Source organism: Lepidochelys kempii, chromosome 14, assembly GCF_965140285.1.
Source record: "Lepidochelys kempii isolate rLepKem1 chromosome 14, rLepKem1.hap1, whole genome shotgun sequence".
NCBI lineage: Eukaryota > Metazoa > Chordata > Testudines > Cheloniidae > Lepidochelys > Lepidochelys kempii.
This window is the reverse complement of record NC_136393.1, coordinates 23,132,730-23,255,965: the sequence shown is the minus strand read 5'-3', so window position 1 is coordinate 23,255,965 and position 123,236 is coordinate 23,132,730. Positions and strand designations below refer to the sequence as shown.

At 47.4% G+C, this 123,236-nt stretch overlaps 1 protein-coding gene across 5 annotated transcripts; it reads right to left on the bottom strand.

The window, feature by feature from the left end:
- Nucleotides 1-8,857: 8,857 nt before the first annotated feature.
- Nucleotides 8,858-105,076, bottom strand: PIK3R5 (phosphoinositide-3-kinase regulatory subunit 5). 5 transcript variants are annotated; one of them, XM_073310451.2, is made up of 19 exons: nt 104,936-105,076; nt 62,470-62,582; nt 45,923-46,023; nt 43,289-43,357; nt 41,640-41,778; nt 35,027-35,096; nt 32,364-32,538; nt 31,347-31,500; nt 30,044-30,127; nt 27,246-27,987; nt 26,525-26,678; nt 25,826-25,951; nt 25,025-25,153; nt 23,459-23,552; nt 21,527-21,603; nt 19,744-19,837; nt 16,535-16,617; nt 14,844-14,956; nt 8,858-9,490 (listed from the first exon to the last, which is right to left on the bottom strand). In XM_073310451.2, exons 2-19 carry the CDS (start codon nt 62,567-62,569, stop codon nt 9,433-9,435), a joined length of 2,562 nt encoding a protein of 853 aa, XP_073166552.1. In that variant the 5' UTR covers nt 62,570-62,582; nt 104,936-105,076; the 3' UTR covers nt 8,858-9,432. The 5 variants fall into 5 exon arrangements, with proteins under 5 accessions (XP_073166552.1, XP_073166545.1, XP_073166551.1 ...); XM_073310444.1 differs by lacking the exon at nt 8,858-9,490 and adding an exon at nt 11,398-13,323; XM_073310450.1 differs by lacking the exon at nt 8,858-9,490 and adding an exon at nt 11,398-13,323 and having other exon boundaries at nt 14,844-14,953.
- Nucleotides 105,077-123,236: the final 18,160 nt, after the last annotated feature.

Here is a 123,236-nt window from a genome sequence, read left to right as displayed (position 1 = left end):
TCTGCTCTCCAGATATGCTTACATAAATCAAGGACCATATTTTTCAAATGCCCTCACTGCAAACTCCACCTAGAATCTTTTTCACTGGGAATAAAGACTCTGCTTGTGGTACATAGGTGGTGATTTTGGAGTGGAGTCAAATCCAACTTGCTCTCCAACCGGTTCTGCAAGAGATAAAATATGCAAAAAACTTGTTCATTTAAAGTAAGTCAGCTCAAGAGACACCCAGGGAGTGGCTTACCTGTGTTGGAAGGGCCATTTTACAGTCACTTTTCAGACTCGGAGTCACCAGCACTTTAGAGATACTGCGTGAATTTCCAGCCTGATTTATAAGACTAAGAAAGCATAAGTTCATTGCTTAAACATAGATAGATTCCTGCACGTGCCTGATTTGTCAGGCAAATTGCATCCATAATGCTGTCCCTTGTGCCAGTTACATCCCCTTAAGATTGTTGCCTGCTGTGTTTATCAATAAACAATTATACCTAGCTCTTATATAGTGTTTTTAATCAGTAGATCTCAAAGCACTTTAGAGAGGAGGTCAATATTTTTATCCCCATTTTACAAATGGGGAAACTGACTGAGTTACAGTGCAGTGAAATGACTTGCCCAAGGTCACCCAACAGGCCAGTGGCAGAGACAGGAATAGCTCCCAGATCTAGTTTTAAATGATTTGATCTACCTTTCTTCAGGTCAAATCCTTCTTCCATTGGAATCAAAGGGAATTCTGTTGCATCAGCTGAAGGGCTCTCGTGACAGTGGAACACACAATGCAGGGCCCATAGTTGCTTCTAGTAAAGGCAAGAGTATAGGCTCGCACATAACCTGGGGAAATCTCCCATACTCTTTTGTTTCCATTCATATCAGTCTTGTGAAGAATCCCCTTTTGACACGTTTCCCATCAATGACCATCTCTGAAGGCGCTCACTCCAATATGTCACTGGGTGACCCAGTCACCATTTTACAGACACATTTTTGTTCAATTATGGCTATATAAAAAAAATCTAATTTTTTTGGCAAAAATTAGTTTGTTTTTCAAAGGTATTTTGCAAAAGTTTTGCAATTTATTTTAACTTTTTTATGTCCTAGTTTTCCTTTTTATTCCCCCTCTTTTCTAGTTTCCCAGTCATTTGCAAGCATGAGGGGAGAGAGAATTAATGATGGGAGAAGGAAAAAAGAAAAGACAACAGTGGAAAGTAAGAAAAGGAGAAATGAAAAAAATATTTAAAAAAATTCACACACAAAAAATCAGGAAGTCAAAGACAAAAGGTTCTTTTCAAGCCCAGTGCAACAAAATCAACTTTGCAATTTTTTTTTTTTTTAAATTTTTCAACCAACTTCACTCACTGGCTATCAAGGGCATCTCCTCACCACTGGTCATATGGGACAAACTAACATGCATAGCAGGACATACTAATTCTTTGGTGATGTCTCTCTTACAGAGGTATAGTGAGCTGCACCAGGGGTGCTGAGTGAGTGTTCAGCCTCACATCACACACCTCTGTAACATGCTGTGTTGTTTACAAACTCTCTCTCCCTTCCCTCCCCCCCCCCCCCAAAAAAAAAAAACCGGGGGTAGTGTGTGGAAAGGCTGAAAGGTGTCAAAATGAAAGTGGCTCACTAGCTGTACTTAAAAGGCACTAATGATGTTAAAGAACCAGTGTTTCTGAAACTGAATGACAGCAGCTTGTGACAGGGTAATCCGTCATTTTACAAGGCTGTTTGGATTTTTATTTGTTAAATTTTTTCCTTAGTAATTCAGGTCATTTGCTTTTCTGGCTTTTTGTGTTTTGTGGAGGATGAGGGCATGAGCGAAGGGAATGTGGATCACACTTTATTAGGGGTACATTTATAAATAGTGTCCAAAGGGCTAATACAAGACAGAGATTTGATCAATTGTTACAGAGTCCAACAGGTTGCTTATGTTATAACCATCTTTATTACATACTACTCTGTGGCTGTAGCTTGCTTCTAAACATCGATTAATCTTTTCAACTATTGGTAAATGTACCCCTAATCTAAAGTGGGAAGAGGATAGGAATGAAGTGTGAAAGGGAGCACAGACCTGTTCGGAAGGCAAAGGCAGCCTCCTGGCTGATGTGTGTTATATATCAGCCTGCACGTCCAATCCATGTATCTGAATTACACAGTCAGGGGAGTAGGGACTTGAACTCAACTCTCCCACATCAGTACCCTAACCACTGAGCTATAGAATCTCTCTTGTTCCACCCCCACCCCCCCATGAATATTTATTTATACAAAGTGGCACAGCTTCACCAGGTGAGACACAGAGACCCACCAACTGGTTCGGGCACTCACCTGCGAAGCGGGAGACATGAATTCAAAACTCTGCCCCACATGAGGCCGAACAAGGCTTTGAATGTGGGGCTCCCATGTCCCAGGTGAGTGCCTTGGGCACTGGGCTAGGGAGCATGGGGGAGGGGTCCTTCACTCTCACTCCAGGAGCGGGTTCATGGCTGAGACTCCTGGGCAGAGATAGACACCTGCCTCTTGCCTGTCAGCCAAGTGCCTACGGCTCAGATCAACAGTAGTTAGGTGCCTACCTACCTTCCACCATCTGGGCCTGAGCTCCGCCCTTTTCCTCTGTATTTCACTCCTGGCCAGCTCCCCGCTCAGCATGCTGCCTTCTGAGAATCCCTGTCGTAGGCACCTCTCTCTCCCCACGCCTTGGGTGCCTCACTCGGGGCCGATGAAGCGAGCTGTAGCTCACGAAAGCTCATGCTCAAATACATTGGTTAGTCTCTAAGGTGCCACAAGTACTCCTCTTTTTTTTTTTTTTTTTTTTTTTTTACAGAGGCTAAAGTTCATGAGAGTTTTTCAGTTCTCATGACTAAGTCTATGTTTTAGTCACAGGTATTTTTTGTAAAAGTCCTGGACAGGTCACGGGCAGTAAACAAAAATTCACAGCCCGTGACCTGTCCATGACTTGTACTATATACCCCTGACTAAATCATGGGTGCTCTGGGGGAGGGGCGGCCCAGGGGTGCCATGGGTGCTCGGGGGATGGCCCAAGGGCACTGCGGGTGCTCTGGGAGGGGATGGCAGCATGCAACCTGGGACCCCTGCTGCTGGGGGGGTGGGTGGCATGTGGCCCAGGACCTCTGCTGCTGTGTGTGTGTGTGGGGGGGGGGGTGCACAGCTTGGGACCCCCCGCTGTTGCTGTGGGGGCGTGGCGGCGCAAGACTGATCAGGCACCCCCTGGGCCAGCCGCACTGGCCACTGCAGAAGTCACGGAGGTCCCGGAATCCGTGATTTCTGTGACATCTGTGACAGACTTGCAGCCTTGATCATGAGGATATGCCAGTGAAAGGCAAAGGTTCCAGTGGATTCTTTTAATGCTACAGCAACCTGTAGGTTGTTTACAACAGGAATGGATGTCGCGAGCTATGACTCCTGACCAGGTCCACTATTACAATTGAGCTAGTCTAGTAGTAGCCAAAAAATCATTCCCCTCTGAGGACTGTTTGATGGTCTATGAGGAAAAGATTGGTAGCATCAGTCCACCTTCAGCAGGGAGTGTCTTACTATGCCAAGTGCTAGTCTGGGCTCATTCCAGACGTGGGCAAATATTGAAAAAAAGTGTTCCATGATAGTGTGAACGTTTCAATTATTTTGTTCCATCCATGCTCCCACCCTGTGCTTTTCACATAGATTTCCAGTGAGCGTATTTACTGAGAGGAACAGTGAATACCTGAGAATATTTGGGGAAAGCAAATGCTGAATTTCTAATCATGAGTATTCACACAGGAAACCTGATTCGATAGTTATGTTCTTCCAGAACCAAGCATGGCCCCAATCCTTCCATTGGGTCCATTAGTACGGGGTTTGCCACTGCAGGGTCAGGCTCCTCATGAGCAGTAGACTCCATCAGAACAGCTCCAGCTTCACCTATTGAATGCTCACCACTGCAAAGGGGTTGCGAATGGGTGATGGAGAGATCTGTGTGAACAATGGACTTTTTGGGTCACTGTGAATCCTGAAAAATGTAAAATCATTTTAATTTTGAGCCTTTTGGTAACGTTGTTATTTTTAAAATAAAATTAAAGGAAATTTCAAAACTAAGGCATTTCAAACAAAATAAATCTAAAGCTTTCATCGCAACAGTGTCAAAATGCAATGTTTAATTTTTTTTCTGTTTTTTTTTCAACCAAAACAATTCAGTGAAACCGACATGAATTCACAAAATGTTTCAGTGTTGCCAAATCTGCATTTTTTTAATAATTTTTTTTTTGTTCCACCCAGCTCTAGTTACAGATAAGAATTATTCCCAGGAATTTCTCAGTATCTTTAATTTCAAACAAATAATTTGAGAAAATGACAAATGGAGCACACAGTAAAAAGGTGATGTTATGTCATGGGTTTATGAATTATTTGTACCAATTATGCATTAATTGGGGGGAGGGATAGCTCAGTGGTTTGAGCATTGGCCTGCTAAACCCAGGGTTGTGAGTTCAATCCTTGAGGGGGCCATTTAGGGATGTGGGGCAAAAATTGGGGCTTGGCCTGCTTTGAGCAGGGGGTTGGACTAGATGACCTCCTGAGGTCCCTTCCAACCCTGATATTCTATGGCTCTATTAAGATCTAGTTAATTCTAATCCTGTAAACACAAACAATTAAACATTTAACATGTCTGGAAGTGCTGGGTCATGCTTCTGATAATGGTCCTTACAGTTTAGAGCTGATTAAATATCTGCAAACAATTCCAATACATTATTCCATGAAAAGCAGCAAAACTCAGCTCCATAAAACGTAATTCTGGGGATTAGCCCTGTCAAATTAACACCATGGCTGGAGCACCATCTCCTTCGCTCCCTCTAATAGGCAGAATTTACTTGAATGTCGCCCATTATATCTTAAAACCACAAACCACCTTGTCTACAAGGAAGCAGAAAGAAAGTACAGAGGACACTTTGACGTTGTCACTTACAAGAACAACTTACCTAGCAAGAGGAAGTGACTGGAAACATTACATTGAACAAACAAGTGGGCAACAAGAACTACCCACCACTGAGCCAATTACCATTAACCTGGATGGTGGAAAACCCTGACAACATCCTTTTATGCACGTTGCTCCGTCACCTGAACAACATGACAAACACCTCCTGTCCCATCTTGGTTTCCCCAGGTTCACTTATCCAAATCCTGACCTGGCAGATCCCTGCTTAGCTATAAGAGCTGATGAGATGCCCACAGGTGCTATGACTGAGCTGAGCTTGCAGAACAGAAGGCAAACCCTTCCAATGCCAAGGCTTCCCCACATTGTTCTGGTTAAAAACTGCAACCCATCCCTCCCATAGTCTGCACCCCATGTGTTAAAAGGGCAAGTGGACCCTTGGCAAGGGCGTTTATACAGCTGAAGTTTTACATGGTTTTGAACAGTACACTGGGCACAACAGAAGGAGTATTACATCTATTTCTAAATGGTGATGGGCTGTGAGCTGGAGAGGGAAATGAAGCTGTACTAAGGTACAGGTACTAATATGAACTTCATTCACCAAGGGCTTCTGTCCCAGGGCCAAAGATTTGGGGGTTTTAAAATTATTATTTAGCCAAGTTTTCCTGGAACTTTGTGGCTTACGGGCTTGTTTACAAAGGGAAAGTTACCGGCAGAGCTATATAATTATACCAGTTATACCCATTATGCTCGTAATTTTCCCTGCGTACACAAGCCCTCAAAGTTCCTGTTTTTCAGCCTACTCTGAATGATGGGTGTAATGGTACCCACCTGTGTGTTAAAGTAATTTCTTCTAGCTAGCCAACTGGCAGGGCTACAATATGCTTTTATAGGTATAATTAGGTTGCTGTTTCCTTGTAGGAAGGATCGTGTGTGGTTTGAAGGTACTGGAGTCACAAGTTAGACAAATCCTGGTTTACAAATGCCATTCAGGTGTATGGGCTGAAAGAAAAGTAATGGATGACTCAGCCATGGCACAAATTTGAGGAAGTTTATGGGGTTCAGTTCCACTAAGCAGCAGAAACAAAGAAGTTGAGATTTTCAAAGAAGTGCAGGGAATTCAGGCCAAGTCTGCAACAGAAATTTTTGTGGGTTAGGAGTGTGATATATGTATCTTTTTGATACATTACTATACAGGCAGAAGTTTCTAGTGTAGATGCAGTTATAGGACTATAAAAGTTTTTTATCCTGGTGTAGGAACTGACAAACTATACTGGCAAAAAGCACTCCCTTACTGGTATAAGCTGCACTTACACTAGGAGGGTTTGCTGGTGTAACTATATAGGAATTTTCTAGTGTAGACCTTGCATTAGTCCTTTTAATGGAAAATGTTCCTAAATCCCCAAGGAATCTAACTGTGCTTAGGGTATGTCTACACTACGAAATTAGGTCGAATTTATAGAAGTCGGTTTTGTAGAAAGCGTTTTTATACAGTCGATTGCGTGTGTCCCCACACAAACGCTCTGAGTGCATGTAGTCGGCAGAGTGTGTCCACAGTACTGAGGCAACCGTCGACTTCCGGAGTGTTGCGCTGTGGGTAGCTATCCCACAGGTCCCGCAGTCTCCGCCGCCCATTTGAATTCTGGGTAGAACTCCCAATGCCCGATGGGGCTAAAACATTGTCACGGGTGGTTCTGGGTACATATTGTCAGGCCCCCCTTCCCTCCCTCCTTCCATGAAAGCAAGGGCAGACAATCGTTTTGTGCCTTTTTTCTTGAGTTACCTGTGCAGACGCCATACCACGGCAAGCATGGAGCCCGCTCAGCTCACAGTCACCGTATGTCTCCTGGGTGCTGGCAGACATGGTACTGCATTGCTACACAGCAGCAGTTTATTGCCTTTTGGCAGCAGACGGTGCAGTATGAGTGGTAGCCGTCGTCGATGTAGTCCTGGGTGCTCTTTTATCCAACCTCGATGAGGTCAGGGGCGCCTGGGCAAACATGGGAGTGACTCAGCCAGGTCATTTCCCTTTTAAGTTTCGTCTCATGGCGATTCAGTCCTACCGGCAGTGCACTGTCTTTTAATCTGCAGCCAGCAGAAGACAATGGCCAGCAGTCAAACTGCACCGTCTTCTGCCGAGCACCCAGGAGATGACGAAGGCTAGTGGTCGTACTGCACAGTCTGCTGCCAGCAAGATGTATAAAGATAGATGAAGTGGATCAAAACAAGAAATGGACCAGATTTGCTTTGTATTCATTTTCTCCTCCCTCCCTCCGTGAAATCAATGGCCTGCTAAACCCAGTTGTGAGTTCTGTCCTTTAGGTTTTGAGTTCTATCCTTGAGGGGGCCATTCTGTTTCTTGCAAAGCCTCCCACTTCGTTGATTTTAATTTAAAGCCAACCCTGTAAGGCATGTCGTCAGTTACCCCTCCTTCCGTCAGAGCAATGGCAGACAATCGTTCCGTGCCTTTTTTCTGTGCAGACGCCATACCACGGCAAGCATGGAGCCCGCGCTCAGATCACTTTGGCAGTTAGGAGCACATTAAACACCACACGCATTATCCAGCAGTATATGCAGCACCAGAACCTGGCAAAGCAAAACCGGGCGAGTAGGCGACGTCAGCACGGTGACGAGAGTGATGAGGACATGGACACAGACTTCTCTCAAAGCACGGGCCCTGGCAATGTGGGCATCATGGTGCTAATGGGGCAGGGTCATGTGGTGGAACGCTGATTCTGGGCTTGGGAAACAAGCACAGACTGGTGGGACCGTATAGTGTTGTGGGTCTGGGATGATTCCCAGTGGCTGTGAAACTTTTGCATGCATAAGGGCACTTTCATGGAACTTTGTGACTTGCTTTCCCCTGCCCTGAGGTGCAAGAATACCAAGATGAGAGCAGCCCTCACAGTTGAGAAGCGAGTGGCAATAGCCCTGTGGAAGCTTGCAATGCCAGACAGCTACCGGTCAGTCGGGAATCAATTTGGAGTGGGCAAATCTACTGAGGGGGCTGCTGTGATGCAAGTAGCCAACGCAATCAAAGATCTGCTGATATCAAGGGTAGTGACCCTGGGAAATGTGCAGGTCATAGTGGATGGCTTTGCTGCAATGGGATTCCCTAACTGTGGTGGGGCCATAGACAGAACCCATATCCCTATCTTGGCACCGGAGCACCAAGCCGGAGAGTACATAAACCGCAAGGGGTACTTTTCAATAGTGCTGCAAGCTCTGGTGGATCACAAGGGACGTTTCACCAACATCAAACGTGGGATGGCCGGGAAAGGTACATGACGCTTGCATCTTCAGGAACTCTGGTCTGTTTCAAAAGCTGCAGGAAGGGACTTTATTCCCAGACCAGAAAATAACTGTTGGGGATGTTGAAATGCCTATATGTATCCTTGGGGACCCAGCCTACCCCTTAATGCCATGGCTCATGAAGCCGTACACAGGCAGCCTGGACAGTAGTCAGGAGCTGTTCAATTACAGGCTGAGCAAGTGCAGAATGGTGGTAGAATGTGCATTTGGACATTTAAAAGCATGCTGACGCAGTTTACTGACTCGGTTAGATCTCAGCGAAACCAATATTCCCACTGTTATTACTGCTTTCTGTGCGCTCCACAATATCTGTGAGAGTAAGGGGGAGACGTTTATGGCAGGGTGGGAGGTTGAGGCAAATCACCTGGCTGCTGGTTACACACAGCCAGACACCAGGGCGGTTAGAAGAGCACAGGAGGGCGCAGTACGCATCAGAGAAGCTTTGAAAACCAGTTTCATAACTGGACAGGCTACAGTGTGAAAGTTCTGTTTGTTTCTCCTTGATGAAACCCCCCGCCCCTTGGTTCACTCTACTTCCCTGTAAGCTAACCACCCTCTCCTCCTCCCTTCGATCACCACTGTCAGAGTCAATAAAGTCATTGTTGCTTCACATTCATGCATTCTTTATTAATTCATCACACAAATAGGGGGATGACTACCAAGGTAGCCCAGGAGCGGTGGTGGAGGAGAGAAGCACCAGGAGGGGTGGTGGAGGAGGGAAGGACAAGGCCACACAGCACTTTAAAAGTTTAAAACTTTAAATCTTATTGAATGCCAACCTTCTGTTGCTTGGGCAATCCTCTGGGGTGGAGTGGCTGGGTGGCCGGAGGCCCCCCCACCGCGTTCTTGGGCGTCTGGGTGGAGGCGGCTTTGGAACTTGGGGAGGAGGGTGGTTGGTTACACAGGGGCTGTAGCAGCAGTCTGTGCTCCTGCTGCCTTTCCTGCAGCTCTACCATATGCTGGAGCATATTAGTTTGATCCTCCAGCAGCCTCAGCATTGACTCCTGCCTCCTCTCATCACGCTGCCGCCATCTTTCAGCTTCAGCCCGCCACCTCTCCTCCCGGTCATTTTGTGCTTTCCTGCACTCTGACATTGTCTGCCTCCACGCATTCGTCTGTGCTCTGTCAGTGTGGGAGGACAGTAAGATTTTAGAGAGAACATTTCATCAGAGAACATTTCATCGCGAGTGCGTTTTTTCTGCCTTCTAATCTTCACTAGCCTCTGGGAAGGAGAAGATCCTGTGATCCTTGAAACACATGCAGCTGGTGAAGAAAAAAAAAGGGACAGTGGTATTTAAAAAGACACATTTTATAGAACAATAGGTACACTCTTTCACGGTAAACCTTGCTGTTAACATTACATACATAGCACATGTGCTTTCGTTCCAAGGTTGCATTTTGCCTCCCCCCACCGCGTAGCTAGCACCTCCCCCCTCCCTGTGGCTAACAGCGGGGAACATTTCTGTTCAGCTACAGGCAAACAGCCCAGCAGGAACGGGCATCTCTGAATGTCTCCTTAAGAAAAACACCTTATTTCAACCAGGTGACCATGAATGATATCACTCTCCTGAGGATAACACAGAGAGATAAAGAATGGATGTTGTTTGAACGCCAGCAAACATACACTGCAATGCTTTGTTCGACAATGATTCCCGAGTACGTGCTACTGGCCTGGAGTGGTAAAGTGTCCTACCATGGTGGACGGAATAAGGCTGCCCTCCCCAGAAACCTTTTGTAGACCAAGACTTAGAGGATCAGAATTAGTCCAGGCTGACAAATAGCAGGTATTTTCCCTGGAAAGTTATAAATGAAACAAGAATTTTTCATTTTGTTTTTTTTTAAAAAAAAGGTGAACAAAAGTGTTCCATTTTGGTTTGGATTTAAAAAAAAAAAATGTTGTTTCTTTTTTCCTCATCTTTCCTTTCTCTCCCTTAAAAAGGGAGAAAGATGGGGAAGTGTTTTTAAAATAAACTGAAAAAAATTCAATTCATTTTTAAAAATTTTTTAAAAAAGTGGAAGTATTTGTTTCCTTCAAAAGCCATTTTAATTAAAAATTGCTAAAATTTTCAACCAGCTCTGATCAGAATTAAAATAGTGCTCAGCAGCTAATTCCTAAAAGATTGTTTATATATAAAGCTGTCACCTTCTCTTTGCTCAAGCTATTCACAAGGAGATTGCATTTTTTCCGAGCTTATTCACTGGAATTTGTCAGTTCCTTCAGACATTTCAGCTAAACATCTTGTTTTCTTGAATATCCCCAGAAAGGGAACACAAAAGGGCATGGGTACACTTGAAACAACTAGTTAAAATTATTTTTTAAAGACTCATTTAATATTGGGGGGAGGCTATTTCCTTTTTGGTGGGTTTTTTGTGGGGCGGCGGGAGCGCGAGTATGGGCTAGAAAAGCACAGGCCAGAATGCAACATTTGCTAGGTGAAAAGAAAAGATATCCTAGAGACATAGGAGTTGTCCTAATCTTACCAGAAGGTTATTAAAGCCTCTTACTCTATGTAAGTATTTTTTTCTGTAAGGGGTAACACCTCCTCTTGCTTGGATGTATCACATTGCAACCTGGTGTAATTTTATGTGTGGTCATAGGAGCAGCACGACTTACAGCCCTGGAAAAAAATATCCCTTATTTATCTTGAAAACAAGAACAGTGCAAGAGTGGCTGCAGTGTATCACTGTGTATGTATACACATACACTGTGCTCTCTTGTGGAGACTTTACTTTTGTTCTTTTTCCTCTATCCGATGGAAAGCTATTTTAGACTGACTGTATACAGTCACTCTTTTTATGGAAAAGCATATGTAACTCAAATTAACACAAGTTTCAGAGTAGCAGCCGTGTTAGTCTGTATCCGCAAAAAGAAAAGGAAGACTTGTGGCACCTTAGAGACTAACCAATTTATTTGAGCATAAGCTTTCCTTTTCTTTTTTCAAATTAACGCAGTGTGAGTCTTCACTTCCCTCTAGTGGCTGGACTATATATGTTTATGAGCCTATCACTGTCCTTGAGGTAATATGTCCAGGACTTCAGCTCAAGCTGTAGAGGTTAATTCTTTTTAGATCCGGGAGCCATGGGGGTTCAACCCCTGCAAACGACCCAGCTACAGCCATCACTGCATTTGAAAGGATACAGCTCCAATGCCTCACATCATTCCCCTTTCGTGGTCAGGAATTGCTTGGCACTCACCACATTTTATTGATTACACAAACTCTGCACTCACACTGCTCTTGAAATAAATCAATATTTAATATTTTACAGCTTTCTTAAAAGTTCTTTGAACAATATTTTACAAATTATCATAGACACACAAACTTGCTGAGGTCCAACATATATACAGTTCATCCTGAAATGAGTTTCTATCATTTAAAAAAAAGCATTGCAGGCCCAAAATCCTTAATGGGGTTATACATTCCTAGAGTTTTGCGCTTGTTTTTCTTTATCACAGGGCAATTCTGCTCTCCAATATTTTTGTGTGGCCAGCGAAAGCATCAGTGTTTACAATGTTAACAGGGCGAGATCTACTTAGCCAAGATCACAGATTACACTGTTGTGACAGGATAAGGTGCAGCGATCCCCTCCTGGCCTGGCAAAAGGGCATTTTAGCTGGTGGCTGAGCCCACCCGGGCGTTCGGAACCGCCTGCACCCATGTAAGGCAGTAGAGGTATGCGGGCTTTGGCGTGTTAGTAACAGGGCAGTAAGCCAACCAACACTAATAAATAGCCTTGTGGTGAAGAGTAGCAAACAAGGCTGTTCCAACTCCCATTGCTTCTGTGGTCACATTGCACGCACAGCTATTGCACCTTCCTGGCACCATGCACCTAGAGCCTTTTAACAAGAAAGAAGGGAGTTAACTGTCTCCTGCTGGAGAGAGGGGTTCTCCCAGGGGGCTCGAAGTCCTATAACCGCTGTGTCACTAGTGTTTTTGGCTCCAGGGCCTTCTGCAGCAAAACTGTTCTCTCTGGTACTTTTAAACTTAGCCTGGCTCAATACCATGGCCTCCCTAGTACTCACCTCCCCTGCTCCCAGAACTGTGAGTGCAATGCCATTGGCACCATACATTCACCTCTCCAGGGTGTTTCTTTCTCACCCAGCATTCAGTGCAGGTAAGCTGGCCATGGGAGCATTAACTGAACAGGGGAGCTTGTGCTTTCAGAGACTTAGCAGAACGCAGAGGTTGATCGCTCTGGTGACCTAGCTTTACAGTGACTGTAACACGGTGCATAGATCAATGTATGCCCAGAAATCGCTTATTGCACTAGATCACTGGCACCCAAGTCATGGTCTGCAAGCCGCCTTCAGCTCCTCCTTGCCCTAAATGCAGCCCTCATCTTTGTGCCTGTAGGACAAATAAGTCCCCAAATAATTCAGAGTAAACTTGTCCCCTGACCCCAAAGAATTTGTAACATTAACAGAGATCTTCAAATTTGCTTTGGGCAAAGCATCATCAGGACATTGTCTGGAGGTTAGTTTAAAACTCTCCAGCTGTTTAAGGTGACTCATCATCTTTTTGTGTCCCCAAAACCGCCTATCGCAGCCTTTCCAGTATCTACACTGGTTGCAAGTTCACTCCAAGTACAGCTGATCAGGAAAGTGGCACTCCCCTCCTTGCCCCACCCCGCTGCAGCGCCATCTGGAGATGACAAGGAACCCACTTCCCTCCCAGAGGGCATGAACTGCGACAGCTACCAGAGCTTTGAAGTGACCCCTCCATTTCTCAAGGGCATGCCAAACACAGGCCAGGGGTAGCTCATCCATTGTGCTAATGCTTCACGTTGCAAGACAGTTGGGAGCAGGAAACTCTAGTTCCCTGACCCAAGGGAGTGCAATAAATTTCCTCTTCCAGGGGCAGCTTTTGCAACTATCAGGATCGGCTGGAGGCATGTCTGGTCTGAGGCGGCATGGGGCCTGGGACATTATGCCCTGGCCTTGCTGGTTCTTCTATGGCAGTGCTCCGCTGAAGGTGGCAATGGGCAAGCACAGAAGAGAACAAAACTCAGGCTGGTCTTGGGGGAGGTGATCCAAAGAGGATGTCCTCAGTGTGCAGGGTTCACCGTCCCTGGGTTTGTAGCATGCGGAGACCTCGCACCTGCAGATAAAATGAGCAATGGAAATCACAGGGCTGGGACAGGCTTGGAGTGCAGTAAGAACGCACGCCATGGAATTCAAGTTACAGGGACCACATGCACCCTCAGAGGGGGGCCTGATTTGCTGAAGTGCTGAGCACCTGACCAACCAACCCCTTTAAGATTGCTCAGACTGGGGACCCAGAAGTGGAGCATCCAAAATCAACAGAAGTGGAGCATCCAAAATCAATCTGAAAACGTACACCCTAAAAAAAAATACAAGACAAAACTTTTGCATTTCCTGAATTTAAGTGTGGAACACTTTCTTTTGCATTCTCTGTATCAAAGTTTTAAATGATCTCCTTTGGATCCTGCAGCAATAAAAGGATTAAGAGAAGAGCAGGGGCATAAGTAGCTGAGGAAGAGTTCTGAGTAGCTCAAAAGCTTGTCTCTCTCAGCAACAGAAATTGGTGCAGTAAAAGCTATTACCTCAGCCACCTTGTCTCTCTAATATCCTGGGACTGACAGTTACAACACTGCTTACAGTCCATTTAAATGTTCATAGATTCCAAGTCCAGAAGGGACCATTCAATCATCTATGCTGACCTCCTGCCTAACACAGGCCAGAGAATTTCACCCAGTTACCCCTGTATTGAGCCCAAGTGAAAATGCAGTGCTCTGTGTCATGTCTGATCTCATCCCTGGTAATACAGCTTGGTCCTCTCTGAAGAGGAGAAATACCCCACTGGAGATGATACCCTAGGCTATACTCATGGACAGACAGTCATTTGTCTTTTCCCCTTCCCCCCACAACCTCCCCACTGAAAGGCATATGGACTATCTGGGATGAGCGTCCCAATACCAGGGCAGAATCCTTGCAAGGTTTGGAAGCCGTCTGCTCTGTTTCTATGCTCAGCACAGTCACTAGTCACAGTATTTATTGTGCCTTGAATTCCCCTGGTTGACTGATTAGTCCTGCTGGAAGATCTCTTTCTGCTTGGAGATCCTTGACTGCATTGTACCCCTAGGTGGGTGACTGAATGTTAGGAACTGGAGATCTTATTTCAAACCTTCAACCTCTCGGTAAAAGTTCAGCCTCCCAGTGGTTCCAGCCTGGAGCAGAATTGGAGAGGGGCAGCATAAGGACTGAGACCTGTTGGTAACAGCAGGGCACCTTGGTGCTGAATCCATCTTGGGACAGAGGACTGAGGTTCCGCTCCTGCTTGGCTGTATTAGTTGTACCCACATCTGCACATGGCTGTTGTGTGATCTGAATGGCATCATGGCTCCTGCCTGCATGACCTGCAGCGTTGCTATGCAGTGCAGAGCCCCATTTAGGCCATCTAGCCCCTTGAATGCATGTTTACTGGAGCACTGGCCACAAACAGTCCACACGGGTTCAGAAGCCTAAGCAGCACATTTGGGTCTAGGGGGCTAGTCCCCTCAGGGCTCACATGACTCAATGGGGGTGCCTTACCTACAGCACTTGTCCCCAGAGGAATGCTGGACACAGCCGCAGAGAGACATGCTGGACATTTCCTACCTTGTGACGCTCTGCAGGATTTTCTGTTCATCCTGATCCAGGCACACGGCGAAGGAACAGTTGACTCCAATGATCTGGACCTTGTCTGCTTTTATCTGGGACACGCTGATCTGCTGCGAGAGACAGAGAGAAACACCATGAGTCAGGCTCAGAACATTCTCCAGCCAGCACAGCTTGGCTTTGTGGCACGTGCAGCCAGGGGCCAGGATCCCATTCACTATACGCTGCGCCTTTTAGGGTGTGTCTACACCTAAAGCTTGCCTAGGTGTACTTGGGCTAGTTCTCCTCGAGCTAGCAGTGTAGCCACGGTAGCTCAGGCAGCAGTGAGCAGTGTCACGGGCTTGCTGTGCCAAATACAAACCTGCCTGAAACCAGTAGGTATGCACTCGGGGTGGCTAGCCCATGCCACTGCTCACTGTGGACCCTGCTACCCTAGCTGACCCACGATGAGAGCTAACCCGAGTATGTCTGTGCGAGCTGGGACTCTCAGCACCATCTCCAAATGTAGACATAACCTTAGTGTCAGGGCTTGGCCTGAAGAGGGGCCGGGCTATGAGGCAATTCAAGAGGGAGGATTTCACGGGGTAAGAGACTCGCCCTGAACGTTCACATATGCAGGGAGACATTTGTCGTCCTTACTCTAAAATAACAAGCTAGACTGGGTGTCCATGTTGGTGTAACAGTGTGCGTCCAGTCCACTGAGGATACAGGTCTGTTAAGCTGACTGCTGGGGGACGTTGTCCTTTAGCTCAAGTGGTAGCAGCTCATTCACTTAGCTCTAGAGCCCGCAGTTACGAGCAAGGGCCTCATCTGGGATTTAAACTGCTGTCCTCACATGCTAACACAGAGGAACCTACCCTGCCTTGGAACATGCTCTGAAAGCAAGATTTATACATCTATCTATTTATACAGCTGGATTTGGGTGCTAGAGGCACAGAGGGCTCAGAGTCTCCCATCTGGGCTGTTAAAGTAACAGATTGGTTTTAAAATACAGTGGCCAAGATTTTCAGAGAGGGGGCCCCACAATAAGGCACCTGCATACGTGAGCTATTCTCAAATGTGCTGAATACTCGCTAGCTTCCATGGACTTCAACAGGAGCTGTGAGGTGCTCAGGCCACATCTGCCAGAGGCAGCACCAAATCCCAGTCCTCCAACACACGGCTGCTCACAGATGAAGTCGTCAGCCATCACACAGAGCAGTTATTCCCTACAGTTTCCCAACAAGCTTCGATACCCAAGCTGGCAGGATCCAGCAGTGCACTGCTCCCTGAACACCTGCTGTGCTGACAGGACTCATCTGCCAGCCTGACATCCAGGTGCTGATACAGCCCTGGGTACACAACAGGGAACTCTTCCAGCTGCAGCTTTGCCTGGGTTTTTCCCTCTGCCACTTGGCATCCTAGTTCTCATTGTGCTGGTGCAACCGCAAGCAGGACTCCCTAAGCCGCGAGAGTCAGCTGCGGCTGCACAGCGAATACAGGCCACGGCTAGGCACACACAGCGCCTTTCTGCCAATCTGGAAGTGAGGGCCCTAGAGTTCATGGAGATGGCAACTGTGATGGAATCTGGGCACAAGTTACTGGCCGCTCCGAAGCTCTCAAACCTTCTCCTCCCCTGACAGCGAATGAGCCACAGTTACTCTCTCCTTACCAGCCTAAACGAGGATACAAATACGGCAAATCCAACTTACCTGATTGAAGCTTTTCTTTGACTTGGAGTTTTGCCTCTTGACGACCTCGGTTATGGTTAAAGTCAGACACTCCGTTTTCGAGTCTGGAACAGAAGAGAGGGAGGTTTGCTTGGGCTATTCGAAAGGATTTGGATTTTAAATGAAATGGCCTCTCTGGCATCCAAGGCATAGAACTGCCATGCTCCTGAAGGAGTAGCCTCTGGCTTTGCTTGGCCAGTGGCAAGTAGCCAAGTTCAGACTCTCTGAAGGGAGGGGAGGGGGGAGAGTCAAGAAGGGATCTCTTGACCCCATTCTCCATCAAGTATCTCTAACAAGGATCCGTCATGCTATCAGGATGGATACTGCACGAGCACAGGTCACCAGTCCTGCAACTCAAAGCCGTGTAGAAGTTAGCCCATATCAGATAGTCGGAGGGCTACCCTCAGTCTGATAACCCCTTTGAATGGGCCAGGCCAGGGGTCCCAATACAAACCTGGAGCCTTAAAATGCCACCTGACTGTTTGAAAGGGAGATTATTACAGGAGCTTAGTATTATTATTATTGTTATTGTTTGTTTGTATTGGAAATCCCCAGCTAGACACCACAGCATTCCAGGACTGTTGTGAGCCACAAGATCCCAAATCCCAGCTCTACAGAGTTAATTATCTATCTTTGAATAAAGAGCACAAAACGAGAGATTGCTCTGCTGCCACATACAACAGCCTCCAGCTATACAGCCTGAGCTAAATCAAACAGATGTTCCTTCCAGCCTCCCCTTCACATCCCCCCACACACAGACAGAGAGAGCGAGAAAACCAGAAAAGAAGGCAGAAATACTTAGCATTATCCAGCTTCAAACATGATCCAGCTTTACAGACATTACCTGAAAGCCAATTAACTTCATTAGGGGCTAAAAAAAATTGGATCTACAAAAGCGACAATTGCAACATTGGCTGGAACAAATTCTTGCTCCCTCCATAGCTGGTGCAGGCCAAGTGACCTAAAAACTTCCATGTCTTCGCTAAAGGCCTGACACCTTTCAGCTATTTTGTGAGCAGCTGGTGTCTGGAGCTGCAGTGACATCCTGTGGCCAGACCAGTGAATGTGAAAGATAATCCCAGATTTCTGTGGCATGTAGGGAATTCGAGTGTGATGGGAAAAACTCTCCCTAGACATCGCATAGCCTATCGAAAGACACCCAGAATGAACTCAGCTTGCAGGCAGATCAGAGAGTTAAGCTCCAGAAATAGAACAGAAATATACAGCATTGCAATATCTGCAGCCTGCAACGTAGTGGTGGTGGTGAACAAAAACTAAGCGATAGCAACACTTCAGCTTTTCCAGGGGGAGGGAGGGAGGTGTCTGAGCTGATGGAAGAGGTTTAGATAGAGAGGCTCCGAGAAGCTCCAGTTCATTGGCTATTGCTCCATCTGAATGGTTGGTCCCAACTGCTGCCTTTATAGCAAATTTATGTGTGCCAGGGCGCATCACATGGAGCATTTCAGTGAAACAGAATAATACAAGGTTTCAGAGTAGCAGCCATGTCAGTCTGTATCCGCAAAAGTGATGCATCCGATGCAGTGAGCTGTAGCTCACGAAAGCTCATGCTCAAATAAATGTGTTAGTCTCTAAGGTGCCACAAGTCCTCCTTTTCCTTTTGAGAATAATACAAGATCTTCTCAAGTGAATCTGTTCCACCTGCCGAAGCAGTGCTGCGTTCAAGCAAAAAAAGAACCATAACCTCTCATTAAGAAGACTACAGCGCTGAAACATTTAACAAGGTGACTCAGGGCACATTGTACTACCAGGGGATCGAGAGAAAGGAAGAAAGGTAACCAACAAAACAAACACACAGACCCAACTGCCGTGGGGGAGCACCGAGGAATGAGAGCACTGGCCTACTGTGAGTTCAGTTATTAACTCTACTGGAGAGGGTCAGCTGCTAAGGATGGCAGGATAGACAGATAAAAGCCTAAGTGCACATCTCCCTGGTTCTCACGTTGCACCTACAAGAGCATTATGTTCTTTGGTGCTTCTAGGTAGGGGCTGTGCAGCCTCCAATGGCCACCTCTCTACCGCAGCCAGTTCCTGCTCTAGTCATCTTTGGCAAAGAAACCCCAAACCAAGGCAAACTCACCAGGACTCATGTTTGGAACAACCCCAAAACTCAGACTGGGTTCACCCAGGGTCACAAGCCCAGCTCTTGGCAAAAGATCAGAGATGCTCTGGATTTCAAACACCCCCAGAGCTCTGGGTTGATTGGACCAGGCCCCATCTCCACCTTTGGCAAACCAGAGCACAGCTCTGCCTAATGGGAATTGCTATACTAGGTCAGACTACTGGTCCAAGTCCAACGTGCTGTCTTCAACAGTGGCTAGTGCCAGCTGCTTCAAAGAACGGCACAAGAAATTCTGGAGTGGAGAACGTTATGCAACGTTCATTCCAAGGACCCTACACAAAGTTCTTCCAGGGCAGGGCAGAGCTTCGGGTCAAGTGCTTTAGCCACCAGACCTGCAACCTCTCCCCAGGTTTCCACGGGCTCTTCCTGCCAGCTAGGCAGAGGGTCCGAATCCAGGGCTCTTACTAAGGAACTAATGTAATGATTCTCAGCCCAACATTTCAACCAACAAAACATGCAGAAAAAAACTGCTTAGGGAAATCAATGCCCCGATCCTATACAATGTCCTATTCCTGGCCTTTGGTGCCTGTCCTAGGCGTGTGGTATGTTTATCCTGTGTGCATCTGTCCACCATGCAGAACAGTTTTGGAAACAACATTTAAGCCCTGGCTCTGAGGTTTGTTAATGGGACAGAGAAGCTTTCACCTCTGTGACCCATTTCATCCCAGATCGGGTCAGCACAGACTGAAGATCGCCACCCTCTGATGGCTGTTCTACTGCCTGCAGGAGAGGAGCTGCTGGTCTCAATCCAGTTCCTAATGGAGAGACGTTCATATCACAGAGCCACATGTGGCTCCCTTTGGGGGAAGGCTCAGTGATCAGAGCAGTGATCAGAGCGAAGTGCCCTTTCATCCCTGAAGATGGCCTTAAAGGTGGAGGGGACCTGAATCAGGATGGCATGGCTTGTTTTGCCCCGAAGCACAGAAGGCATCGCTAATATCTTCTCCTGCATGACACACACACTCCTCCCCATGCCAGAAGCACCACCGCTGTCCACTTTCCATCCTCTCCCACTGCCCCTGTGTAAAGGTTTAAGGGCACCAGAACTCACCTATTTCTTCGTACTTCTTACAGGTCTTGCTGAGGTTGACAGAGGTGCAGACCTTTTCAACATCATTCCAGTGGCTCCTTCCACTGATTGCTGTCTGCGGAGACCAGGCAAAAGTGAGAGAGACGGGTCACATTCCACCCTGATACTGCTCTGCTCATCTCTGACCTTCTGGCTGATATAGCTCAGAACTGGATTTACACTGAGATGGATGGTCCTGGGACCTTTAGCACCAGTTAAATGTACTTGCTCAAACTACCAGATGCCCAAGCTGCCCATCCATTCCAATAGTAGGTTAATGCTCTATAGCTGAACAGGGTACTGAATCAGGTACTGTCGTAAGCAGGTGGAGATTGTTCTCAGGATCTTTACTACTTTAGTAAGGAAATCCACCAGCATGAAAGAAGAGCCAGTATTTATATAGGGCCTATCACACTTCCTGCTCACTTGGAGGCCACCATTGGTTATGCCAATAAATGAAGCAGAAAGTAGAGGACAGGGAGCCAAAGTGCTTTCAGCTTATTTAGGCTGTGATCCAGCAAAGCATTTAAGTACACATTTAACTGTAAGCACCAGACTAGATCATTGAAGCCAACTCATGAGCTCAATGTAAAGCACAGGTCAAAGAAATTTGCTGGATCTGTTGAAATGCAGCAAACACTATTAGTGTTTGTCAAGTGCCAGAAGAGTGCAAACTGCCACTATCCTTCAGAAATTCATAGCCTCACACATCGCCGCATTTTGGTTTCTTTCCATCTCAGATGAGGTTCCCTTCATGTTCCAGAAACAAACACGTGGAGGAGATGTGGGTGAGATATGAGCAGAGATCTGTAATTAATTTTTCCTCTTGGCGATTAAATTCCTGTCATTTAAATAGCCATCAATCCCTTTCAGAAAGGGCCCAACAGGGAGAATCAATTAACTCAAAGAATCCCCCTTATCAGGCAACGTGGCCATAAAGAACGTCTCTGCATTACAAGTGGAAGAATGTCTGGAGACCTGGTTACAGCACAGTCTCTCCAGGGCTGCACCACAGCTCAGTATTAAGGTTAAAGTCCTGTCTACACTTCAAAACATACATGGTAGCCTGTCAGATCTCCCTCTCCACGCATGACCTGTACCTGAAGGCAAAACCCCTCATGAGGCACCTGGTTGTTCGGCAATATGGTATGAGGGATTCCTTCCCTACTCCACAGAGAGGAAAGATCAGCTTCCACCCTGAATCACAAGATATTCTCCCCCTTCCCCATCAACTGATATAAACACACTCTCCTAATCACAGAAATGTAGGGCTGGAAGGGACCTCAAGAGGTCATCTTGTCCATCCCCTAACGCTGAGGCAGGACCAAAGCTAGACTATCCTAGACAGGTGTTTGTCCAATCTGTTCTTAAAAACCTCGAATGACAAGGATTCCACAGCCTCCCTAGGGAAGCTGATCCAGTGCTTAAAGTTAGAAATTTTTCTTAATATCTAACCTAAATCTCCCTTGCTGCAAACGACGCCAATCATGTCGTGTCCTGCCCTGGTGGACATGGAGAACATTTGATCACTTTCTCTTTGTTGTCTTTAAAACAGCCCTTTGAAGACTGTTATTGGGTCCCCCCTCAGCTGTCTCTTCTTCAGACTAAACATGCCTATTGTAGTTCTCTGAGTTGTGTTTATTTCCTCTCCACTTAAAGAGATTTCCTTCATATACCCTATTAAAATCTCTGACTCAGTGGAGGTCTACACAATGCTGAAGAAGTTCCTGCAGCCTCTGTCCCCATCGGACTACCACCCAGTTACCTTGCTATGGACGATTTGTAGTGTTAGAGGGATTGCTTCTCTGTCGCCGTCTATTCCCAGCCTTTTGCTGCCTGGACCTTTGTAATACAAACAGAAGCTAAAGTCACACAACAGCCTTTTCTCTCCCCGCCGTTCAATACATGTTCACACCAGTCCCTCTCCCCTTAGGAAAAGCTGCCCCGTTTCTGAGGAGTTCAGCTTCTCACTCTCTCTCAAGTCATGCATCCTGATGACAGCAGAACAAGTGGCCTTAGAGTACCTCAGCTTGCTACAAAGCAGAATGAGGCAGATGAGTGAACAAGTTCAGAGGAAAGACCAATCACCCCTCCTGTTACGAGTGGTGGTTTGGCTGCTAAAAACTGCTGCCTATTAAGAACAGAGCTAAGACCACCAAATACTTTACTTCAGACCGTCATCAGTTCTCAAACCCTGGTCTTATGGGGCTCTACTATTCCGTCCCAGGCCAGACACCCAGTCCCGTTTCCAGAAATCATTTCTGTGTCAAAACATGCTCTTCAGTAGACCTGTGATAGCCAAGCAACGAAAAGGGGATCAGTGTTAACCTGTTTGTTACACTGCCTGCCACTTGTTTTATTGGAATGTGACAGAGGAGCAAAAAGAAAAACTAAAGTTAGCTTAAAAGCTGCCCCACATGAATAAGCTCATAGGGGATTTTCAGCATAAAACACAATAAGCAGCTGGAGACCTCTCCACAGAATGAAAAGAAATTAAATTAAATTAGCAGGTGCTGTTGGGTAAGTGTTGGGTCTTTCGGGAAAATAGAAAGCTGTAAAGGGCTGGTTTACCAGCTGGGCTCTTTCTTTTTTTTGCAGATGTGTACCCATCATAAATTGGGCTTTAAATTTTGTGCCTGAAGTTCACTGATGCTTTTTCCAGACAAAATTATTACAGGTGCAAAAGGGTGGGTGCAAAACTGCATCATCAAAACCCAGTTCAAAATTATGCCCTAAGTGTTTAAAGATGAAAATGGTTGATGGGTTTCACTATTGAAGCATAACCTGTCCATATTATGGGAATAGGGGCAACTAGTTCAATGGAGAGCACTTTGTAAGTTCTGCTTGGAGACAGCAAGAGGAAGTCAGAGCACAGAAAAGGATTCAGTGCCAAAAGAAAAAACAAATTAATAATGTGTTTTCTTGCAGTATATAATTTAGCCACTAGAGTCTCTGTGTGCTGCACAGAGCTCCAAACAGAATGTGGTCTCTGGTAAACAAGTGAGACAAAATTGGAACTGAAGCTGTGTGGATGCCTGCTTGTGTGTCCGTGGCTGTAGCTGTTTTCTACTAAACAATATTTTCTGTTTTAAAAGATCTATGAATCTATCCGTTTCTTTCCTTTGCCTAATTAAGGCTTACAAGAGTATAACCAAGAGATTTTATAACTGAAGTATCAAGTCAGAAAGAGAAATTTTGAGTAAAGACCCCGCCAAGACAAAGAAAGAAAAAGGATGTGCTGGTTTCCAAGACACTGTGCCAGGACTTGATGAAGGGGAAAGGACCTGTTTTTAGTTACGCTAAAATAAATTAACTTTGGATCAAGGGAAAAGTAACAAAAAATTTCCTTGAGAAACAGAAATCATAAAGACTGTTACAGAAGGGAAAATGTAGGTTTAATGATGCTTTAGTTTCCAGGTTTGTAAAAATCCCTTGCTATATCCCAGCTCCCAACCACAGAGTTTATTGGAGCAACACTCTCCCCAGCCATCTGCAATCCAGCCCAACTGTGGATCCGATTTCTCTGTGCAGTTCATCTGGGTTTTTCTAGCTCCCCTAAGGAGCTAGTTATTAAGCATTCACCATCAAATCTATTTGTGCCCCGATTTCTAAAGCTGCCATTGTATCACTACAGAACCTGTGATGCATGAGACTTTAGGAAGGCAAAGAAACATCTGTGTCCAGATCTGATACCTACCCGATGCCCTGATGGCCCGCGTGGCAGCCGAGTGGCCCAGTTCGAGGGATTGAATGAAGACCTCAGTCTTCTTCTCACCTCCAATGAAGGTTAGCTGTCGGGGGAGGGAGAGAAGAGAGAGATGCACTATGAATGCACTGCACAATGAGGGAGCCGGGCATATTCCTAATAGCACACTGCCTTCAAATGAAGCAGTGCAAGGAGAGAGAACCCCTCAAGCTAGAAAATCCTAGCAGTGCAAGTCACAGCAACCCGACAGCAGCATTCCTACTCTGATAAATGTCTGTTACCATCACTACCTACATATGCATCCCACGCCCAACACCTTGTTATGAGAGCACCAGGATGACAAGAACCTTCCTCTCAATCTCTGCATGCTGGACAGAGCAGGCTTTGGAGAACAGGCTCCTTGCAGGGATTTCAGAAAGCAAAGCGTGTGTGTAATTGTTAGCACTGGTGAGAGCCATACGTGTATGGAGAAAGAAAGACAAGTTAGATGAGAAGTTGTCTATGGGACACCCATCCTCTCTTAGGGACCAGGGTATCGGGAGAGAGCAGAGTGGAGAGTTTGGAGACTTTATGGTGTGATCTGAACTACACTTCAACCGTCCCCAGGGTGCTGAGAACCACTGCATTCTACAACAGCAGCAGATTGGTTTCTCTGGAGGTCGCTGTTGGTTAATAGAAGTTCCCGCGGAGCGTTATCCCCCAGAAGCCTCCTACACCAGCTCCATCACCAGGATCAGGAGGGGCATCAGTCCATCATGAGCCATTAGTGAATGCAGGAAGGGGCAATTGCATACCAGGCTCTACTACCATGGTGATAAAGCAGAAGGAGATGGACTTGACTAATGGAAGCACACAGGGGCATGCACGGAGGGGGGGGCGCAAGCAGGGGCACTGCCGCCCCCCAAAATCTCTGTGTGTTCCCGAAGCCCGGTGAGGGAGGAAGCATCAGGGCGGCTGATGGCTGAGCTCCTCCTCCCCACACCGCTACAGCTGCAGCCTGCTGCTTCTCCTTCCCTGCTGTTGGAGTCCCATGTGTTTCCTCTGCCTCCAGCCCCGACTCGCCTCAGCAGGCATCTGCAGAGCAGGCAGCAGCGCTGGGACTCCAGCAGCAGGGAAGGAGAAGCAGCAGGCTGCAGTTGTAGGGGTCGGGGAAGGACCCTGCAGCCAGCTGCTTTGCTGCTTCCTCCTTGCCGGGATTGAAGGGACATGGGGAGCGCCCCCTGCAGGGGGAGCTTCTGCTGCCTCCTCACAGCTGGGTGTCCCTAGAAATGGCAGGGGTCACGCAAACCTTTCATTTGTGTGTGTTTAATGTGCCCCTCCAAAAGCATGCAAATTTAAATTCCTGTGCACGCCCCTGGAAGCACAGTCTCACAGGCCCACAATAGCCAGGTCAGGGGAGGAACTGGCCGAACCCTTGAGCATCATGGACGTATCAGTCCTGAAGAGACCTTTGTCTCGCAGAGGTTGGTACTGGAGTCCTTAGTTGATCTATGCAGAGACAGAAGTCCTCACAAACCCCATGTGCAAGGTGGGATGGAAAGGCCCAGCCCTGCGTACCTCTGTCTGGTAGAGCTGCAGCAGCACCGGGCGAGTAGCAAACCGGCAGTAGTAAAGCACCATGTCAGCCAGGATGGGCAGCTGCTCCCTGGACTCCTCCGTAGGCTCCACCTCGGGTTTGGCAGATTGCTGGCATAGACACAAGGAGGTGAAATGGAAACCCGCTCTGCTCCTGATGTTCAGCACAGGGCTGGGAGGTCATGGGTGCTGGGGAAAGGTACTGGAGTCGCAGCCCTGGAGACTAAAACCCTCCGAACAGGTGCTGTGGCTGGGCGAGTTCCCCCACTGACATACCTCCACCCCACCCTGCTGGGACCAGGTCAGCCTTCTCGGCCTCTCTGCTGAGAATGGCGCCCAGGGGGTGACCAGTGTGGGGAGTAACAGCGAGAACACGATTCTTGCCCTGGAGTTTCCCCCTATGTTTCCCTATTGGCCAGTTAGTCTCCTAATGCACAGCAGGGGGGATGGGGACACTGGCCTCCTGTGCATTGTCCTGTGAACAGACTCACAGAAGAGGCAGAGCAACGGGGTGGGTCAGGCTGGAACCAGCCACTCCCCAGAGGCAGGCAATGTTCAGCCTCAGGAAAGCCTCAAGCTGGCTCCCAACCTGGATCTTGCAGGATAGCTCAAAACTAGACCCATCCTGGAGCAGACCCAGCTGGTCCAACACTAGCAGCTGATGGTGGATACTCCAAATGAAGGGGAGAGACCCTCCTCCCGCCCCCATGCCAACACATGGAAAGGGGCAGTGGGGTAAGGACCCAAAGCCAAGCTCATTTCCTCCTGAGCTCCCGGACATACCTGACACAGGACATCCGTGGGCAAGTTAATCAGCCCAAGAACGTTGCGCTCGTACCATGGGTCCAACATCCCAATGTAGTGGGAGATTTCGTTGGTGCTGCTTTGTGCCCCAGCTGAGCTGGGTTCCTGAAACCAGACAGACAGAGTCACTCAGGAGATGTCTACACTGCAATTAAACACCTGCGGCTGGCCCATGTCAGCTGATTCGGGTGCATGGGGCTCAGGCTACGTGGCTGTTTCACTGTGGTGTAGACGCTTAGGCTCAGGTTGGAGCCCAGGTTCTGGGACCCCAGGAGGGTCCCAGAGCTCGGGCCTGAACATCCACATTGCAGTTAAACAGCCCTGTAGCCCAAGAACCAAATCAGCAGACACGAGCCAGCCACAGGTGTCCAGTTGCAGTGTAGACATACCGTCCTGGGCCGGTTGATTTCATTTATTTTTCTTACTGCAAGTGAATTTTGAGCTGGCAGAAGGTATTGCACTGTTGGCCATCAAGAGGGCAGGCCACCTACAGAACAGACAGGGACAGGACAAGCTTCCCTCCCTGCCAGCCTCAGGCGCACTTGGTCTATTCAGTACTTGGCCTCTCTGCCGAGCCAGCCACAAGGCGAACCAGTGAGGGCCAAGCGTGGTGCTGCTTGTGTGACGCAGGCAGGTCTCTACACTAGGAGCTGGTCCGACGGGAGACACAGCACGTACCGTTTGCCCTGAGGCTCTCAGGTGAGGATCTCCTGGAGAAGGAGGAGCATGTGTCAGTGGTGCAGATGAGGTAAGGCAGCTCCTCTTCACCGGGATGTAGAAAAACTGCAGCTTGAAGTACCTTGTCAGTAATGGGCAATCAATTTCTTGTAGTCTAGAACAGGGAGAGGGAAGGAGAGCACTGCAGAGAGCCCACTGTGTCAGCACGAGCGAGGCGTGGCTAGTGTCAGGTAGGTAAGGCGTGCGCGCGCCGTCCCCACCCCCACACAAACAGTCGTGTGCGCGGTGAGGGAAACAGTGCAGGAGCAGCCCAACGCTCTTTACTTAGCTCGTAAGCTCTCTGGGGCAGGGACCGTCCTTCTGTCGGATGTTCGCACAGTGCATTGCACAAGGGGCTCTGCACAACACCACAGCACGAGACACGGCCACGTGCACCACGAAGGGACAGCACCGAGTGTGGTGAAGGGTTCGTCACCAGGCCTCAGTCGTGGAGGCTAACAGAGTGGGAACCCAATCCGCCATCATCACCTCACAGCACAGTCTACACCAGGGCATAGCCAGAGGATCTGAGCCCACCTTTCATGGACATCAATAGAGCTGCATCTATTGATACCACCGGAGGCTCTGGCCCTTGGACTCCGTAAGGCGACGTGCGGTGGGAGGGCTGGGTAAATACACACAAGGAATGGGAGCCGGGTTCCCCTGGTGCCATCCCACTCACCTAAGGTTCCTGTACGCCCGGGCCACTTTCCCTGAGATGCGGTCTGAGCCGAAGACCACGACGCGCAGCGTGGAGACCTTGGTGTCCTCATCGTAGCTCAGGAAGGGCCTGCGCTGGACGCACACGTTCTGCGCTATGTGGTGCTGCGGGAGCCGCTGACTCAGCACGTGCTGGGGCAAGGAAAGAGCCCTCCGGGAGCGTGCTGGGATGTGGTGCTTGGCCTCTGGGTTGCACAGGCTCTCGGCCCGGCGCAGAGGTAGGGAGAGCGAACCAGTGTCAGGATAGTCCCTTACGTCTCTCCGCAAGACCAGCTGGCTTTTGCTCTTGAACAGCTTGCAGATTTTGCTGGCCAGTCTCTGCCTCTGCTTGTGAAGTGTCGTCTCCTCTTTCAGGTCCAGCCTCCCCACCAGATCGAGAGAGCTCTCATCGCTGTCTTCGGCATAGCCACTGTCCATGCAGTCCTTGAGGCTAGACACAAAGGACTTAAAGGACCTTCTGGAGACCACTGACAGCTCCGAAATGGAGTCCTTGGAAGTGGTGAAGAGAGACATCCGCGAATGTTTCGATGCCTCCTCTGATAACTCTGAGTACACAGAGTCCTTGGAAACCGCCGAGATGGAGGAAAGGAGCGAGTCTCTTTGTGGAGAACAGCCATCAATTTCCGTCTCCTCTTCCTCCTCATCCTCCAAGAGCACTGGCTTGAGAACATCGCACTCCTTGTTGAGTACATCTCTGAGGATATCTGAAAGAATAAGAGCCAGCACAGAGTCCTAAACAACACAACATGGGAGATGAGAGGGGCATATCGGGCCTCCCAGCCCATCAACCCGAGGGCCAGTGAGGGATTATCCTCTACAGTGTGTTCTCCAGTACTTTGTCCAGCCTCGTATGACCCCAGTGGTGGAACTTCTACCGCCTCCTTTCTGAGGCCGTCCCACACGAATACGAAATGCACTTGTGCCCAGAACTCATCTTGTCAGAGGTTGTCAACGTTTTTTGACCAAAACAAGTGGATTTGGTGGGGGGGGGAAGCGATTTTGTCAAAAACTAAAAACACTTTCATGAAAACAGTTCGATTTCAATGAAATTTTTTATGCAAAAAAAGTTTGAAACAAAAGTCAGTTTTCTTTCAAATGGAAGTTTTTGTTTCCTTTGGGTTTCCAAACACCAAAGTAAACTAACATTTCTTTTGCTTCCTTTCAACTTGGATTGTCAACTAGTTCTACTACTTATGGCCACACCCCATTAAAACGTATTTTAATACTAATCAAGATAGCCAGCCAGGTCAGAAAGTGATAATGCCACTGGCTCCCTGACAAAAATGTACTCTGTGAGAAGAATGAAACAGACAAGCCCAGGGGAGGACAGGTGGGCCAACAGTTTTCCAGAGTGACAGAATTGATGTAGCTTGTTGGGGCCGGCTGGCATTGAATGCACAGTCTGCACAGAAACACAGAGATTTGTCATAAGCAGGGACTGGGAGTAAAAGAGAAGTAGCAGCTTCGCTTGCAAAATTGCCAAGGAGGGAGGAAATTACCAGGCCAGGCACAAAAAACTCTGCTCACCTGACCCTATCCTGAGGGCAATGGAACCCCCCCACACACCATATTTTGTTGCCCAAAGCGTACGCCCACACTGGAGCTGGAGGTGAAATTCCCAGCTCGGGGAGACATACCCACACTAGCTTTCATTGAGCTAGCATGCTAAAAACAGAGCGTGGCCACTGCAGTGCGAGGGGCTAGCCACCCCAAGTATGTGCCCATCCTAGGTGACAGGCCCGGGACTCATGCTCCGGCTGTGGAGGCTCGCACATCTGTTTTTAGCACAGTCCTCAAACTAGGACTCGCACCTCCAGCTCCGGTGTGGCCTTCCGCAAAGGGAGCTAAACTTGCCCCCAAGGGGGCCGCTACAATTTGGCAAAGTTGCGGTAGGACAGCTGGCCTGTCTGCCCAGCCCTGGAAGGACCGACGCCACGTCCTAGGTCTCTTTCAGACCCTTGCCTTGGGGTGTGGTTTATTCATTTCAACACAAAACTCGGCCAAGCAACACAGAGTTATTTCCCAGACCAAAACAGGCGGCAGGGACCCCAGGGCCTTTCCACTTGTGTCTCTCCCCACTGCTCCAGGACCTGCTAGGAGCCAACTTCCTTCCTGCAGCCCCCGCCCCCACCACTGAGCCCTCTCAGCTCTTTATGGCAATCACTGACCTCTCCCCTGCTGAATCTGATAACGAGCCAGGGCTGGCCACAGGATCCCTGACCATTAAAGGGGCAAGCCACCCTGTTACAGTTGCATTATTATTAATTGTCTGTATGGTTGTAGTACCTGGGGCCCCAGTCACAGACCAGGTCCCCATTGTGCTGGGCGCTGTACTGACTCAGAACCAAAAGGCAGCCCCTGCCCCAGAGAACGTCCCATCGAAGTACTGGGTAGGTTCCAGTAACGTACATTTTCAATATCAAAGGTCATTATTTCTCTTGACATTATCTATATTCTAGGAACGCAGGAAGGTACCAGATCAGTGCTGAGCCAGGCCTCAGTGCTGCGAACACCCACACACATGCTTAACTTTAATCCTGCGAGGAGCGCCATTGACTTCAATGCATTTCAAACAAAGCACGTGTGCGTTTGCAAGATGGGGCCTCGAAAGCCTCTCCGGTCTGGGATCCTGCCTCTGCCACTGGCCCCGTGCTTCCGAGGAAGTCAAACTCCCCACAATGCAGCTCTCTTTGCACGCCTGTGCCATGGGGGCCAGGGGAGTTCTTCCTCAGCCAAGCTGTGGGTGAGTTTTAGCCTTACCGAAATTATCCTTGTCCCAGCTGTAAGCGTAGCATCGAGCAACGGGGATGGGGACTGTGTAAAGTTTACACGACTGGGCCATCCCTGAGAAGAGAGAAGAGCAAGTGGCAAGTTAGGAACATAGAGTGAGAAGGCACCTCCTGTGTGACTGAGTCCAGTCCCCTGCTATTTATTGCAGGCCCCTCCATCTCATAATCCGTTTACCTAGCTCCATCTCAAAACCATTTAGATTGTTCGCCTCCCCTCCTATTGGAAGGGCCATTACAGAACCTCTCTCCTCTGATGGTTAGAAACTGTCTTTCATTTCCAGCCTAAATGTATTCAGCGCCAGTTTAAATCAGCTCAGGCAAGCATCGACTGAAGTGAAAAGTCCCAGCATCAAGGCCCCTCTTCCACTTGTGAGCCCCCACCCCCTCCTCTCCAGCAAGTGATGCCACCAGCAATTCATCCTAACAGCCAGGGATGAATGTGGGAGGGGAGGAAGTAGTGAATTCTCACTAGCTCCTCCCACAAAGTGAACTCCACCCATGTAGGACAGCAACATGAGAATCTTCTCACCACAGACAGTGTACGTGTTAAACAAAACAGCCTCTGCCAAGCTCATCTGGGGGGCTCCTTGGACTCTGTCCCCACTCAGTGGGGCTAAGATGCCGCTTTGTGCTCCATTCCACCCCTCTGCCATGCTGGGGCCAGAGATCAGGTTGGAATGGCACTCCCAAACTCCGCCCACAATCCATGCCACACTCCGTAATGACACCACAATGAGCCATCGCTCACAGCCGATCACGCAGACCTTCACCATACAGCCAGGCATTCTCCTTGTGTGAGTGCTTTCGGCAGCAGTGAAAAAGTTCACAACATCAACATTTAAAGCGATCCTTGCCAGGCATGCGGGTTGATACTCCGAGATGAATGGGGCAGTTCCGAGCTCTCAGAGCTATAATTTCAGGCTGTTTGCAGACCCAGGCAGTGGTCATTGTTACAATCGGTTTGTGTTTTGAAAGTTTTCTTCCTAACCATAAGGGTTAGAGACTTTTTTTTTTTTTTTAATAAAAGCTGTGATTCTGGAGCAGAAAAAGAAATAAGCAAGAAAACCCCCCCAAAGACCAGCTCATCATGAGGAAGTGAGCCAGAACAGATTTTTTGTTCTACTTTTGAAATGTAGTCCAGTCAAGGATTTCATGCTTCATAGCATTCACTCCTGATCTCTCAAAATAGAGCAGCTAACGTATATGACAGGCCAGGCTAGAGAAAGAAAAGTAGAACATTGTATAAATTAGAACAACCCCACTCACTCTCATACCTGTGATCTTAGGGAAACCTGCTTCAGCCGCAATGTCCTGCAGCATGGACTCCAGCTGTTCCCTGGCTGTGACAGGGTCGCTGGAAACAGCTGCCAGCTCCTGAGCTTCTGTGGTGCGAGAATGGATCTCTGAGAGCTCTTCTAAGGTCCTGGACTAAAGAGAGAACAGAGATTCAGAGACAGCTTGTCTACATGTGGGTCTCTCTTCATGAAGCATAACCCATTTCTTCTAGAAAAAGAATCCTGGCCAGAGCTAAGTGAAACACCCTTCTCCCCCCAACCCCCATAAAAAATTCTGGGAAAAAATGTTTGAATTTCATTCAAAAAAATCTATTTTTTTTGTTTGGGGGGGGAAATTTAAACTATTTTAAAAAACAAGAAAATGGGAACTTTTGTTCACTTTGGTCTCTTCTCTTCCCTCCCTCCTTCTTTGCCTTCTGCCCCCTTTTTTCCAGTGGGTTAAAAAAATGAAAAGGCAGGGTAGGGCAGGGCAGGGCAAAGGAGTAAAGTAGTGAGAAAAAAGTGGGACTTCCCCCCCGCCCCCAACCACAAAAAAGTTTCAAAAAGTACTTTTAAACGTTTCAATCTAAATATAATTAAACAAAAAAGAAAGTATGACAACACATTTTTTCCTTGAGAAATCGTTGTTGAAACCGCGTTTTCTTTTGTTTTAAACTTTTGATTGACAACGCAATGAGCTCTATTCATCGCCATTTCCCATTGTTTCGTTGTAAAATTATGGGAACGAATAGTTGTTTCTACCTTCTGAATTGAACTGCTGCGAGATCTCACCTCCCCCTTGCAACTCACAAGACAATTTACATTCATGCAGCATCCCCAGAAGCACTGTGCAACCAAACTGATCCGTGAATTGCACAAGGGTCAGCATGGAACTGCAGCCATCTCTGGGATGGAGAAGACCACTGCTAAACAGCACACAGAAAAATCACCCTGTGTGCCAGGGATAGAATTGCTCTTGTTTAAAGGCCTCCATGCAGAACGCAGGAGTCTCTCTACCTTCAGAATGCGCTGTAAGCTGCCCATATCGCACTTGGTCCCAAAAGTGGCCTGGTAGATGTGTCCAATTAGCATGACGAAGGTTCTGTGCTGGCTGTGCTCCGCGGTGCTCATCTTCCTGGCGACAGACTGATATTCGCTCTGAACCTCAGAGGGGTTGAGCAGCAGAACCGTGCTAAGGGCAACATGGGATGGTGGTTAGTGAGCGTAAGATAAAATCAACTCAACTCACTGCAGCTCCAGGGTTAATTAAACAGCACCTTGCAAACTGGACCCTGACATGGGAATAGATAGAATAAATAATAACAGGTTTCAGAGTAGCAGCCGTGTTAGTCTGTATCTGCAAAAAGAACAGGAGGACTTGTGGCACCTTAGAGACTAACAAATTTATTTGAGCATGAGCTTTCGTGAGTGAGCCGTAGCTCACGAAAGCTTATTCTCAAATAATAAATAACAGTTGCACTGTTAGCACGACCTGGAGAACAGAGGGACTTGGGAGCTTTGTGTGGCATTTGATCAATTCCAAACTATTCCACCCACCAGATGGTGAAATCCTTCCACATTACAGGAACATGGAGCCTGAGAGAAGCCCTTCACCTCATTATCCCAGTTTACTGTACACACACAGCACTGCCCAGTCCTCCCGCTCATGCACTGTCAGCAATGGCCTCTAAAGACCAGCTTTGCTCTGTCGGTGCTTGGCAGACCAGCCCCAGCACTCTGGTTCCTGGGCTTCCCATCAGCACAATCTGCCAATTGTGTCAGGCCACGGGCTGTTTTACCAATGTACAGGCTGGACACAGAGCAGGAAGTCTATGTTGACAGCGGTGCAAATCTAGACGGTTGTGATTGCACACAGCGCTATGGCCCTTCCATCAGACAGACACTGGGTCCCTCCCCCAAATAGCCTGCAGTCTAAATGAGACAGATCACACACGATTGGGGAAGGACAGAAAGGGCGAGGGAGTAAGAGAAGGAAACCAAACTTGCCCTTGAGACAGCATCTTGGTTAATGGGGTTGGCTACTGGGCCCACATGAGATCTTGGCAGATGCACCAGATCCTTGCTAGTTTCCAGGTGTGACTGAACGGATCCATGGCATGACAGGATATAGACCATACAAGACCCGTCTCTATCCCAGTGTCCAGTTGCTGCTGCAGAGATTGACCAAGGTGCTCAAACTAAGAGTCCCTAGATTTAAACACCTGGGGTGGGTGGTCTCAGAGGAAGGCCCCTGCTCCTGGAATTGGGCTCCCGGCTAGGCCACCAGAGGCAGAGGTTAACCTTCAGGACATGGCGCACAGCCTGAGGCAGAGCAGTGGGGAAGAGAGGCACTCCTTAAGCACGGCAATGGAGTTTCTTCTCCATACTAACAGCAACCTCTAATTGCATGTTAATTGCTAAGGCCCTGGTCCAGCAAAGTGCTTAAGCAGGTGATTAACTTTAAGCAGGTGAGCAGTCCCGGTGTAATCAACAGGACTTGCTTAAAGCTGAGCACATGCTGCAGGGTTTGCAGGACCGGGGCCTCAGTAGGCCCACAGGCTCAGGCAATGGGCACAGGCTTTGTATAATGCCCAGGCCTGGTCTATACACAGATTTTGTACTGGTAGAAATATGTGGGTTAGGGGATATGATTTTTTTCTTTTTTACCTACACAGTTATACTGGTACAGCTGCTAGTGTGAATGTGGTTACACTGGTATTAACACACCAAATACCAGTATAACTTAGTCCCTTTCCCATACAGGGATAGCCAGCCTGGTATAAAGCACCTTTATGCTTTTATCACTGCATCCTCACTGGGAGGCGAGCTGCTGTACCATTTGAACACACTTGTATATTTAAAGCAGTACAACTGCATGCCGACAAGCCTGAAATAAAAAATGCTCACAGTAGGGGAACCTTAGCGATGGCTGAGCCAGCGGCTGTTGTTAATAGCAGGCTAGGGAGAGATCAGCTCTGCATTCACACTTTCATATTTACAGATGAGGGTGATAGCGTGGGGAGGAAGGGATCGAAGGCCCAGATAAGGCCCCCTCCCCCTTCTCTGACTCAGTCACATACACCGGGGTACGTGCTGGCTTGCTTATTTGTCAAGAGATGGCACTTTTATTGATCAAGCATGAACCCTGTCAAACTTCCTGCCTGGGATGGGGTGAAGCTGTTCCCCTCCCTCCAATCTTTGCCCCGCACCTCTTCTGGCTAATGCATGTCACTTTGGATCTTTTCTGCTCTCCACCTCGCATAGAGATCGGACCAAACATTCTCCGGGCGACAGCCACAGATCAGCTCCTTCTTTTCACCATCCTGTTCTTTTCAAGACCATGCATTTCCCACCATGGGGCAACAGCAAACACACACGCACACACTGAGAACTGGAGAGGGCCCAGGACGGCCACTTTGGGAATGCTGGTATTTCCACTTTATCCATATGCCTAGACCATTAGTTCAGTGCTGTTCTCCACTGCCCCTTCTCCCCCGAACCCATACACAGCCACAGCTGCATCTTGGGTGACTTTCTAGGGGCTGCTTGCCCTAGCTTGGCATCTGCCCCTTGATTATGAGCACTATGGAAAGAGCAGTGGGGGTTCCAGGGAGACCAGCTGCCAGACCACACAAAGCCACCCCCATCGATCCCCTCCACCTCCCCACAGCAGCACTCACACAGTGGAGCTCTGGCAACTCTTCATGGACAGTCCCTGCTCCGCCCTCACCAGCCTTTGGTACGAAATCCCTGTGGGGAAAGAGAGAAGCAATTCACTGACTGCAGCAACTTGGATCATATGGGAGCAAGACAAGCCAGTAAACTACTGGCATCAAGTGTGTCTTTTTAACATTTGCTGAACTGGCCAAGGTAAAGATCAGGAGGGCGCCTGATCCTTTAAAACGCATTAGCTACCACACGCTAACTTCACATCTTCAGGCCTCATCTAGACAAGGCCTGAGAGGTAACTTGCATTCAGAGGATCACCCAACACTCCAGGTGGAGCCAATAGTACCTAGGTAGGCATGGGGGGTGGGAACAAAGCCTATGGCAAAGTGATAGGAGACATTATGCTGGCGGTGAGTTACCGGCCCTACTTCAACTGTGCGAGAGCTATGGAGAGGGAACGGAGGGGTGGTCAGGACCAGATAATGTGGGCAAGAGGCTGGAGTGATGGGACAGAAACCAAAGGAGATGGAGACAAGGTCAACCGTAAGCATGGAGCAGGTTGGGGAGCTCACACAGAGCAGGGAGGAGAAGTGCGAGGCATATGGCAGTCAGAGCAGTGAGCTGGGTGTGAGGTGAGTATGAGACAGAAGCGATGGAGGTGGCAAGCAGGAGGCTGAGGGAGAAATCACAGGGGCAGAGTGCAAGGGCGTGTTGGGAAAAGATGAGGACACAAGATCCGAAAGGCAGGTTGGCAAGCAGAAGAGCCGGAAGCAGATGCAGGGAGGAGGGGGCTATGAAGCCGGAGCAACTCCAGGGAGATCTGAAGGCAAGTCTAAACTATGTTCAGCTAACAAGAGAAAGCAAGGGAATGTGATGGATAGCAGGGGCAGGGAGCAAGGGCATACACGAAGCACACAACAGAGAAAACCCAGTAGGTCGCATCCCTCTGCCAGTGCCAGACCATGCCCTGCTGTTTTCTACTGTTCTGTCCAGTTTTCATTTACAGTGTCCCAGGATCCCCTTCAGCTGAGCAGACAGGGACCAGGAAGGTGAGTCACTGCTAAGGCGTAAGATGTGTGGCCTCAGCCGGGTGGCTGCCGAGGCCATCAGGGTCACATGACCATGCAGTTCACCAATCTCACCCCATTGCACCGTCTATGCTCTAGCCTGCACCAGTCCACGAGAAGCCACGTTCAGTCCAGCAGTGCTGAGCAGTTCTGCATATCGTTGTCATGAACAGTCTCTAGGCTGGTGCAGAACAGTCAGATACCAAGGTCAGTGGGTTTCACTGTTCACAGAGTCTCTAAAGTGCCATGGATGGACTTGGCCACTTGACTCCCAAAAGCAACCTCCACAGTCAGGCGAGGAAGAATTAAAGGAGACGAGCTCTTGATCCCCAGGCTTCAGGACACCAGCTGATCAGCAGCAGGGAATCAGGATAAAATAAGGGGCTTTATACCAGGGTACAGTCCTCTGTCTGACGCCTCTGACATGGGTCACTGCTGTGGGCAGGACGTTGTCCATTCCGGTGAGGCAATTCCATTGGCTTTAATAGGACCAGTCACGGGGGAAAACAAACAGGGAAAGTTTTCCTACACCACTAAAATTCACACTATTGAACTGCAATGAGCAACTACCCGCTTCCCCAGGACATCCACAAGGCCTCACTAGATGGAGAAGACTTTGCAGTGATTTTCTCTCATCTATTTCATTTAGCGTCTGTAATGTGCTTTAGGAACTGGGGTCCCAGGTGCTGGGGGGGCGGGGAGGGGACAAACTTCTCTCTTATCTGCTTCCCATCCCCCCCGTTCCGCAATATGACTTCTAAAGTCTTCTCAGGTTGCATGTGCAAATTCAGCATGTACCGGCCTGCGTTCTCAGGCCTGGGCATAGGCTTTTTATCTGTCCACAGAACAAGTTGCCATGCAGGCAGCAATCGTGCAAGCTTCCCCTCCCCCACACAGCTTCCCCCCGAACCAGGATCACCCGACGGGCGTTCAGTCCATGTGGAATGCCCATGCCTGGCCACCCCCAATGAGCCTCAAGGGTGATGACAGCTTTGTCCATCTGAATTTTTGGCTCCTGGGAAGTGGACTGAGACCTACCAAATCCATTTCAGCCAGGACACCAAGCGGCTACCAGACATGGGCCTCATAAAGCCCCTGCAGCAGCATCCCCTGATTGAGTGGTGCCTTTCCGCTCAGTTTCCTGGGGCAGCCTGTGCTATCCAAGCGGATATTTTGTATATTGATTCATTCAATGATCATGCTTTGCAGAACAATCCACACCGACCCAGGCTCTCAGACAATACCAAGGTTTATTGAACTCTCGGTAAATATTGACAGCAGCTTTGTCTCGGTTAATCTTTACCTCTTGGCTTTGACCTCATAAGATTCCCAGGAAAGCTGAAGCATCTGGATAGTAATATGGTGACACTGTACCACAAACAGCTCCGGAAGTGCCCGGCAAACAGAATGAGTCTATAAGGTCTTGGTTGGATTTCCAGTGAACAAGCGTGATCTCCACAAAGCTATCACTGTTACTGGTCCCTGAAGACGGTCCTTCCCGCTCACGATCAGGGCACATTGGCACTGCTCTGTGCTTTGTCTGTTTCCATGGCTGTCAAACCATCTGCCTCCTCATACAGTGTAAAGAGAAATTTGGCTCCAAGCCCCCAGCCACGTTATTCTTGGGCACAATGGTGTCATGATGAGAGCAGGATGCAGTGAAGGCTCCTGGGGATCTCCCAGGGGTTTGCAGTTGTGTTTAAAACAAGCTTCCTGAACAGGTGTCACAGCGATAACAGACCACAGAGATGAGGCTGGGAGATTCCAGGGAAGTTCAGGGACAGCATCATTGATAGCACCACCATACCAACCACATGGTACTTCTAGGGCCCATCCACACTACAGATACTGGACGGTTCCCATCTGCTGTGTAGACACAATTCCTTTCCTGGTTTCAGCACAAAGCTGCAGCCCAGAGGACAAAGTGCACCCAAACCTGGTTCAGATGGAAGGCTCTTTATCAGGACCGGGTCTAACCCTGGGACTGATTTCCAAACACTTTCTCCTGTTTTGTATTGCACTGCTGCATTCCCTTGCGATGCTGCGGATGCGTAAGTGCATGGAGCTGCCATAGTGGTAGGAAAACAAACCACCCCAACATCTCCTCCCCCTGCCTGGGGGTCAGGTCTGCAGGCCAAACATCCCAGTCTGAACCTCACACTGCAGTCTGCCTCTCACTGGCACCACGTCCCCGGCGCCTGCCGGTCAAGGGGGCAGGAAAGACCCCCGTTAACGAAAGAAACTAGATTTGTCATCACAGCAAACCCAGTTTCCTGGTGGGCGCCGCACAGTTCAGAGGGGGAAACATTAACCCTTTGGATACTGCACACACCACTCAGCAGCTTTCATCCGGCTGGCAGCATGGAAGAGGCAGGCTTTGAGGGGTTAACTCCAGAGCCCAGAAGATGAAGAAGGTGACTGGTGGGGGAGGACATGTCAAACTGACATTTTAAAACAGAACTCGTCATTGTGAGGAGAAGGTTCTCACTAAGCCCTGCCTTGCTGCATGTCTTTGTTCCCCTACACACTCCCCACGCAAAGGCAGCCCTGTGACATCAGCATAATCTCCATCCCCGCACCGCGGCTTTCGCGACATGAAACTGGGACTTGTGCTGCCGTTAAACGGGGTCAGAATACACCATCTCTAGACAGGAGCATGTAGCCCAGCCCAGCTGTCAACCAGAAAGAGGCATTCCCAAAGCACACTGTCCCCTGGAGAATACTGCAGTTTCCTGCCTTGCCAGAATTTAGCATTGAGCAATGCATCCCATCACTTCTCCCACGCAACCGAGCGTCACGCCGCAGCAAACAGGAACTGGCCAACAGCCTGCACTGAGTTACAGAAGACTTCCCTGTTTTGCTGGTGCCATTTCCCAGCTGTCACTGTCTGGCCTCATGCTTTTTCCTTTTATCCCTCTGGAGTCCTCAGTCACTTTCTTTCATAGGAGCAGTGCCCATTACTGGGACCAGCAGGTCTCCTGGCCAGTGCAGCCTGCTCTGTGAAGTTTGGTTCTCATTACAGGCAGTGTGGGAAACACCAGGGCCACAGAGATGTGCACAGCAGAGGGGACGTAGGCGGATTGGTCAAGACGAGAATGCCGGATCCAGGTAGCTTTCTTTGGGGACCTTCACAGTCTCTCTCTGGCCAAATCCAGAGCAATTTCCCACCTGCTCGCCCTCACTTTAGGGGTCTGGATAAAATAGGACCCAGTTCTGAACCATCCTTGGTTCTGACTTTGCAGAATTGCAGCCCAGCTCTATGTGGCTTTGCCATTTCAGAGACCAGGCCCAGCCAGATGAGAGGGAATGGCCAGAGACCCCTTGGAAACGTGGGGGATGCTAGGCCAGGTTTAACATTGCAGCAGTACCCAGGAGGGGCTGATTTAAGGTAAACGGATGTAAGCTGCCTTGCATCAACCTGACTCTGCAGTGTAGACCAGGGCCAACCCCAGCCACTGGGCTGCTTCACTGGGAACCCTGTTTGGGAGGGCTTGAGAGCTCCAACCAGTGAAAGGTCTCCAGACCCCCTTGCTTACTGGGCCTCATTTGCCACCTCACTTAATACAATCAGTGCACTATTCTTAACATCGTATCCACAACCCAGACAAAGACCTGAGGGCCCAGCCTGTACCAGGGCAGCTCTGAGCTGGGATGTGGTTTAGATGGCAGTTACAAAATTTTTTTTTAATCCTTTTGCTTCCTCGAAAGCATCTTCTATCCACCCCCATTTCTGGAACCTCAAATTTCACCCCCACTTAACACCTGGTTAATCTCTACTTAACCCCTTGGCACTAGCTGAAGAATCTTTGCTGATACTGATAATTTGCTGATAATTAGCCTGCAGTTGCCAGTCACCATCACCAGCAGAAATTGGATCCCTGGGTAACGTCACAGTTAAGAAGCACACAGTGTATTCCCCCACTGTCCTCCCAGAGTGCTTCAGCTCTGGAGTACGGGGCCTCCTCTTGGCCCTGTCTGCGCTAGTACATAGGGCATTAGCAATGATGTGTGCCTCAGGGCTTGCCTACACTACAGAGCCACCTAGGATGGCAGAGTCTCCAAGTGGAGACGCAGCAGAGGCAGACAGAAGTTGTTCTTCTGCCGCCAGTAGCTACACCGCTTCCCCAAACAACATTAGCTAAACTGACAGATGCACTCTTCTGTCTTCTCTATACTGGGGGTTTTGCCATCATAGCTACGCTGGGTGTGATTTATTCATAGCTATGCCAGTAAAACTTTGCTGTGCAGACTTAAGGCCGTGTCCACACTAGAGAGGAGAGCTTCTCCTGCTGCCATAGCTAACACCACTCGTTGGGGGTGGTTTAATTATGTCGACAGAAGAGCTGTGCCACTGTAAGGTCTAATGTAGACATGGCCTGCCCGATGCCAACACAGGTTTTCTACAGCACGTCCCCTAACCCTGCTTGGAGCTCATCTAATCCTGCATTAGCAATCAAATGGTGCCAAGGGGTGATGTGGTGATTAACCAGATGTTAAATGGGTGTGAAATTCTACAATCTGTTCTAATACAGTACTGAAGAAAAATGATTCTCTGCATCTCATCCTCATGTGTAAGACCCTTTTTAAATGACCTTTTCTTTTAATTGAAACAGCTGCTTAATTGGAACCAATAGGCCATCCACGAGCATAGCCTCATTAGGACGATTCTACTGCGTAAAGACAGATACGATTACATGCTGCAGGTCTTGCCTGCAGCTGAGCCCAAAGTCCAATTACACAGAGACAGCACCTCAGCCACAAAACAGTGGCTGGGAGTTCCAGGGTACTGTATGAAAATTTTTTACAAAGCAGCACACTCAAAGACTAAAGCCACCTTGATGGGAATGAATGGATTCACTGTTATAACCAAATTGTCCCGCTGAGTCACTTTCCTTCGCAAAGCAAAGTTTAGGGCTAGTGGCAATAGCAGCAGGGAGCAACCAGAGCTGGTTTGCCATGCAAAAAATACCCCCAGAACAAAGAGGCTGCAGTGGAAATTCTCATCCGCTTCATGAATCCACCGAGATCAGCATGTCTATCTGAATTTAACATTCATGGAGACATGTCCGGTGCCATGCAACGCGGTTCCTCTACGTGACAGCATTAATGCTAAACACATGACCCTGGAAACGTAACTATGTCAATTCAGCTTTTGACCTCTGGAGGAGAGTTGGCTTCCAATCTGTGTTAGGGCAGCAGTGAAATGAGTTCAGCGGTCTCAGCCCGCTCCTCCCAGATGACAAAAGCCCATTTACAACTGTATTGGAAAACACAGAGCAGATGGTAGCAAATGGACCCACAGTTTGCTGCATGGCTGCTGGTCCTGAGCTTTGCATGATTTGTTTAAACACAACGTGTGTGTATGAGAGCAACACTCAGAGAATTTCAGAGAGAACATTGTGCATACCAGGCCACCGTGGTGAGCATTTCTGGTTTGGCATGAAGAACGGTCAAAATACTTCACTCAGACCCTCTGAGGCTAAGTTAGCTGCACCCAACACCACAAAGACTACGCGTGAGAGGGATTTGTAAAATGATGGACTGTTTGGATTCCTACCTGGGGCCTTGAGTTCATCGCTGATGAAGGTCAGTAGCTCCCGGTAGATGTTGCAGTAGGGCATAGGCCAGGTAAGGAAGGTATGGTAGGTGCTAATGGCCTTCAGAAGCAGGTCAGAGTCTGGTGGGAAGTGAGGAGTCTATAGGGTAAAAAGAAGTAGCATGAGGATTACAATCCAAGGTGGGTCAAGGACACAGTCATGGAAGCCTGTCCTTCCTCTTTGGCTTTGGTCCCTCCCTGCTCCCCAACACCACTCAGATGGATTCAGATCCTCCCAGGTCCCAAACTAGGCTCCCAAACTGAGCTGCTCGATAGCCCAAATAAAAGAGGAGGAGGTTTCAGCGGCCACTAGCAACATGGGAAAGCAGGTATCTGGGCTGGCACTGGGAGGATAATAAAAATAACTCTCAGTCTAGATCAGACCAGAGGTTGTACAGTCCACTCTCTGACTGTAGCTAGCACTGGATGCTTCTGAGGAAGGTTCAAGAAACCCTTCCCTGGGCAACTACAGAATAACCTTCCTGTTGGGGTTGTTTCTTCCTAAACTCCACCAGTTAGTGGCTTATGCGCCAAAGCAAGAGAGTTTCTCTCTTACTAAAGAGAACATACTCTTAGCAACCATGGATGTTCCCATCCTTTCAGATGCATAACCCTTTTATGAATCCTGCTTAGTTCTTGGCCTCCCAGAGATCTTGGAGCAATGAACTGCAGAGTTCAAGGAGAGTGATCACTTTAGATAAGCTATTACCAGCAGGAGAGTGGGGTGGGGGGAGAAAACCTTTTGAAGTGATAAACACCCATTTTTTCATGGTCTGTGTGTATAAAAACATCCTCACTGCATTTTCCACTTTTATGCATCAGATGAAGTGAGCTGTAGCTCACGAAAGCTTATGCTCAAATAAATTGGTTAGTCTCTAAGGTGCCACAAGTACTCCTTTTCTTTTTGCGAATACAGACTAACACGGCTGCTACTCTGAAACCTGAAAAAAAGTATTTCCTTTTATCCGTTTTAAATGTATTGCCTTTGGGTTTCATTAGAAGTTCCCTTGGTTTGATTAATTATGAGAAAGAGCAAATGGGGCAGATTCACCTTCTATACACAGGTTATTTTGTATACTTCTATCACGTCCCCTCTCATTTATCTCCTCTCTGAAAGTAAATGGACCCAAACTTTTCAGTCTCTCCGACTTATGATATTTGGTTGCTTGTTTCTGATCCTTTTCCACATCTGCTAGATCTTTTTTCAGATGAGAAGATTAGGGCAGAGCACAGTACTTCAGGTGAGGATATCCCAAAAGTATAACTAGATTATAAAAAGAACTAGATAAATTCCTGCAGGAGAGGAAGCCTATTAGCCACGATGGTCAGGGATGTAATCCCATGTACAGGGCAACCCTAAACCTCTGACTGCCAGAAGCTGGGAAAGAAGCCGGAATGGAACTATCCAAAATTGACCTGTTTTGTACACTCCCCTGAAACTCTGGTACTGGCCACTGTCGGATGCAGGAAACTGGGCTAGATGGACCCAGTACGGCAGTTCTTATGTCTTATATAATGACATTATTCTGCTTTCAGCTAGGCCAGTGCTCCAATTCTCAGCCCGTCCCTGAAGCTGAAGTTACAATTGGTTAAAAAAATTTAGGACTTACACACAGAGCTGCAGAATAGAAGAGAAGAGCCAATGGAGTGAGGAGGTCATAGTTGCATGTCTCTTGGACCTGCAGGAAATACACACGAGAAGAGGAGTATCAGCAGTGCTACTTGGTCACAGACATACCTAAAAGCTGTCAGGAGATGGAAGGAAGCTTTGTAGGAAACCATCCAGTCGCAAGAATTGCTCATATAGGGTCTGTCCAGTACCCCACCCAATGACATTGATGCTAAGATTCCCATGGACTTCAACAGGCACTGCACAGGATTCAACAGGACTTTTCACACCCCTGGGCGACATTTTTATACTGATGTGTCTGTAGTGTAGACCTGGCCTTAGGTTGGCGTAACTACACCGCGTCTGCACTGGGGATTAGGTTGGCGTACCAACGCTTGTCAGGAGCATGGGTTTTTCACATCCCTAACCAATGCAGCTACATCAGCCTAGCTTTGTAAGTACAGACTAGGCCTTTGGCACAACACATCCAAGCTCTGTCTACACCGGGAAAGTGAAGCGCATTAGAATAAATTGGTTAGTCTCTAAGGTGCCACAAGTACTCCTTTTCTTTTTGCGAATACAGACTAACACGGCTGTTACTCTGAAACCTGTCATTAGAAAATGTGTTAACTACAATCTTTAAATTAACACTCTGTTAAATGCTACTTAGCGCCCAGCGAGGACAAAGATAGTCATGTTTAAAAATATAGATTAGCTGGTGCCAGTCAATCCTAGATTCACATGAGTGAATAATGGAAAATATTTTTGCAACTATTCAAATTCAAAAGGGAATTTATATCCAGCCAAGTTTGTGACCCTTTACATTTTCTGAGCAACGGAACTTTATTCACACTTGTTGCAATGTGTGCTGTGTATTGAATGTAAATCATGCAACCAGATAACAGAAACACCACCAGCTGATTTACATCACTAGGCAACATTGCGAAATTTGCAACAAAGCTAATTATGGACAATCTGCAGACTAAGAATTATTCACTGAGGAAATTCACCAATAATTATGAATCCATACAGGAATAGCATGAGGTGTTCCTGAACGACTGGAGAAAAGGGGGAAAAGATTAAAAAATAATCAACTTATTAGTTGCCATATTGCCTACCCCAGCCATTTAAAAATCATGAATCAGGCCTAAAAAAAAACCCCAACAGACACATTTTTGGTTCATTTTAGTTCTTTTGGTTTGAGTCTTTAGGGTAAGTACATTTGGGTCATGTTTTTAAGATTTTCTCCTTAACTAGAAAGGCTAGAAACTTTTTACAAAAATGAAAGCTGAGATTCTCACTTACTCACATGAATCTAGGAGCTGGGGCTTTAAGGAAAACATCAAATATTGCCAGACTCATGATAAAATTGTGGGGGTTGGCAACACTGTCATGTGAATTATTTGCTCGCTTGAACTCCAGAGTCCCTAACACCACCTCCTGCCAGGCTAAGGTCTCCCACCCAAGTCTTGAGGCTACTTAACTTGGGAGAGCTGATGGCCTCCCATCAGAAGATGGACTTATTGAAGGTTAACAGTTCAGCACCTCTGATCCTTCACTTCCCATGCTTAGCTGGACATAGCAAACCCTAGCAGCCTGCTGCTTACTACAGATGCTAGCATTTGCTCAGTCCCTACGTTCCAAATGTATTTTTGGTTGCAAAGCAAACCAGAATAGCTGAGGCAAAGCTTCCATTAAAATAGCAGGAAGCAATCAATTCCTTCTGAATTGGACAGGCAAAAAAAGAAAAGCTTGCAACAAGGGAGGGTCTCAGGAAGCCAAGCCTCATAAATTCTAGCACACCAAACCAACTGCAGCTCTGCCCCTAGAAACATGCATGCCCAGGACTCCTGGAACCGTATGGCTGGGATCTCCCTTCCCCGGCTTCCCCCTGCACAATGGCCAGCACACAATGGAGAATGAGACTGGAATCTGGGCTGGTCCCCAAGTGCGGAGGAAGGCGGTCGCTATTGTGGGACTGGAGGTCATGCACATAGCAGCACTTCAGGAAGTAGGAAACCTCTCCTTGTGTCTTGTGATGCTATTCAAAGTGCAGATGTTCAGGCTTGCTCTTTTTCCCAGTGCACTATCACATCCCTTTTCTCTGCAGTTCCCACATGCCAGAAGCTGCTCTCCAGAGGTCTGACCTTGGGCCAGCTCGACTATCTCCAGGCACTGATGCTCAGTCATTAACCCTATTATAATATCTGCTAAAAACTGCAAAATTCAAATCATTTTGGGCACAGGGGCTTACACTTTTGCACGCTGACTGGAGCGGGGCAAGCGGGAATGGGGCCAACTCACGGCAAATCTGATTCACATTTGGGGGTCCACACGCAGAGTTGGGAGTCTCCGGTGCTGAGAGAGAACACGGCCAATTGACCAGCAAGCCTGCAGGCCAGACACCAGCTTCTCTTTCACTGGGCATAACACTCTGACTTCCTCCTGCTCAAAGGCTTCCTTCCTCCATGGAAAGCAAGAGACCTAGCATTCAAATTATATAGGGGACGAGGCTTCTTTACAGACTTCAGAGCAGGACCCCCTGCCAGACTCCATCCTAATGACAACAAAGCACCCATTGCCCCAAGCCTCCTCCCTGCTGGGGCACCCTTCATTCTTGCTGGCAGGGCCTTACCTCTTTGGTTTTCTGCAGGATTTTCTCTAGGAGGATGAGGTAGTTTCCTGCATCTCGGCTGACCAGCTCCTGCAGGCTCCAGCAGTTCAGACACAGCCCAGCTATCAGAGCGAGAAAGGAAAACCACATTTCAAATACACCAGAAACTCCAGAGCTGGCAGTGGGGGTGCACAGAAGGAACCGATAACACAGGGAGTATGGGGCTAGCACTTTGAGTCATTGAGAGCTAGAAACCCAGCATGTTCATTCTATTCTGTTCTTATCCTCCCCTCATTGACACAGTATCTGAGCACCTTCCATTCACACATTAACTGACTGACTAATGTCTGTCACATGTGGTTCATTGGGAATTGTTTTGGCAGAGTCCACACTGCTCCCTGGTGATATCAGGGAAGGCAAGTCAGGGAAGTGCACTTGGAGCGGATGGCTGGGATGTTTGGGATGGTCTTCAGTTCCTGGAGGAGTCTGTTCCACAGTCTGGCACTGACTCCGTGAAATCTCCGTCTCCTGCACAGATGAGCTTTACCCTTGAGGTAGAGAGTTCCATTGTACCAGAGCAGCGGTGGTGTCACCCACACTCCTCATCCAGGAGCTTTAGGATTTTTTAAATGCTCCAGGCCCTGATCCCTGAGCACCCTGCAGGACTTGAACTTGGCCTGATGGCAATTGTGGGAACATGGTACAAAGGTAATGAGGCAAGTAACTCCTACTGTGGTCACCCAGGTATTTAATGTCCCTCAATTCCAAGTCTCACACCGTTATCACCACACACCTTCCCACCTGTGCAGCTAGCAAGTAGGAGAGCAGAGACGTTAGAGAGAGAAAAGACCCGGAGAGCGAGCTCAGGAAAGAGTCCAGACAGAGAATGCCTCCAATATAGGGATACTGCCACTAATCTTAGCCAAGAGACCTAGAAAGCCATCTCAGGTCTCAGATAACTATCTTCACAGAGTACACAACTTACTTCTACCCTGGTATTAAATGATTTCTGAAGGAGAAGATGCAAGATTTATGAGCCACTGAGGGAGCGGAAAAAGGTCACATCTATCCAGACCAGGTGAAACTGTATCACCAGTAAAATACATCTCCTGACACTTGCTTCCTTCGTTGTCAGTTCACAGCCCTAGCCAGTCCTCCCCACTCCTGCTCATACCGTGAACCATTAACATTCAGCTGGCTTTGCTACCTGGGCCACTGAGCAGGGTAGCTGTTGTTACTAGCAAAGCTATTCCACTGAGAAACACTCATGGAATTTCAAAGTGCAGTCTTGCTCTGAAAAGTTATTCTGAAAAGGGGTACAGTCGGGCTCCTTATTTACTGGATCTCTGTGACCCTGGGACAAGTGTGATCAGCAAGCAAGAAAAAGATATTTTTTCCATAACTGCCAGCTCACCCTGCAAGTCTGAGAGTCAAGTCTGGTTCTTTCTATCTCATGCATCATTGCCAGGCACCTTGACCCAGCTGTGGTGTATTATTACTCTGTTTAAGCTGTGCATGTCTGTCCCTAGAAGGAAAGATGCTGCCATAGGAACTGAACAAACAATTGTGTAAATAATGTGCAAACCAAACAAAACTGCAGCTCCCTGCCCAGTAGCTGCACTGGCTTTACAATGTAAATGGCAGTAAACCTTATTGTGGGCTCTAACGTCAGCACGATTCTGAACACAGCAAGAGAACAGGTGTGCAGAATAAAAAAGAGCTTCCACAGTCATTGTGCTAACTAAAACCTTTGCAAGTTGCTACAGGGCTCGGAGGCTGAGATTTTCAAAGCCACCAAAGTGTGTCCAGTTCCTATTCATTTTAATTTGAAAAGCTTGATCATAATGCTTCAATAGCCTGTTGTTTCGGAACTAGTCTAGATACCCAAACCAGACACTCGTGTCTTAATTATGGGAAGAGCTTGAATAAATGGTTTAATGTAAAACACTGGTGTCGAACAAGGATGCATTCTCTCATCTCTCCTGTTTGTCATTGCCACTAACCTCATGACGAGAAGCGTGGATGAATACAATACAAGCCTCATGTGGTTTAACTATAGTACGTTCGAAAATTTTGGTTTTGCTGGCGACATAGCTCTTCTAAATGACAGCTCCAACCATATGTAAGCAAAGAACGCCCAGCAGCACAAGAAAGACAGATTTAAAAATCAGTTATGAAAAAACAAATCTAATGAGAACCCCAGCAACTCCCAACTCCCGTGTTGCATTAGAAGGCAAAGGAATGTAAGAGTTCACATGTTTCAGCAGTAACATGCAAACCAGTGGGGATGTCCAGGAAGAAAATGTCACAACCTGGCACTTCACCAGTTTAAACAAGATTTGGTCGTCAAAAATCTACCAATTTTAAAGACGAAACTACAAATCTTCAACTCCAATGTCACTGCCACTTTAACATACAGATGTGCAAGTAGGTTGACCAGACAGCAAATGTGAAAAATCGGGATGGGGGTGGGGGGTAATAGGAGCCTATATAAGAAAAAGACCCAAAAATCGGGACATCTGGTCACCCTACGTGCAAGCTAGAAATCCTCCTAAAGATACCGACATCTCAGTGCCTTAGGTATTAAATACAAATACTAGGTATTCACTTGAATGAATTTATAACAAATGTCAAGATCCATCAGAGTGTTCAACAACCCCTTATCTCTAAAGATACCCAGAATAGATGGAAATAGCTCATGTTAAGAATGAAGCCAGAGCTTCTGCCACTGGGTAGGGAACATGGAAAACAGGCCAACTGAGAGAGTCCTTGTGTCAGACAGAGAGGAAAAACTTCAGGGACTTAACAACATGGAGGACAAGCAAAGAGCAGCCCAGGATAGACAGGGATGGTGGTTTATGCTCTAAGTGACATGTGACAGCGCAAGAAGGTTTTAGATTGGCACGCTGGGTGTAACTGGACTCTGACTGGCTGGCTGTCAATGAAGTTACAATCAAAGTCCTATGTGGCACATTATGCAGGAGGAACTTATGTGGCAGGAACCCCTGAATTATGCCACTGTTTGCTCCACTAAGCCCTCTCCTCCTTACTGCTTTGCTAAGTTCCCAATACCCCTTTCTCCCTCAATATTCATTTAATTTGCAATTCAAGTTCAGTTGGACATTGCCTCTAGATTGTCAGCGGCTGCAGATTTTTGCACTGAACCCACACTGGACTGCTTTGTAAAGGTTGCTGGGTAATGAGGGCGGAGGTTGGAAGATTTTTGATACTGGAGAGGTAGATGCAGCTCCTCTTTCCCTCCCCTTTCTGGGTAGAGGTTACTCCAAATTTGGAGGGGGGAAGGTCTGAATTCCTTGTGTTCCACCCCCCAACTAAGCTGAATAGCAACCAGCTGTCCCATTGCTCCCCACGGCAATATCTGCTGCCACTTCCAACAACTGACAGACAAACGTTTTAGCATAACCTTTTGAATAAAATGATCTGCAGTGAAATACTTGAAATGCCTACATTATCTCATTAGCCTTCAGAGTTAACGTCCCTAAACTGAGATTATTGGGGCAGTTCCCAGCTCTTAGCTCTATTGTTTCAGAAGATTCGCACGGGTAGCACTACATCATTACCCAGGGGTCACATCTTGAAGGTTTTCTTCACAGCCTATAGAGGTTAAACACATTTAATAAATAAATAATAATAATAATGTGGATTCTGGAAGAGAGTTGTTCTGCATATCCAGTAAGGAAGACAATTATGCATTAACTAATGTGGCTGCACAATCACATTATAATATACAGTGTCCCAGTTATGCTTATATCACTGAAGTTCCGTAACTGGAGGAGCCAGACAGGTTTGTCCTGTTTTTAGGCACAAATTCCATGTGATAACAGAGATAAGACACCCCAGGCTGTGGATTTCAGGGAGGTTGCTTCATCTTTTGGGTGGGCAGGACTCCACACTGTGAAGGCCCAAGATATAGGTGGGTGGAAGGTTGGGTCAAGAAAAAGCATTTTGCAAAAGCCCAAATTTCTGACCAGCTCCAATCCATTTCGATCAGCTCTGAGGCTGACAGAGAGATTGACAGCATGTGCAGCTACCCTTTTCTGATCTAAGAGGTGATTGACAAATAAATACCGAACAGCTGCCTCATTCAGCGAGCACTGAATTGGGCAAGGGGCCGGCAGAAACAACAATATTGGGATTTCAGGGCAAAAGTCCTACCCACTAGGAAGATAATAAAGTTGCACTTGTAACCTTACCTTTGGCATTGCCCGACTTCTGCCTGGTTTGTTTACAACTTTAGCAATGTGGTATTGTTTATGATCTAATCTGTGTACAATGGGAGGCATGGCCAACAACTCAATAGTTAATTCAGCAATGTTTCAGTTTTTCATTCAGCAGTACCTCTGACCAGCTTTTCTCCCAGAAGTCAATGTGATTTGAAGTACACATTTCCTGAACTTCATTACTCTCTTTGCTGGGCTTTGGCAAGTCGCTGTAATCAGATCTTTCACACAGTGGGGTTTCCCTCTGTCAGCCTCACCCTAGACTGCAGTACCTTCCTGGGAAAGTCCCAGGACAAGAGATTTTCAAGAAAGTAGCTGTCCCAGCAGGGAGACCCAGAGCTGCTGGGAACCTGGCTGATTTTGGCAAAGCAACAGGGCGGGGCAAGGGCTGGGCATGATCTGGACTGATCTGGATGCAAACTACCTCTGCCTTCAGCTTGACTGATTTGGGCAGAGGCGGTCAGGCGGGTTTGCCTATTGCTGAGGCAAATCAGGATGTTTGGAACAGATGCCTTTGAGACCAGCTGCCTCACTGTGGGGAAGGGAAAAGCCCAAGGCAACAAAGTGGGATTTGCAAAAGCGGCAGGGACTGGAATACACCTTGGTAAATTGCCGGATGAGGAGAACTCCATTTCCTGTGTGAGCACAGCCACAAGTACAAATAGCGCAACAAGGTGCATGCTCTTTCCTTCCTCTCATCACTAGCAAAAGAGGAGGAAATCACAGTGCTGGCTGGCTGCTTTATTCTGGACTGAATGAGATGTGGGAGAGGGGGCTGGACTCCTTCCAAAGGGAGAGAGAGGACAAGCTCTTAGAAAACAGATAACAGGCAAGGTGAGGAAGGAGGGATGAGGGGCGGGCCTAAGGCAAGTATCACAGATGCAGAGCTGGCTTGAGATCACATGGGCCACTCTTGTGATCACAGGGTCTCCCAGTGCCCAGGGCCAACCCCATGATGATGCAGCAAAGCAATATTTAAATCCCACCCCATGAGATAGAGTGGAACTTGTTTGATACAGGTTAAAATCAGAGGGTTGGATAATCAGAGTTTCCTCGTTACAGCAGGAACGCAGATGACTCAGACAGAGGGGACAGCTGCTGCAGAGCTTAGGCCAGCATAACCCCATGAGACATCCGCAGCCTTCGGTTACCAGAGTTCGGTAAGCCAGGGCAGTGCTGTGTCCCTGTTAAAATGTATTTAAGCAAAAGCATTCCGGCTTTGAAATCTGCAGACACGGGAAGCCAGGATAACGTGGCCCAGTGAAGCAGTACTGGGCCAACAGTGATCACCATGGGTTAAGGGTTCCAGGCCTTTGCAGGAATTCTTGACTCCGACCACCGTCACCATGTTACTTCCACACCTGCTTTGCATTACGAGTATCCAGGGCCTTGACATGAGTGCCGGAGACTCCCGGATCCCTAACCCTGTCACCCCACCCTAGGGCTACATTTAGACATGAACATGCTGCCTATGTGGATTGGTCAGAAGATCATAGGCTACCTTTAAAGCAAACAGGACATTTAGTCACAAACTCCACTTCCTTCTACAGGTGTCACCTTGGGGTGCAATGCAGTCTGCTGAGAAGGGAGAGCGGAGCACACCTCAGCTCTGCTGCGACAAGAGGGTATTTTTATGAAATACAGCGTAAAGCATTTCAGTGTCCTGTAATTCGAGATGTATCTACTGTAACATGTAGCCAAAACATCCCAGTCGTGCCAAAAGCAGCCCCCTTTTGCAACTCTTGTGAACAAGCCTTTAAAGTAAGCCCACAAGCACCCAGCACATGTGACCATTGCACCATCGCCACATCATTAATGAACTTGTTGGCTAAAGCTAAGGCTGAATTCTTGCCCCCACATCCCCCCATTATAATCCACTATTCTCAGTCAGCTTTTTGCCGTTCCTGGTGTAACAAGCCCCAGGTGTTTTCTTTGGGGAGTGAACTTGGGGGCTCTGGACCTAAAAGCATAGGCCACCCCAGTCATAGAATCCAAGGCCAGAAAGGACCATTGTGATCATCTAGTCTGACCTCCTGTATAGCACAGGCCAGAGACCTGCCCCCAATAATTCCTAAAGCATAGTTTTTAAAAAAAACATCCAATCTTGCTTTTAAAATGGTCAATGATGGAGAATCCACCATGACCCTTGGTAAATTTTTCCGATGGTTAATTATTCTCACTGTTAAAAAATTATGCCACATTTCCAGTCTAAATTTGCCTAGCTTCAACTTCCAGCCATTGGATTGTGTTATACCTTCCTCTGCTAGATTAAGGAGCCATTTTTAAACATTTGTTCCCCATATAGATACTTATAGACTGTGATCAAGTCACCCCTCCACATTCTCTTCATTAAGCTAAGTAGATTGAGCTCCTTGCGTCTCTCACACTATAGGGCAGGTTTTCTAAACCTATAATCATTCTCATGGCTCTTTTCTGAACCCTCTCCAATTTATCAACATCCTTCTTGAATTGTGGGCACCAAAACTGGACACGGTATTCCAGCAGTGATCACACCAGTGCCAAATAGAAAGATAAAAACCTCTCTATTACTATTCAAGATTCCCCTGTTTATGCATCCCAGAATTGCATTAGCTCTTTTGGCCTCAGCATCACACTGGGAGTTCATTTTCAGCTGATTATCCACCACAACCCCCAAATCTTTTTCAGGGTCCCTGCTTGAGGACAGAGTCCCCCATCCTGTAAGCATGGCCTCTATTCTTTGTTCCTAGATGGATACATTTAGCTGTATTAAAATGCATATTGTTTGCTTGCGCCCAGTTTACCAAGCAATCCAGATCGTTCTGTATTAGTGACCCATCCTCGTCATTATTTACCACTCCCACAGTTTGCAAACTTTATCAGGAATGATTTTATCAGGTCACTGATAAAAATGTTAAATAGCATAAGGCCAAGAACTGATCTCTGTGGAACCCAACTGGAAATATACCCACACAATGATGATTCCCTTTTACAATTACATTTTGAGACCAATTACTTAGCCAGTTTTTAATCCATTTAATGTGTGCCATCTTAATTTTATATCATTCTAGTTTTTTTAATCATAATATTGTACAGTACCAAGTTAAACCAGAAGTTTATGTACATTTCAACACTATTACATTTATCAACCAAACTTGTAATCTCATAAAAAAAAAAAAAAGATATCAAGTTTGTTTGAGAGGATCTATTTGCCATAAACCCATACAGATTTACATTAATTACATTACCCTTCTGTAATTTTTTTATTAATGGAGTCCTGTATTAGCCACTCCATTATCTTGCTCCAGACTGATGTCAGACTGACAGGCCTACAATTAGCTGGGTCATCCCGCACACCCTTTTTAAAAAGACGAAAAACATTAGCTTTCCTCCAGACTTCTGGAACTTCCCCAGTGCTCCAAGACTAATTGAAAATCCACATGAATGGCCCAGTGAGCTCCTCAACTAGCTCTTTTAAAACTCTTGGATACAAGTTACCTGGACCTTCTGATTGAAAAACGTCTACGCTTTGTAGCTTCTGTTTAACATCCTCCAAAGATACTAGTGAAACAGAAAGAGTGTTATCACCATATGTTAAGACTTCTTCCTCTGTTTTTTCCCCAGATACAGAATAGAAATATTTATTGAACACTTCTGCCTTTTCTGCATTATTACTGATAATTCTACCATTTCCATCTAGTAATGGACCGATACCATTGCCAGGATTCTTTATGTTACTAATATATTTTTTAAATCTCCTTCTTATTGTCCTTAACTTTGCTAGACATAGATTTATCCTTGTGTCCCCTCACTTTCCTTATCAATTTTCTACAATTCCTAACATCTGATTTATATTCACTACCATCAATGTCCCCTGTCTTCCATTTGTTATAATGTTTTTTTTATAGCTGCCTTCACCTCCCCTATAAACCCAGGTTGGACTTTTACCCAGCATGGCCCTTCTTCCTCGATTGTGGTTTTTTGTGCCTCTAGTAAGATGTTCTTAAATGATAGCACTGTTCCATCGCTGGCCATCTTGGTATTAGATGTAGTGCTGAACCTGGAAGAAAATCCTCTCACACTCCCTCCAAAACTGCCCTATTAGCTGCCTCTGTTCGCAGCACTGGAGTGCATCTAGCAAGTGACTTTTTATACCAAGCCTTCCCTTAGCTCTGCTCAGTCCCACCCCTCACCACCAGCGAGTGATTAACCACTCAGAGACATCATACAGCTTGCCCAAACAAAGCTCCATGGGCTAGATTCTCGCAGCCTTTAGCAAGGTGCCCTACTTACTCAGGGGCCCACAGCCCAGCTATGCATCCCATATACAGGGAACAAACAATCAGACCAGACACAGCACCCACCAACTCCCACTACCTCCAACCACAGAGTCTGCAGCTACTCCTTCTGGGCCTCTGTTTGCGGCTCTAGTGCTTGAGCTAAAGGACAGAGTTCACAGGCTGGCAGGTTTAGCCAACTGTATGTGGATCCGCAAGCTGGGTGGGGAGGGGACAGAGACTCATTCCACGTTAACAAGCATTACACTGGGTTCACCAAGGTTACACCTGCATGAAAATGCAGTTTAGAGCAGGGGTGGGCAAACTTTTTGGCCAGAGGGCCACATCGGGGTGCGAAACTGTATGGAGGGCTGGGTAAGGAAGGCTATGCCTCCCCAAATAGCCTGGCCCCCACGCCCTATCTGCCCCCCGTCTGCCCCCCTCAGAACCCCAGACCCATCCAACCCCCCATGCTCCTTGTCCCCTGACCACCCCCTCCCAGGACCCCATGCCCCAAACTGCTCCCCTGGGACCCCACCCCTATCCAACCTCCCCTGCTCCCTGTACCCTGACTGCCCCCACCCCAAGAACCTCTGCCCCATCCAACTGCCCCCTGTTCTCTGACTGCCCCCCAGGACCCCTGCCCCTTATCCAATCCCTCCCCCCTGCTCTCCGCCCCCTTACCATGCAGCTGAGAGCAGCAGGAGCTCGCAGCCCCGCCGCCCGGCCAGAATCAGCCACACTGCCCATGCAGTGGAGTAGCTACGGGGATGGGGGTACAGCAGAGGAGGGGCCTCCAGAGAACAGATGCTACATATAAGCTTGCACATAGTCCTTCTGCTCCAAAACCACACATCTCTGCCACCTGAACTATAGAAGACCCCAAAACAGGGAAGTTGGAATAAAGGTGGTTTCAGAGTAGCAGCCGTGTTAGTCTGTATTCGCAAAAAGAAAAGGAGTACTAGTGGCACCTTAGAGACTAACCAATTTATTTGAGCATAAGCTTTCGTGAGCATCCGATGAAGTGAGCTGTAGCTCATGAAAGCTTATGCTCAAATAAATTGGTTATTTAGGTGCCGCTGGTACTCCTTTTCTTTTTGGAATAAAGGTGGAACGTCCCATAGCCTGTCTATGGGCAGGTCATTAAAGGGTAACATCACCCATGCACACTGAGCTGGTGCATTGCAGTCACTCCGGCATACACAAAGAATTAAGACAGGCAAGAAGGTGGTGAGGCCTAGAAGAGTATCCCAGTAGCTCTGTTCCCTCCTTGCACACACTGTGCTGGGACAAACGCAGAGCAGCAGTAGGGTTCCATACATAGCTGTCCATTACAAAGCATCTCTTGCTGATTTCATTCTCAAATCCAGAGTATTCAGATGCAGTAGCTGCCATAGCAGCTAGGACTGTCTCCAGTGGAGATAATCTGCTACAGGATGCAGGCACTGCAGGGAGAAAAGGTCATTTAAAAATCTCAGCCTCTTCTGCTGCTTTATTGCACCCTAAATGCTTCCTTACAAAATTAAAGTAGCATCAGGTCATGGTGGCATCCAGGAACTCCCAGGGTCTCTTCCCACCAACCTCACGGGGTACTGGGCAAGTCAACTTTTCAGCCCGATTTTCCTGATCTGTAAAATGGGATCATCACACAGGGAGCTGTATTCATTGATTTCTAAATCAGAGGCTCGGAACCAGAGCACACAAACTACATTGGCCCAGTCAGAGCACTGGTGCTTGACTTGAAAGGTGACCACCACCAGACACTTCTAGAGTGCGCTACACGTACAAGTTACTTCACAGACATTAATTAATCCTCACAAGACCCTTGCAAGTTTAGTAGGCAGGTAAATAAGTCAGTATCATCCTCACTCTGCCTCTGAGAAAACAGAGACAGATCAGATAACAGCCTTGTCTTCAGAAGTGCTGAACGCTCTTGAGTCCCATGGTAGTTCGCAAGCTCAGCATCTTTGAAAAAAGCCAAAGTCATCAGCCACTTGCTGAAGGACAGCAAGTCAGTGGCAAAAGTGGGATTAGACCACAGCTCTCCTGACTCTCTGTCCCATGCTCCAACCAGCAGACCACACTGCCTCCAACACCACGTCAGGATAGGTTGAGCTGTTTTTTGCAGCAAAGAAATTAACAAGAAAGTCCAACAATATGTGACTGAACAGCCACTCCCAGAGAAATCTCACTTTAGAACAGGAAACAGAGACTCACCAGCAGCTCTTTGGGGCAGAGACCATCATTTTTGGTTTGTTTGTACAGCACCTAGCACAACTGGCTCCCAGTCCATGACCGGGGCTCCTAGGTGCTACGGTAATACAAATAAATATTACAAACACTGAATTTGGACTAGCTCCTGAATCACACTACATAAGCATGTGCAGAATAGCACCTTGAAGTGTTTCTGCTTTGATCTTCAGTGTCAACAAAGATTACAACATCACACCTCGAATGAGCAACAGCCAGCCCAATATGGGGGGGGCGGGGCGGAGAAGAGGAGAGGTGGCTAGGAAGGATGAGGCTTGAAGGTTTCTTTTCTCAGAATTACACTGCAATACTTGGCATCAACATGCCTCCTCCAGCGGCTGCTACCTCCTGAATTCTGCAGCTGTGGTTAACGCTTCCCCTTTGCTTCTTGTTAAAAAGGACAACTGTCAACTTCAAAAAAAATAAATAAACCAAACTCGCCACATGACTCTGAGCCAGCTGGTACAAGTCACACCCAGGATCAGTAGAACAGACACAGGTTGCCAGGGTGAAAAACATTTGTCTATTTTTTCAGTTTGTTTCCATTGTGCACTTGATATCTCACTGTGACTAAATCAATTCACTGTAATAATTTGCCCGTGTGTGTGACTCTTTAAAGTCTTGCAAGTTAAAGGAACATTGGGCAAAATTTTCAAAATGTGTCTAAGTCCCACTGAAAAAAAATCAAGAAAGTCAATAAGGACTTAGGCTCCCACACATCTAAGTCACTTTGGAAAATGGGACTTAAGAGCTTTTGAAGACTGTACTCATTGTCAGGGTTCATATACCTAAAATGTGTCCTAGTCCCCTCCCTTGTTTTTTGTTCCACTGAGTTCTAGGTACATCTCCAACTTCTCCCCACAAGGCAAATATTTCTGTGGGCTTTTTTCTTTCAACTAAACAAAAGAATGGCAGCAACCCTGTATCCAGGGGCAGCCCCATGCTAAGCCAGTAGACACATCACAGGAAATTTGCAAAAACCAAACCAGTCTTTACACGAGCGGAAGATTGCAGTTTCCATTATTTATTTTGTTTATATTTGTGTTTGAATTGTATTCCCGCATCCCCAATTAGCATTGGCAATACACTTAAAGCATGAGAAAGGAGGCATTTTCCCCACAACCTAGTCCAGGCCCGTGCAGCATATTTGCAGCTCATGCTATGCCCAGGTATTATTTACAATCTAGCCAGGTATTTAAATCGCTATAGTACAACACTCATTAGCAGCTTTGTTATTCTCATAACAACTGAGACAGAGTTAAGTGACTTGCCCAGATCAGAGGGAGTCTGTGGCTGAGCTGAGAACTGAATCTGGATCTCCTGTCTTTCAGGCCAGGGCTTTCACCACAACCCACTCTTCCTCCTTAGATCACCAACCAACAATCTATAGCTGGGTATTAACGTCTCTCCTGTCCAGGGAGTTTAATATGTGCTACAGGTAGAGCTAAGAGGACACTTGGATGTTGTGATGAGATGTTCAATACCTTTGCTGAGTGGCCCGCCTAGGCATGGGTCTTACGAAGCTATTTCCCAGCACTGGTTCCCAAAAGGGTTCGAAGACATATCTTGGGAGGGGCTCCCAGAGGTGAGCTCTTTTCTGACCCTTAGGGGAACAGCTGGGCTTTTCCAGCTAGGAGCCAGAAAACGGGAGCTGCCTTGGTTTAATTTTGTTTTCTGTCTGAAGGCTCTTTAGCTGCATTGAGGGAATGCAGACAGAGACCCTGCCAATTTGTTTCAATTTGATTGCTCCAGAAAACCTGCAAATAAACCTGCAACCTCAGGCAAGCTTTTCCTTGACCAACTTGGGATTCCTGCTGGGCTCTGTACACAGACCCAATCCCTACCACAGGCATATCCTACTTCTGAAATGCTGAGCACAGTTGTAATTCACGTGCCTGCTTCTTGCTGACTTCACAAATCTCAACTTTTAAGTCAGATCTTTTTTTGGTAGGGGAGGGTGAAACATTGGAAGCAATTAGTCACTCACTATGGAGCAAAGGCTTGCAAGCATAGTACTGGAAAATAAATCACGGTATTAAATATGCAGATGTGCAGAAAATTATCTGTGATCACAGAATCAGGATCAGGTATACCTATGTTTCCAGCACAAACAGCAACTGCTTTCCTTTCAAGTCAGTTATTTATTTCAGATTAAGGAACACAGCAAAAGCAAGAAAGAGCCAAAGCAAATTGGCAAAGCCAATTAATAAAGGATGCAAAAAGCAACAATGCAAAACTGTGGCCAGTAGAGTTAAGGTTAAGAAGGAATTCTTTAAATATATATCAGGAATAAACAAACTCTTTGCAATAGTATAGGTCTGATACTAGACAAGGATGGTAAAATTATCACTCATGATGCAGAAAAAGCAGAAGTGATTCAATAAATATTTCTGTTCTGTATTTGGAAAGAAGCAGGATGGTGAATTCATATACCACAGTGATAATGAAATGCTTTCTATTCCATCAGTAACTAGGGAGGATGTGAAAGAGTTGTGGATGTTAGCGAATGACTAATCGCTTCCACAAGGAGTAGCAAAAGAATTGGCTGACGAGCCTTTGAAACCATTAAGAGTGATTTTTAACAAATCTTGGGACACTGGGGAAGTTCCAGAGGACTGGGAAAAAAACATATGTTGTGTCACTATTTTAAAAAGGTAACCAGGAGGGTCCAGGTAACTATAGGTCAGCTAGTCAGATACTAACGCTCTCCAGAATAATGGAAAAAATTATATGGAATGAAAATTGGTAAAGAATTAAGGCATGGGAATAAAATCAATGCCAATCAACATGGTTTTATGGAAATAAGACTTGTCAAACTGGTTATTTTTTTGTGGGATCACAAGTTTGGCTGGTAAAGGCAACTGTGTTGACATAATAGATTTATACTTCTGGATGGGGTTTCATTTAGACATGTGTGACATTCTGATAAAAATGTAGCCTGAATTAAATGGATTAAAAACCAGTTAACTGATCGATCTCAAAAAGTAATTTTAAATGGGGAATCATCTGTCTGAATGGGGGTGTTTCTAGTGTGGTCCCACAGGGGTCTGTTCTTGGCCCAATTAAGTTCAATATCTTTTATTTGTGAATTGGAAGAAAATATAAAATCAATGCTAGCAAAATTTGCTGAGGGCACAAAAATAGAGTGGTAAATAATGATGAGGACAGGTCAGTTATACAGAGCAATCTGGATTGCTTGGCAAGGCAGGGTCATTTGAACAATGTGTTTTAATAGATACAGCCAAATGCAAGGCCATAAAATCAGGAACAAAGAATGTAGGCCGCATTTACAAGCTGAGGGTCTATATCCTGGAATTCAGTGACACTAAATGACCCAGCGGCCATGGTAAATAACCATTTGAACATAAGCTCACAGCATGATGCTGTAGCTAAGAGGGTGCAAGCGATCACTGGATATAGAAGCAAGGGAATATTGAATAGAAGTAGGGAGGTGATATTACCTCTGTATACAGCATTAGCGAGATCACTACTTCATGCTATGCCCAGTTCTTGTGTCCAAACTTCAAATGGGATGTTGAAAAATTGGAAAGCGTTCAGAAAAGAGCTACAGGTTGAACCTCTCTAATCCGGCACTCCCCTGGTCCGGCAACATCCATGGCCCGGCAAGCTCCCCCCTCTCCCCACGCCTCTTGTGCGCTGGCGGCCCTGCACTTACTAACTCCTCCTCCTCCCTCCCAGCGCTTCCGGAGCTCAGTGAACAGCTGATTCGTGGTGTTCAAGCTCCGGGAGGGAGTGGGAGGACCTGGGGCCAGCAGCTAGGACCCCAGGCGAGGGGCCAGAGGCTGGGGCCTAGGGCCGGCATCAGAGCCCCCTGGTGGGGGGGGGAGCGGCAACGGGGCCACCAGGCGCGGACCACACTGGGTACAAAGCCTGGGGGTGCTGCCACAGCCCCCATATCCTACTTCCTGTGCCAATGGAGACCCGCTGGCACACTGTATTGACCTCCTGTGGTTCGGGAAATTCTCTGGTTCGGCATTGGTCAGATCCCGAGGGTGCCGGACTTGAGAGGTTCAACCTGTACAAGAATGATTCAAGGCCGGGAAAACCTGCCTTCCAGTGTGACATTAAAGCAGCTCAATCTATGTAGTTTATCCAAGAGAAGGTTAAAAGGTGACTTGATCAGAGCTTAAAAGTATCTACGTGGGAAGAGATTTCTGACAGACTGATCTTTAATCTAGCAGAGAAAGGCTTGACAACATCCAATAGCGGTAAGCTGAAGCTAGACAAATTCAGATTAGAAATTAGGCACTTTTTCTTTTTAAAAACAAGAGTCATTCACCAATTTGCCTATGGTTTCTCCATCCCTTGAAGTCTTTAATTCAAGATTAGATACCTTTCTAAAAGATATGGTATAGCTCAAACCGAAGATATGGGCTTGATGCCAAAGTTTCAGGGCGAGTGTTTTGGGCCAGGGTTTTGCAGCGGTCAGACTAGATAATCATTATAATCCATCTGGCCTTAGAAACCTATGAATCTAAAGTCTCCACGAACATGTGCAGCATTCAACTGCCTGATAGCATGCTGACAAGCAAACATCCAGAAACATAAAGGTGCCGGGCATTGAAAACAACCCGTGACAGTTGCATACACCAACACAGCACATCCAAAGCTGGGACACACCCATTCTTTTTCCATTCTCTGATTTAAAGATGCCTGACCCAGCTGGCTGGGAAAGGGTTGTATACTTTGGTCATCTTGGGGGAAAGGGAAAAAGTTTGGTAAGATATGAATGTAGTATATCAGGCTGAAACCTGGCTCTCAGATCACGATCCAGAGTTACTGGTATCCAAGTTATAAAACCATGAAAATGAGGGTAGCAAAGACCAACGGTCCCTGAACGGCAGTGACCGGTGAGTAAAGCACAGAGGTACCAGTAGCAAGACAGAAATTCAGGGAGAGTTTCTCACGTCCTTATTCACACAGACTAATACCTTACTCTATACGCAGTCTCCACGTCTTCAGTGATGCTGCCTGACGTGACTAAACGACAGACATGGGAGGGGGAATATTTTAATGAGACGATGTAACTGCAGTTCCATGGAACCGTTTAATCTCTGGTTAACAGAACACCCACTCCCTCAGTTAACTGAATGTTGGTCACACCCCCCCGGCACCGAATGCTAGGTGGGACTGCCAGAGCACTCAGTACTGAGCTAACTCTGTTCCCACTGCAGTCTATGGGAACTTTACCATTGACTTTAATGGACAGAGCTGGGCCAGCACTGGGTCCTTTGGAAAATGCCATCCACCATGTTTCATTGTTCCCCTTGTCCCAAAATCCCAGTGAACACCCCCCCCCTCACACACACACACACGGAAATATATGTTTGAGCTGCATTTGCCCCAAAGCAAGACCGCACCAGCTAGTCAAAGAACAGGAGTCATCCCATGTGGTGAATGGAGGTTCCTACCCTTTTCAGCCAGTGCTCTGACCAGTTCGCATACACCATAGCACGTTTACTCACTACCTTAAACTTAACTTGAATCTCTCAACATCTTGGCACATCTTTCCAGCTAGGTGAAGAACTTGGGCAGGCACAAGTGGGTAAGTAGAGCAGACCCATCTCTAACTCATGTATTGAAGGGAAGGTGGTTCTGAGCCCCGAAGTCGCTAGAGGAATGCGGCGGTAGTTCCTAGCCATATTACCTTCCCACTGCTTGGGCAGAACGTTACCAGGCAAAGGACAAGATGTACAAATATCAACAGAAAGGGCAGGAGGGATCCCAGGACATTTATGCCACAAGGTTTGGTGAGGATACCGTGGGCCTTCAGGAAGCCCATGAATATTGGGTCACCTACCAGTCCATGTGGTGGAGGAGGCTGCACTTCTGCTCAGCCCATGTAGACATCTTTCCAGTGCATGATGGATCCTGTCCTCTGTGCAAGTTGTGTGCTGCATTTTAGATCATCTCCTAAATAGAGATATAGAGAGAAGAGTTAACATCACCAGGCCGTACCCAGGAGCACTCTATTGAGCAGAGAACACAAAAGAACTCTCCGAAGCCTTGAAAAGCAAGGACATCCACTTTGACATTTCAGCCAGTTAAGAGTCTCTTCCCGACCTTTTCAGATACTATCATTGCTACCTTGTAATCTTCTCTGCCAATCGCCTGTCTTCCCTACCTTCCCAACTGTCAGCAAAACAAGAGACATGGGCAACTCAATCAAGAGGAGCTGCAGGGTCTCTTTGTTGTGACCAGGGGGCGTAAGATCCTCCACAACTGCAGTACGTGCGTATGCTCACAACTACCCTCCGCTGGAGAGAGCAAGACTCGCTCATGCATTTGCAATGATGATGAAGTCTAGTGGCTATAGGCCTGCAAAGAGCCTTGACGTAACTGACAGCTAAGGAAGTCTCGTGGCTTAGATGGTAAAGGGAGCAGATGGTTCCGAGTTCTTTCCACCCCACAGTGCAGGCGTGTAATTTAAATAGTGACCGTGATGGACACTGTTAGTGGCTATGGATTCATCCTACAGTGCCTCTCCTCACGGATCATATTTCTAGCCTTAAACAACCTGTGGGTCTGCAAAGGGGAGCTGGATCTGCTCCTTCTCCAGCCAGTCCCTGCTGTTGACTGGCCAACTTAAGGCAAAGACCAAGAGGCTATTGGCATAACACAGGATACACATGGTCATGGAGTCTGTGCTCTTGGATAGAGTGCCTCGTCATGCAGGATAGTCACAGCCATGTTGAAATAGCAGATTGCACGCACATTTCACCATCAATTTCACTGTATGGAAAATACCCTTCCACCCTTACTGTGCAGGGATCAAACCCAGTAGGCAGGCCAACACACGATGAGTCGCACATGACGTGGCGTCGTCCTTCTTACAGCATTACATCCAATTCAAGGGAGCGGTGGGGGACACACTGGTGGTAAGAAAACTAGCCTTTTCAATTAAGCATCATGGCAGTGATCATGTACCTCCTTCTATTACAAATAATGAAGAGACTACTGAGTTAAGGCCACCTCCCCTGCAATCAGAGCTGAACATCCAGATGGCTAATGCTAGGTGTGCACCTTCCCCTCTCTAGCCAGAGGCCTCAGGGGGGTCTCAGAGCTTCCTTGCCTCTCAATTAAAAATATTAATCTAAAATCCATGTCTCCCGGGAGGAAGGTTTAGCCAGTGCAGCCTTTGCCTTTGGATAGCAGGAGCTGCCTCCTATTCATTCTCAACACACACTAGGATCCTAGAAGATCCTCGAAGGGTTGAACTTGAGTCTGGGGCATTCCAGCATTTCTCTTGGCTTGATTCTCAAATGTATCCAAGCAGAACTTGGCGATCATGGCTCCTCAATTCACAGCCACTGAAAGCAGCTTACATTCAGTGGAGAACCCAGTATAACAGAGCTGTGCTCCACCCTACACCTTCCTGCCCACCCACTACCTCCCTCACGTCAGTGGGCAGGGTTCTGGCATGGCAGAGCTGGCCTAGCCACACCATCAGCTATATGCTGGTGGAGGTTGCCCCGCACAGGGGAAGATCTCTGATGGAGGCCTCTAGCTGCCTTGGGCTCCTAAGGAGAGCAAAATGAACTTGGCAAGTCAGAGAATCAAGCCCCTATTCCTACCTCATCCACACTTCAGAGAATCCACACGTGGGTCCCTCCAGGCAAAAGTGGCACTGAAGCACTGGCCTGGCAGGTGAAAGCACTCTGCTTTACTGGGAAGTGAAGAGCTTCTTCAACATGTTGGCACCAGACTCTACCATGGACTGTTTTGGTTTCCTGTCAACGAGCATGCATACTCCCACCGACTAACTCTGCTATGGCAGTGTAGGGAGAAGAGATTCTGCCACAAAGTGTCTGAAGTGAACAGAGAGTATGTGCTCATCTTCCGATCCGCTTGGCATTTCACTCATGACTTGTGGCAAGCGTCAAAAGGAAAGCGGTGACTAAGAAGGCAATGACTCATGTATCACCCAGCACATTGCCACAGGGCACAAAAATCCTACATGTCAGCTTGTTCGAGAACACAGCTGGGTCATCTGAAGAAAGGCTAATGTTAGTCTAGTGTTCAACAAAGAAAGACTAGGAAATGCCTCTTGCCCGTTGAGAACTCTTGATCCACCTGCCACGCACTGTCCCAGAACAGCAGAATTCCCTCCCTTATGCCCCTTGATTTTGAAATAGGAAATGGACGTTGGGACCTGAAGGGAAAGTTATTACCGTAATTTTCAAACCACAAAGTACAAATGCGTCTGTCAGTTTCCTAATGTGCCTGTGGTGACCACACACGTCTCCAAGGCTTGTCATATTCAACAAAGTCTGTTGAAAATTTAATGGAAAAAGGACTTTGGAATGTGTCCAGAATGGTGAACTAGCGACATTTCATTCCCCCTCACGTCACCCCCCACCAAACAGACCCACAACCTGTGCAAAATTACATTACAGGGGACAGTACTGGAAAATGCAAGTCAAACTTTCCAAGCGGCCTTGCTAAGGGTTTGCCTGCACTGCAGAGGGAGTAGATGTATCTGAGCTAGCTTTATTCTAGCTAGCTCAAGTGCTGGAGCAGTGAAGCCACAGTGACCCAGGCTGTGCAAGCCCACCTACTTGGGCAGTAGCCTGTGCTGAAGCCCAAGCTGCCACAGCTTCGCCGCTATAGGTACTCATGCCAGCTAGTTTAAAGCTAGCTTGGGTAACTCTACATGGGCAGCAATCCCACCTCCCACTGCACTGCAGACATACCCTATGTCACCTCCCTACTCCCAGCAATGCAAGGGGAGGCCAAAGACTGGGGCTAAGGTTTTAAAGAGCATCCAGTGATTTGGAGTGTCTCCTTTTAGGGTGCCCAGCTTAAGACACTTTAAAAGGGACCAGATTTTCGGTAAGAGCTGAGCACCTGCCCGCTGGAAATTTGGCCCTTTTTATGTGTCTCAAGCTTAGCCCCACAAAATGGAGAGACCCCGAATCGCTAGTCACTTCTGGAAATCTGCGATAGCACGTTAGTGCACTGGGGTGAGTTCTTCAGGTGCACGTGCCTGCGAGCGCTAAGAGTATGCAGGGTGAGTTGCCCACAGTGGCACTTCAAAGCACTGGCAGGGCTGATGCTTTGGGATCAATCCTACTCCAGCTCCATCGCCACGCCTTGGTGCTGCTTTGTAAATTTCCGAGCAGCATGCCATGGTACAATGGAAGGGCTTTCCTGCCTGTAACAAGGCCTGCAGCTGTGGCTCAGACAGAGTCCCAGAGAGAGCCTGAGAACAACTAACTGAAGGCTGTGCAAGATCTGGCAGAAGACAACAGGCTCCTGGGGAGTTTTCGGTGGAGGCTTGAATTCTGGAATTTGTTCTTCAGGGAAGGGAAAAGAAGGGAAAGCACCAGAAAAAGACCAAGACAGCGAGTAGATTCAGGAGAGAAGACTCCTGGCTGTGTCTTTTCTAGCCTTCACAGAACAGGCTGTGTGTGGAAATAAAAAAGTAATAGTGCATGGCACTGCCATTCACGCCACACACTAGCATCTGGAGATGCCACACCCACAAGACAGGAAGGAGAGGGGAAGCGACAGCAATGGGGGTACAAATACCCCACTGGAACGAGGCAATCCATGTCTCTCCTTAGAGAATTTACTTGCATATGGAATAGGGTAGGGCTCAGACCAACTGCCCCAATTATTCTGCACAAACAGGGCATGTGCTGGATGAACTAGATGTCAGGTTTCAGAGTAACAGCCGTGTTAGTCTGTATTCGCAAAAAGAAAAGGAGTACTTGTGGCACCTTAGAGACTAACCAATTTATTAGAGCATAAGCTTTCGTGAGCTACAGCTCACTTCCTCAGATGCATATCGTGGAAACAGATCACTGCCCAATACTGTAGTCTCTGGGTGCCTTCCATGTAAAATCAACAGTCAAGTCCCCAGTGGACTCCACGGAGCATCTGACACGTCTCCCTTTTTGGGGGTAAAATCGCCCCACACAATAACTTTGCTTTTCAATAGCAGCCTCCACCTAAAGATCTCCAAATGCTTTACAGGCATGAATGATCTAAACCTCACAACCAGCCCCATTTTACAGAGAGGTCAACTGAGGTACAGAGAGGTTAAAATAATTTTCCCAGGATCGCACAATGAATCTGCAACAGCTGGGAACAGCACTCAGGTCTTCTGACTCCCAGTCCTGTGCTTTAACCAAAAGGCCATTTTCCTCCAATCCCAGAACAGTTAGAATAATTAAGAGGCACTGTGTCTTCTGAAAGGAGACAGATAATCTTGCTAGACACAGATTTTTAGGGCAACTCATCACCATAGTACATACTGATAGCTGATCAGATAGGACAGACTTCTACTGTTATATACGCTACAATGAGAAACTAGCCTCTCCCTTCCCCGCCCATGAGTGGCACCGCACAGCTTGATTCATTAATGAAGCCGCTTCTTACTGATCAAGGGGAAGTGACTGAGAACGAGAGGACAATAGGGAAGTTAAGAATCATTGTCCACCAACTATGTGAATTACAAAGAAGTAGCGTGATCAGTTCACAGAAAGCAAGTTTTGCTCAGCATTTTAAATGCCTTTAACAGCGGCAACAACAAAATAAAGCCACGTTGCCTCTCACTGCAGTACACTTTTTTTGAGTGCCAAATATATGTTTGCTATGTTTAGTTTGGTTTTTAAGAGATGGGGTGTGGAGGATACAAGCTTAGACGGGCCCAAAGCAGAGCCAGAACTGAGCTAAGCCCCACTAAGGAGGAGGCTGGATTTGAATAGAGCTGGTTGGGAATTTTCTGATTAAATGGGGTTTTTTTCCCCCATCAGAAAATATTGATTAGTCAACACTAAAATGGCTAGCAGGAAAGAGTCAGATTTGACAAGTTTCCCAATTTGAAAAAAAAAATCAAACTTTTTGAACCAAAGAGTTGTGAGTTTTGGTACAAAACAACTTTTTGTTTCAAAATATTAGTTAATTTATAGTAAAAAAAAAAAGTGTATTATTTTTAAAAGGCCAAAATTGAAAGGAAAATTGACTGACCCATTCCAAAATTATTTTTGGACTAGCTGTTCACAAAACAGAATCTGAGATTTTGACTTTTTGTCCCAGGTGCAGGGCAGATAAATTCTCAAAATCTTGAAAATTCTCATGGGCTAGGAAAACAATTTCCTACCCAATTCTAGATCTAAACCATGCAATTTGAGGTCATCTTTAGGTTATTAGCGGAGGGTTTCAGCTGCATTAGCCAGGCCAGAAAGCCCTGCAGAAATAGTTAGGTGGGAACGCACAGGTTAAACATTAGGCGAGGGCTTCACCCCTTTGCTATAGCCCTTTCATACTGCGGCAATGTTGAAGGGTCAGTGAAGGGAGAATTCCCCCTGCCACAGGCTTTGGGTAAGGGCAATTTATGCACCCTACCAGCCTGCTGACAGGGCAGGGCAGAGTTACTATGCATAGCACTGTGGGCATTCTGGTGGCACTGCTACCCAGAGGAAGCCAGGAAGGCTGCCATAGCTTGGGCACTCCCCTCGGGGTGTGTAAGTTATGCCAGAGGCCTCATTGGTCCCTGGAGCGGCCCAGAATTGGAAGGATGGAAAGGAGGCTTAAACTCTGGAAATCTCACTCTAGCAGTTCAAAACAGAGCCTACATGAATAGGACCTGGTATGCTACGTAACTGAAATGCGTGTGGGCTTTACTATAGGAAAAGAGCCTATACTAACTCAGAGGTGTCTAATATGTACAGCATGTCCTACATACACAGGGCCTGATTCAGCCCCTCCACTGTGGTGGGGTGGGGGGGTTAGGAGTTGCTCCATTGGATAAGTGTAAGCAAGAAGGAAATCAAGCCTAAGGGTCAGATCCTCAGCTGCTGTGAATGAGAGCAACTCCACTTCAGCAAATGGAGTGGCAGCCGTTAGCACAGCTGCTTTTGCTTAGGCTACAGAGACTTCTGTCCCACAAGGGGCAATTCCCAAACCCACACTTCTTCAGATCAGACCATTCCAGCAAGACATCTGGAGAGGGTACAGCCCTACGCATCCTGGCTACATTAATGCTCTTTCTCTTCCATTTCCACCAAAAGGCCAAGAGAAGAAACCCAGACAGCCATGTCACAATCTGAGACTTCACCTTCCATTACAACCAGCGACAGCTCCCCAAGACACATGTGCAAAAAGCAACTGGCCCGCTGAGTGCCTTCATCTCCTTCAGTGGAAGGGAAACCCACGGCATGGAACAAGGTCTTTAATACAAGCATCCAGGACACACAAGAAAGCCCCCAGGGCACGTTCAAGGCAAGACGGTAGCTCTTCCTGCCCTGCTAGTTCAGAGGCTGCTGGCTGCAATGCCAAATTAGGAAATGGAAAAAAACCCACCCAGCCCAGAGGCCTGGTTTGCAAACATACTCGCTTTCACTGGGAAGTCGGATGGGCGGAGACCTACGTGCTGGCATGATTACAAATGCTACTCTGCCCTGTGTCTCATTCATGGACTCCACTCCTCCAGTGCTGTCACTCCTCACCCAGCCCTCAACTCAAGTGAGAGAGGAAGGGCTCGGGTCATCTGAGCCAAAGGACGGAAACTAAACCAAACCAAACCATGGATACAGGGGAATCCATGCAGGTGTGCTGGGTGGGAGAAGAGCTGCAGCGGCAATCACTTAATTTGAAATCAAAAGCATCCAGATCATATCTAATGGTTTGCCAGGACCAGGCACATGTGATTTAGACCCTACAGGGAATTCGTTTTTTCCCTTTGACATCATCTCATCTCTCCGCCTTCCCCATTTCACTCTGATGGCAGGGGTCAGGTGCAGGAATAAACCAATGTCACCAGAACAAAGGTCCAAGCAGATCACTCACTCCGAGTGGCACAAAAGCAGAAGTAGTGCAACAAATCATCCTCTCCACCCAAGCCCCCTGCCACAAAGAGATCTGGAAGCTCAGCACCAGCAGAGAAGCAAGCGAGTATAGCGGCACATCTCTCGCATCACACGCGCCAGCCTTCAGGGATCAGAAACCAAGCCGTCCACAGGAAGGTGTCATGAGCTCAGCTCACTGCAGCCTGAGCAGGTCATGTCCTAGTAAGAGCTATTGCTGGTGATCACTCCTTAAGAGACACAGAACCCTAAAGCCTCCCTTGATTGAAGCCTGTATTGACTTCAGCCCTGAATTCTTCTGACGCTGAGGAGTTCCAGTGGGCTTCTTGGGAATAAGCACAGTCCCTTGTGTCATGAGCACAGGTCTAGAAAGCAAGGAGAGCATCCATGTGTGCGTGTACATGTATGCTACAAGCAGCTAGCCCTGCACAGCTGGTACTTACTCCTTCTATGAAATCCACGTATTTCCTTAGATCACAGAGGAAGTCCTAGTTTCTGCCATTCTTAGCCCCCCAGCTTCTAGGGTCTCCTCCTCCTCCTGTGCACACAGTTCCTAAGTACCAGTGTCAAAGGGTGGAGCCCCGGAGCAGAAAGACTGAGGAGCCATAGGATGTTTCTTGTGGGATCCGGGGCACAGCAGGGAGCAACCCACAATTTCTTACGATCCTCACAGCTCAGGCACAGTCACCCTCTGTGTTTATGCTCAAGTACGCACAGAGCATCAAAGGGCAGGGAGATGACTAAGATAAGAAGTTCGTTCAAACCCTGCGAAGGTGGCTTATCAAAGGATCCAGAAGGCAACAGGTTTGACAAACATCCGCTCACAAAAGGCAAGTGAACCATCCAAACACCCAGGCGGTAAACATTATTTCCTTATTGGGTCACCGGTTCCTGGCCTGCTGGGGTAGGAAGTGAGCTGATTGCACAGCGGGGCTGCTGGAAGACAACAGCATATAAGCCCAAGCATGCGACTGGGAGCAACTCTCTCCACTCAGACAGGTGGAAGCCAAGTCCCACTGGGGACATGGGGTATTCAAATCCATCACTGATCTGAGAATCACCACTGGCCTCAAGGGGGAAACCAGCATCTGACGCAGAATCAGAGGATCTTTGCCCACAGCCAAAGGGGGAGGGATTGCCTCAGTCACAAACCAAGCCCTTAACATAGCCTAGGAGTGAGGTCACAGTGGTCACAGGCGGCCTCATGTGACAGTCCCTCTAGAAATAAGAGAAGTGTGAACTTGTTTTGATTCACCATGTAAAAACCAAGTGCGCAAGTGGCTGTGTGGCCCCAATTGGTCTGTTTATAATAGCTAGGGTTGCCAATCCTCCAGGAGTGGCCTGGAGTCTCCAGGAATTAAAGATTATGTCACATGATGAAATCTCCAAGAATACAATCAGCCAAAATTGGCAACCCTAATAATAGCACAGACATTGAGAGGAAGCATGGGCCTAAGCCTGAAAATCAGTAGCTCCTGGGTCTTCTTCAGGACTTCACCCGTCTCCTGCTGAAGTCAGTGGGAGCAGTACTGGGCCCTCACTGTGTGACCGTCTCTGCTCCACTTTTCCTATCTGTACACCAAGGATGATATGATTATTTGAACAGAGTAGTGCCTATCGATCCACAACCAAGAGGAGGTCCCTATGGCACTAGATGCTGTACATACACATAGTAAAAGAAAGTCCCTACCCCGAAGAGGTTAGGATCCAAATGGATGAGAGACAAAAAGGAAGGATCATTATCTCCATTTTACAGATGGGGAAAATGAGGCACAGAGAGATTAATGGACTTGGTCAAGGTCACACAGGACTCTGCAGCAGAGCCAAGAATTGAACCCAGCTACCCTGAGCCAGAGTCTAGTGCCTTAGCCACAAGACCACACTGCATCACACATCTCCATACTACTATTCTACTTCATACTTCAAGGGCCACAGGAGATGTTTAAGAGCAGGTTGCTATCTCCATCCCAATTAGGCCAGCAGGTGCCACTCACTCATGCTTTCTTCCTAAATGGAGCATGAAGCCTATATCTTAACTTCAGTTGAACATTTAGGCTGCTAAACATCTCTCAGGCCTTAGTGAGCCAAGGATGTATGGCTTGGTTAAGCAACACCTAAGAAAATGGAACACGGGTGGCCATCTACAAGAATCCCATTCCAGGTATGGAAAGGAATGACGTAGTTCAGGGTGAGGGGATGCGGGTGTACATATATATGGGGATAATGGGACAGATCTTAAAGAAATGAATCATTTAGAACACAAGCAAAACTTTCCAACAGCAACAGCTCTTCAGCTAGTGATTATACTCCCCAAGGAAGCAATCCAAGTCCCATCACTGGGGACATTTAAGATTGAACTGGACAAAGCACGCACACACATGCACAGTATGGAATAACCCTGCAATAATTCTTGCTTTCTATTATCCAAAACAGAGACCCATGCTTCTACTCTTCTCCAGTTTGTCATGAATACTGACAATGGGATGTCTTTTTAGCTAGTGGTGTATTAGATTTTACTACTTCATATTACTTTTCCAGCCACAGTTAAGCCCCATAGAATACTCTACATCAAACTGCAGAGAGCATTGCTACCTATCTAGATGAAATGTGCTGTAGAAGTGTAAAGGCAGAAAGTTGCACCACCATGTGGATTACTGCAGTATAAGAACAAGGAAAGGGAGGGACTATGAATTGTCTCAAACTCAGCATTATGGACATATTGGAGCTCAGCACTAGGTATCCTGGAAGTAAAAATCAACGATGCCCTTCCATAGGAGGGGCACGTATTGTGATCGTGAAAGAGAGGGTTGGCCAAGTGCACTGACCTGCAAAAGAGCCGGAACATTCTAGTGCAAATATTCCCTATTAAGCAGAAATACAGAAGAAAGAGCAACTTCCTGAAGTGTTAGTAGCTGATGGAGATAAATATTTTAAAAACACACACCATTGAACCTGGGTGACTAATTTTCCAGCTCTGGATACCAAAGTGCTGGCCCTTTTTAATGTGTTAGTCATGTGTGGTTTATTCCTCCAACTCCCTCTGGTCCAGCTTCTTCTGCTTAGCTTTCACTAAGTGCCTACAGATAAGGGGATCAAAAGAGAAAGCCAACAGGAAGCTGAGAGCTGCTTAAGAAATGTCATCACCACATAAATTTCTCTCTCCAAGCCTTTCACGCTGCTGAAAATAGGAATTATTTAACAGGATTTCCCTAATTCCACCCTGGAGATTAATTGCATCAGCAGCAGCCTCTTAATGCTAGAGTTTGTGCATTGGAGGGACCACAACCTGCAAAACCAAAACTAGACATACTTATCAACATTAAATATCCAAGAAGTTGACGTGGTTTCCAGGGACCCAGAAGATCTGGGTTTAGTGGCTGACTTTGCCAGTTTCCCTGTGTGACACTAGACAGGGTGAGCAATAAAGCACAGAGACCAAGTTCAGTTCCCAGCTCTGCTACAGGCTCCCTGTGGGTATGTCCACATTGCATAGTAAACCCGGCTCTGTGGGACATGTGCCTGTGGCCCTGTTCTTTTCAAGCTTGTGCTGGAATGTCCACACTGCATTGCTATGCGAGCCTCAAACCAGTGCCGTGGGCAAATAATGTAGAGTAATATCTTCAAAAGCACCTAAGTGACGCAGGAGCCTAAATCTTACTGACTTTCAATGAGACTCAGTCTACGTCTATCCTACACACAACTGGCGGTGGCGTGTAGCATATGTGCAGCTACATGCCACAGTGAAAGCACGCTGTGTCCACACTGTGCTGTATAGCTGCATGTCGCAGTGAACGGCTCTGGCAAAGGGGAGACTGCGAGAGTCTCCAGTAGCAGGGAGCTGCCCAAGCCTTTGCCCACTGCCGGAGACTATTCCTGAGGCAGGGAAAGGCTCCAGCAGTGGGGAGGCAGTGGGACACAACACGGATAGAAACAGCAGCGTAAACACAGGCAGAGCTTCGGCGAGCGGAGAGCCATGCGGGGTATGCACTCAGGTACATACCCACATCCTTCATGCGTGTCTTTACTTACTGAAACCATGTCTCACTGTCTACACTGGTACTTATACCCATGCTGGGGGGCTACATGGGTATGTACACTACATGCAATTTTGAAATTTTTACTCTAGCCTCTGGGCCAGATTTTTAAAGGTATTTAGGCACCTAAAGATGCAATGAAATCAATGGGTGTTTGGCACCTACATGCTTTTGAAAATCCCATTAGGTGCCTAAATGCCTCTGACATCTGGCCCTTTGTGCCTCAAGTCCCCCATCTGTAAACTGGGGATATTTCCTTTCTCTGTTTAGTTTGTAAATTCTTTGAGGCAGAGACTGCCTTACATTTTGTTTGTACTGTGCCTAGCTGCCACTGCACCCCGATCTTGGTTGGGGTCTCTAGCCATTACTGTAACACAAATAATAATGGTTGTACTTTTTTTTTCCCCCCTACTTGGTTTCTTAAGTCTCTTTCTTCTCCAGGATTGCTTTCTTAATCTTCCTATCTTCCTCTTAACAAAGAAACCAGGCTCATAAGCCTGAAGACTTCATAGAATTCTTTTGTAACAGTGAATTCAAGACGTCACAGCTGAATGTCTGTCTCTGGTATTTACCTGATGCCCCGTACCTGAGAGCCTCACAGTCTTTAATGGACTGATCCTCATCACATCCCTTCAAGGTAGGGCAGTATCCCAACTGTACAGATGGGGAACTGAGGCAGCAAGAGATTAATTGATTTGCCCAAGGTCACACAAAAAGCCTGCAGAGGAGCAGGGAACTGACCTGGGTCTCTGGTGTCCCCCACTAGCACCCTAACCATCTCCTATACACAGGCTGAAGGGTTATATTTAAGCCTATACTTAAGATAATGCTCCTAAAACTTCTCATGAATGGAAGAACTTTTCAGTCATTTAACCACCTGGCTTTGTGGCTGGAGGGAAAGATGTAACTACAAGAATGAACACCAGCAGACCTGAAGAACTGGACTCCGCAAGCCTGTCAGCTCCCAAGAGAGCTACTGCTACCTCGACAGATGTTTCAGGGCAGGAAGAAGCTCGCCTCACAAGCAGAGAGCCCATAGTAGTGTTTATCTAATAGTTCCTGTTTTTAGCTTTGTCTCTTTTTTCTGTCTTTGTTCCAAAAATTGAATTGTTGTGATGGTGATACATGGTTTGCATGGAAGAGGGTGAAGAGATTATGCATCTGAGTTTTCAACTTCCCTTCACTAATAAGAGAACTGAAGCCTTGACATTCAAACAAACTAAGTTCAGATCAAAACTAAAAGCCATAATACCATACAGGTGTGGGTTTTTTTTTTAATGTGTTGGAGCAGACAACAGCTGCTCTGGAGCGTTTGGATTTGAAGGGACACATTCACTTCTGATGTGTCTCCATTAAAAGTCCATGAAGTTACACCAGGGATGAACATGGCCCTAGATCAGCAATGAGGCAAGAGGGTCTCACTAGGGACGCGTCAGTTCAGCTCTCCTATGTCTGAGTTTTTCACCCCCATTACTGGAAAGCAACCCATCCTTACAACTGTAGCTATCATGTGAAATGTGGATAACAACATAGGGGTGCGGTGACAATAAATGCCCTAGAGAGAGACTGTAACAGCCAGCTATTATTGTTCTTGCCCATCACATGCTTCTGTTGTTGTCTCAAGAGCTTCCATTGCACCAGGCTCTCAGTTTAACATTGCAGCGCTGTCAGGTGATGCACTGCTGACAACACATGCAAACCAGTCCTGGTGTCTAATTTGGCAGATCTGAAATGGTGGAAACTACAGTTACTTCAGCCAAGCGTAGAGGCTGCAGCAAGATGCTGCTGGCAAAAAGAGCTTTGTTTGTTCCATTTGTGGGGGCCCATCACTGGGGCCTTCCCTCTGTAGGCAGGAGCACAGGCAAACACCCTGATTGGCACCTGGGGGCAGGATCTTCACAGTCAGGTCGGCCGTGCCAAGGGCCTTACCCCTAGAGCACAGCCAGCAGTTTGGAGAAAGCTGGAAGCACCCTGGCAGACCCAGTTCAGCAGGGTTTCTCCTTTATTCACTCCCACAGACATGCTGTACAATCAAAGGTCACTTGTGTTCTTCCCCAGGTCCTTCTTGTGTATGGTCCCACCCGCCTCACCACCCAATCCATACCCTGACAGACAGACAGACTACCATTTAGAATCCTTTCCAGGCAGGCCAAATAAGGGCTACAGACTGAGCCCGCCCTTCATGTCAAGAACCGTAACCCAGTTGCTGAAAAAGCAAACCTTTCCACAAACACCACGCCACAAACACAGATGGGGCTAAGTTATGCACCAGCTGTCTCTCACATGAGCTTGCTGAAGAGGAGTAGGACTCTGAGAACTCACAGTTGGGTGCCAGACCCTGAGAATCGTTGGGGGCTACATACCGATATCGCCTCAGTCCTGTCCCTCTTCTGCAGCCATGTTTCAGCTCCCTACCCTTGTTTGCAAGGCCCTATGTCTCTGGGGTCTCCCCTGTATTCGTTAAGAGAGGGCTCTTCAATCTAGCAGACAAAGGTGTAAAGTAAACAGACCAATGGCTGGCAGATGAGGTTAGATAAATTCAGACAGAAATAAGGTGCACATTTTCATTAGTAAAGGTAATTAGCCATTGTAACCACTTACATAGGAAAGGGACATCACGGGACATTTTTTAAGACTGTATTATCTGAGCACCTCTCAGTCTTTAATAAATTTATCCTTGTAGGAAGTCGGGGAGTGCTCGTATCCCCAGTTTATAGATGGGGAACTGCTCCAGACCACTCAGAGAGTCTGGGGCTACCACGTCGCGGGCTAGTGCCCTGTTGGGCTATCCTTCCTGCTTCAATAAGGGTATAAAACCAGGATTTCGGGTTCTTGTTCTTCCTCTTACCCCTCCTCCTCCTCCTCTTTTATTGATCTATGACCCTCCCTCCTCAGGTCATGTCTGAATTCAGCTGGTCGCTCTTTGGAGCAGAGACTGTTTCTTATTTCAGTGACACATCTAGACACACTTTTGGGTGCTCAAAAGAAGCTAAAGAGCTCAGGTGCTGCATCCCAGCACCACCGTGTCTTGTAACACAACATCTAGGAGAGTCGGAGAATGGGCCTGCCGTGTGACTGCCGTGTGCCCCCACTCCAAAAAAAAAAAAAAAAAAAAGATTTTAAGCCAAACAACATTTAGTCTTCTGATTTGCCTTCTGGTGTCTGCACCTTCAGGGGTCACTTTTTCCAACTTTTCTCTGCAGCCAGGAGGGTTAGAATCTCAACTTCCATTAAAAAGAAAAAAAGTCAGATTTTCACATATTCATGGGGCTGATAAGAGCTGGAGCTACCAGAAAGACACCAAATATCACAAAATTCAGTGAAATCGACAAAGCTAGCCACCCTGGGGTTCTTAGTGTGCCCCACGCCCTACTTTTCAAATAGCCATGAGATTGCATAGGGATTGAACTAATTAGCTACTACAATTCCCAATCCTTTTAGCAAAGAAACTTCTTAGTACCTGCAGTTTGCATCAAACAGCAGTTTACTCTTACAGCAGAAAACTGATCTTTCATTTTCTGAGAGGATAAATGTTATGCTACATGTAAATTTCTTTTCCCACATCTTTTGTAAGTTTCTAACCATTCATCTGCAAAACTCATTCCAGTAGCGGTACCAGCTAGGAGAATGTCCCCATCTGTCATCCTTAATGAGTACAAATTTAACTATCCTCTAATCACCAAAGGTATTGTTCTTGGTATCAGCCAGAGAAGAGAGAAACATGCCTCAAAATGAGTCAGCAGCAGGAACAATGTGACTACAGGATTTTTTTTGGGGGGGGGGGGGGAGAAACGGGGACAACAACTATTGATAAATAATCTTGCATACAGCAACTACCCTAAGTCCCTGATCTGCTCTGGTGGCAAAGCTGCGTACAGAGCCTTGGGGACATATCAGAGTGGTCATTTCCTTGGAAGATCCTGACTGGCTGGCCCAACAGCAGGCCAGGCCACATTTTAGGGTCTATCTCTAAAAGTTTCCACAAGGGTCGAATGATTATGGGTGCTGAGACCCAACCCTATGAAAATCAGGGTCCTTTAAGGGTGTCTTGGATCTCAGCCTATAGGCTTGATCCTCAGCCCCTTTCAGACACCTCAGCAGTGCAGAGCAGACTTAAAACTCCTGTAAATGGCCAGCTAAGGATTCCCCCTACATAGAGGAGTCCTTTAGTGGCACAGAACCAGGCCAATGCAATCCTCAACCTTGCAGCTCCTGGCACAGAAGAGACAATCCTGGAAAAGGGGGCAAGGACAGGAGCCCCTTTGCTCTCCAGACCCATGGGGGCCACTCCTGCTGGCACAATTTAGCATAGTCCTGAGGCTGCTCTAAGCTGCTCCTTGGTAGAACCAGACTAGCAGCCTGGGAAATCAAACGGCTGCAAACCAGCCCCAGGATCTGGCCTGACTTATCTAAGTTAGTGGAACACTACACACCTTCCAGAAGAATAGCACAGGTGGGCATCACCTTACTCAAAAACCCCTATAAGGCTATACAACATGCTCACCATGTGCCACATCCCCTCTCTGTTACATAGACCTTCTACTACATATGTCCTCCGGCTTCCTACTGCTCTTTCACCCCTAACTAACCTCTCCACCCAGGGATTGTGCACTTTCTTGTGAGCATCGAACACTCATTATGCTTCACGCAGATAGCAGACCACACTTGCTTGTTGTTATACTGCTGACATTTCTGCAAAGTTAAAATTTAAACTTGGTTTGTTTTTTTAAGAATTGCTACCCTTACTCTCTTTGGAAGCTCCTTCCAGTTTTATCCCTGAGGCAAGTGAAGAGTGAGTCTCAACATCTCAGCTGCAAGAAAAGGCTCTCCCTGTTATTGTGATCAATTACCAGCCAGCCATTACAAGGAAATTCCAGTCCCGGGTTACAACACGGCAATCAAGTTCAGATACTACAAAAATGATCCGGGTTGAATACTGCGACCTGTCTGCCCACTTGTCCAAAGGCAACACACAGCGCCTTGCGAATCTAGCCTGCGCTTAGATGTAACCCTTACAGAGAAATCCTGGGCAACCATAGGGAACAGCAGCTCTCTCTTTCATCCTCCAAAGTGTTATGTTGTAAGACACTCACGAAGAGAGATCAACTGGACTTGGTGGCTCATCAAAGAGGAAGCATGGTCCAATGGTTTGGGCTCTAGGCTGGGTCTCCGGAGATGTAGTTTAATTCACCACTCAGCTCAAGGTCACCCAAGAAGTCAGTGGCAAGTCACTGAGTCTCTGTGCCTCAGTTCCCCATCTGGGAAAATGGGTGGGGGTAATGGTAATAACAGAGCTTCAATAGCTCTCAGAGGTGTTGGGAAAATAAACATTAAAAACTGAGGTGCTCCAAGACTATGGTAATGGGGGCCAGATAAGACACACAGAGAGAGATAAAGCCACCAAAAATCCAAACCCTGTCTCCCCAACAACCTAGTGTACAGTCCAGATGTCATAACTACAGTAAGAAGGTGTTGCCTAGTGGCTAGAAGGGGGAACTGAAAGTCAAGACTCCTAGCTTCTACTTCTGACTCTGCTAGTGAGTCACTGTACAACCTAAGGTGATGTCCCTGTGCCTCAGTTTACTCCTCTGTGAAATGGTGATGTCCTACATGCCTCACAGGGGTGCTAGGAGGCTCTGATAGTTAAGGTTTGCAAAGCAGTGCAAGAATAGCAGACGAGAAGCGTTATTTTTTCTTATACCACCTTGTTTTTAGTGAGAATAAAGACCCTGCTTTGACCTTAACAGGAGCAGGGTGCATCTGTTGAAAGCTTCTTTTAAAAAAGACAAACAAACTATATTTCATAGAGGTTTTTTCTAACCCACAAGAACCACTTGTTTTAACCAAGACATCCTGTCAGGGGTACCTCAGAAGCAGTATACACCAGTGACTGAAGCTTTAAAGTAGCGTAATTAGGTTAAACACTCAAATGCACAAAAGAGCTCAGATCACTTCAACCAAGAAAGCAAAGCTATCTAAGGTCAGATCCTGAGCTGGTGTAAAACAGAGCAGGTCCCCTGAAGTCCACAGAGCTATCCCAACTTGGAACAGCTGAGGATCCTGCCCCTGGAGATTGCGCATTTCCGCTTGGGAAATCTAATTCACGAGCAATGAAAAGTTTAATTCGTTTGCTAGCTATTTTGCCCACTATTGCCAAATAGATAAATAAAAGATTTAGCTGTGACAATGGGCTGGCCTCAACTCCAGCCAAGGGAGCTAGGAACCTGGCACAGAGCACGCAGGAACAGCAAAAAATTAGAAAAAACAAAACAGATTAGTGTTTTAAAAACACAAGCACATAAATCTGCTTATCTCTTATATAAAGCTGTGCTAAAGTGGGCAAGATCATAGGCACAGCACCCCAGTTCAGCTGCATTTTGCTTGTGGCTGGGGAGCGAACAAAATGCAAACTGTGACGGGAAAAAAGGACTTGCTTTAAAAGTAGCATTAAGATCCTAATTTTGTACAGAAAGTTGTTGGTTAAAGAAAGCCTGCCAAAGGCAGGTTTCAGAGTGGTAGCCGTGTTAGTCTGTATCAGCAAAAACAACAAGGAGTCCTTGTGGCACCTTAGAGACTAACAAATTTATTTGGGCATAAGCTTTTGTGGGCTATAAACCACTTCATCAGATGCATGGAGTAGAAAACACCAAAGGCAGGACATTCACAATTGCTCTTAAAGTTTGAAAATACCGGAATGCAGCATTATGGTTACAATGCCTTCTTCAAGGGAAAGGATGGTGGTGTGGTGTGGTTATTGCTCTGGGCTGGGACTCAGAAGATCCGGGTTCAAATCTACCTCTGCCTTGGACTACCTGTTTGACCTTGGGTGAGTTACTTACTTCCCTTGGCCCCGACTCCTCATCTGAACATTAATGTCAAAGATACTTTCCTGGGAGCATATGAGGCTAAATTCAGTGTTTGTTAGATGCTCAGATACTGTAGTGATAGGGCCCATATAAGTACCTAGATCAAGGGTCTCAAACACGCGGCCCGCTGGGTTATTTCCTGCGGCCCGCCAAGCTCCCCGTGCCCCCACCTTCCCGGAGTTATTTCCTGCAGGCCGCCAAGCTCCCCTCCCCCCACTCCCCGCAGCACACCGCATCCCTGCTCTTCTGCCTACCTCCAGGCGCTTAGCGCTTTCCAGGGGGGAGGAGTGGGGAGCCACGTGCTCAGGGGAGGAGGTGGAGAAGAGGCGGGGCAGGGACAGGGATTTGGGGAAGGGGTTGGAATAGGGGCGTAGAAGGGCTGGGAAGAGGCAGGGCCTCATGGAAGGGGTGGAGTGGGGGCAGGGCCGGGGGCAGAGGGTGTCAGTGATGCCGTCCTCGGGCCAATGGACTAGTCTTCATGTGGCCCTCCTGGTGATTCAAATTTGAGATCCCTAACCTAGATAGACAGAGACAGATCCTTACTCTGCCACTTTGCAACCCTCATCATCCTCTACAGGAACTCTGTCTGTGATCTGCACAAAACATTATAATTAACACAACAATATGGCTGGGAAATTAAGCCCTCAAGAGACAGGACATGGTAATATTAGGCTGAACTTTACAAACACAGTGGGATGGAGTCCCGAATTCAAGTGGAGGGATAGTTTGTCAGTTGATACAACAGTACCATACTGGAGTTTATCACAGACAGCGAGATTCAGGGGCTGTAACCTGAAGTCTTGGCTTGGTATTTAAACCTCATGAAATCTACAAGAGGAGCAACTGAACAAAAGTAAACCAATGGCTTTGAAATTAGGAACTTGGAAAAATCAAGCTGAAAATTCTTCTGGATTGGCTCCAATCTAGAGTGTTTTAACATCGACTGAGCTGAGAATATTCAGCAGTGAGAGAACTGATACCTTGAAATCTATTACTATTATATGGATTACAGCAGTCTCTGGAGGTTCCAGCCGAGATCAGGGCCCCATTGTGCTAGGCAGTGTACAGACATCAGGACTTGGAAGACTTGTTTGGAAGGCTTTGCTGGTATAACTATGCCAGTACACTATACTGGCCAACTGCTGCTACTGGGGACACAGTTGATAGTGGTATCGCTTATGTCAGCTCCCTCAAGTGAAATAAACTATACCAGCAAAAGTGCAATTTTGCCAGTTTAATACAGGAGGCTGGAACAGCAATGTAGCTGCAGCTCATCACAGCCCCGACTGGTGTGGATAGGCCAGCAAAAGTTTTCAGTATGAACCTGGCCACAGGGAGAGACTCTCTACCCCAAAGTGCTTACAGTCGCAATAGAGCAAGATGAAGGCTGGAAGAGGAAACAGAGGCACAGAGTGGGGAAGTGACTTGCCCAGGGCCTCACAACAGGACAGTGGCAGAACTGTGAATAGAACCTGGATCTCCTGGTCCCCACACCACCCTGCCTAGCTAAAAGTTCCTTTGTGACTGCACCTGCTAGTTCTAGGAAATGCTTCCTCCTCCCCAGGCCCTCCAGGTCTCTCTTCCCCTTTGTACACACCCATAGTATGTCACACCCCTCCCAGCTCTGTGGATGGAGACAGAGCCAGGAAACAAGAAGGGATGACTGATGACTAGGCAGGGACATGCTCTCTTCCTCCAAGCTGCAGGAGGCACTTAATAGAACAAAAAAGAAGGCTCTTAAATTTAATCCTTGGTGCTCTAAAGACAATGTTTGCACACAGGGTGCTGCTGGGCAGGTAAGCATTGTCATCCCACAATTGACACAACAAGTCACTATCAAACCTGGAACTCTGGACTCCAAGGCCAAATCCAATCCTCAGTCTCACCCTGAGGGAACTCATTTACTGCATCTGTGTCTCAATTTTCCCATGACAAAAAGTTGGGGACAACCGTTGGGTTCTGAAGGTCGAGGAAGTAACCAGGCTAACAGCCATTTTAGACTTGATTCTGGCCAACGGTCAGTAACTGCTTGTGAATCTGAAGATGGAAGGCAGTTTTGATGAAGATACATGTCATGATTCTTAGGAAAGGAAGGAGTGAGGAGCAGAATAAGGAAAATGGACTTCAAATAAAGCAGGCTTCAATGGCCTCAGACAGCGGGCAGGTAAGAAAATCAAAGGGAAAAAGGTGTTCAGGAGAGCTGGCAGTTTCTCAAGGAGACAATATTAAATGCAGAACTACCAACTATCCAGATGGAAAGGAAAGACAGGAAGACTAGTAAGAGGCCAATATGGCTCCATATATATATGATATGATATAAATCATAGATATATCTTGATTTTAGTAAGGCTTTTGACACTGTCCCACATGACATTCTCATAATGAAACTAGGGAAATGTGGTCTGGATGAACTTACTATAAAGCGGGTGCACAACTGTTGAAAGACTGTACTTAATGACTAGTTATCCATTGTTCACTGCCAAACTGGGAGGGTGTGTCTAGTGGGGTCCCACAAGGGTCTTTTCTGCATCTGATACTATTCAATATTTTCATTAATGACTGGGATAATGGGATGGAGAGCATGCTTATAAAATTTGATGATGATACAAAGCTGGGCGGGGGGTTGCAAGCACTTTGGAGGACAGGATTCAAAGTGACTTTGACAAATCGGAGAACTGGTCTGAATTCAACAAGATGAAATTCAATAAAGATAAGGGCAAAGCATGACACTACATGACACTCACCCACCAACATAGCACTGTCCACATCGGTGCTTTTGTCAGTGAAATTTGTGTCCAGTTGGAGAGGGGGAGGGGGAAGTGGGTTTCATATCCTGACCAAAAAAATGCTAATGTAGACAAAGCCTTAGATTAGATACTAGGTAAAACTTTCTAACAATAAGAGCAGGTAAACTCTGGACCAGGCTTCCAAGGGAGGTTGTGGAATCCCTGTCACTGGAGATTTAAGGACAGGTTGGCCAAATACCTCTCAGTGATGGCCTAGGTTTACCTGGTTCTGCCTCAGTACAAGAGGCCGGACTTGATGACTTCTTGAGGTCCCTTCCAGCCCTACATTTCTATGTACCTTATGCATCACATCGGCTCCATTGTGCTGGGGTGGAAAACCATACAAAAACCTTACAGAATCAGTAAACCCAAGTTCTAATCTTGGTTTTGACAATGACTGGCTGTGTGACTTTGGGTATGTCACTCACATATCTGGAATGTTCTGGCTTCAGATATGTATTTGCATATGCTACTTCCCTGTGTTGTTTTTATCTGCTGCTCAGAAAACGTAGAGTTGAGTAATCAAATTACATCAAAGAAAACTCCAACAAAAGAAATCCTGACATGTCAGCCTTTTCCCCCGTTGCAACAATGATGAACAAATTGTTGATATCCTAAGTAGCGCAACAGCGGTCTGCCAATTCGCTCCCTCTCCCCTTGACAAGGGAGAAGAGAAACAGTGGACACAACCTGAGCTGCCATTTTGGGTCCAGAATAAACTTGAAGAGTTTACGCTCTACAGCAGACTAGACTTCAACTCAGGACACAGTTAAGTGGCAGATGAGGAGCTTTCCCAATAATTCCCAGCAGTCGCCACAACAGCATGATGGAAAGAGACTCTTCAGAGAAAACAGCCAGTTCCTCTCAGCATCTTTCATTTTACACCGATAGACTTCCTGTCTGAAGAGGAAGCCACAAGCTGTGTGGCTGAATCCATCCTCATAAACACATGTACCAAGGCCCAAATGCTTTGGGGCCTGAAGAGGAAGCTCCCATTAGCTAAAGATGGTTTCCACCAGCATCCTACACTTCTGCATTTTCTGAAGAGATCCTCTTACTTCACCTTCTCGTATGATCACCCCAAAGGGGAAGCGCTCTGGATTCAGAAGGAAGTTTTGCTGCAGTTTCCTATTCTGGGCTATGACTTCACCCTCCTCCCAGTGCTGAGATGCACGTATGGCATCCCTTCGCACTATGCAGCTGATCCGTGTGGTCACTGACAGCTAAGGACTTTGGTCTAGTCTGTACAGTACCAGGAAATGTAGAGAGAGTGCGTGTGTGAGTACTCGAGAGAAAAATAAACCACACACAAGTTATTCAGAGCCAAGAAATAACCACATTATCGCAAAGGCAAATCACCCAGCTGGTTACTCACCAAGAGAATTATCCAACTCGCTACCAAAGGGGATGCAGGATTTAAGGGGGGCAAGGGAACATGTCAAAGGTTGGCAGAAGCTTGGAGAATGAAACCGATACAGAAACAGGGGGAGAGGAGATTCACAGCCAACACCCAATGTACACAAATGCCATCCCTCCTCCACAGCCATTGATACTCCCACCCTTATAGAATCAGTGTAGTTGCACCACACAGAGATAGGGCACGTTTTGGAGAGCCAAGAAGTCAAAGGACATCCCCTCCTTGCACTAAGAGAAATCCAGCTTCCCCTTGCTCCCTGCATGTTGCAGTGGGGACTGGGGATCCACCACCTTCCCTGCAGAGGCTATTACAACCTTGACATCAGAGTAGCAGTTGCAGATTGGCTGCCATAAGGTGTCCTAAAGAAAAGACTCTTTCTATCTCCACACCCAGAGGAATTCCCCAGGGCACAGTCCTTCTGCTCAGCCTATGCACTGAGGCCAGGATTTGCAGAGAGTTCAGGTCTCGCTGCTGTTTCAGGCTATCTGCAGACTCAGGCAGGTATCACTGCCTCAGTAACACTGAGAAGGCTTTCGTCACAACCATAATCGCTTAGGTCCGAAAAAGTCAGATGGGTAGATTCCCTGTACCTACTAGGGAAAATTTCTTGCTCTCCAACCTGCTAAGGGGATTCGTCAAGAAGAAACCTTTTTATAGAAGAGCTTTGTGTCAGGTTTGATTCACAAAATATTCCCTGGGGCTTTGAATTTACTGTTGTAGCTTCATCACCAGATTAACATGTCTAAATATTTTTAGAGGTAATATTTCCTAATCACCCTATGACTCTTCAGTGTGGGAATTACAGTGTATTAATTAGCAAGCAACAGGCCAAAAGACCTATGCCTGTAATTCACACCCTGTTTAGTCTACTGCATAATTGGGAAGTGTGAGAATCTGCCCGTGGACTGAAGATGCTAGAAAGTTAGGAGTTCTCATAAAAAATGCCTTAAGTCAGGCAGATCTCTCACCTCCCCACAGCACACTTATTTTCTGTCCCTGCCACCTGTACAGAATACATGGTGCGGAACAAAGGTTTTATCACTGAGTTCGGGATGCCCAAGGAACATGCTGAGAACACAGTCCGCTTCACCTCCATTATCACTGGAAACACACTTCCAGCTTTTCAGAACAATCATCTGGCACTTCTGAAACAAATCTAATTGTGGATCTGAGGGCTGCTGAAGGAAAAGGCCAAAGTGGTCTTGTTAACATCCGAAGGCTTCTGTGCCTGTACATGAAATTGCTAGTGTTACGTATTAGTATTAATCTGTATTTCAGTTGCAATGGCTCCACATACTCTGACGACTGATACATGTAGTCTCTCAGAATTGAAAGTGTGCATCTGACCCCCTGGGTGATGGAGCCAGTTCTTCATGGCTGATTAAGGCCAGTGGAGATATTAGGTGTCTATTACTGATAAGTGTGTCCCTGTGACGGCAAGTCCCACTTACATAAGCTACAGTAAGACCCTTGCTCAAGAAGCCATCTTTAATGACCCTGCCATGATGCCAATGCCCTGTCTTGACACTCCCTTCTTTGGGTAAAGTTTGAGAGGCATTTTCTTGACCCATATCAGTATCAGGAGGGTAGATGGCATTGATATCAATAACTGCTTACGAGCTACCAACAGCAGACAAAGGTAAGGATATATGCAGCTTTTATTATCCTTTGATTCATAAACAGATTCAGAGATTCCAAGGCCAAGTGATCATCTAGTCTGACCTCCTGTATGACATAGGCCATAGAAGTCCCCCATAATCATTCTAGAGCAGCTCTTTTAGAAAAACATCCCATCTGGATTTTAAAATTGCCAGTGATGGAGAATCCACCCAGCCCTTAGTAAATTGTTCCAATGGTTAGTTCCACCCACCGTTAAAAATGTATGCCTTAGTTCCAGTCTGAAATGTCTAGCCTCAACTTCCAGCCATTGGATCCTGTTACACCTTTGTCTGATATTCTGAGGAGCCTGTTTTGAAACATTTGTTCCCACTGAATAAGATGGATCTTCCAAGATGGACCGAGTGGCTCCCCAGTGGGCTCTTTCCACCCCAAGAAGCCCCCAATTTGAGGTTCTGCAGGGTTCCATTTTGTGACCTCCCCTCTGTTCAATGTGTACGTGAAGCCATTACAGGAGATGATAAATAACTATGGACTGCATGGTCACCCATATGCTGGCAGCCAGCTTTATGCATCTTTTTCGGCTACCCAGGCTCTGGTGTCACTACTCACTCACTGAGTGCCTGACCAAGATAAGAATCCAGATGTAAGTGAACTCTTTACAGCTCAACCCAGATGGTTTAAGGAGTACTGCTTGTTGGTAGGGAGTCAGTTTGAAGGGTCACAGCTGCATCTACATTATCTATTGTGGGCATATACATACACCTTTTACCACAGTGGTTTACAGCTTTCGTCTTCTTCTGGACCCATGAATGCCCCTAGATTCTCACCATCTATGCTAAAGTCTCTGCAAAGGCTTCCTGTTCATTTCTGGGCACCAGTCAAGGTGCTGGTGAAAAATCTTTAAAGCCCTGAATGTCCTGGGAGCCAGTTATCTAATATACACTATGCATCATATATTGTCACCCAATGCCCCATGAGTGCAGTTAAAATTGGCTGGGAAGCTGTTAACATCTGTTCTGAGTTCTCCAGGACTGGTGCTACGGCTACATAAGGGCACCTGCCATCCCACCACAGCCAGAACATAGTGAAGTGTAAGGATATGATGCAAGATATTTAGGGAGCAAAGATGGTCCAGTGCTCAGGGAGTCACCCTAGGTCTTGGGAGACCCAGGTTCGATTTCCTGCTCTGTTACAGGCTCTCTCTGGGACCTCTGGCAAATCACTTAGGGTGGGATCCATGAAGGTACATCAACACTACAAACCACAAACTCCTCTCAGCTGCCGGCTAAACCTGTAGGTGCCTACACTCACTCAGCACCTAAGTTTTCCCCCTCGACATGCACACAGCAGCCTCCCTCTAGGCACCTGGGCACCTGTCTCCCAACTAATCCCCACAGTACTTCACATGCTCAGATAGACAGGCGTTCGGCTGCCTAAGTTGCATGTGGAGGCCCCATCCAGCAGGCAGCCTGTGAGCACGGCTACCCGATCGAGCCCCTCAGACGAGTACACACAAAAAAGCTGGGGAGGATTGGGGAGGCCCTCCCTTATAACCTTTAGCCTAGTGGACAGGGTACTCATCAGGCTGGAGGAGACCCCAGGTTCAAGTCCCAACAGAACCTGAAGGGGAGAAGGGATTTAATCAGGGATCTGCCACCTCTCAGGTGAGTGCCCCAGCCACGAGGCTACAAAATAATTCTGATGCGGGGCTCCCTAAAGCTCTCCTATTGAAGTTGTTCCATTTTAATTAAACAATAGCACACCTAAATATTACTTAGGCCAGAGAAAGAGTTGGAATGACTCTATAGCCTCGTGTCACTCAGAGTCAATTTTTAATAGACATTTCATGGACAACTTACATTAGATGATTGACAGTGTAGCCAAAACTAAAGAGTGAGTAAATTCCAAATTAAATATGACGTTAGGGCTGATGAAAGGTTCTGGATTGACAATCCTGGTTGACAAAGTCCAACAGATGCAGAACAGGCAGCACGGACTTCATCTCCCCATGGGCCCCATCATAGATGTATACCCTGGAGACACCAGGCCATAGGTGAAATCCTAGCTCCACTGAACTCAATGGCAAACTCCTGTAGACTTCAATAAGACCAGAATTTCGCCCCATATCTTCAATGGATATAAATCAATATAACCCAATGAAGTTACACCAATCTACTGCTATTCATAGAATCATAGAATATCAGGGTTGGAAGGGACCCCTGAAGGTCATCTAGTCCAACCCCCTGCTTGAAGCAGGACCAATTCCCAGTTAAATCATCCCAGCCAGGGCTTTGTCAAGCCTGACCTTAAAAACCTCTAAGGAAGGAGATTCTACCACCTCCCTAGGTAACGCATTCCAGTGTTTCACCACCCTCTTAGTGAAAAAGTTTTTCCTAATATCCAATCTAAACCTCCCCCACTGCAACTTGAGACCATTACTCCTCATTCTGTCATCTGCTACCATTGAGAACAGTCTAGAGCCATCCTCTTTGGAACCCCCTTTCAGGTAGTTGAAAGCAGCTACCAAATCCCCCCTCATTCTTCTCTTCTGCAGGCTAAACAATCCCAGCTCCCTCAGCCTCTCCTCATAAGTCATGTTCTAGACCCCTAATCATTTTTGTTGCCCTTCGCTGGACTCTCTCCAATTTATCCACATCCTTCTTGTAGTGTGGGGCCCAAAACTGGACACAGTACTCCAGATGAGGCCTCACCAATGTCAAATAGAGGGGAACGATCACGTCCCTCGATCTGCTCGCTATGCCCCTACTTATACAAGCACCCAACCCAGCCTCTCTAGAAAAGAAAGGTAGTCCAATCTTTAATTCGATCCTTGACACCTCCATTGAGGCTACCATTAAGATTGCCAATGACAAGCAGGGTCTGAATCAAAAAGAGAGGCTCAATATACCCCAACCCTCTAATTCACTCAGTTCCCCAAGGGCTGTACGGGCAACAGGGTACTACTTTGCTCTTGTTTTAAGTACCTCTCCAAGCTATTAAGACTATAACCCTGACCTCACAGAACAGCTTACATTTGCTTCTTGGTGGGAAAGTTTAGAGATAGGCAGGTGGGGTTGCACCAAAAGTTAGCGAAATGTGACCACAGCACCATTTTAGTTATTTCAGAGAAAAACCACTAGTATAAAATGGACAGAAGCATTCGCATTATAATTCTGTTGATTAGACTCAGTAGTCACTGAAGTTTGCTCTCAGGCTTTTAGTCCCTTCAGAAGTGGGACAGGATGCCTCCCCTAAAGACTGAACTGAAAGTCAGAGATAAAGATTTCTGTTTGCAATGCAGCTACTGAGCTGGAAGGGTCAGAAGAAAAGTGCATCCTACTCCAGTTCTGGGGCCAGACTCTGCTCTCAGTTACACCTGGGGTAATCCCCTGCTTTAATAACAAAGGGATTTTACTTCCATGGAATAGCTCTGGGTTTGCACCAGACATCAAAAAGCAGAGACTGGCCCCTGGGGCCTTTCATAGCCGCATGGCACAGCTGATGCAAGAGGTGCTATCACAGTAGCACGAGCCTTTCCAAAGTGAACAGTCTGTGTAGCAGAGCTGGGTAGTGGGGCTGGCACCTCACCGTGGGGTTTCTTACCTGCAGAGCTGCTCCGGGGGTCGTGGTGCCCTCCTTGCAGACAGAGCCTTTGGGCCACCAGTGTATATTTTTCATTTTGGAGGAAGAAATTGGAAGGGGCCAAGAGGGGCTGGAGGGCAGGGGAAGTGGGGCTGGAACCCTACATGTGTGAAGGAGGGAATGGGGCTAGAACCCCCACATTTTGGAGGAGGGGAGCTGGAGATGCAACAGCTGTATTCTCAGCAGAGGGCCCCTAGCTACAAAACCCCCTCCAGAGGAGATTAAACTGACACAACTGTCTGACAGAGACATTCCCCCCTCTCTCGAAACAACATCTCCTTCCGACAGACCCACGTGGGGACAAACAGGAGAGAAGAGAGGAAACGCCATAAGAGGGGGAGGATCTCTCCTCTCAAGGGAAGGATACATGAAAACATCCCTGGGGAAAGGGAATGCTACACAAGCCCAGCCCTTTGTGGGATCAGTGCTTCTCACTGGTTGCCTGGCACCCAGATGCCCAGGTGCTAGGTACCGTCAGGGTACCCAATATTAAATTGATGGGGAATTGGTGCATGACAGAACCACACGGTGGGAGCAGTGGATGAAGGGGTATTTGGTGGTGTCTAGGAGATCCTTGTACTTGTAACATGCTAGGCCAGCAATGCACTGTGTGGCATTGGTCCTGGCAGGTCGCTAGTCATCAGGGACAGGTTTTCCCTTTCACGATGTGTGCAGATGGTGGGAGAAGAAGGGGCAAATCAAGCAGTGAACAAACCAGGACGGCATTTAACATGAGCAGGGGTCGGGAGCTGTGTATGGTCTGTGACTTTCCCCCTCTTATCCCCCCAAGACAGCTTCCCACTCTAGACTTCTGCTTTTGGTTTCGGGCATGCTCGCTCACACCCTTTAGAACAGCACAAAGCTGTTCTGAAAGCCCTTTCCACCCCCTTAAAGCCCTTTCCACCATTCATAACTAACACCCCAAACGCAGGGCAGTTACAGTTTTACTGGGCCCAACCTCCCCAGCCCTCTGCCCACCCACCCGAATCACATGTTTACGCCGGTCAATTCAGCTTTGCCCTCCTTTGATCTCCTCCCCCTACTCCAACTTGGCAAGTTACTAGAGACGCAGAAATCATGCTGATGGGCGGAGCTTACCCACAGAGCCAATTGACAGAGCAGGCTGTGAAACACAGGAACTTACGTGATGTTATCACAACGATCTAGAGAGTGTGGCATAAATCTCTCTAATTATTGAACAGATATGTTTGAATTCGCTGCAGATAAAATGAGAGCAGTTTTATGGGAATACAATGAGTTAAACTCAGATCTTTTAAAAAAATCACTTTCAGAAATCTAGTGATACGTATGACTTGCCCCCTGGCTCTATAGGCCACGGAGGTCCTTGCTGCTCTCACAATTTGTCCCCACCTCTCTGTGTCAAGGCATGTTTTCCCCAGTGATGGTAATTTACGTTACAACTCTTCGGACTTGCTCAGTATTATCCCTCAGGGCCAGCCTTAGGGAAAACGGTGTCCTGGGTAAACTTGTATTTTTGTGCCCCTCGCCCCCATGGGTGTGGTTCCCCCCCATTGCCCCTGCCACCTGTGGACTCCTCAGGTTCCCCAACCCCTGTGCCCCCCTACTGCACCCCTAACTCTGGTCACCCCTTCTGCATTCCTAGCCCCTGCACTGTGCCCCTAATCCCTGCCCCCTCACCTCTACACTATGCTCCCTGCACTCCCTTCCTGTGCCCCTAACCACTGCACTCTGCCCCCTCCACCCCTAATTCCTGCACTCCCCACCTGCACCCAACCCCCTCCCACCTGTCCCCATTTACCCCAATCCCTGCCCCCCTTCACTCCTAACCCCTACACTGTGCCCCCTGCACCCCTAACCTCTGCCCCATCCTGTGTTCCATCCCCTGCACTGTGCCCCCTTTGCCCTGAACCCCTGCACCCCCATGCCCACTTGGGGAAACAAACCTGGATGCATGGAGCAGCTAGCATTGTTGCTCATTCACCCTCTCCAATGCTGCTCCTCCAAGTCCCCACTAGGGGCTGTGAGGGAGCGGGGAGTGAGGAGCCATATCAGGGCTCCCTGCATCCCAGTCACTTTCTCCACCTGACTGTGTAAGGGGAGGGCAGAGAGCAGCAGCTCCTGATTTTCGCCTCACAGCACAGCCCAGGTCGGGAAAGTGACCTGGATGCACGGAGCACTTGGTATTACTGCTCGATCCCCACCTCACAGCCCCCTGGGAGGGGCACATAGGAACATTGGGGGGAGCTGTATCTGCAGACATCCTCCCCACAATAACTAAGCAGCATGAATGATGAGATTTCACAGAGAGCAGGTCTAGCTTTAGATGCCAGCAGCAAGAACATAAGAACAGCCATACTGGATCAGACCAAAGGTCTCTCTAGCCTAGTGTCCTGTCTTCCGACAGTGGCCAATGCCAGGTGCCCCAGAGGAAATGAACAGAACAGGTAATCATCAAGTGATCCACCCCCTGTCGCCCACTCCCAGCTTCTGGCAAACAGAGGCTAGGGACACCACCCCTGCCCATCCTGGCTAACAGCCATTGATGGACCTATCCTCCTTGAATTTATCTAGTTCTTTTTTTAACCCTGTTATAGTCTTGGCCTTCACAACATCCTCTGGCAAAGAGTTCCACAGGCTGACTGTCCGTTGTGTGAAGAAATACTTTCTTTTGTTTGTTTTAAACCTGCTGCCTATTAATTTCATTTGGTGACCCCTAGTTCTTGTGTTATAAGAAGGAGTAAATAACACTTCCTTATTTACTTTCTCCATACCAGTCATGATTTTATAGACCTCTATCATATCCCCCCTTAGTCGTCTCTTTTCCAAGCTGAAAAGTCCGTCTTATTAATCTCCCCTCATACAAAAGCCATTCCATACCCCTAATCATTTTTGTTGCCCTTTTCCGACCCTTTTCCAATATATCTTTTTTGAGATGGGGCGACTACATCTGCATGCAGTCTTTGGGGAATCAACACAATGTGGTACTGACAGGACAGAACTGTTTGCAGAATGGTTGGAAAGGAGATGTGCAAACTATCACTTCCTCCAGGCTTATTTTTAAAACATCTTTCTTGGTATTAGCGCTGTCACAGGGCAAGCTCTATTTTTGTTTTTGATGTACAGAAAGATAGGGGGGAATTCCACTCCCAACCCCTCTAAAATGACGAAGGAGGATTTTGATCATGCTGAGAAAGAATGATGCTAATTTTGTCCCACCAAGTCATCTCCAGCACAGACTGCAACAAATCTGTACTTTGCCCACCAGACCAAATCCTCCTCCAAGACTCTCCTCCGCGTAAACTATCCCACATAGAAGCATAGAAATGTTGGTCTGGAAGGAACCTGGAGGGGTCATCTTGTCCAGCAGTTCTCAACCGGGGGTCCACAGCCCCCAGCTGGTTTCAGGAAGAAAAATCAGAGCCCTGAACCCCCTGAGGCTCCTCTGCCAGGCCCTGGAGCTTTTAAAGCATGTTGGGGGGGGGCCCACAGGGAGAAAAAAAAGATGGAGAACCCCTACTCTAGTCTGTCCATCTGCACTGAGGCAAGAACATGTAAACCTAGAGCATCCCTGACAGGTGCTTGTCCAGCCTGTTCTTAAAAACCTCCAGTGATGGGGGTTCCACAGCCTCCCTCAGAGCCTATTCCAGAGCTTAGCTACCCTTAGAGATAGACAGTTTTTCCTAATATTTAACCAAAATCTTCCTTGCTGCAGATTAAACCCATTACTTCTTCTCCTACCTTCTGTGGACATGGAGAACATCATCCTCTTTATAACAGCCCAGAACATATCTGAAGACTTATCAGGTTCCCTTCTCAGTCTTCTTTTCTCCAGACTAAACATGCCCAGTTGTTTTAACTTTTCCTCAGATGTCAGGGTTTCTAAACCTTTTATCATTTTTTGTTGCTCTCCCCTGGACTCTCTTCAATTTGTCCTCATCTTTCCTAAAGTGTGTGCCCAATCCTGGATACAGTACTCCAGCTAAGCCCTCACTAGTGCCAAGAGGAGAGGGACAATTACCTCCCATGTCTTACATACGACACGCCTATTAATATACCCCAGAACATTAGCTTTTTTCGCAACTGCATCATACCATAATACATTTGTGATCCACTATAACCTCCAGATCCTCTTCAGCAGTGCTACTCCGTCCAGCCAGTTATTCCCTATTTCGTATTTGGGGACTTGATTTTTCCTTCCTATATGTAGTTCTTTGCACTTCCTAAAAGTAGTACTTTGCATTTGTCTTTACTGAATTTCTTCTTGTTCATTTCAAACCAACTCTCCAATATATCCAGCCTGTTTTGAGTCCTAATCTTGTCCTCCAAAGAGCTTCCAACCTCTCCCAGCTTGGTGTCATCCATACATTTTATAAGTGGAAATGAAAATATTGAGCTCAAGACTGACCCCTGTTGGACCTCACAAGATACATCCTCCCTGTTTGACAGCAAGCTATTGATAACTACTCCTCAAGTAAGTTTTTTTTTCCAACTAGTGTTGCTCCCACATTACAGTAATTTCATCTAGATCACATTTCCCTTGTTTGCTTATGAGAATGTCATGTGGGACTGTGTCAAAAGCCTTACTAAAAATCAAGATATGTCACATGCTAATCTCCCAGACAGGCAACGCAGAGCAGTCTTCAAATGGGAGATGCACTCACTGTTTATAAAAACAAAAACAAAAAACCATGCATCTTGTCAGAAAGCAGCTAAATGCAGAATGGACATATGTTTTTCTCCCCAGCTCTGAATTCAAGTCATCATTTCTAGGAAACAGGTATTCCCTCCCATGTTACTTTATTAGAGGATTCCTTCCAACTGTTACAAGTGTCAAAAATTTAGGGCAGTCAGAAAAAGACATCTCAGCTCTTTAGATTGATTCATAGCATACACATAACATTCTAACATCTTAATAAGGAGATCTATTAGTCTCTGAAATAAGTTCCCAAAGGAAACTATGGAACCCTATTGCTCAAGAAATTTAAAAACTATGACCTAACAGGTCTCATCTATGGTTACTTAAAAGCTACCACTATATGCTGGGAATTATTCTTTCTGAAGTGCAGCTCAACTCTGAAAATTAACTTTCTAAAAACAACATCATGGTGCTCCTTGTTTCTCATTGCCCAGTAATTCTAGATCAACTGTGCTCAATTTACAAATCAAAAGATGTTTTAACGGTCAGTCCTGCAGATTAAGCCTAGGATCGGAGATTCAAGCTGATTTCTTCCTTTCTCAAGCATCTTCACTGGTAATAAAAAGTCACATAGTATAAGATGTGTCCTTGGCAACACCTGTCCTCACAAAGATTGCTCTCAGTAATACCTGAGCAGTCCCACTGCCTTTTATGGAGTTGCACAGATATAACTGAACTCAGTAACCATCCTGCTGAACACAATCCAGTTCACTCCTCCATTGCGGTGTGTGATATGCCAGGCTAACTGGGGAGGGCGGCAGCTTGTTTTCCTCACAGCAGAAATGACTCCAAACACAAACACGTATCTAACTCGATGATTACATAAAGGTCAGTACATAGTCACTTTTCAGAGAGAAAATGCACATGTTCCTGGCATCAATTACAAAAAAAGAAACCCACCTCAGCCTTTATCATAACAGTGAAGCTTAGTTTCATTTGGTATGATACTCTCAACTACAACTTCAGTATCAAGCCTGAGGAAGATTTAACTTGAGATAGCGGTGGGGTTTGATAGTTTCACTTGTAGGATTGAGCATTCCGTCACTGGCACGCAATGGAAACTCCACCATTGCTATTCACAGGGCAGAGGAAAGGGAAGAATTGTTAAGGAAGTTATAAAGCACCCTGATCGAATTGGCCCTGTCAACACTGGTTCTCCACTTGTGAGGTAACTCCCTTCTCTTCATGTGCCAGTATATTTATGTCTGCATCTGTAATTTTCACTCCATGCATCTGAAGAAGTGGGGTTTTTACCCACAAAAGCTTATGCTCAAATAAATCTGTTAGTCTTTAAGGTGCCACGAGACTCCTTGTTGTTTTTGTGGATACAGGCTAACACGGCTACCCCCTGATATAAAGCACCTGGACACTTTTGTAAAACCTAGCTTCTTATCCTGCTAAAGCAACACTCCCTAACCTGGGGAGCATGAGCAGCGGGGACGGGGAACACTGCAGGACCCTGAGCCTGCCCCAGACCTACTGGGAAAATGTTTAAAAAGTGACCCAAACCCATTCATGAAGTCTAAATCCAGAAGCACTACCCATAGAGTCTAAGGGACCACTGCAACCATCTAGCCTGAGCTCCTGTTTAAACACAGGCAACAGACCTTCTCTGAAATAACTCTTGTTCGAACTAGAGCCTATCTTGAAGGCACAAGACAATAACTGGCATTTGAAAAGGCTTGTCGGGGATTTGAACCCAGAACCACTCTCAAATACTGGGTAAGAATTATATGCCTATACCAACAAGCTACTCATTGGTGGTAGGTGAAGCTTCCCCTAGGGAAGGCTAGCTCCCTGCCCCACCTCTTCCAACCTCGTCTCTACCCCTGTCCCCTCCCCACTTGCCATGTCCCACCAAGAGACCCCCGCACTCGCCTGGTCCCTCCTCACCCCCCCAGCCACCGTGAGACCCCTCTCCCACCCACCTCCTCATTCCCCCACCAGGCACCCCCATCCACCACTGGCTCGCTGCGTCCCCCTTCACACACCCTGCCCCAGCAGGGGAAAGGAGGAATGCAGCGGTGATCTCTGGGCAGGAGGGGTGGTGTAGTGGAGGAAAAGTTACCAGGCAGGCAGGCAGCAGAAGCGGGCCCTGGGGGACTTGTGGAAGGGGCAGAGCAGGGAGGGGAAGAGGCGTGGCCACACGGCCCAGGTGTCTGGCGGTGGTTGCACTAGGGAAGGCTTAGCCTTCCCTGTCCTATTATAACCCACTGCCCATGAAGCTACTTCCCATGATGGCCTCAAAACATCCAGCCCAGAAGCAGCTCCCCTGGGGGACAGGCTCAGAAAGCAAGCTCCCCTGGATCAAGCTTTGCTTCCCTGCACTTGTGGCACTGTGCCCAGCCACATGCCCAAGTTCTGCCCAGCCTCAAGGAGTCATGAATGGATACCCACAGCAGCCACAAAGGAAAGATAAAAGGAGAGGGCAGAAGAAAGGACACATGGCAACAGCTCCACCAGGACAGAGCATTAAGGGAAAACCAGAGTTTTAACATGTGAAAGGTACATGTGGGTGGTCCCATCATGTAGGTTTGTACCAGGAATAAGTGAATACAGTGATACTGCAATACCATGTAATCATCCCCCTCCCATTATCTCACTGCTCCACTGGCCATCCAGCTTCATTTCTCTCTCCAAAGTGCTCCTGTCTTAAAAGCCCCAGAGATTTGCACATAAAAGATAACATGGTAAGTCATTTCCCTTCCTGCCAATTGGCTGTACTGTTTGCACCTCGAGACCCAGTTGAGATCAGGGCCCCATTGTGCTGGGTACTGTACATATGTATAATAAGAGACATTCCCTGTCCCAAAGAGACTACAGTCTAAAAGGACAAGACAGACAAGGAGGTCAGATGGTAAAAAATAGAGGACAGTTAAATGACTTGCCCAACATCACATAGTGGGGTGGGGAATAGAATCCATGTCTCCCATGTGCCAGTGCTCTACCCACTACTCTGCATTGCCTCTTTTTGGTGAATTCCATATACGAATATGGAGTGATGACTTTGCCCAATAGAGTTATTTTTAAAAACTAGCTTACAAATGCAATTTGTGTCTGCTTAAGTTTTCTAGTGGTGAAACAAAGACACTGCAGGACAGAAGGGTCAGGAAAAAACCCCAGCCCTAATGTTCCTGAATGTTGTTTTTTAACTCCTAAGGTACTAAACAGATTTGCTTGAAACGGAATAGAAAACCAAAAAAACAAACAAAAAACAAATTAAATCTTTACCCTAAGGCCCTGTTTCTAAAACTCCCTTTGCGTAAACATTTCCCACTGAGAGGGAGCCCTAATTGGTAATACGGACACTGTTTCAGCTGCTGACCTCATTGTTCTCAATCATTTAGATTTGCTCCTAGCAAGGTTAAACTGAGTGGTACTGAAAGCCATGTCAAAAGCCGAAACCTCATCTATGCTAGGGTTCCTATCACTACTGACCTTTGGCTAAGCCACTGTTAGCAACAGTGAGACATTTTTCAGAAGTTCCCCCAGCACAGAGTAAAAGTGTGATTCTGATCCACATTTGTTTTCATGGCTCACAAAGGGGTTTAAACCCAATTTATCCTGCAAAATTGCATGCAACTGCAACTATGGATCTGACAGCAACATCTCTCCAGGCTGCAGCTGAAGACCACTCCACCTTCTGACCTGGAGCTGGGCTAGGGTTAGCATGGTCTTGCTAATTTCTAAAGATGGGATGGGTTTTAATGTCCAACATCCATCCAGTTACCCACCCATGCAAGCCAGTTCCACAATACCAAAAGAATCAAGGAATTCTCTGTGTCTCACCTTCAGCATTCTCTGGAACAAGAGAATACAAGAATAAAAGGAGTCTACACAAGCCCAGGTCTGCTTTCTTGGATTGTACATTATCATAATACAAGGAGCAGCTAGGGAATGAAACATATTTATCCACCAAAGCTCCAGTCCTGCAATGTCTTCTAGACGAGCAGATCCCAGCACACACCTGAAGAGAGGAAGGATGTCCCAGGGTGCTAGGACTTGCCAGACCTGGGTTCAGTTCCCTCTTCTGTTACAGGCTTCCTGCGTGACCTGGCCAAGCCACTTCGGTTCTGTCTCCACTGCAGCCAGAGGTGTGACTGCAGCACATGTAGACATACCCAGGCTACCTTTGATCTAGCTAGCTCAAGTAACAACAGCAGTGAAGCTGTAGCAACATGAGCCAGCTGCTTGAGTACACACCCAGAGTCCTGGATGGGCTTATGCAGCCCATGCGGCCGCAGCTTCCTTGCTATGGTCAGTGGAGCTAGCTAGAGCCAAGCTGGCTCAGGTACACGCACGCGTGCTGCAGTCACACCTCTGATTGCAGCATAGAGATACCCTTAAGTCTCTCTTTTGCCAAAGTCCCTCATCTGTACAGTGGGGATAACAGCATTTCCCTATCTCACAGGGGTGATGGGAGGCTGAATAGGCTCACTAAATAGTTCGCTGTAGGGGAGGAATTTTAGGGACTGCGATGTTACCTATTTTTGCAGTCACCACCAGCACTCCCAAAACTTTTATAAAAGGTACTTTATTTAAAGGGTTACTACCTACTCCAAACTGATATCAATAGTTAGTGAGCCCACTATCTTCTACTAAAAAAAAAACTCAGCCAGAGCTGCCGTGTGTCTGAGTAACTGGGCCCCGCATGCTGTGTTCAACAAGTTATTTGGAGCCCACTGTGCCCCTGTAGTTTCTTCAGACTACTGTTTCTTTTGCCTTTCACCCAGCAACAATAGCGACCCAGACTGGATCCACCTTAAAATGAATTTAACCTGGTAGAGAATCTCCTATGGACTCTCGAGTGTCTCAGCAGCAATTTAAGCCCGATCTTTCAACTGGATCTACGTGGCCAGTCCCAAAGAGAGCCCTACATAATGTCTAGAGCATTCTGTGCAGGGTCCATTTGCACAGATCCAATGCAGGATGGCAGCCTCCTTGTGTTAAAAAGGCAAGATTTATAGTGCTATAATATGTTCAATCAGAATTGCAGTCCTATCTTAACCCAAGAACTGCAACTTCATTACCTAAATAGATCATGCTCCCTCTTGTATTAAGGAGCTCAGTCTTCCTCAGTTCACACTGAGCCATTATTTGCCAAGTTTAGCAACACAAAGGCACTGCTAGTGAAGAAACACATGTGCAGGTTCACTTATACAGATTGCCAGAAACAATGAGAAAAAGGAAATGCCACCTGAAAGGATGAGAACTTGTTTGTGGCATAGCCTCTGACTCAAGGATATGGTTTAAATAGACACACCATCAGTGGCTGAAGGAATAGGTTAAGGGATGTACAAACTCATCAAGATACCAGTTAGAAAGAAAGAACTTTGGGAGAAGCATGTTTGATCAAAAAATAAAAATTAAAAAAAAGATACGGAAAACTGGAAGAAAGTTACATCCTTCCTAATACAAGGACAGCTGAGAACTGTGTCAAACAGACAGCAGCATTTCAACAGAGCTTTCCCTCTGTGGATCTACAGTGAGGATAGCCTATAAGTAGTTAGCCAAGTAACATATGCTGTTTTCCTATTTAACTCAAAAATATGACATATGCCCTCGTTAGTGGCAAAAATACACGTGTTCTGCTTTTACCCCTTGTTCCCCTGCAGAACCAGCACAACTGGGAAAGAAAGACCATGCTGGAGTTTATTCCTTCTTGTGCATAAATTGATCATCCCTGTAACTGGAGCATAGCTAACCAATTAGTTACAGGTGTGCATGCAATGCAAACAGTGAGGTTGCCCAACTGCCCCAGAGAAGAATTTGAATCTTTATTACAGGTCATGAGGCATGAAAGGCAGAACCCAGCTTAACTCTCAGATTCTGGGAGAGACTTCAGGGCTGTCATTTAGATAAGCCACCTTTCTTGAAAATGTAGCACACAGGGCACAAAAACAATCAAGACACAAACATGACCATCCATTTTTTACAAAACCACTTTTCACAGGGGTACTGCATCAATTTCACACATGAAAGCTCCAGCTACAGTTCTCATAAATATATTTTAAAAGTCAGCCATGCTTTTGCCTGTCAAATCTCTATGGGGAGATCATTGAGAGATGGTGATATTAATGATAGGGATCATCTTACTGCAAATGTAAGCTGCCTTTTAAATGGCAAAGCCTGAAATCAAAGACTAACAACCTAGGAGTTCATGTAGTCCAAAAAACATGTGTTATAACCACTACTTGCCAAACAGGACACAATTAGTAGGAAAACAAAGTGTTTATCTGCAAGCTTCCAAGAGGGTATTAGAAACAATGAAGAGGAAATACAAAATTAACACTACAGAGGCGCAATTGGCAGCGCCCTGCAAGAGCCTGTTCTTCCCCATGAGGCTCCCTATTCAGTAGCTTTCATTAAGAAAATTGCATCTCAGAAGCATTCCTGCCAGCGTCCTTATTTCCTAATGAAGGCTTGCCAAAGAACTGTGTCTTTTAGCTACTGCACAGCGTACGTTCCATGTTCATCGCTTGCTAGCTGCTCAAATCTTTGCAATTAAAACACCCAAGGAGTCCCATGGAAGCATCATTAGGGAGACAAGTTCTCATGCTGGGTTAATTGGCAGCCAAAGACAAGATCATCAACACACAAAAGCCCCCTTTTGGTGTCTATAACGGGAAGTGAGTTTGGAAACTGCATTTGCTCTCCTCCCCAGAAGGACAATAAAAATGGATTTTTCCCCACCAACTAGGCCCGTGACCAGGAGAGGGAAGGTCGTGTCCACCCTACTGGGACACCTCACAGAGGGGGCAACAGCACAGCACGACGATGACACCAAGTTGCCCGTGCAACAGCCCTTGTGTATCTTTAAGCATTTCACTATTGCGTGGCGTGCGCAGTACGCAAGGCAAGAATCCTGCTAACTACCGCCCATTCACCTGAGCAGCAGCTCAGTGCGCAATGCAGAAGCATACTGACCAAAACCACACAGCCCTGCAGCAACCATGAACTGCATGTTACTTGGTGTGGTTTCAGGAAGTACCTAGTAGAGCAGCCTGGGGATTCACACTTTCGTACATTTAAGAGCCCCAGGCCCAGCCCCCTCAGTCACTGGGCTAGTAAAGGATGTCAGGGCTGCAAAGAGAGTTTTCTCAGTTCCTGGATGGGGAAGGAGTGCTGCACATCAAGCTAAGAGTGGCATTGATGGACTCTGTTTGGCAATGGAAGATCACCACCATCCAGGGCCTCCTGAGGAAGGGGAGAGGTAATCTTCTTAAAGAGAGAAGAAAAAGCAGGAGATCAGCAACTGTATCAATGAGCAGTACTATTTACCAGAACCATCAGGACGAAATGTCCAACCCTGAAATCTCCCCAGCTAAACAGCTCTATAAACCACACAACTGGGCATCAAAGTTTCAGCTAGCGATGAAAAACACACATCAACCCGTGGAGCTAAGCCAGTGGGGGAGCCCCTGTTTCTAAAGGAACCTGATCCAATCCTCGCACCTATTCCAGATAATGGAAAAACAGAGCTCTGAAGCATTTGAAGAGGACCAGAGCTTAAAAGTCAACAGAATTTACACTGCTCCAGGCACACACTTGAAAATGCTCTTGCAGGGCTTGCCCCAATATGCCTTGCACATCGTCCCACGTCTGGGCATCCACTTGAAAGTTTACAAGGAAAACCCCAAGATATAAATTATTCACCCCGCACATTAGGGGCAGGTAAATGTCCACTTTATTAAATAAATATAGAAGTTGAAACCTAGCCCCACTTGATCTGTGGCTGTACCATACAAACGCTGCAAGCACTCCTGTCACTGAGCTGACACAACGACAAAGATGACCCAGTCTTGTCTACGCTAGTGTCCACAGTGTTTCTTCCACGAGCGGAGCTACACCGGTGGTGCAATTACAGCTACAGAGTTTGCTCGTTTATTCAAAGCCGCAAGCACTCCGCTGCACTTGTTAAAGCCAGGCTCTTCTGAGAGCAGAGTGTGGTAATTTTCCTCTGACGCTTTCATCTAGATTCAGTTCTTCTTTTTCATCACATAACATGAATTTTTATTTATAAAGTTAAGTAGAAGAAGCCACAACATAGTTTCGTTTTGCTTCTGTCCCTGCCTGCCATGTAGCCTCTCTCTTTGGTTGCTTGCTAAGAACTTCAGGACCCTGCTCCAACGTGTTTGCTGTCCCCTCCCATCACATCAGGGATGTCCAAACTCTGCCCAACTGACAGGCTGCGCTGGCATCTCACCAGGAGCCCAAAGGCTGCATCAAGTTTACATGAAGTGACGCAGATAGCAGCTGCCTTCATCTTTAATTCACAGGCACAATCCATGGAGGCTGCGTAGCCAGGCATACAAAGGGGCCTGAACACTTGGACCAAGATAGAGCATTGCACGCTTGGACCTGTTGTGATTCCACACCACTTCTCCTCCGTCATAAAGAGCAGGGCACCTATGGATTGTATAGCACAGATCCAGGAGCTATACTTATCCAGCTGGCTGTAATTTGAGCACTCCTGGGCAAGGGGGGATGGAGGGGAGAGGGGCTTCTGCCCAGCAGGGAGGGGAGTCTAGGGGGCTTCAGCCCCATAGGAGGCACCTGTCAGGGCTCGTGGCTTCAGAAGCTCTGAGCCCTGGCAGGTGTGCCCAGCTCTCAAACTTCTGAAGATTATCATATGTGGCTCGGAAGGCGCCAAATATAAATCTCCTTTATATTTTTACCTTTTATCCTCCTCCCTTCCAAATTTCTCATTACAAACTCTGATCTGAAATTCACACATCTGCTTCGTGCTCTGGAATTGTTAGAATTCAAATTTCTGCACCAGTTTTCAGAGCCACCTCAGTATTACTATAAAAAAGTGAAAGACTGAAATAGTGTCTTTTCCCCCAAAAATGTTTTTTATGGCATTTTTCATTTTCCTAAATAGAAGCTTGCAGAATATACAAACATATTATTTAAAAAACTCACTACTGAACAATAACACTGTTGCTGCTTAGCACTACCAGAGAAACCATGACACAGCAATGCAGGCAACCCCAACTTTCATCTCTTGCTGTTGCACCATGACTGCTGGTAGTGACAGTGGGACACAGTGCTACAGACAATCAGCCAGTGAAGCTGAACAAGTGCTAGTAATAGTGTGCAGTTTGAACAAACATGCTAGTGCAGATAACGCCTGAGAGGTTGTTTCTGTATATCTCGTACGCTGCAGCTAGTTCAATCAACTGAGTCTTTTCCCTCCTTTATAACATCTGCATTAAGCCTTTCTCGGAGGTGGTCAGGACAAGCGAGAGCAAAACGGGCACTAGCCTGGATCCAAGCTCCAGCCAGTTGCAGCTGCATAGCAAAATGATCCTTGCGGTGAAGTTTAACTAGGGATGGGAGATTGACGCACTAAAGGAGAGCGGCTCATTGGTCTCCATTCGACTGGGGGAATTCCTGCCGCAGAGAAAGGTGAAGGGACGGTGCCCAGATTTACACTAGATTGGATGAAGCTCCTCAGGGAACAATCCCAAACTGAGAGCCACGTGCATGTAAAAGACCTGGTGGGTCTTGTCTGCTTCTAGATTCTATGTTCCTAGGAGTATGATTTACTCCTGTGTCCATCTGGGCAGAGTCCAAAACCACATTCCATTCCCTATGTGACGTTTTTTGATGGATTCTGTCTCCACGTTAGTGCCTACCCCCATCTCCTCTCAATCCCTGCTGCTTCGGAGGGGAAGGCGGCTCCCCTCTCACAAATCACACATGGATTAGGACTGATCGAAAGCATGTGGTCCCAAATCCTCTCCAGTTATTTCCAGGACTCCAGGCCTGGGAGAGCCAGTGCATTCAATCCTGCCATAACAGGCCACTGTTTAACATCCTCCTGCAGTGGGGGGAGCAGGTCACTGCTTGCTCTCCCACCTGGGGCAGCAGAGACAGAGGCTCAAAAATCCAGCCACTGCAATGACAGGCTGGAGAGCCCCTGGAATTTCCCCGCCCGCCAGCAGGGCTGAGCTGGGACATCCCCCCCAAACCGGGTCCCACACCTGGGATGGCCCATAAACAGCCCAGGAACTTTTCACACCCACCCAGGCTCCGGTAGAAAAACAAGCTTCAGAAATGACTCACCTCTGTATCGCACCACCCGGGGCCTTTCCCCATCGCTCCTGTCAACAGGCGAGACCTCACCCAGCCCTGGAGTCAGACCCCACCCCACGCACGGCGCCCTCGGCCCGGCGGCAGGGTGCTAACAGGCTCGGGGGTGGGCAGCACCCATCCGCATCCGGGCTGAGGGGAAATGCCCGGGCAGGGGCAGCTGCTGCCTCCCCGCTCGGGGCCCCCGGGTCCCGCCGCCCTGCCGGGACGCCAGCCCCACCGATGCCCCAGCCGCCCCCCTGCAGCCCGGCTCGGCCAGCCGGCCTCCGCTCGCCCCCCGGCGTCCAGCCCCAGCCGGGCTCCGCTCACCCACCTGCAGGGCAGCTCCCGCCGGGGCTCACTGCCCATCCTGGGTCCCGCGGCAGCGCTACAGCCCGCGGCGCCGGGCTGGGTCTCCGCAGCGAGCCGCTTCCATGGCCGGGATGGAGCCGAGGCAACGTAGCCGCCGCTGGGCTGCACCAGCGAGGGACCGGGACGCGCTGGGCGGGGGCGGGCCGCGGGCGGGGCGGGGCTGAGCGGCTGCCTCTGCCTCTGCCCTGCAGCGCAGCCGAGCCCGGACCGGCACTGCATGGCACGGGGCGTCAAGCAGCCAGCGCTGGGGAGAGAGAACACCCGTGTCTGTCTGTCCCCAGCCACATCTGTCCTCATACACACCGCTCTGTCTGTCTGTCCCCAGACCCATCTACCCCCATACACACCGCTCTGTCTGTCTGTCCCCAGACCCATCTACCCCCATACACACCGCTCTGTCTGTCTGTCCCCAGCCACATCTGTCCTCATACACACCGCTCTGTCTGTCTGTCCCCAGACCCATCTACCCCCATACACACCGCTCTGTCTGTCTGTCCCCAGACCCATCTACCCCCATACACACCGCTCTGTCTGTCTGTCCCCAGCCACATCTGTCCTCATACACACCGCTCTGTCTGTCTGTCCCCAGACCCATCTACCCCCATACACACCGCTCTGTCTGTCTGTCCCCAGCCACATCTGTCCTCATACACACCGCTCTGTCTGTCTGTCCCCAGACCCATCTACCCCCATACACACCGCTCTGTCTGTCTGTCCCCAGACCCATCTACCCCCATACACACCGCTCTGTCTGTCTGTCCCCAGCCACATCTGTCCTCATACACGCTGATCCTTCTGTCTGTCCTCATACACATCTATCCTCATACACACCGCTCTGTCTGTCTGTCCCCAGCCACATCTGTCCTCATACACACCGCTCTGTCTGTCTGTCCCCAGACCCATCTACCCCCATACACACCGCTCTGTCTGTCTGTCCCCAGCCACATCTACCCCCATACACACCGCTCTGTCTGTCTGTCCCCAGCCACATCTACCCCCATACACACCGCTCTGTCTGTCTGTCCCCAGCCACATCTACCCCCATACACACCGCTCTGTCTGTCTGTCCCCAGCCACATCTGTCCTCATACACACCGCTCTATCTGTCTGTCCCCAGACCCATCTACCCCCATACACACCGCTCTGTCTGTCTGTCCCCAGCCACATCTGTCCTCATACACACCGCTCTGTCTGTCTGTCCCCAGACCCATCTACCCCCATACACACCGCTCTGTCTGTCTGTCCCCAGACCCATCTACCCCCATACACACCGCTCTGTCTGTCTGTCCCCAGCCACATCTGTCCTCATACACACCGCTCTGTCTGTCTGTCCCCAGACCCAACTACCCCCATACACACCGCTCTGTCTGTCTGTCCCCAGACCCATCTACCCCCATACACGCTGATCCTTCTGTCTGTCCTCATACACATCTATCCTCATACACACCGCTCTGTCTGTCTGTCCCCAGCCACATCTGTCCTCATACACACCGCTCTGTCTGTCTGTCCCCAGACCCATCTACCCCCATACACACCGCTCTGTCTGTCTGTCCCCAGCCACATCTACCCCCATACACACCGCTCTGTCTGTCTGTCCCCAGCCACATCTACCCCCATACACACCGCTCTGTCTGTCTGTCCCCAGCCACATCTACCCCCATACACACCGCTCTGTCTGTCTGTCCCCAGCCACATCTGTCCTCATACACACCGCTCTATCTGTCTGTCCCCAGACCCATCTACCCCCATACACGCTGATCCTTCTGTCTGTCCTCATACACATCTATCCTCATACACACCGCTCTGTCTGTCTGTCCCCAGCCACATCTGTCCTCATACACACCGCTCTGTCTGTCTGTCCCCAGACCCATCTACCCCCATACACACCGCTCTGTCTGTCTGTCCCCAGCCACATCTACCCCCATACACACCGCTCTGTCTGTCTGTCCCCAGCCACATCTACCCCCATACACACCGCTCTGTCTGTCTGTCCCCAGCCACATCTACCCCCATACACACCGCTCTGTCTGTCTGTCCCCAGCCACATCTGTCCTCATACACACCGCTCTATCTGTCTGTCCCCAGACCCATCTACCCCCATACACGCTGATCCTTCTGTCTGTCCTCATACACATCTATCCTCATACACACCGCTCTGTCTGTCTGTCCCCAGCCACATCTGTCCTCATACACACCGCTCTGTCTGTCTGTCCCCAGACCCATCTACCCCCATACACACCGCTCTGTCTGTCTGTCCCCAGCCACATCTACCCCCATACACACTGCTCTGTCTGTCTGTCCCCAGACCCATCTACCCCCATACACACCGCTCTGTCTGTCTGTCCCCAGCCACATCTGTCCTCATACACACCGCTCTGTCTGTCTGTCCCCAGCCACATCTGTCCTCATACACACCGCTCTGTCTGTCTGTCCCCAGCCACATCTGTCCTCATACACGCTGCTCCTTCTGTCTGTCCTCATACACATCTATCCTCATACACACCGCTTTGTCTGTCTGTCCCCAGACACCTCTAGCTGTCTGTCCTCATACACACAGCTCTGTCTGTCCTTCCCCACACACATCTATCCTCATACACACCGCTCCTTCTGTCTGTGCCCAGACACCTCTTGCTGTCTATCCTCATACACACCACTCTGTCTGTCCACACACACATCTGTCTGTCCTCATACACACAGCTCTGTCTGTCCGTCCCCATACACCCCGCTCTGTCTTCTGTCCACACACACATCTGTTTATCCCCATACACACCACTCTGTCTGTCCTCATATTTTATCTAATTGTTCATATACACATCTGTGTGTCCCCATACGCATCTATCTATCCTGTCTGTTTGTCTATCCCATACAGCCCCCTCTTTCTTTGTGTTTGCCTATCTCCATACACATCCATGTATCTATTTTTCCTGCCTTGTTCAGCATTTCATATAATCTCTTTTTCTCCTCCCTAGATCCTAGAATGCTGGTCTCTCTGGCTAATTGTTTCTTTCGGACTCTGCAACTCTTTGGCTATTAATATAAAAGCACCACAAATCCAAAAAAAAAAAAAAAAAGCAAATGTCTGGTTCTTGCAGTGGCCATATTTCATACCTCTCACCCACTACAAACACATATAATAATAATAATAATGATTAATGTATATTTCAATTTATCATTAATTGTAAGCATACTGCCAATCTTGCTCCTGGTCAAAGTGCCTGGAGTACTGCACAACCTAATAGAAACAAGTGCACTAGAATTAGCCCACCTTGAAATGCCAAGCTCTGAATGCATGAACACAGGATGGGCCCGGTCCAGGAGAGGGATTGAAAGAGCAGAGGGATAAATGGCCAATCCAGGTTATTGAAGAAACACTGAAGAACTTTACAGGCACTCCCCAAACAGTGCAGAGATGAAGTTCAGTGGGTTTCTGTGGTGAGGGATTTTCACACTGGAGGGCTGAGCAGATGCACCATCACCTGCTGACATCATGCTGGAGAGGCCAGCTGTGCCACACTGTACAAGGCCACTGTCTATGTCATTGATATAGAAATGCTGCATGACAGAGATGGGCAGATGCTGCATTATTCTGATTCAGACAATATTCATATTCGGGAAGCTTAACTTTCAGACCCCCACATTGAAAAATATCATCAGGGATCAGCCTAGGCCTACTCTGCAGACCTCTCTTGCTCCCCAGTTCCAATCCTTCCCACACCCAGGTTGCTTTAAGCCCTTTCTCTGGAGTGGCGGGCCAGGAGCCTTCTTCTTATCTCCTCTCCAGCGTCTTAAGCAGCCAATTGACCACCTCCCCCATCTCTGTCATTGGAGGTTTTTAAGAACAGGTTAGACAAACACCTGTCAGGGATGGTCTAGTTATTACATAGTCCTGCCATGAGTGCAGACGGCTGGACTAGATGACCTCTCAAGGTCCCTTCCAGTCCTACGATTGTATGATTCTATGATCTTCAGTCTTCAGAGACCGCTGCCATCCTCTCAACTACAAACAGGGGCGTTAGGAGTGGAGGAAAGGGGCATATGTCCTATTTCCCCCCCCTCTCTGCCATCATGCAAGAAACATGTTCCTGTTGCTGCTGCACAGTGACTGGGTCATAGGAGGCCACAGCTAGCAAGGTGTTTAATAACTAGGGATTTTGCATTGGGTTTCCTTGCGGTTTTGGTTTTTCTTAAGAAAGCGACCGCAGGTCGTTCGTGTGGCAAGATCCGAAAGAAACTCGAAGGCTGAAATAGACGCTAGTTTCTGTGTGAGATTCCAGTGAATTTCAAAAGAAGCCGAAAGGGAGAGAGAAAAAAATCCCCCCTTCATTGATTACACTTGAAATAAACGTGTAACACATGTGACTCATAGTCATAGATTCTAAGGCCAGAAGAGACCATTGCGGTTATCTAGTCTGACCTCCAGCATAACACAGGCCATAAGACTTCCCTGAGTTAATTCCTGTTTGAACTAGACCAGATCTTTCAGAGAAACATCCAATCTGGTTTTAAAATGATGGAGACTCCACCTCAGCCATTGGTAAATTGTTCCAATGGTTAATTACCCTTGCTATTCAAAATCGGTACTTTCCAGTCCGAATTTACCTAGCTTCAACTTCCAGACAGTGATGTGTCAATGAAATGGGATTCTGGAGCCCTTGGGTTCTGCCACCTCTGGTTCATGCAGTCTCCACAACAGTACAACGGCAAATGATTGCTACAGTTCATGTAGGGAAAAACTTTACCCCATGGAACACTGAAGGAGTGATGTGTGGGGAGGGGCGCTCTAGCCCTAAGGCTGAGTCTACATGGCAATTTGCAAGAAATCTCCACCAGTGAAAACAACAGTGGAAACTCTAGTGTATACAGGGTGCTGGTGTGTTTACCACCATGGTCAGCACTGGCCTAGCTTTGCGCTCACTGGAATCATGGGCAAAACTGCAATGAGAGCAGATTGGGCCAGCATGGAGTGCTTTAAAAATCTGGCCCCATGCAACCCTGCAGAGCCAGGCGACATCCTGTGATGATTCTGCATGAACAACAGTGCATACAAATACACTTATTTGAAACCTTGGTGACAAAGGTCTACCAGGCTGTTTTCAAAAGCTAAAGCCCCGGTCATGTAATGTGCTCCAAGGGGGCAAATCCCTGAGACTGAGCAGAGCTTTGTTGATGTCAGCGCTGCATGGAATGGGTGCAGAGGTTTGCTTGCACTGAGCTCATTGCAGGATCGGAGTCTGGGGGTATATCTTTTCTGCAATTAGATACCCATGGCTGGCCCATGCCAGCTGACAGAGGTTCGCGGAGCTCGTGCTAAGGGGCTGTTTAATTGCAGTGTAGACATTTGTTCTGGCTCAGGCTGCAGCCTGAGCTCTGGGACCCTCTCACCACACAGACTCCAGCCCAAGCCTACATGTCTACACCACAGTTAAATAGCTAAGCCCCACAAGCCTGAGTCAGCTGGCACGGGCCAGCAGCAGGTTTTTAATTGCAGTGTAGACATACCTTGAGAGTGTAACTGCCTTTTTGACTTGGCTCTTTAGAAACAGATTGGAAAAGCTAGCTAGGGGCTGGGAGGTGGCGGGAGGGCTTGTCCAGATATGGAAGAGGGTCAGGCCAGGACTTGGGGACAATTCAATGATGCTGAAATCTCATCATTCATTCCCCTAAGATTTCTGCCGTCTTAAGCCACATCCAAACTGGAACTGTTATCCAGGGCCTTTTTGGTTTGGGGTGTGGTCAGTGACCAAAACCATGGGGCCAGGTTCAGATCTAGGAATTCAAATCTGACCTCCCCCTACTCCTGAATTCAGAGGGATCTGGATCTGAGGTTTCAGTTCAGGCCCATCTCTAATCAAAACCAATCAGGCAATGTCTAGGGAATAGCTCTGAATCTGCAAAGAATTGCGATCACGTACCATTTGTGTGCATTGCAAAATGATCTCTGAATACACTCCAACCTCCGAACCCGACATACTATATGTATTTTAACCTGTGTGTTTTGCTTCCTTGTGTGTATGTGAGCTTGAGGAAATTACCAAACATGGGTATTGGTTCAAGGGGCTCAGATCTGAAGGAAGGATGTGGAGAAAGAGCAGGGAGGTATAATACCATAGCACATGCACGGCTGGGGAGTCTGCTGCAGTGTGCACTGACAAGAATTATAAAGAAGACACACACAAGGTGGCATCTCCCATCTGGCTTGACTGTAGCAGAGATCTCAGAGGAGGAGGCTGCTGGTGGCTAGCTCCTTCCCTTCTAGAGAAAGCTGAATCACAGGGGAATGATTAGAGCTGCTCAGGAATTTTTCTATGAAACATTTTTCTCTATCAGAAAAAGCTGATATGGTCAAACGGAAACTTTTCACAGGAACGGACCAGTTTTGATAGCCAATAACCCCATAGTCAGGGCAGTCACTTGGGCTGTGGGAGACCTAGACTCACATCCCTGCTCTGCCTGATCTGCAGCAGCGCCTTGAAGCCAGGTCTCACTCTCCAAGGTGAGTCCCCTAACCACGGGGCTATTGTGGGCTGGGTCTCAAAACTCTCAATCTCTCTGTTGGAGCTTTGTACACATAATGAAGTAGGCAATGGAGCAGCGATTTCCCCCACAGCTCAGGTGAGGGCCCTGTGAAAATAGCCAAAGGTCTTACCGTGGAAGGGGATTTTCTTAAAATTTTCCACGTTCTTGGGACGTGAAAGCTATTTCCTGCCCAGCTCTACCAGTGACACAAATGCAGCCTTTGGAGACAACAGGACTGTGAGGGGAGGGGACAGCCAGAATCACAACTGCAGGCTGCTGTCTGCTTCCTTTTTCAAATTCCCCCACTCAAAAAAATCCACTGTGAGCTTTGAATGGACACTGAGTAAGATGGAGAACTAGGCTGAACCTGGTGACCATATCGTGTCCAACTCTGGCTGGTCTTATGTGACCCATCCCAGCGATAAGGAGCTACCCTGCTCAGACCGAACACCTGTAGAGGGCTTCTGCTCTGCAGACAGCAAAGAACCTGACAGTGGAGAGTAAACAGCTTTAGCCCAGTTTTCTTGAGAGGGAAGCTAAGATGCAGACACTTGTTCAAAGTCTCACCATCTCCCACTCTGGGGCTATGGCCATAGGATTGTGCTGTTCCTCATGCAAGTGGGTATTTGCAGAACTGTCAGCCACAGAGGGTAACATCTCCCCTACAGTGAGGGACATGGAAGTAAAAGATCCGAGGCTTGGCAGAAAGTAATTAAGACTGGGGTAAGGTCCTAAGTGACCCAGGAGCCTAGATCCAATTTTCAGAAGTGACTTCGACACTTAGAAGCCTAAATCTCATTGGACTAAGTTTCACTGAACTCAGGCTGTTAAGTCGCTTTTGAAAATAGTACTTAGGCTCCTGAATCATAGAATCATAGAATCATAGAATATCAGAGTTGGAAGGGACCTCAGGAGGTTATCTAGTCCAACCCCCTGCTCAAAGCAGGACCAATCCCCAACTAAATCATCCCAGCCAGGGCTTTGTCAAGCCTGACCTTAAAAACTTCTAAGGAAGGAGATTCCACCACCTCCCTAGGTAACTCATTCCAGTGTTTCACCACCCTCCTAGTGAAAAAGTTTTTCCTAATATCCAACCTAAATCTTCCCCAATGCAACTTGAGACCATTACTCCTTGTTCTGTCATCTGCTACCACTGAGAACAGCCTAGAGCCATCCTCTTTGGAACCCCCTTTCAGGTAGTTGAAAGCAGCTATCAAATCCCCCCTCATTCTTCTCTTTCGTAGACTAAACAATCCCAATTCTCTCAGCCTCTCCTCATAAGTCATGTGTTCCAGTCCCCTAATCATTTTGTTGCCCTCCGCTGGACTCTTCCCAATTTTTCCACATCCTTCTTGTAGTGTGGGGCCCAAAACTGGACACAGTACTCCAGATGAGGCCTCACCAGTGTCAAATAGAGGGGAACGATCACGCCCCTCGATCTGCTGGCAATGCCCCTACTTATACAGCCCAAAATGCCATTGGCCTTCTTGGCAACAAGGGCACACTGTTGACTCATATCCAGCTTCTCGTCCACTGTAACCCCAAGGTCCTTTTCTGCAGAACTGCTGCCTAGCCATTCGGTCCCTAGTCTGTAGCGGTGCATGGGATTCTTCCGTCCTAAGTGCAGAACTCTGCACTTGTCCTTGTCGAACTTCATCAGATTTCTTTTGGCCCAATCCTCCAATTTGTCTAGGTCCCTCTGTATCCTATCCCTACCCTCCAGCGTATTTACCTCTCCTCCCAGTTTAGTGTCATCTGCAACCTTGCTGGGGGTGCAATCCACACCATCCTCCAGATCATTAATGAAGATATTGAACAAAACCGGCCCCAGGACCGATGCTTGGGGCACTCCACTTGATACCGGCTGCCAACTAGACATGGAGCCATTGATCACTACCCATTGAGCCCAACAATCTAGCCAGCTTTCTATCCACCTTATAGTCCATTCATCCAGCCCATACTTCTTTAACTTGCTGGCAAGAATACTGTGGGAGACCGTGTCAAAAGCTTTGCTAAAGTCAAGGAACAACAAGTCCACTGCTTTCCCTTCATCCACAGAGCCAGTTATCTCATCATAGAAGGCAATTAGATTAGTCAGGCATGACTTGCCCTTGGTGAATCCATGCTGACTGTTCCTGATCACTTTCCTCTCCCCTAAGTGCTTCAGAATTGATTCCTTGAGGACCTGCTCCATGATTTTTCCAGGGACTGAGGTGAGGCGGACTGGCCTGTAGTTCCCAGGATCCTCCTTCTTCCCTTTTTAAAGATGGGCACTACATTAGCCTTTTTCCAGTCGTCTGGGACCTCCCCTGATCGCCATGAGTTTTCAAAGATAATGGCCAATGGCTCTGCAATCACATCCGCCAACTCCTTTAGCACTCTCGGATGCAACGCATCTGGCCCCATGGACTTGTGCACGTCCAGCTTTTCTAAATAGTCCTGAACCACTTCTTTCTCCACAGAGGGCTGGTCACCTCCTCCCCATGCTGTGCTGCCCAGTGCAGTAGTCTGGGAGCTGACCTTGTTCGTGAAGACAGAGGCAAAAAAAGCATTGAGTACATTAGCTTTTTCCACATCCTCTGTCACTAGGTTGCCTCCCTCATTCAGTAAGGGGCCCATACTTTCCTTGACTTTCTTCTTGTTGCTAACATACCTGAAGAAACCCTTCTTGTTACTCTTAACATCTCTTGCTAGCTGCAACTCCAGGTGTGATTTGTCCTTCCTGATTTCACTCCTGCATGCCCGAGCAATATTTTTACTTAGGATCTTTTGAAAATGTTGCCTCTCATCTATATAACATACGTTCGTAGGGATTCTGCAATACAGAATGAGCTAGGACAGATCATTTGCTTCAATACAGTTGCCACCCACACAAAGACCTCAAAGACCCTAAGCAACCTTTAGTTGCAGAAAGGGATTTGCATAAACAACATTTTCCTTATCTAAACAAATCATTCTGGAATATGCAAAGGGACCGAGCTGCATGACAGACAAGCAGGCTGTAAACATTTCCCTTAAAGTGACCTTCATTTTAGCTTAAATAAAAGTTCTTTTCCAGTTAAAGGAACATTAACAAAAATCCATCTACTCCAATTGCCCCACCTTCTATTTGTAGTTTCTCATCCTCCAAGTTAAGCAGGCCCCATTTAGCACCAGTAAAATTGATAACGTGACTTTTGCAAATGGGATTTAAGCTCCTAAATCTCTCAGTTGCTTTTGAAGATGTTATTCTGCAGGCTTACATCCCTCCCTATTCCGCAAATCACTAAAGCCCATGCTTAAGTACTTTGATGAACAGGGATGGACTCCTGAATCAGGGCCTGAATGACTGAGTAGAGTGTTTGCAAATTTGCACAATAAATTAAATTTGATCCTGTACCACAGCTTTTGTAACCTAAGTTTCAACTGAGAGCACAGTGGTTACAATCAAGGTATAAGTGACAGCTTCATAGCCCATTGATGTCAATGGACTAGCTACCATCTATTCCATTTGGCATTGGATCAGGCCCTCAGTCCTTCCAAATGAAAAGAAACTGTTTTTTTTTCTTTATGGGGAATAAAAAGGGGTTTTGTCTAGTTGTTTTATTAACATTAGAATTCAGGTCTTGTCAACGTCATTTTCCCTAGAGTACTCTATGGACAATTGGAGAAGTGGCAAGATGGTGGTATCACAGACACAAGGTGAGTGAGACTGGATTAACTGTGAAGGGGAGTGGTTTGTATTCAGACTGTTTAGAGTTCTTTGGTTTGAGGTTTTTTGAACATCCATTTAACTAAAAGACGCTCACCCCGGCCTGGTCCATGAAGAGCTGTGAGGCTCCAGATCCGCATCTCCGTGTCCTCCAAGGGATACTTGCTGCAAAAACAGGGAAGGAAAGACTTGATTTTCCTGGGGTAAAAAAACAAGCAGACAGAAAAACTCTTTATAGAAATTGCTTTCAGGCCTTCTTTATATACCCTAACGGAATCAAAAAGGGCACAAGCCCTTTTCCTGTATCTCTGGATTTACAATGGCAGAGTCGGCAGATCCTCTCCTACAGGATCAGTTGGGTGGTGACAGGGTAGGTGTGGGAGAAGCGAAGGGTGGGGGGTATAAACACAACTACCAGTCTGTCCCTCCACTGCTCACTTCGGACGATGTTACAAACTGTAAGGAGGAAGCTCATTTCACAACCACCACCCTCTTGGAGGATTTGCATAAGAGCCTGTTGTTGCAGTACTAGGACCTTTTACATGCTGTGTGTGTATGATGCCATCCATCGTGGGGAGGAAGCTAAGCAGCAGAGTAGCCAGGCCAAGTTATAGCTCAGCTATCCAGTAGGTTCCTGACTCTTATATGTAACTGCACCTGTCACCAGATTAAGAACTTGACTGCACCAGCCAGTGCCCACCTCCAATTCAGCTATGCACCTTCTGCACTGTAATGAAGAGTGAGCTCACCTATCTTGCAATCAGGAAAACAGTGTGCACAGCCAAATGGGAAGTGGGCAACATGCGGCATGGTGCCCAGCCCAGAGATTCAACTTCAAGGTAGCAATAAAGCCTGAGCCTGCACTGATGTGTGCACCAGGAGCTGGGAACAACTGCAATAATTGTTGTATGTCCTTCCCCCTCCCACGGCTTTTTATACATGATCTAATCCACTACCTTGGCCCACTCCCGATGGGTAGTAAAACGGACCAAGCAATGGGCCCAGTCTTCTGCACAGTGAACCAGACGACAGAAAACCTGCATCCTATTCCTGGCTCCGCCACCGACCTTCTGTGGCGAAGGCTTTGGATGAGTCATTTCACTGCTCTGTGCTTCACTTTCCCCATCTGTAAAATGGAGACCCCTGCCTCTCCTTTGTAAAGCACTCTGGGGGCTATTAATGGAAGTGCTATAGTGTCAGTTTTATTATTCTCCTGGAGGGAAACACAGGGTCCTGGGAGACCGGTACTGCTGTGTCAGTGTTATGAAAGCAAGTATAGCAGAAGCACCCAAATGCATAAAACAGCATATTAAGGACTGACTCCAGACTCATGTGGAGAAGCAGCCAGCAGAGTATGAGGAGCTGCAGGCACCCCAGAGCTGATATGGTCAAGCACCGTCCAGGTCAGACCAGGGTTAGGCTTGCAGACCACCCCACAGGTGCTCTCAGACCTGCTGTCTAGTCATTGCACCAGCCTGCTCCCTGGCGGTCATCGCAGCTGAGTGTGTGTGCAGGGTGCCAGGGCTGGCCAGAACCCCACCCCCTGCTCATACCCACACCCACACCACATGTTGACATCTCCCTAAGGCTGAGAAATATCTCCCCTTCCACTCAAGGGCCCTGCCAGGTGACACAGAGCTCAGAACTGCCCCTGCTTGCTGATGGACCTAAAGAAGCAGGAGCATGGAAGGGAAGGGGTCCCAGGCCTGCCTTGGAGGAGTAAATCTGGATTAGTTTGGAATCCTTGCTCTGAGCCTGCTCCTACTGCAACTGCCTTCTCCAGAGACCAGGTGTCCCCCATGTGGCAGAGGGTGGTACTGCACCTTGCAGTACAGAGCTCGCACTAGAGCAGAGGTGGGCAAACTACAGCCCATGGGCCCCATCTGGCCCAGCCCCTGAGCTCCTGGCTGGGGAGGCTAGTCCCCAGCTCCTACCCCGCTGTCCCCCTTCCCCTGAAGCCTCACCTCACCTCGCCGCCGGCGCAATGCTCTGGGCGGCGGGGCTGGGAGCTCCTGGGGCAGCGCAGGTGCAGAGCCCGGCCGGACCCGGTCTCTGTGCTGCTTGGTGGCCGTGGGGGGGTGGCCCGGCTCCAGCCGGGCGGCGTGGTTGTAGAGCCACCAGCCACCGGTGCTCCCGGCAGCGCGGTTAGGGGGCAGGGAGCTGTGGGGGTGGGGGGTTGGATAGAGGGCAGGGGAGTTCGGGGTGGTGGTCAGAGGGAGGGGGTGTGGCGGGAACAGGGGGTTGAATGGGGGCAGGGGTCCCGGGGGGGGCAGTCAGGAAGGAGCGGGGGGTTGGATGGAGTGGCAGGGGGCAGTCAGGGGCAGGGGTTCCGGGGGGGCAGTCAGGGGACAGGGAGAAGGGGCAGTTGGATGGGGCAGGGGTCCCGGGGGGGCAGTCAGGAAGGAGCGGGGGGTTGGAGGGACAGGGAGAAGGGGCGGTTGGATGGGGCAGGGGTCCCGGGGGGGACAGTCAGGAAGGAGAGGGGGGGTTGGATGGGGTGGGGATCCGGGGGCAGTCAGGGGACAGGGAGCAGAGGTGTGTGGATGGGGCAGAGGTCCCGGGGGGGCCATCAGGAAACAGGGGGGGTTGGATAGGGCAGAAGTCCCAGGGCGGGGCCAGGTGGATAGGAGGTGAGGGCCGGGCCACGACCGCCTCCCCTAACCATCCCTCCGTACAATTTCCTAAACCCGATGTGGCCCTCAGGCCAAAAAGTTTGCCCGCTCCTGCACTAGAGACTATATCAGGGGGTAGCTGTGTTAGTCTGTATTCACAAAAACAACAAGGAGTCTGGTGGCACTTTAAAGACTAACAGATTTATTTGGGCATAAGCTTTCGTAGGTAAAACACCACTTCTTCAGATGCATGGAATGAAAATTACATATGCAGGCATTATATACTGACACATGAAGAGAGGGGAGTTACCTCACAAGTGGAGAACCAGTGTTGACAGGGCCAATTTGATCAGGGTGGATGTAGTCCACTCCCAATAACTGATGAGGAGATGTCAAGTCCAGAAGAGGCAAAGCTGCTTTTGTAGTGAGCCAGCCACTCCCAGTCCCTATTCAAGCCCAAATTAATGGTGTTAAATTGGCAAATGAATTTTAGTTCTGCTGTTTCTCTTTGAAGTCTGTTTCTGAAGTTTTTTTGTTCAAGTATGGCTACTTTTAAATCTGTTATAGAATGTCCGGGAAGATTGAAGTGTTCTCTGACTGGCTATTGTATGCTACCATTCCTGATGTCCAATTTGTGTCCATTTATTCTTTTATGTAGGGACTGTGTGGTTTGGCCAATGTACGTGGCAGAGGGGAATTGCTTGCACATGATGGCATATATAACATTAGTAGATGTGCAGGTGAATGAGCCTCTGATGGTGTGGCTGATGTGGCTCGGTCCTCTGATGGTGTCACTAGAGTAGATATGGGGACAGAGTAGGCAATGAGGTTTGCTACGGGGATTGGTTCCTGGGTTAGTGTTTCTGTGGTGTGGTGTGTAGTTGCTGGTGAGTATTTGCTTCAGGTTGGGGAGCTGTCTGTAAGCAAGGACTGGCCTGCCTCCCAAGGTCTGGCAGAGTGAGGGATCATTTTCCAGGATAGGTTGTAGATCGTTGATAATGTGTTGGAGAGGTTTTAGCTGCGGGCTGTACATGATGGCCAGTGGTGTTCTGTTATTTTCCTTGTTGGGTCTGTCCTGTAGTAGGTGACTTCTGGGTACCCATCTCGCTTTGTCAATCTGTTTCCTCATTCCCCAGGTGGTATTGTAGTTTTAAGAATGCTTGATAAAGATCTTGTAGGTGTTTGTTTCTGTCTGAGGGATTGGAGCAAATTTAGTTGTATCTTAGGGCTTGGCTGTAGACAGTGGATTGTGTGATGTGTCCTGGATAGAAGCTGGAGGCATGTAGGTAAGTACAGCAGTCAGTAGGTTTCCGGTATAGGGTAGTGTTTATGTGACCATCACTTATTTGCACTGTAGTGCCCAGGAAGTGAATCTCTTGTGTGGACTGGTCCAGGCTGAGGTTGATGGTGGGATGGAAAGGAGATGAGAGACTATAGATAGCAGAGGCCAGATGTAGCCAGTAATGCAGGTTGCTGAGACATGTGAGTTTGTTGTACATTATCCAGGGAGCATTAAGGATCAGGGAATGTAATCATGCCTCTTATTGTGGGAACAGCTTCAGAAGCAGTCGGGAGTGCTGCACTGGTGGGGAGAGGTTGAAATGGGACCCGCTCCTCTCCCCAGCATCTTCAGGATCCAGAACTGCAGGGGAGGCCTCCTCAGCTCTGAGGAAATTGTACCCAAGTAGTGCCTTCCCTCCCCCACATCTTCACCTTAGCATCACTGCACTCTTACCCTCTCCTCCCCGATCCCTCCCCTGCCCTTTTATTTTATAGTTGAGCCCCTCTGAACTAAACCACCCAAAACAAACAAATAACTGCGGCACTAACATGCTGTTTGCTGCCATCACATTGTTCTCTCTGCTGGTGTGTTCGACCCCTTCCCCTGTCCTGGGTCTGTCTGCTACTGTGACTTTATACACCGCTAGCAAAGTGGGGCTGCAATCTTGGTTGGTTCTTAGGTGCTACCATAGTAAACATGATTAATAATACATACTAATGTGGCTGACAGGTGGGGTATCATGGTGGCTCTTAGGCCCACCATCCCCGCTGGAAGCTGTCTCACTGTAATAATGTAATTCACAAAACAATTACAGCCCAGTTTTATTGGAGAAATTTTTTTAAAAAATCACAAGAGCTGCCTTGTGCTGAAGTTCTGAGCAAAACAGAACTCTGTGTACTCCTTAAAACAGTTGTTAATGTGATGAGTTGTAAACTGAGTTAAAAGCTACCACTTTAAATTCCAAGGCGTGCCCTGGTCTTGCCTGCAGGCTAGGGGACCCTGAGGAAAGTGTTCAATGATCAGTGTCAATCTGCTTCACCCAGCCTAGAACAACATTAGGTGAATTGTGCCCCTCTGCCTTCGGGAGCAGCCTGCTTTGTCTCTCTCTGTTTTGGGGTTCTTGTATGTTATTGTATTGAATTTCCAGAAATAAAGTTGTGTTAGGTTGCACCCTTTCAGCTAGAGGGTTTTATGTTTTCAGCTAACTTCTCTGTGTGTATGCTGGGAATTTAACAATTAAGGGCTATGCTTTTTACTAGGGCTGTCAATCACAGTTAACTCATGCGATTAACTCATAAAAATTTATCAAGGTTAAAAAAATTAATCGCGATTAATCGCAGTTTTAAGTGCACTGTAAAACCATAGAATACTAATTGAAATTTTTAAAATATTTTGTATGTCTTTCTACATTTTCATATATATTGTATTCTGTGTTGTAATTGAAATCAACTTAAAAAAAAGAAAAGGAGTACTTGTGGCACCTTAGAGACTAACCAATTTATTTGAGCATAAGCTTTCGTGAGCTACAGCTCACTTTCCGATGAAGTGAGCTGTAGCTCACGAAAGCTTATGCTCAAATAAATTGGTTAGTCTCTAAGGTGCCACAAGTACTCCTTTTCTTTTTTGCGAATACAGACTAACACGGCTGTTACTCTGAAACCTGAAATCAACTTGTATACTATTTTTGATTACAAATATTTGCACAGTAAAAATGATAAACAAAAGAAATAGTATTTTTCAATTCACCCCATATAAGAACTGTAGTGCAATCTCTTTGTCACAAAAGTGCAACTTACAAATGTAGAATTTTTTTGTTACATAACTGCACTCAAAAACGAAACAATGTAAAACTTCAAAGCCTACAAGTCAACTCAGTCCTATTTCTTGTTCAGCCAATTGCTAGGACAAACATGTCTGTTTACATTTACAGGACAAAATACTGCCCTCTTCTTAGTTACAATGTCACCGGAAAATGAGAACAGGCATTTGCATGGCACTTTTGTAGCTGGCATTGCAAGGTATTTGCATGCCAGATATGCTAAACATTCGTATGCCCCTTCATGCTTCAGCCACCATTCCAGAGGACATGCGTCCATCCTGATGGCTCTTGTTAAAAAAATAATGCGTTAATTAAATTTGTGACTGAACTCCTTGGGGAAGAATTGCATGTGTTCTGCTCTGCATTTTAACCATCTTCTGCCATATATTTCATGTATAGCTGTCTCAGATGGTGACCCAGCACATATTGTTCATTTTAAGAACACTTTCACTGCAGATTTGATAAAACACAAAAAAGGTACCAATGTGAGATTTCTAAAAAGATAGCTACAGCACTTGACCTAAGGTTTAAAAATCTGAAGTGCCTTCCAAAATCTGAGAGGGATGAAGTGTGGCAAATGCTTTCAGAGGTCTTAAAAGAGCAACGCTCCAATGTGAAAACTACAGAATCCAAACCACCAAAAAATAAAATCAACCTTTTCTGGTGGCATCTGACTCAGATGATGAAAATGAACATGTGTCGGTCTGCACTGCTTTGGATTGTTATTGAGCAGAACCCGTCATCAGCATGGACACATGTCCCCTGGAATGGTGGTTGAAGCATGAAGGGACATATGAATCTTGTTTGTCTGAGCAAGTAGCTGAACAAGAAGTAGGACTGAGTGGACTTGCAGGCTCTAAAGTTTTACATTGTTTTATTTTTAATGCATTTTTTTTACATAATTCTACATTTGTAAGTTCAACTTTCCAGATAAAGAGATTTCACTACAGTACTTGTATTAGGTGAATTGAAAAATATTATTTGTTTTGTTTCTTTACAGTACAAATACTTGTAATCAAAAAGAAATATAAAGTGAGAACTGTACACTTTGTATTCTGTGCTGTAATTGAAATCAATATATTTGAAAATGTAGAAAACATCCAAAATATTTAAATAAATGGTATTCTATTATTGTTTAACAGTGCGATTAATCGTGATTAATGTTTTTAATCACTTGACAGCCCTATTTTTTACTGTCTAGCTTAAAACCCAAAGAGGCTTGAAAATAAGATTACTAACTTTGTCCTTTTCCATCTGGCCGAGTTTTTACTTGTTTTTTTTGCTCCTGCTGTGGCTTCAATGGATCAGTTAACACAGCTCCTTCTAGATATGTTTCTTAATTCCTTCTTTGTGCACTGCATAATGATTGATCATTCCAGCCCTGGGAAGGTTTCTTTGGTAACCTGTGTGCTCTGCTAGACAGACAGCTGCCTGCCTGCCTGGTTCCAGCATATGACCTAAACAGTGGCTGTTCTTTCTTACTGGGGAGTTTCCATTGAATTTTGTATTTCTCAGTGATGAAATTTAAAAGATTAAATGGATAATTGGATCCTGGCGTGAAATCCTGGCCCCACTGAAATCCATGAGAATTTTGCAATGGACTTTAATGAGGCCAGGATTTCACCCCAGATCTTATTCCACACCATTATAAAGATACAGTAGACTAAAATATGAGATGTCCCTTTAGGAATCCAATCCTGCAAAGTTGCTTGTGGGTCTCTGAGTGGCCCCTACTCCTGTTTTCTTCAGCAAGAGTGGAAGGTGCTCAGCATCATACAAGATCAGGCCCTAAACAGGTAATTCTCCCAGTGAAGCATCCTGCAGTATGATCTGCAGAGTGACATCCGCAAGCCCAGCACAGCTCCAACTGACTTGGCCAGGAGACAGTCACATGCTGGCATATCAGTGAGAACATGTGACCCGTGAGGGTCCTGGCTAGAGTCACAGTCACAGCCACCTCACATGCAGGACACACTCAGCAAGTTCAGCCATGAGTTAGGGGAAATCTATTAATTGCTCAGGTCTACTCTAGCCCTTGACTCAAGAGAGGCAGGAATGCCTAGTGGTTAGGGAGCTAGACTTGGAAGCCCTGAGTTCAAGTCCTTGCTCCATCACAGACTTCCTGTATGGCCCTGGGCAAGTTACTTAGCCTCTCTGTGGCTGAGTTGCCCATCTGTACGATGGTGAGTACAGAACTTCCAGGGGTGCTGTGAGGATAAAGACATTAAAGAATGTGAGGTGCTCAGAAGCTATGGTGATGGCAGCCAGATAAATACCATAGATAGAGATCCATCACCAGGATGGTTTGATTTAAATCAAAGCCATTTAAATCAGCAATTAGGA

Excerpts from the sequence above, each read along its gene's own strand:
- PIK3R5 (XM_073310444.1), bottom strand. The coding sequence starts at position 62,569 with ATGCAGCACACAACTTGCACAGAGGACAGGATCCATCATGCACTGGAA. Across the intron at positions 43,358-45,922 it reads TCCTGCAGAAAACCAAAGAG|GTCCAAGAGACATGCAACTA; the intron begins GTAAGGCCCTGC and ends TATTTCCTGCAG. Across the intron at positions 27,988-30,043 it reads CTGGGACAAGGATAATTTCG|ATATCCTCAGAGATGTACTC; the intron begins GTAAGGCTAAAA and ends TTATTCTTTCAG.